This window comes from Anabrus simplex, chromosome 9 (assembly GCF_040414725.1).
Source record: "Anabrus simplex isolate iqAnaSimp1 chromosome 9, ASM4041472v1, whole genome shotgun sequence".
Lineage (NCBI taxonomy): Eukaryota > Metazoa > Arthropoda > Insecta > Orthoptera > Tettigoniidae > Anabrus > Anabrus simplex.
The window spans coordinates 191,855-336,033 of record NC_090273.1 but is presented as its reverse complement, the minus strand read 5'-3'; the positions used below and the strand labels follow the sequence as shown (position 1 = coordinate 336,033).

At 40.8% G+C, this 144,179-nt stretch overlaps 1 long non-coding RNA gene across 1 annotated transcript; it reads left to right on the top strand.

The window, feature by feature from the left end:
• Positions 1-40,638: 40,638 nt before the first annotated feature.
• On the top strand, positions 40,639-82,926 carry LOC137502181 (uncharacterized). The gene is made up of 4 exons (XR_011018701.1): positions 40,639-40,743; positions 54,682-54,930; positions 62,369-62,580; positions 82,814-82,926. It is a non-coding gene; the product is annotated as an uncharacterized lncRNA (long non-coding RNA).
• The last annotated feature ends 61,253 nt before the right edge of the window (positions 82,927-144,179 follow it).

Sequence of the window (144,179 nt, the reverse complement as noted above, 5' to 3'; positions counted from 1 at the left end):
AGGTGGGCGGACTGAAATGTTATTCATATGTTAGAAGCAACAGATATGAAAGTAGGGAGAATGATTGCTGGTACTAATAGGTGGTAACAATGGCTTGAGGGGGCTCAAAACAAGGAGATAAAGGCTGTAAGGAATGAACGTGATGGATGAAGCTATATGCATAAACCGGTTTTGGTGATGAGGTCACGGGAAGCAAATGGAGGAGGATAGATTACCTAGGAGAATAATGAACTCTGTTAGGGAGGGTTAGAGAAGTAGAGGGAGACCAAGACGATGGTTAGACTCGGTTTCTAATGATTTAAAGATAGGAGGTACAGAACTAAATGCGGTCACAGCTGTAGTTGCAAATAGAGGATTGTGGCGACGTTCAGTAAATTCACAGGGGCTTGCAGACTAAATGCTGAAAGGCATAACGGTCTATAATTATGTATGTATGTAGATTGTAGTGGCTCATTCCCTGAAATTACATACCAATTTTCCTCAAATTCTCTTCAGCCATTTTCTCACAATCCGCGTACGGACAGACAGACTTGTTACTGTGGACAGGACCTATACAGAAATACAATTCTTTTTAAATTCTAAGCAATGTACAGACAAAACTCTTATATACAGTACTCTAAAGTTCATAAAATCACAAATAGGAAAAGTCCTCTGTTTTAATTACTGCATTGATGGGGTGAAAGTTCCCTTTGGGGATCATTGTAAGTACCTAGGTCTTAATATAAGGAAAGATCTTCATTGGCGTAATCACATAAATATGATTGTAAATAAAGGGTACAGATCACTGCACATGGTTATGAGGGTATTTAGGGGTTTTAGTAAGGATGTAAAGGAGAGGGCATATAAGTCTCTGGTAAGACCCCAACCAGGGTATGGTTCCAGTGTATGGGACCCTCGCCAGGATTACTTGATTCAAGAACTGTAAAAAATCCAAATAAAAGCAGCTTGATTTGTTCTGGGTGATTTCTGACAAAAGAGTAGTGTTACCAAAATGTTGCAAAGTTTGGGCTGGGAAGACTTCGGAGAAAGGAGACAAGCTGCTCGACTAAGTGGTACGTTACAAACCATTATCATTATTCCGTATTGAAAATGGCTATAACACTAAGTTTACACAAGGAGTAATTTATTATACCACCTATTCAATACAATTTATTCCACTATTATGTGGTCAAATGAACATAGAAATTACTATTTTCTAATACTAATTTCTATGCTCACTTGATTGATATTCTGATTGAACCAGAACACCTTGAAGGACTAGAGATAGGAAGTTCATATTCACAGGACATGTGCATTAGTATGTTCTGAAGAAATGATTAGCATTTGAAGCGTGTTAGCCCTCAGGTTCAAGGACCACATCAATATCTCTGCGCACCACCACCGACTGGTAAAATGTGCCTGTGGCTCTCGTCGCTATAAACCGAAGGTAATGGATGTGACTGAGCAGACGTGCAGGATGCCGTGCAGACGTATGCGAGAACCGTACTGTCAAATGAGTGAGTTTCAATCAATCGGTCACTACTGATCGGCATTTAGGGCAGTTGCCCAGGTGGCAGATTCCCTATCTGTTGTTTTCCTAGCCTTTTCTTAAATGATTTCAAAGAAATTGGAAATTTATTGAACATCTTCCTTGGTAAGTTATTCCAATCCCTAACTCCTCTTCCTATGAATGAATAATTGCCCCAATTTGTCCTCTTGAATTCCAACTTTATCTTCATACTAGCTGATGTGCTCGTGCTTCGCTACGGGATTCTCAGTAAGACTGACTTTTCAGTTAGGAAAACCACAGTCAACATAGGTCATTACAAAAACATCAGGAATGTAGGGATAACAATGCTTTTTATCATATAAAATACTCGATAATATGAAAAACTGCACATTTTCTCACTTTTAACGAAAAGTACTACATTGCCGATCGAATGGTCCAAAGTTCCAGAGCTGGATTGACCAGGCCGCAGACAGCCATGAACACTTGTCATTATTCCGTTAAATATGCACATTTCTCACTCCAATCAGTGCCTCAGAGTAGGGATTGAATAGCTCGAATGCTATTGTGTGTTACGTGTGAATTTCATCCATAAAAATGATGAAAGTATGGGAGATAGTACACTTCCCTTTCGGAGACCAGTTTCAACTTAACCTTTTTGTTTTTCCTATACTTGTCTTCACACCACTAACACAATTTTCGTACATAGCTTTTATCACTTGCACTTCCACTCTGTTGACTTGTTTTTTTCCTCATGTGTCCCATACCAACTGTCTGGGCACACTGTCAAGGAGATTTGGTAATACATTTTTGTAGAAGGAATGGATTAATTGTTGGCAATACGTGAACTTGGTGTTAATTACTAAAATAAGTCATGAAAGAGAGACAAGGATTTGTTTCTCTCTGTTCCAACGAATACCAGTCCAACACGTTTCCACTACGCACAGCTGTCCATTATAATTATAGATATCAGGTCACCACAGACCATGGCCGAGAAACGTGGAACGTGCCTGTCTCTAAAGACAGGTGAAGGGACCCTAAGGGGACTTGCCTTCAAGTGGCCACTAAGTGACATGAAGCAAAATACACTCTCTCAGTGAGAAATATTGAGAAATGAAAACAGCTCTATGTACAGCATCCATTAGATTTATGATGAAGAGCATAAAATGTTTTTCGGCCCACCAAACTGGTATTGATACAGTAGCACACACATCTTGTTCAGAGGGAGAGCACCTCTTTAAGATGATATTTGCAAGGTCGGCTTTGCCCAGGTCATCCCAGGATTTCTGTAGCCCATAGGTCATCTAGGGACATTATGCAACACTCATTCACAGGTTGTTAAGCAACAATAATTCTGTTGGAATTGGAAACACTGCATATTTGTGTACCTACAGTAGGTATTGAGGTATCCTTGTCGACAGAGTTGGAAAAATGAATGGGTAAAACATTACACCTCAATGATAAATTGACCAATAATTTAGTTGAGATTACACTGGTGGTTATAATTATGGCAAGTGTAATGGAGTGTACTAGTAAACCATCGGAGGATTAATATTTAATATCAACAGTTCATGTTACTCAGTGAACATCAGTAAATCAACAACCAGTACCCCTCACAATGTATTCAGATCATTTGAAATTACCAGTTTCTGAATTGTTCTACCTCCAGGACTTCAAATGGTAATTGTTGGAGAAATCTCCTCAGTATTTGCATCCTCCTGGACTACAAGTAAAGAAAAATGAAGCATCACGTACTGGATGTGTATATCTGTGAGAAAGTAAAATATGTTTGGTTACATACGATTATATTCTTAAAGAAGAATCCACTGAAGAACAAATGAAAGGGAATAGTAAGGAAACATCATTTATTAACTTTTTAATAGCAACCGAGGGAGTAATAAATTGCCACAATAACTTGCGTAAATACCAATGTCCAGAATCTCTAGTATATTATTTTCATCAATTACCTACGCTCATTCTGCTGAAAACAATCGGAAAACTAAAGTTACAATACAATCATATTAACATCACTAAGTTCAGTGACTGAATGGGCACACACAACTTTGAGAAGTCTTAGACATTTGTTACGGTACTTTTGAAGTGTTGCCTTTTTTGGTTTGTGCAGTACAAATGCTGGGCTGGCTTCTTTATATATACGTACCTTAAACAGGACCTAAACCTTCTGGAACATTCTTCAGCTACATAAAGCTTTCTGACTTTGAATATTCTAGGTACTTCCTGAAACACTGACATGCCAAAATATTGGTGACCATTTTAGAAATTCTGTACAAATCAGGAATATTCAGGAACATTGTGAAGGAAAAGAGAACCTTCTGGAATGTTCAGAGTTACCATAGAGCAATCTGGCTATTTTAAGCAATTTGGATGATTATGAAGAAATCAGGAATGTTCCAGCATATTCTGCACAACACGTCATTCTATGTCTGCTATGTTACACAGCCAGATTTTCTAGAAACAGCTTTTGGGACAACAAAGCCTATTTACAAACTCTTAGTAAGGGGTCTTTTGGGTTACTGATATTACAAGAAACCAAAAGATAATGTCCCTTAGTGCAGGCCGAGAAAGCGTTGATCTACAGAAATATTAGTATGTAATTATAATTTGTAAATTGTAGAATTTCATGAATCAATAATTCAATTATTCTCAAATGGCAGTATCAGATAATTGAATGTCATGTAGTACACATTAATTAAATTAAGTTATGAAACTGTAACACAGGATTATCTTGTAATGCATTACCAGACCTGTCACTGGTACTCTACACTTGCATTACTTCTTGGTGCAGTCCTGCTTGACATGGCTGACAATGTTGCTCTGAGGATGTCGTCTTTCTAATGAAAGATGTTTTACTCATATCTTGTATATCACACTGCAAGTATACATTCAAGTATTTTTCTCAGAGTAATTAAAGTGCTAATGCTTTGGGTGAAGGACATGTTGTTATATACCCTAACTAACCAATTTTATGTAATTCATCGTCTAGCAGAGTTTCCTGCCACTGGCCAGCACTGTTTGGGATATAATCCTCTCCATCCTATTAACAAAGCCTTGCAAACCCTTGGACTTTTGGTCAAGCAGCAATCAAGTATAAAATCATGCTGATAGCAATAATTCAAGCTCAGTTTCAGATGTGCTGGAGAAGCATCAGTAAAGGAGAAGTTGTGAAGAGTGGCTTCGCTAGGCATCATCTGTTGAAGAGGAAGAAATCATCATGATGGTATAGGTGAGTCTCTCTCAACTATGTCACACTTCCTTCCAAAGGGAGGATTGTAATTTAAAAAAGTTACATAGCACTGTTCATATCTAGACACTGGTGTTTCTTTTAGTTCAGAAAAGTAGCATTGAAAATTGAGAGAAATATTTAAAAGTAGTTGTAGTTTGGTAAACACAGATATTATGAGTTCTGTGAATATCTCTCCTTACAGATTGTCCTGAAGGCAGCATTTATTCCGTGTGGAGCTGTCCTCAGGACCTGTTGAGTTTTTTAATTTTCATCACTGCCTCCCAATGGAGGTCGTTCCAAATGACTTGGAATACCCACAAGACAGTATTAATTGGACTTTGAATTACGTAAGTTTGAATTAAATGAGTTTCTGTGTAAGAGAAAAAAATGAAAATCAACAGCCTGTTTCCAGTCATTTGACCGTGTCAGGAATATATAGGTGTTGTGCGACAGTTCCTTACATTGACAGTATTGTGTATGGAAGTGCAAGTAAATATTTGTCGACAAAAATGTGTGTGTAACCTCAGCGGTCTCTTCATTCAGCAATGTTAAGCTGCAATACACGAGTTAGAGGTAATACATTCATACCCTATTTGTTTACAGATATGTGAAAACTTGAAAATGGCTCATTGCTGTAGTATCGACTATCAGTGGAATTATAACACAGAATCTGAAAATACAGGGGCCATTTATTTACTGACGGATGAAAGCCGCCGTAAGGTATGGCTTTGTCACATGTCGATGGATTTTTCTAAAGTGAAAAAGCCATTACTAACTTAGAGTATGCATAAAACATTTTATGAGTCGTACATAATTAGAGTAGATAGGGGTACGGTTAAGGGACGATTGAAAGAGTTCACTAGAATAATTCTGAAACCTACTGAAAATGCTGTGCCAACTATTTTTTGAATACACCTTCATATTGTTCGAAGTCAACTCGTCTTGCTGATGTAGACGAGGATAATCTTCGAACAGCTATTCAGAATGGTATCGAATCCAATAAAATATACCTTGCAGAGGAATCTGTGAAGTGTGTAAATGACATTGGTTCATTCCTTGGAACCCGACAAGTTTATTTTGGAGTGGACTGTGATGGTTAAGCATGAGAAGAAATTATTTGTTTCCTGGTATTTGAGAGGTGAATTTCTTGTGTTACTTCGTTCATCACTATACTTGAAGATTTGACATTTATTGTAAACATAAAGACCGGTAATAACTTCAGTGTAAATGCACCCTTAAAACACATAAACGGTTTAGAAGGTATTAAGTCACAAGTGGAAAAGGGATAAATAGTGCCTACTATTAGGAATAAGGTTGAGTGCTACCCAAATTTTACAAACTCTTCCCAGTTATAAGAACGAACAATTAATTGTTGTTTATTGTTGAACAACGTAATGTGTCGCAGGCCTCAAGAAATAAGACAATATGGCAACAGAACCATGATCGTAGCATCTTGTTTATATGTTTATTCAGTCCCCACATACACTGCTCTTCGGAAATGCAATCTAATGTTTTTACTGCATCCTTGTACCTTACAGAAACTAATTTGTAATTATTAGCTAGTAAAATCTAAAGCTTTTACAAAAGTTGAAATGTGATTGTGATATACAATATGTAGTGGCTTTACTTAAGTAAAGAAGTTAAAGTGGATTCATCATATGATTTTGTTAAGGAGCTGGATAGGGGTAAATTAACTTTGCCATCTGAGGTACTTGTATTTAGAGTTGGATTGTTGTGTAACAGAGTCTTCTTTACATGTGAAAGATTCCATACAGCATTTTATGTCAAGGGGAAACAGTTCTTTGTTGCCCAAAAGATAAGTATGTCAAAATTAGAGAAATCAGACAAATAATGCTGAACGTGTTAAATGAACTTGAAAGGGTGTGTCTGTGCAAATTAAAGTCTACTAAATAATTTTGAGAAGAAGTCAAATGATAAATCGTGTTGTTCAGAGGACTTCCAGAAAGGTAGAAAAACTTAAGAATTATGTATGATGTTGCCATTAATGCTTTTACGGCCTGTACTTATAGACATGATAGTGTATAGGCTTTTGGGCTTATGCCATGTCAAGAAAATAAGGTAAAATTCTTAACGTTTCGCAGAAAACTGTGCTCTGCGTTCTCAGAAGAAATCTCGACTGTCCACAAGAAAGGCTTGTTTAAGAAGCCTTGACACGGCCTAAGTCCAAAAGCCTATACACTAACATGTCTATTAAGTATGACTAGCTGATGTACCCGTGCTTCACTACGGAATTATACATTGTACACAGAATTCTAGTGTACACATTGTGAGCAAGACTGTATTAAATTGCATAGCTCTTAATGTTACCCTAGAAACGCGACGGGGAAGTCGCCAAACATCTCTTCTCATATGAAGACTGAGTTAGGGAATTTTCACTGTAATGGTAGACCCGCTTGCATACAGTCAGTCACAATCAGGTTGGAGAGTTTTCATTATAATGGTAGACACTCACTCTCCACTTGCCTTTTTACATCCTCAGAAACTGTCTCAGTGGTTTTCCCAACTGAAATGAACATACGTCATTTCAATGATGTCAGTAGGAAAGGCGCGATTAAAAGCAATACTTTTGTATGAAATACTCGATCAAATGAAACGCCACACATTTTCTCACTTTTAACGAACAAGACTAAGCTGCCGATCTAACAGTCCAAAGTTCCAGAGCTGGAATGACCAAACCGCAGATAGCCGTGATTCGTGAACACTCTTTGTCTTTTTTTCGGCGGGGAGAGGGTCGAATAGTGGAGACTCCCAGGGCAAAAACTATGTCCTTTTACTAATCTGTTTCCTAGGAGTAAACAATGAGTCGGATTTTATCAGTTCACTACAGTGACGGTGGAAAAATCTGACTTCGAGGCAAATTTTTTCTCCTAGCCAGAGGAGAAACCCCCTCTTCACTGATAATTTGGAATAAAATGAATGTAGATTTTAATGAAGAAGAAGAAGAAGAAGATCCTTTCAGGGTTAAATTCTAAGTTATTTAGTGAATTGTGGTGCTATAATTTGGAATAGGCCGAAATTGTTATTCTAGACCAGGCCATACTACTACTACTTCGCGATCCTCTGCCTTAAGTATGGATACTGCTCATTCAAAAATAGCGTGTCAGAGTAGGGATCAAATAACTGGAATACTATGAAGAAACTGTGTGTAAGTTGCAAGTTGCTTTACGTCGCACCGACACAGTTAGGTCTTATGGTGACGATGGGACAGGAAAGGGCTAGAAGTGGGAAGGAAGCGGCTGTGGCCTTATTTAGTGTACAGCCCCAGCATTTGCCTGGTGTGAAAATGGTAAACCACGGAAAACCATCTTCAGGGCTGCGGGCAGTAGGGCTCGAACCCACTATCTCCCTAACACTGGATACTGGCCGCACTTAAGCGACTGCAGCTATTGAGCTCAGTCAGAAAATGTATGAAACAGAGGAATGACTTGCTATAGAAGAAAGTTTTCTAACTCCCTCGGTACGCAGCAGTAATCCCATTTATCGGAGTTGAGAGGCAGCATAAGAGACAAAATAACATCGCAACAAACAATGGTCAATGTTATGTGATTTCGATATTGTAGACCTTCACTTTAAGTTTTCTTTCAACTCTGAAATACCACTCTTATAATAGTCGGTATGGTAAAACTGAATAAAACATAAATGATCGGAAATTGTATTCTCCGTAACTTTTGCCATGTACTACTTTTCGATAGGACTAAAAACATAGGTATTTAAAAATTAAATTTTAGGCTCTTTCCCTAAACTACAATTTCATCCAGGGTGAATAAAATTGTTAATAGCTTAGACTGTAGTTTCTTATTCCCCGACTATATATACCGATTTTCATTCAATTCTGTTAACCCATTTTCTCGTGGCTCAGCGTCGATATGGACTTGGCAACAAAAATACAAATTCATAAATATCTTTGTTATCATAGCCAGTATGGTACAAATGTATGATATAAATGGTCACAAATGTAATTCTATATAACTATATGTAACTTTGGTTATGTAGTATTTATTGATACGACCACTAATAATATAAATATTCAAGAATGAAATATTAGGCCTTCCCCTAAACTACCATTTTGTTCAGTGTGAACAAAATAATTTATAGCCTAGATTATAGTGGCTCATACTCTGACTTTGTATACCAGTTTTCAATGAGATAGGACCACTAATAACATAAACATTTAAGAATTAAATTTTTTGCTTTTGCTTTTTTTTTTTTTTTTTACGTCGCACCGGCACAGATAGGTCTTATGGCAACGATGGGACAGGGAAGGGCTAGGAGGGGGAAGGAAGCGGCCGTGGCCTTAATTAAGGTACAGCCCCAGCATTTGCCTGGTGTGAAAATGGGAAACCACAAAAAACCATTTTCAGGGCTGCCGACAGTGGGGTTCGAACCTACTATCTCCCGAATACTGGATACTTGCCGCACTTAAGCGACTGCAGCTATTGAGCTCGGTGGAATGAAATTTTAGGCCTTCCCCTAAGCTACCATTTCACTCAGGGTGAATACAATTATTTGCAGCCTAGATTGTAGCGGCTTATTCACTGACTTTGCATACCGATTTGCAATCAATTCTCTTCAGCCGTTTTCTAGTGAAGCGTGTGCATACATACTTACATACATACATACATACATACATACATACATACCGGGACCTTTCCCACTTGTCCCCATGACTCATGGGACCATGTGACATCAAAACCAACCCTTTCGGGTCACGAACACATGGGACCATGCTCCACGGAATTCGATAGTCAAGGGACCTATTCGGCCTGTGCCGATTTCCCCTCATTGGGATTGTATCATTAATCCACTCACATCAGGAGTTATCGGCCATACAGCACGGCCAGGTCAAAGCCACTCTCCCGTTCCTGAGGTCTGAACACGGACTCCTCAGGGTTGAAGACCGTTCGCGGCATGTAGAGGCTATCATACTTAAACTAACTTAAAGGCCTACAATGAACGGAAGAGGTTTTTGGATGCTTGTTTTTCGGCAAAGAATAAGCACAACTAAGATTTCCAAATTTACTAAGGCGCTCGTTGAAAACTATACACACTATGACATTCTTGGTAAACTAATATAAATTGACAAGTTGAATACAAATACTTATAAACGGTAAAATCCGTGCTACCATCAATCAGCTAAACCTCATCCACATTCCAGAAGAATATTTATGTTGATGACCACAGTTCCTAAGAATATTTCAAATGAAAGAAGACTTCCATCTGAACCAACAATCTGATGGATACCTGATTTGACATACACAGAAAGATATACATCCCCGAGGGATGGCCATTCTCGTAGACATACTACGTTCATACCATCGGTTTTGTCTGTCTATCTTCCGTTGGATATCAAAACTGTTGAGTGTTACACAAAACAAAATAAAACACAGATTACAGTTACAATTACGAACCATTTTCCTCCAAATATCAGTATTCCCTGGGACCGAATCCCATATCATGAAGTTAAAATTTACTTAGGCTACACTAATTCAACTACCCCGGAGTGGTCACTTATCCTACATCTACCGCCACCAAGTATCTATACGTGAATAAAAAGTATACTGGAGAAATAACATATGTTTTATGTAAACCATGGAAAAAGAAATAAGGTTATGCGTTTTCACCAATTGGAAGACAAATGAAATAAAAATCACACGAACACAGGCTCGACAACGAACCCGTCACTTCCACCAACTACCAGTGAAAATTCACGAAGTCTAAATTCGTGCAGAACAGTACATAACACAAAACAAGATCACACTCTGAAAAAGAAACACATATTATACACCAACACAAAGTATAAATGGCTGTATTTCATCTCGCAGCACCCGCTACTTGAGCGAGCTATCGGTCTCTTCTGTGCTCTATTGAGGTTCGAACCTGAGACTCTGGTCGTCTCCATCAAGGGTCCTGTAATCAAGCCCTAATTAGTCTAATCATGTAGAGAACAGTCCTAAATTCCTACATTGCGTATAGATCATGGCTGGTGGGTCGTGCGTGGTAGTTACGTAAATATTCTGTCTTTATTCTCACAGAAGACTGCACCGTCTTAAAAAGAAACACTTCTCGGCCAAGCGACTTCCCTCAGCTGCCTTCTCACAAGGACCTTCCCATTCTGGGGCCATAAATCACTCATTGTGAACGTTCCCTTCGCACAGCGGCGAGAGAGCATTTAACGCACTCAATATCGGCAGTAACCGAGTCAACAAAATCATACAATTGAGCTAATGCAGGGTACACCTGCTCGAACCAGCTCATACTATCATTATGTCCTTGAATCATTTCTCAAATTAAGCCACTATCTTATACCAAAAATCCCGTCAACTCTCCAGGAGTCTGGGGTTCAAACATACATTTCTTCCGTCGTACGTTTTTACCACAGTTACGTCAGCCTTTAACCCAAAGAACAATGTCCCCTAATCTCTCCCCCTTGAGGCGAGATTGTGTACCTGTCATATACTACTCTACTACTCGAGATATATCGGTATATAAAATCACCGATCAAATTACCTTCAGAAAATAATAATAATAATAATAATAATAATAATAATAATAATAATATTCAGACATGATCAAACTCAACTAGAAAATCTCTACTTTATTAGCCTAGGTAATGTGTAAGGGGGGCCAGGTTTGAACCTCCGCACATATCTTCTCGAACATCTTAAGTTACAGCCAAACTTACACTAGCATGCAAAACAAACTACTGCCTCTACTTTTATGAATTTAGTGCTGTCACTATCCCACATTAACTTCTGTATAGGCACATGTTAATGATACTGACACCTACTAATCCCTGCTCGTATTATGCAGCCACGCAGATGAAATCTACGGCATTAACCTGTCCAAATTTCTATTTATTTTCCCCCCTGAAATCTTTCTCAGCACTCATAACAAACAAAAAAAAATATATATATAATATAGCATGCACATGCATCCTCTAAAAGGGGTCCCAAACTCTATACATCCTTCCTGGTTCACTTCCTTCCCATATCTACTTACACAAAAATCAAATTAAACAAGGGTCATCCGACCACTCCAGGTAATTAACCTATCAATTACTCATCATTAACCCTGTCTTTACATTAACTCTATTTACAAAGGGGAAATACTAACATTGGAAGAAAATAGCTCAATACTCAACAGTTTTTGATGTTTTCTGGCCTCCGCCCGAAGTTTCAGGGGTCTGCCATTGGTGCTCACTCCATGTCGCTGGCTCGTGCAGTCCCGGGTTCTTTGCTGGAGTAATCCATCTTCCTGGTCAACAAATCACTGCAATTATATTTACACAATCTTGCACACTTGTTGATCACTCGACACCATACAACTTCCCCTCTATCGTTCTAGACCGATGCAAGTTACGTGATGCTAATTATTATGGATATCTCAGCTAGTCTATTTCGTTTAAATTAGGCGAGTTGAAAATTCATGATCTCTTCCTTCCCAAGTCTATCGCCTCCTACTTCCGTGACTTATCAGCCGTCCTTCTCCTAATTTCTTGTCTAGATCATTCAGATCCTGTACTTATCATTCCCAGTTACTTAGTATGATAGTCTGATCCTGAAATCCTGCTCTTAATGTTACATGGATTTAAACTAATAGTATTTCTTCACACGATCTGATTTTCTTTTGAACAAAGTTTACCAAATCCCAAAGTTAGACTCCTTGAAAGGTGAGCTCCCTTACTGCTACAGACATCAACCTTTTACAGTCACTACATAAGACATAATGACAACTATTCAGAGTTTACTTCGCGATCGGATGTCGCACAAATACCTTTGTCATATAGTTACATTTCCTACTATTACTGCACACTGGAAAACACTTTTAAAACTTCACTCCCGTGTCTTTGTGTCAGTTATTCAGACAAAGAAGAGGTAGACCTTGCTCGCGGACCGCTCGTAGTTTCACCTTCTGAAGCTCGTTCTCGACTACTGACTCCCCCGAGAAACTGCAACAGCTTATAGCAAAGCTGGGAATAGGGGTGGCAAGCGTGCCCTGTCCCCACTCTGATTTTTATCTCTCCTGGATAAACCAGCATGTTGACATCAGCAATACGCTAGATTGTGTGACTATGTTACGCACAAGTGCGCTATGCCATGCGGAGTTGATTATGTTCGGCGGATCTGCCGTAATTAATTTATAACATCGGAGGGGAAGTGGTGAATCCCCAAAGGCATCTGGTTTCAGCCATCGCGTCCGTACGCTAACGCAGTTATGTAAGTTGTTTACCAACGCCTTTCGCTTGGAGAGTATTTTCTATCAGAACTCCTGACTTCATAATTCAAACAAAATTCTGCATACTGCTCTGACGGATGCAGTTTTGTTAATCAAGCCTTATTTACGCCGAAAACCCATTAAATTTGGCCCGATCGCTCTGGCATCGCTGTACGCTGGCATTTGTTTTCAATATGGAGTCGCTAAATAGTGTTCTTCTGCTGCTTCTTCTATGACGTGTGCCTAGTTCGGGGATTCTTTAAGCCACCCAGTGGGCGTGTGAGGTGCCTCTCTGGCGGGCGTCCTATTGCACAACCTGATGCTACTCCCAACATCCACACAAAGAAAGCTTGCTGCCTGCTTCCTTACCAAACATATCACTTGAAATAAATATTACTTCTGCCGATACGGTCACAATACATACAGACAAAAATTACGGAAAAGTAAAAAGTGCATTTCCTTGTTACTGTGGACATGACTGAGCACAGATTGGCAATGCTGATCGTGCAGTGCTCTCTAGCTGAAGCCCAATGGGCCACCTTACCAGAGTCATTCCCTGTCATGCAGCTGTTGAGCTTGCACCGTAAGTGTAGTTAAATATGGATAGTGAATGTGAATTGATTTGGGCTCAAGTCAAGAGAGGAACAAGACATTCTAAATCAAGGATGTAGAAAAACTCGCGTCAGAAGTCATCGATCGTGTGACTGCTGCAGATTGGGAAAAGTTCTTCAATCATGCGGAAAATCTTCAGACGATTCAAGCATCCGCTATCAACGTCGTTCCTTTGTATGGAATCGCCTCCCCATGGGCCACGCATGACAGGAATACATGAAGCAGAAATGGCGGCACTGAAATCGACAGTCTTTTCTGAAGCTTGTATTATAATTTGTTTTGAAACATTGTATGAAGTAACATCAGGAGCTTGAGAAACATCTAACCAACCTAGCAGCCAAATTAGTCACGCATCATCATCATCCACAAGCTTGCTGGTTCCGCATGGGGAGCTTCTGCATCTACTTTGCGTACTTAAGCTATGGCATTGGTGCTTTCCACAGCTGAGTACTGTTCTTCAGTTTGGATCAACAGCTCTCATGCTAAAAAGGTGGACTCGGTCTTGAATGAAACAATGCATGTCATAAGTGGCACAGTAAAATCTACTCCTCTTTTCTGGTTGCCAGTGCTCAGCCACATAGAATCTCCTAGAATTAGAAGATTGAACAATTTGTTGAGAGAATACAACAAGATATTAACCAATCCTGATCTCCCTATCTATAAAGATGTTAACGTCAGATTCAGTCGCCTCAAATCAAGATCTCCTATTCAAACAGCACAGGAACTTGTTAGGAGGGATTTCAGTCCAAAAACTGCCATTGAATTGGAGCAACGCTGTTCCACTCTTGTTGCCAATCAGACACTGTTCAATTATAAGAATCTTCCAGCTGGCTTTGATTTTCCCCGCAAGACATGGGTAGCCCTCAACAGAGTACGTACTAACCACGGGAGATGTGGATCAATGTTGTTTAAATGGGGTATGAGATCATCTCCAGCCTTTGACTGTGGTGCAGTTAAGCAGACCATCAACCATATTGTCACCAAATGCATTAGAAAGGCATTCGCTGGATCCAAGCAGGACTTTTTGATTTGATTTTGAAGCCACCACAATCTCTTTATTTGCAAATGAGGTGTCTACCTCGGTGGCAAATGGTACACTAAAATACATTATTGTCAAGCACTAAATATTAAATTAACAAGACAAGAACATTTTCCTATAATACAGTATTATACAATTTACGCTAACAATGTTTTCTATTAAACACACAGCTCATCCTTAATAAATTGGTATTGTTTACAAAATTCTACTTATAATATCTCCTGTACTACTTACAAATATAGTCAACTGATATACAGCATGTGGAATTACTTCAAATGATACTATACAACTGGTAAAAATTAATATTTACATTCACAATTAAAATATCAAGGAAGGTTCAACCTTTTCAATACAAAACGTGTTGCATTAGATGTTTACAACATAATATTTATTAAATAGTTAGAACCGGTTTCGACACTCATTGCGTCATCATCAGCTACAAAAATCACAAATGGGAAAAGTACATGTCATAAAAATTGCATTAATAACTCTTGCATGGCTGAATACAAATGGTAGACTGCTTTTTCTTAAAAGCTAGAAGAACTTGAGTAAAATATGATGATGATGATGATGCGACACATAAAAGCATAGTGGTTTGATGGGAAAATCGATCTTTCATGCTCTCCACAGTACTCTTTTACGTCCCACACCACTGCCACTCCGCCCTCCTGACCCGCCTTAAACTCCCCTCCCTACCCCTCTCCTCTCCACTCCCCTCCCCCCCTTTCCACCCCTCTCACTCTAACTTCGCTACTCAGTCACACCCATCTCACTTGTCCACAACTCTTCTTACACCACACACTCAGCACGCTAAACAAGGTGAGCCTCATACCCTATCATCCTTGGCCGCGACTCCATTTAGACTTCCATTTCACTAACTTAGTTTTTCTTTACTTTCTTTTAAGAGCTGAGACTAATTCGAAGGTCAACCTTATTCAATCACCCAACATCAGGTGTCCCGGCCTCGACAAGATCTTTTTGTTGGTATTGCTATACAACATCGGACCTGGACTTATGTGCCTGAATTGAACATCAGAAGAGTGGACAGTTTTACTACTTTGTTTTTACCACATCGTTTTATCATCATATTCAGACTTTTATGTTCAAAGCATCAGTTTAATTTTATGCACAATACTTACCCATCAAACCACTAAGCTTTTATGTGTCACATCATCATCATATTTTACTCAAGTTCTTCTAGCTTTTAGGAAAAAGCAGTCTACCATTTGTATTCAGCCATGCAAGAGTTACTAATGCAATTTTTATGACATGTACTTTGCCCATTTGTGATTTTTGTAGCTGATGACGCAGTGAGTGTTGAAACCGGTTCTAACTATTTAATAAATATTATGTTGTAAACATCTTATGCAACACGTTTTGTATTGAAAAGGTTGAACCTTCCTTGATATTTTAATTGTGAATCTCAGTTCAGTACGGGAAAATGAAGTTTTTAACTCATAATAATATTTACATTGTATTTATTTATTTATTTACTTTCTTTTTTAAATACCCGTTCTGGAACCTAAGTAGCATAACGACCTGCTGCGTCTTAACCAGAGCCCCTTTTGCCACCACTTTTCAGAGTTCCTGAAGGGCCTTCACAGCTACCGTAGCGGTCCCAGGGCCCTCGAAGTCCCCACTGTACTTCACCCCTACAGGCAGTCCCCTACTTTGGCTGTCCAAAGTCCTTAGACCAGGGGATGGAATTAATTTATTCACACACATTTTTTTATTTACAATAACCTGCACTGGTCGAATGCCCTCTAACACTTCATTTATTTTCTCTGTTGCTGTTTATTCTTTTCTTGAATATCTGTACAGATTTTGGAAAAAGATCAAACACTACCCCTGGTAAACTGTTCCACTCCTTCACAACCTTCCCAGTGACTGAAAATTTACCCCAATTGCTTCTGCTAAAATTCCTTCTAATTTTATATTTGTGGTCAGTCTTGCCGATATAATTATTTTCCAACTGAAGCCTCTAACAGACATCTTCCCATGCTTCTTCTCTTGTATAGGCTCTATATAAACCTATAAGTCTAGTTTTCTCCCTTCTCTTACTTAAAGTTTCCAACCCAAGTTCCTTTAACATTTCTGATACACTGCTCTTTCTCCTGAAATCCCCTGTTACAAATCTTCCTGCTTTCCTCTGCACACTATCTATTTCTTTTATTAGGTATTCTTGGTGAGGATCCCAAACACTGTTTGCATATTCCAATAATGGACGAACCATACTCAAGTAACTTTTTTCTTTTAATTCTTTGTTGCATCCTTTATGTAGCCTCATTATGACATGTAACGATCTGTATGCTTTCCCAACAATATCATCAACATGACCCTTCCAGTGCAAATTACTTTCAAATCTCACACCTAAGTATTTGCACTTACCATCTTTTGGGATAACTACCTCGTCCAAAGTATATTCAAATTCAGTTTTAAAGCCCCTGTTTGTAAAAGTTGTAACAGTTGATTTGCCTCCATTAACCTTCATATTATTTTCTTCAACCCGTTGTTGGATACTTTCAAGGTCCCTTTGTAATTCTGAACAATTATCAATGTTGTTTATAGGGAAATAAACAATTGTCATCTGCATACAATCTTATTTTTGATGTTATATATTGTTACCTAAATCATTTGCGTATATTAAGAAAAGTAACGGACCGATTATACTACCCTGTGCAATTCCCTTCCAACTTTCTCTTCCTGAGATACATTATTTCCTACTTTGACTTTCTGAACCCTCGAATTTAGAAATGTTTTTATCCAACGTGTAGCCCTTACGTCCAATCCTATTCCCTCCAATTTCTTTAATAATATTCCATGTTCCACTTTATCAAAGGCTTTGGAAAGATCTATGGCTATGCAATCTAACCGACCTCCTGAATCCAATTGATCTGATATGTCCTGCTGAAATCCCACCAGTTGTGCCTGACAGGAACATTTCTTTCTAAATCCATACTGGCTCCTCATGAACCAACTTTTATCATCACATATCCCTCTGATGTACTTTGATATTAAACTCTCCAGTATTTTACAAACTATACTGGTCAGGCTGATTGGTCTGTAGTTCTCTGGTTTCCTTTTATCACCCTTTCCTTTATAAATTGGTATTATTATAGATTCCTTCCATTCCTTTGGTATTATATTACTATTTATAACATAGTCAGAGAAATTTTAAATAAGGCACTATGTACCACCCCATTGTCTTTAATACTTCTCCAGTAATTTAATCACTTCCTGCTGCTTTTCCTTGATGAAGCAGTTGGATTTCTCTGAAAATATCTTCATTTGTGAATGAGAAGCTTCTTGTTTCCCTCTGTGTCTCTTCCTCTCTTATCTTCTGTTTCGGTTTCCAACTCCTGACAATCATCTACTGAATCTCTGAATTCCCTACTAAATAGGTTTGCTTTCTCAGTATGTGTTAAATAGAGTTCACCCTCTTCTCCCACCATTGTAGGAATTTGGATTCCTTTTCCTTTTTGATTCCTGATATATGAATACAGCTTTTTCCATTTCCCTTTGTGGTCATTACCCTCTTGAAGTATGCCATTCATATAATTCTCTTTTGCTTCCTTTCTCACTCTATTCAATTCCCTCATTAGCTGTTTTCTAGTTTCTCTACTCTCCCTACCCTCTTTGATTTTCCTGTTTACTATTCTACATTTTCTTTTTAATTTTCTTATTTCCCTTTTATAATAAACGGGGTCTGAGATCATTTTACCCTTCTTAACAGGTACAAATCTCGTCTCTCCTTCCCAAATGATTCCTTTAAATTTAGCCCAAAGTGTATCCACGTTACTCCCTTCACTTATCCAACAACTGAATTGTGATTTAACCCGCCATCGGTATCGTTGTTAGGTAGCCCCTAACAAAAACATTCCTTATTAAGAAAAGTTTTTTGTTTTGAATCATCGCGTAACGAAGGAAAACATGTAACTCATAAACTCATTTGAGAATACCTGGAGTTTGAAAAGTTTGAGTCTTAAACCAAAAACTTTTCTTAATAAGGAATGTTTTTGTTAGGAGCTACCTAACAACGATACCGATGGCGGGTTAAGGTAAGTCCCAAGCTCATCAACTTTAGTTTTTCTGTACAATTTCTTGTCTTGTGTAACCCTCTTTTTAAGCCTTTTTGGTACGAGTCCTACATCCATTATTACAGCCTTATGGTCTCCTATACCTTCAATTAACTCAGTTTTATCAACAATTTCCCATGGTTCAACCAAGAATACATCTAGCAAGTTATTGAGACGAGTCGGTTCTTGTACTACTTGTGTAAAGCCTCCCTCCCAAATTAACTTATTTGCCAGTTTCTGTTCATGGGCTTCACTTGCAGCTCCATAGGCAAATTTAGATCTCCCCCAATTATTACCATATCATTATTGTTTTTATGAGTATAATCTATTATTTTCTCAAATATTTCCATGTCTCTTTCCTCTCTTCCAGGCCTGTATGTTCCTATAATTCCCACCTCCTTCATATTGTCACAAACTAATTTTATCCCTAATATTTCATCCCTTTCATCAGTAAACCATTCATGTGAACAGTAAGTTACCTTCACCAGAATAAACACCCCCCCCTCCCTTTTTATCTCCTTGGTCTCTGCGATAGACTGTGTACCCTTCTGGAAATACTTCTCTATTACCCACCCCTTCTCTCAACCACGATTCCACTCATATCACCACATCAGTCTCATAAGCTTCCATCAATGTACCGAATTTTAATTGTTTATTTACTACACTTTGGCAGTTTACCAAGAGCAATCTCAGACCCCCTTCCTCCCTAAAATTTGACTGTTGCAATTGGGTAACTTGAAATTTCTTACTATCCTGAGTTGCATTTTCTAGTTGACTGAGCCAGCTTGAAGTACAGCTGGCTCTTTCTACTAGTTTTCCTGGTCAGTATTATAACTCAAGGGAGTTGCCTGTTTTACAGTAGGCTACATATCTTAATCTTAATAAAATCTAGAACAATATTTGCTATCTTTCTACCTGAACTGTTTAGATGGAGGCCATGTTTTGTATAACAGTATCTCTCAAAACTGCTGCATTCAATAACCTGAGTATTTCGAAAATGTTTACAAATTTTAACAATATCTGTATTGACCTTGTCCACTTCAATGTTCACACACGAGTCTCTACGAAATCATGCCTGTGGGGCACGTTCACTACAAAAACGTTAGTGTGGGTCAGCTTCCCTAGTGTATGTTTAAGTTGTGATCTTACATTCTTGGCGTCGTCGCGAGCTACGTCGTTCGTCCCACCGATGATAAGCACTGCATCTCCGCTCCCGAAGTTCCTAGCTGCTGCTTCTACGTTTTCCAAGACACTGCTGATAGAAGCTCCTGGATATATTTCTCCGGTTGCTGCTATATTCTCGTCGTTAATCACTCCCGCAATTCCCCTTCCTTGGCCATCACCAAACACAGCTACCTTTGCTGATTTAGGCCTAACTGGGTCTGGAATCTGAATTCTAGGCCTAAATTTTTAACTCGGCACGGCAACGGCAGCGGATCGCGATGATTTGGTTTCACGCGCGCGATCGTTGTCTTCCAGAATTAAATTATTTAGGACAGAAAACCTATTTCTGATGTTTATTTCCGGAAATTCAGTTGTAGATTTCTTCTTAGCCGGCCATCCACGAACTACTTGACACCACGTGCTCGGTACCGGTATATCACTCGAAGAATGGTCAGTCCCAAATTCTAGCGATCGCAGTCTTTCTTTTAATTCTTGATTTTCAACTTTAAGAGTCTCATTGTCCTTTTGTAGAATGTTTATAATTTCTAACGCACTTTTATATTCCTCATCGATTGTTTTCGGTGCTTCATCGTCAACGCCGTCGCCAACAACATTCCGAACACACTGTTCACAAATCCAGTCAACATTTTCATTAGTTTTTACGTCTCTAGGGCAATTTCCGCACTTATAATGCCACCATCGATCACATGAATCGCACAACATTCCATCGCTAATCTACGACATTTTCCGCACTTTTCGTCACATTTTACGGTTAATTTACTCGGAGGATAAAACACTTCGTCGTCATTACCGGGCGCCATTTTGAAAAAACATACAGTGGCTAGAGAACTTAGATCTAACTCTTTGAAAACAATCGTGCAAGCAGAAGGGTTCAATGTTATGTGTTTATCTTGTAATTATGTATATAATATTTTGAACTGTATATTTAATCTTTGTATTGTTTCGTGTACGTTACCATTCGCTAATAATAATAAAGGAGCTTGAGAGAAAACAACTTGCTTTGCACTCCGAAAGTAGGTATGTGTTCAGTTAGACATTTCTTCGCCTGTTGCTACAAAACCGTGGCAACAGCGTAATTTGTATGACCCGCCTAATTTGGTGGCCGCGACAATAGTGTAGTCCTACTAACAAGCAACAGTTCCTTCTATTTAAAATGTCCCCCTTTTCATATTTGCGATCTCGAACATAAATAAAACACACATACATATATATAAATAAACCTGAGAATGCCGGGTAGGCTTTAGATGTAATATACTCTGGCATATAGTGGGCCATCAAAATTGATGAACAGGCAGCCAGATGGCTTCAAATTAAAATGCCTGCACACGGTAGCTGATGATAATTATAGTAATTAATTATAAAATATTTTTATAACCTTAATTTCTATAGCAACAAAAACAGCTTCGTGGTCACTTATACCACCTCATAGAACTCATCTGTAAAATTATTTTGGAATGCTTTGAGAAAAAATCTACATTTACAATACTGTATTACGAATAACAAGTTAGTTAATAGGACATGTTTGACTCAAGATGTGTCTAAATAGGAGTCCATAGATATGTGGAACAAAGCCAAAATACAAAGGTATACATACATTTTAAAATGGGGTACAAAAACAATATTAAAATGTTCTCTTCATGTCAAAATAATAGATAGGTGTGTTCTAAACATTCAGGAAGAGTGGACCACTCTATTTAGGTATGTAAATTTTAAGACTGTTGGACCCTGGACTTCTTTATTAATACGTAAGTTTCTGTACCGTAAACCCAATTTTTGTAGCTTCCTCTTATTCTTGTCGTATTCTGGACTAAAAAATGTAAGAATGATAATTCCCAATTTCTGCTCTATTCATTTTGAGGATCGGAGGTACCCGGGTTTGAGTCACAAATACAACACTAACTTGCATATTTTCAATATATATTGAACCCTTTGGTCCATACCGAAGGATACCTACCTTTCTTACCTATCATCAAATTTCATGAGATCTGTCTCTTGGGTCGTATCTGGTTCTTCGTCACTTGCCAAGATAAAGGTAGGGTTTAGTAATTCTAATCTATCTACTCAAATGAAAGTTTTGATTTAAAAAAATGTTCCTATTTATTCAAGTGATTCATGAAGCATTTTTGCTTTCTCAACGGTATCATTTAACTCCATCGTGTCCACTGGACACCACAATTATTTTACATAGAGGGTCAGAACACTGGTGTGAGCCTTTGACGTAACTACCTGATGGGCATCCTTACTAGAAACCATTGTCTCAATTATTAATTCAAGAAAGGAAAGTCTGGAAATCCTCCAATTCGGCTTCCATGTGAAACCACATGTACCATCATAGTGATTCTTTATGGTCCAGACCTCATAACACGAACTCTGGACTCGGTATAATTAAGGCAGTCCAATCGGTGTGTGCCACACAGTGGTTATACGGCATGGACCCCTAACTGAATTGATGTGACCTGCGACTATGTCATGGACCGACATCTAAACTTCATACCACGGCTGTGGGCAAACTAGTACTTTTTTGAGCCACTGTATATATATTTTTCTTGTGAACCTCCGTGGCTCAGGTGGCAGCGTGCCGCCTCTCACCTCTGGCTTCCCTGGTTTAAATCCCGGTCACTCCATGTGAGATTGGTGCTAGACAGAGCGGAGGCGGGACAGGTTTGTCTCCGGGTACTCCGGTTTTTCCTGTCATATTTCACTCCAGCAACACTCTCCAATATCACTTCATTTCATTAATCATTCATTAATCATTGCCCCAGGAGTGCGACACACCTCGGCAGCTGGCACAATTCCCATCCTCACCGCTAGAAGGGGGTTTCATTCGTTGCATTCCACGGCCATAAACCACGGCTGACTAGAAACACGCCGTGGCGCGCACGTCACACTTTGAACGTCGCATGACTTTGACGGTTTGCCTAGACCCACAGAATACATCCCAAGGCTGACGTGAGATACTATATTAGGGTGGTAAATAGAATGGGCCGATTGCAGAAACGATGTTTAGACGATGTCTACGGTTAAACAATGCCTAAGTATGGCTGCCGCATTGCAGAGATGTTATTTATCACTTAGACACTGTCTAAAACCGATGTTTAACCGGCCATGTTTAAATACTGCTGAGAGCACTGCTTAACCTCAAATGAGAGGACTGAATCACAATCAGAGGTTATGTATCATGAAACATGTAATTTGTATTATCATGTTGAGACAATTCCAGGAAGAACGGTTAGCCTTACGGCTTCTCTGTGGGTCAGCTGCTGCAAAATCCCAGCAATTCATTTGAAATGTACGAGGAGGTAGAGCTTAAAATAAGATTTCGCTTTTCAAGAAACTTGTTTCTTGTGACTGACAACGGGACAGTCCGGTAACTGTAAATTTGAATACAATTCTTGGCAACCAATACATTGCATTATACATGGCGTAATTTCCATGGAATTATAGGTCACTTCGACTACATACATGTCAGAATTACTTGTCCCGATCGTCAGAGGGCTCTCACATACATCAACCGGGAGGGATTCACTTATATTTACTGCCAAGTAAGCACACATAATAGTGAAAACTAAAAAGTAGGTCTCATGTGTGTATATATATATATAATCGTAGTGCTAATTCGGATAAGTTTTCGGCAACTATGAGATAGGTAAATGCAAGTGGTGGTGATGGTGGTGATTATTGTTGGGGAAGAAGGGGATGGTGAATGGTCTATTTACCATACAATACTATGCTGCTTTTTAACAGGATTGGGGATGGAGAGAATCATTTTGGATTGTACTAACCGTTTTTACACCTGCCAACTTTTAGAAATAAAAAATAGGAAAAATCTTGAATTCTTGGATTTCACCACGTATATTGCACCACGGTCTCGATGAAAAAAGGACAAGATAAAGGGCATACAGATTTACAGTTACAATCCGACTTGACCATTAAATTTAAAATCTTAAACTAAGAAAATAATAGCAGTTTCCTGCTGACTCCACCCGCAATGTACAAAGTATGGTGTTGTTTGTTACTATCCTCACGGATGTATTTGGAAAGTTTAGAGTTAATGAAATAAAGCACGTGATCTGCTGTGGTGATAGAATGTAATATTATGCCAACAAAACACTTGAAAATACATCACACAAAGAAATTGAAAAACGTTCCTTGGAACAACACTACGTGCCGAATTGTTCAAAAGTCCTTCAAAGATCTTAATCATGGAGACAAATGTACTCATAACTTTTATCAGAATCTACCAATTTGAATAGTTAAGAGCTGAAATGAAAGAGCTTGATCCATGAGTGTTCTTAGGCAAAACGAACTCCGTGCCTCAATTAGAACCAATATATGATTGCTTCAAAGAGACGAAAAATTGAAAAAATTTATAGTACCTGATGACAAATCTGTGCATGAATACCTTTCAGTTTTAAAAAATGAAGGAAATCGACCGGATAGAACGGCCGGACTGACTGACTTTAGTTTTCATACAAAAAATTAATATATAGATAAAAATAGTTATAAGAAAATGTACCTAATCATTCTCATTTATGGCACACAATACGGATAACAATCACACCGACATATGGAGTGAAATGCATAATACTTTCTCTTATTAGACTAAAATGAACGGAAATTCAATTTTATAGGTATCTCTGAACATTTGGCGACAACGGTTTTGTTATGTGGCCATAATGTGCAGAGAAAATACCAGATACTGTCACTGACACAACTCCCTGAAATACATTCAAGCCATTAAAATTATGAACTAAGAATGAACATAAATGAAATACGCAAAACTACCACCTACAAAACATATGTCTCCTAGATTATTACGACTTCGACAGGGTGAAAAGCACAGAAGAACAAGGAAAAACACGTGGCCTACAACTCCAATGAATCTATGCACAGATTGATGTTAACAGCGCGCAAACGATACAGTAACACTCATTTTTTCGTCCCGATTACTTAATGGAGTCGGTGGCCTCTCTCGCTTGGAGGACGATTGCCGTCCCGAATTCCCAGGTGTAAGGCAAACACACTGCTATAGTGAGAGAGAAACATTGTACACGAAGGTGACGGTCTATACACTCGCCAAATAAAGCATCAAATAAATACGCTTGAAAATTAGGATACGTAAATTACAAAAGCGCATAAGAATATGACAGTACTGGAGGTTATATTGTTAAGAAATAGGAAGTAGTAAAATTAAATGGGAAAATCAGAAGAAAAGTTAAAAAACGAAAAGTTTACGGGTAAATCGGAAGGGTTGGCAGGTATGCATTTTAGTTGTTTTTCTAAAGATATGATAAGATAGCCAGTTGGGATGTCTAGTAATACTTAAATCTAAATAATTTAGATTTTATTGCGATTCATATTCCAGTGTAAAATTAATATGCGGATCTAGGGTGTTAAAACTGGATAGGGTATAGGCCGCATTTCCAAGGCCTTTATTAAATATAGCCAGAAAATCATCCACATAGCGAGCCCAGTAGCAGATCTTACTGAATACGGGTTGGTTTAAGATCTTTGTGTATTCTAGATTATCAAAAACCGAGCTCGATAGCTGCAGTCGCTTAAGTGCGGCCAGTATCCAGTATTCGGCAGATAGTAGGTTCGAACCCCACTGTCGGCAGCCCTGAAAATGGTTTTCGTGGTTTCCCATTTTCACACCAGGCAAATGCTGGGGCTGTACCTTAATTAAGGCCACGGCCGCTTCCTTCCCACTCCTGGCCCTTTCCTGTCCCATCGTCGCCATAAGACCTATCTGTGTCGGTACGACGTAAAGCACCTAGAAAAAAAAAAAAGATTTCTGCTAATATCCCTGAGGCTGGTGATCCCATGCCCAAACCATTATGTTGGTAAATTACGTTACTAGAACTGAAATAGTAATTATTTAGAACCAATTTCAAAATGGACATTCTTGAATTTGTTGTATGGATAATTTACTATACTTTCTTAGATTTTTGTATATTATATCTGTGGTTTCTTTTATAGGGATACTTGGTTACATGTTTTTAATATTGAAAGAGTGGATTGGATGGTTAGGATGAACTTCAAAATTTTTCAGATTGTCAACTAATTCTAATGGATTTGTTGGCTAGAAACTTGTAATTTTTCTTGAAAAACTGTTGTATGTACTGTGAGGTTTTATTTAAAGGGCTCGGTCTCATGAGGACGTCAGCTTTGTGGATCTTGGGTTGTGCCCTAGCTTTAGGGAGTCCTGGGTTCATATTGATTACTTCAGGGGTTTCTTTGTCATTTAAGAGGAAAGCTAATGGTATTGAATAGCTGGACCCTTCTCTACTCTTTGATAGTGGTCAATTGTGAACAGGGACCATAATGAAATTCATAACTTATGTTAGATAAAGTTTCTCAGGACCTTCTGTCCAGACCACAAATTTATCAACATACCTCCACCAAATCATAGGTTTGATGGGTGCTGAAGCAGTAGCCTCCTCCTCAAAATGCTCCATAAAAAATTAGTTACTACGGGCGAAAGTGGACTTCCGTCTGTTCGTAAAAAAATTCCCACCCTGGTGCGGTAAGGTGAGCCTCATAGAGGGTGGCGACTTCTGTCAGGGCAGGAGCCTTGATATTGTTAAACTACCGTCCCCACATATAATTCAGATTTCTCCTTTTGTATCACAGGAATGTAGGTACATAATTCTTATTTCTGATCTTTCATTTGGAGAAAAAATAAGGGAATATTAGGGGCCGGTGACCTAAATGTTAGGCCCCTTAAACAACAAGCATTAGGGAATATTAGTTCTGTGTGACTTTGGGAGTGGCGACCCCATTGTACTAGAAGCCTATATATGGTTCATTCATTACATCCCTGACCCGGTCAAAGACTGGAAAACAGGTTGTAGGTTTTTTTACCCTTTCAGTTCTGTGTGAATACTGCACATAACATATGCACTGTGAGTTCAACCCCCATCAGCATGGGGGTAAGAGGGGTATTCGATCATTTAGATTTTTATTGCTGACATGGAAGTAATTGTCCAGTCGTCGAGGATGGTGACTGTTATCGCCAAGCAATATATACTAGCTATATTACCCGGCGCTTCCCGGTCACTTACCCTGAAAACTCTGGATTCATCAATAATATACAGTACGTCGTTTTCGATTCGTCCCCTTCGCTAGGGGTGTCGTATCCCACATAATTTTTTTCCACATAGTATAGTAAGCCGTTTACAGCAAGTATAGTTGACAGCTATGCAGGAATATAACACATACATTCATAAACTCGGACATTTTGGACATTCTTTTTCACCCTTTCTCAACCTCCATTCCGGCTGGGGCTGAACTATGACTTAAACGCAGTTATGGCAGTCCTGCCCCCAGATAGTAAGCCGTATGTGTACAATGTTAGTTGAGGGCTATGCTGGAACATGGACACATTCATCTGTAATCTCGGTTATTTTGTATACGTTCTTTTTCACCGTTCTCACGCCATGTCGATGCGGTTGACCTTGGACTTAAACGACACCTGGAGTATCACTATTCATCTCAGCAACCCCAAAAACTATGGATTCTACTTTAATAATGGTAGTTTTCTATTACTTTTATACTTCACACGCAATGTTGGCCATTTTGGACTTTCTTCACCCCTCTCACCCCCATGCTGATGGTGGTTGAACTCGAAGTTGAACGACATGTAGAGTGTCACTGTTCATCTCATTGATCACAGAACCTATGGATTCGACACTATTTTCGATTATTTTTTTATGCCAGTGTCTCTAACTCCACCCAGCTGACGTTGCCATGATTACGGCTGGCAATTTCTTCATCCGATTCCTACTGTGGGGTCGTGTGGTGCCAATATCTCCATAACGGTTGGTTTTAGGCCCTTAAAACATGGTTTTTGGGGCCCATAGGGCCTTACCAAATGTTGTTCTTTGCATTGTGAGGATTAAAATGGGCTTTGTCTCGTCCTTGTGTGATGAATTCTATATTTAGCCTATATTAGCCTATGTTAATGAGCCAAAGGGCCTAAATCTAGGGAATGGAGAGGGATGTTAACATTTCTTGTAGATGGGGTTACCAGGGGTCCTAAAAAATAAGTATACAAAATTTGGTTCAGATTGGTATAACGGTATGGATTTGTATAAGGAACGGACAGACAGATAGTCAATAGGTATATCTGCTTTTCAACAGACAAGGCTGTATCCATTGGGTATTAAAAGGGTTCAACCTCCCCTCCCCCACTCAAATGAAGTTGAAAAATATATACAACATAACTTATACAGGTTTTTAAAAATTCAACCCATTATCTCTTATGAAATCAACAACTTGGAAAATAAAACAATTGAATTTAATGTATAAAACTGTGCGGCCTTTAAATGTTTCTCTATGAACATAGTTAACAAATTTACTCTGAAATAATGGAAAAGTTTGTCAAGATGTGTTCCTCTCATTTTAAAAATAGATTTTACACTCCAGACGAATGGTTTGTTTGGACTTTTCATTAGCATCGTATACATACAGAAAACTGAAAATATAAAGGGTATTGTCTTATGAGTGAAATACGTAGGCCTATATATTTGAATGGTTTCATGTTTATATGAACAAACTGTGGAATGTGACACAAATATGTTATCAAGCCACTATGAGTTTTTCGAAAATGTCACATATAAAAGATATTAACATAACAATTATAGTGAAGGAAAGGTTTCCTCCCTTTTTTAAACAAATTGCAATATGATTTCCCTCGCGCTGCACCCTTGCGTGTGCTGTCTACTACGTCACGGTTATCTCAACCCGTTGATTTTTAGATGGTACTGCTCAAATCTGTTTCATAACTGAAACTAGAGTGTTTTTGTTTGCTGATGGTGATGGTTATAAAAATAAGTTCAACTATAAATCGTCCGCCTTCGTAGCGTACCTGTTCGCTGCCGTCATCGGAGGCCCCGGGTTTGATTCCCGGTACTGCCAGAGATTTATGAATTGCGAGGTTGAAATGGCACAAGCAGCTCCCCTCCATTGGGGGTGTGTGAAAAAGCTGCAGCGCATCGGGGCGAGCACACAGAGTTTTGTCCGGCTCCATGGCTACATGTTTAGCATGCTAGCCTTTGATTGAAGGAGTTTCGGGTTCTATTCCAGGCAGGGTTGGGGATTGGGTTCGGGGGCTGGGTGTTTGTACAGTCTTCAGCATTAAGTAGGGCGCAATCCTCAGATGCGCAGGACTCCTACAGGACGTCATCTCCTGCACTAGGCCTCTCCGAAGGCCACAATCAGCCTCTATTAACACTGATCAGAGTGAATGTAGAAGATCGAAGACATCAACAAAAGAGTCTTACAAACTTTCTAACGTGGGTCAGGGTTCACTACGGGTGGCTGGGTAGGCAAGAGGAAAGTGAGGAGACTGTTAGCTCCTTGAGCTAATGCTGTGGCTATGCTCAGTAGTGATGGGCGAATGATACTCAAGTTCGAGCAGGCTCCAGCCGGGCCAATGCGCTACGTAGGCTCGATACGGTACCGAACCTGTTCGAACTGTCTGGCGACCCCACACACAAACTATGCGGAGCGCTGACGGACCAGTCGTCGTATTACACTACTACACTCGGTGTATTTGTGTGTGTGTGTGTGGGGTGGTGAACACAACGTTCTCTGTGAAAGGAAAGAGCATTTGCTTAATAGTCTGCTTTTACCCATCTGTCGTTCGTACTACCAGACAGTTTTATAGTAAGGTATTTATTTCGTTAACATTTAACTTTGCATTTTACATTTTGTCTTCAGAAATCGTGTTTTGCAGGCTTGATGTTGTGGCATACGAAAATCATGTTAACTATCGGTACTTGAAAGTAATGATTAAAGAGTTATTTTCTCATTAATAATTATTAATAATATATTATAATATACGAACTTGTTATTACTTGAGACAGAGCAGACAATGACCGGTAGAAAAAGGTCATTGGCTTGGACTACTTTGAAGATCTTCCAGACAAACGAGTAAAATGCACACAATGTGATTAAATATTAAAGAACGATAGTAAAAATACATCGACGATGATAAGGCACTTCGTAATGTTCGTTCTTCGTCGAATGAAACCATTCCAAATGAGGGGGATACATCTCCACCTAAGACGACGTCGACATATGCAGGTAAAATATCCTTAGGCCCCTTTTTATTTTTCATGAATAGCACAGTGGACGGCCGCTCGCATGAGAATGGTAAGGGTCTACGAAGTTACTCTATTGTTGAGGCATACAGTTTATACCGATTTTACGTGCATAAGCATTAAGTTATGAAAGCATCAATTTATTCATTGATTTGCAATTAGTCCGCCTCTTGGTGTAGCGGTTAGTGTGATTAGCTGCCACCCCCGGAGGCCCGGGTTCGATTCCTGGCTCTGCCACGAAATTTAAAGAGTGGTACGAGGCAGTAGCGTAGCCAGGATTTAATTTGGGGGGGGGGGGCATTCATCCGGATTTTTTTTGATAGGTGTCCAAACTTTCAGAATTTAGGTGGTGTAGAATACCTAAAAAGGAAATGAGTGTCCTTGGATCCAGTAAGAGTGGAGGATTCGTGCGGATTACGGAAGCTAATTGTAATCTTCTTCTTCTTCTTCTTCTTCTTCTTCCCCGATTTTCCCACACCTGTGTTGTCGTGGGTACGAACTGTGTCGCACATGTGGATTTGGCCCTGTTTTACGGCCGGATGTCCTTCCCGACGCCAACCCTATATGGAGAGATGTAATCACGGTTGTCTTTTTTTGGTGGTTGGTAGAGCAGTATGTTGATTGTCCCAAAACTTTCCACTTCATATTCAAACACCCAGTCCCCGAGCCAGAAGAATTAATCAAACGCGATTAAAATCCCCGACCCGGCCGGGAATCGAACCCGGGACCCTCTGAACCGAAGGCCTCAACACTGATCATTCAGCCAATGAGTTGGACTCCGGAAGCTAATATTAATATACCGGTACATTATATATAAAATGCTTAATAAAAGTACATTCGTTAAAACTCCTGGGGTGTCTGGACTCCTTGGTCGACCCCCCCCCCCCCCCCCAGGGTACCTCTGTTGCACCCATCCAACATAACAGCAGCATTTCATTTATTCCGAGTACGAGTGAAATGAATGCAAGAATAAACAGTTTGAATAAACATGCAATATTCTGGCTTAGAATAAATGCGGTAATGTTATTATAATAATGATCATGTGATAAGCAATAAAGGAGTGACATTTTATACAAATAATACGGCAAAGAAAAAACACATACGCACGCGCGCGTCGAATACAGGTTTCTCGCCCTTCTTGTCCATGGCTAGATGATTAAGCCAAGAGAATGATGGCCCACCATGACTCGTTATTTCAACATTATAAACAAACCCTAGATGACACAGACTTCGAATCTTACCGCATCTTAAAAAATCGCACGAAGCAGTTAATCAGAAATTTTTAAAAAAATGTATATATCTCCGGAATTTAGCTAACAACTTACATTTTAATCGCGCATGGGACCAACTTAGAGCTCTGGGAACAGGAAAACATCAACAGAGACAGACAACTGACATTCCACTTGACGAACTGAACGATTACACTACCTACCCCAATTAACTGCACCGACTCTCCGCCCTCCCCTCCAGCCAATCCACCATTCACATTTCACAGTGTCAGAGAAAATCAGGTTAAAAAGGCTTTGTACTCCATTGAATCAAAGACTACTTTTATACATAACATTATGGGAGCTGTCCTGCCTATACTGACGCACATACTGAACTACTGTTTACTACTGTCTGGAAAACAGCCAATATTATACCGGTACCTAAGAGTTTAGACCCACAATACGAGCAAGTTCTGGAATACCTATATAAAAATGCTCTTTTGGACCCTTTGCAATCTGGATTTAAGAAGGGTCACTGTACCGCGACAGCACTTTTGAAGGTTACTGAAGATTTAGAAACAAAGCAAAGTCCTCTCCGTACAGACCATGAAGACCCTTGGAGGGGTGGAAGGTAAAGGCTTCCACTGTCCGTAACCTCGGCACTTGATGGGGTAGAGTGGTTAGCTCTACGCTCGGCCGCCTTTGCCCCCAGGAATTAACCTGTTACTCATTTTTGGTGTAGGCTGAGTGAACCTCAGGGCCATATGCACCTCCGGAAGTGGAGGTCTCATTTCTTAAATTTTACGACTTCCTGACGGGGATTCGAACCCACGTCCTTCTCGGCCAGGCAGCCCCTAGATATTAGAAACGCTATGTACAACTGCTCACTATACTTATCCTTCTTGACTTCTGTAGCGTCTTTGACACTATAGTTATTTCGACTATGATAAAGAAAATGGAACTGCTAAATTTCGACCTGGCCGCGCTTAAGGTTTTTAGTTCTTATTTGAGTAACCGTCAACAGCGTGTAACAGTAAACGACACAGCCTCTAAATGGAAAATGAAACTTAGGGGCCCTGGAATACTAACCTGTGGGGTAACACTATATATTTTTTTTTTTGTATTTATATCTATGGCACGCCATCTGTGACACGAAATAACACACGACCCCTATGCTGACATCTTCAAATATATCGACACTGCAAGACAAGATATTAGCAATCACCTCCGACGACTCAGTGTATATGCACAACGAAACTCTTTTATACTAAACTGCACAAAATGTCAGGCAATCTTAATAGGATCACGAAAATTACTGTGCTGCTCAAAGAATGTCGCAATCCCGTCTATCCTACTGAATGGTAACATTATTCCCTACAATAAAACGGTTACAAATCTCGGCGTAATGATGAATGGAACAGTTAATTGGTCTGATCACACGAAAGAAATACGTAACAAGATTTTTGGAGTTCTTCACCCTCTTAAACGGCAGAGAGATGTATTTTCATTTGAGCTACAGGCCAAACTAATAGACACTCATTCTCCCTATTCTTGATTATCAGAGAAAGTAACTTCTTTTTAATCACGATTTAAGGTCACCTGCCGAGACTCCCTGCTGAGGACAACTGACTGAATGGTTGAAGTATGAATGTATGCGTGCCTGAGGATTAGTCATTTTAAGAGTTTTTAGTATTAATTAGTTTTAATATTAATTTAGTTGGTGATTTATTAAAATTTACTTTCAATTCTATTAATGTATGTAGTTTTAACTATTTTAAGTATCTCAGTATTTTATTTTTCTGATTAGTATATGGTTAAGTGTACGAGGGGGGGCCTGGAGCCTTAACTTCGCCACTGTACAAAAGGCACTAATAAATAAACAAACAAACAAATAAATAAATACATAAATATAGAATGGAGCGTATGCATATAGATACGTATTTTGTTAGTTGGTAAAGAAAAATACACGTCACAACATATGCTAGGTAGAGTTTACCTTGTCCTCTTAGTTTCCTTTGCGGTTAGGGCCACACAGTTGTGAGCTTGCATCCGGGAGATAGTGAATTCGAACCCCACTGACGGCAGCCCTGAAAATGGTTTCCCGTGGTTTTCCATTTTCACACCAAGCAAATTCTGGGGCTGTATCTTAATTATTAAGGCCACGGCCGCTTCCTTCCCACTCCTAGGCCTTTCCTATCCCACAGTCGCCATAAGACTTATCTGCGTCGGTGCGACGTAAAGCAAAAGCACCGTAGTATAAAGTTACAGTTTTGTGACGCTAATATTCGTATCTATAATTTTTTTGAACGTGTCAGAAACCAACGACATGGAGCTGTTGCAATTTCAGCACCGTTTTAAGGGCCACCGACCCAAGCCGGGATTTGAACCTGCAAACTTGGACTCAGAATGACAGGGACTCAACCAACTGAGCCACATGAAAAGGAAGCGTTTGTGATTATTGTTGTAAATAGATGCAGTTAGTATTTTTACAATGATTTTATGAGGAGCATTTATTAAGGCGTACGTTTTCCAACTGTCCTAAATGCACGAGGCCGGACAGAAGAACTAGCTGGGTGTCGCTTCCTTCTCTGTTCACTTTTCCAAACCAAACTCCATGGTGTAACAGCCCCGAAAGGCCATCGCCTACCAAGCAACCGCTGTTCAGCCTGGAGGCCTGCTGTCGTGTGGTCAGCACGACGAATCCTCTCCACCGTTATTCTAGACTTTCTAGACCGAGGCCGCCATCTCACCATCAGATAGCTCCTCAATTATAAACACGTGGGCTGAGTGTACCTCGAACCAGCCCTCAGATCCAGGTAAAAATCCCTGACCTGGCCGGGAATCGAACCCAGGTCCTAAGAGGCAGGCACGCTTCCCCTACACCGCGGGGCCGGCTGGTTATTTTTAGGTCTTCTTATTTTAGAATTTGACTTAAGGCATCCTGCATTCGATTCCCGGCACTGACGGAGTTAAGAAAGGCATGGGATGGAGAAGATACAGCCTTGTTTTTGGGTGCATTAGAGTTGGCCTTGAGTCTCCCGTAATCGAAATATCTACGACCTGGAAGGTAGTCACCTTCACAGGGCGTAGTACCAAAGTGGCTCCTTTTTTATAAGAAGTCAAATTAAATGAAGATTCTACTTCCTCACAAACGAAGAACGACATTATCAATTTTACGAACAGTTTCAATAATGCAGCCGGTTTATGTTAAGAGTACAGAAGCTGTGATTGTACATGGTTACAATCAAAACCATCAGTAGGCCTATCTACTAATTTCGTGTGGCTATTTCTAGCAGAGTGTAGCCCTTGTAAGGCAGAACCTTCGATGAGGGTGGGCGGCATCTGCCGTGTATAGGTAACTGCGTGTTATCGTGGTGGAGGATAGTGTTATATCAGTATCTACTGAAGATCCGTCACCGCACTCGGTGTCCGGCTCCATGGCTAAATGGTTAGCGTGCTGGCCTTTGGTCACAGGGGTCCTTGGTTCGATTCCCGGCAGGGTCGGGAATTTTAACCACCAGTGGTTAATTTCGCTGACACAGGGGCTGGGTGTGTGTGTGTGTGTGTGTGTGTGTGTTGTGTTCATCATTTCATCCTCATCATGACGCGCAGGTCGCCTACGGGGGTCAAATCAAAAGACCTGCACCCGGTGAGCCGAACATGTTTTCGGACACTCCCGGCACTAAAAACCATATGCCATTTCATTTTTACCGCAATCAGTAGGACAAGCTTTCTTTTCATATCCACCAGGCGAGTTGGCCGTGCGGTTAGGGGTGCACAGCTTGCATCCGGGAGTAGTGGGTTCAAACCCCACTGTCGGCAGCCCTAAAGATGGTTTACCATGATTTCCCATTTTCACACCAGGCGAACGCTGGGGCTGTAAGTTAAGGCCACGGCCGTTTCCTTCCCACTCTTAGCCCTTTCCCTTCCCATCGTCGCCATAAGACCTACGGTGCGACGTAAAGCAAATTCTAAATAAAAATTTAAAAAAATATTTTCACAACCCCTTCCAAGGAAAATATGTATCAACGCTACTGGCCTGGACTTACACCCCGCCAACTGAAATTATGTTGTGGGTACGCCACTGCATCCACTCACCATTTAAGGTGCAAGGTAACCCAGAAGAATGGTTGGATACTCAAGATACACCACAGTAAATGATCGGATTATGGCTCAAAAGTATAAAGAAAGGTATGGGACGGGATCTAGTGTTTTAAGTAGAATCCGTATCAATAGAACGTGACTTCCCTTTTTTAAAACGTGTCATGCATCGACTGCGATTCAAGCCTGGGCCGTCCTGATGAGAAGATAAAACCATTTGAACTTAGTTATCACGCCCGCCAATTACAAAATAGTTACCCGCACTTTTGATAGCGCCATTTGAGGTTCCAATCCCTTCCCTGGCATTTGACAAAATATATAGGCCTGCCTATCGAACTTAAACACGAATCCGCGATTGTCTTGCTACTGTTAGAATTTTTTTAAAAAAAATCGTAACTTACCAAGGATGCGCATAGTTCTGGCTTGTCAGCGACAAAACGGCCCCTCTTCAAAAAATGAGGAACTAAGTGCAGATCACAATCCTTTCAGTCTTCCCAACGCTGCAACTTAAACACAGCACATCTCTCAACCACGGCACAACCCGAGGATCCCTAGGACATTGTTTCCGGGAACCGATGTGCAAAAGCTGACACGATGTTGTAAGCTTGCAGCTGTTTAAGGCCGTGGCCCCCGTTTTCTCGGTGATCACGTTCTGGCTCCCTACTGAGTAATACCTTGCTAATTGCCCCTTTACTCATGTCTTGACATTTGTAAACTCACCGTTACGTTCCCAATACTGAGCCCTCTACAAGGAAATATCCCCGCGCATCACAATCCTAAGTGTTTTCCTTTCATTCAAGCAGTACAAATATTGATAATTATGTACGGCCCCACTGAGCCTTGCTAGTAGTTATTTGTCGCTACGTTAATTTAACATTTCGGCGTAAGTTTTTAAGTTGTTCGTACCGTACGTAAAACAACGGCTGATCCTCGCTCTAGTTTCAGGAAACATTTTTGGGCGGGGCCGGCCCCCCTGGGCCCCCCCTTGGCTACGCCAGTGGTACGAGGGTTGGAACGGGGTCCACTCAGCCTCGGGTGGTCAACTGAGTAGAGGTGGGAATCAGCCATCCTCGAAGTGGTTCTCCTCCAGGCAAATGCCGGGATGGTACCTAACGTGAAGCCACGCCGCTTCCTTCCCTCTTCCTTGTCTATCCCTTCCAATCCCCCCCCCCCCCGCAGGGCTCCTGTTCAGCATAGCAGGTGAGGCTCGCCTGGACGAGGTACTTGTCATCCTCCCCAGTTGTATCCCCCGACCCAAAGTCTCACGCTCCAGTACACTGCCCTTGAGGCGGTAGAGGTGGGACCCCTCGCTGAGACCGAGGGGGAAACCGACCCTGGAGGGTAAACGAACTAAGAACGAAAAGAAATAATAATAAGTGCGGCCAGTATGCAGTATTTGGGAGATAATGGGTTCGAACCCCACTGTCGGAAGCCCTGAAGATGGTTTTCCGTAGTTTCCCATCTTCACATCAGGCAAATGCTGGGGCTGTACCTTAATTGAAGCCACGGCCCCTTCCTTCCCGCGTCATAACCCTCTCCTATCCCAATGTTGCCATAAGACCTATCTGTGTCGGAGCCACGACCCCTTCCTTCCAACGTTATAGCCCTCTCCTATCCCATTGTCGCCATAAGACCTATCTGTGTCGGAGCGAGGTAAAAGCAAATTGTAAATAATTGTCTAGTAAATAATATAATAATAATAATAATAATAATAATAATAATAATAATAATAATAATAATAATATAGATTATTCCCCCCGCCCGCCATCCCTGATGCGCCTCTGACTTCTGGCCAGGAAGCCTTTTTTTTTCCTTTTTTTTTTTCTTTTCTTCGGGGGGGGGGGGGGCGAAGCCCGCTCCCCCCGCGTGACCAACGACTCAATCTACATGGCCTCCGACATGCTATTATTTCTAAGAAGAAGAAAGAGATAGCAGGGAAGAGTGGGAAGTGATACAAGGAGTATCTGCCGGTTTCCGAGTCAGACTCGCTACCACGGCAAAGTTTGTGTTGGTTGGATAGTGTTAAGGTATGGTATTGAAGGGTCAGGGAAAAACCACATAGGCAGAAAGAAGAAAGAGCCTACATGTAAAACCTGACATCTTGTGATAGCACATGCAAGGATGTGGGCTGGAGAAAGACCAGAGGTTGTGTTAGTTAGGAACAGGTAACATGCACAAAACATAAACCAATTCCTCGCCATTCCATCGCCTGGGGATCAGTCCGTCTGGGCACTGCTGGGACTAGCGCGGTCCTTGCCGGCTGCGGAGCCATGCGTCGAGTACCACTAGGGCCCGTCGCACGGCTCCACCTCCTTCGGGTACCTCGTACCCAGTCTCCGATCCCGGAGAATGAGGCCAAGCCCGCCGAGGCGGGGGCCTCCTGGAATGGGGTGGGTCATGGCGCCGGGCCTCCCTCCTCTCTGCCCGCGCCATGGCCCTGTAGACTGGGCAACTGCGGTGGGAGGCCGGGTGGCCCCCCGCGCAATTGGCGCACACCGGCGCCTCCTTAAGTGTTGCGCAGGCCGTGTAGTGGTGATCAAGTGAAGTGCAACCGCTGTAGTGGTGGAGTCCACAGCTAACTTGACGGTGGCCCCACCTCAGACAGCGGAAACACTGCAAGAGCTGCTGAGGGGGACGTTTCACTCTCACCTGACTGCCGCTACCCGCTGAGGTCCTCTCCTGATTGGCTCCTCGGATGACTGCTGTCCTCGGGTGCGGCTTGGCGGTCCTCTCCTGGTGAGCCAGCGTCGCCTTCTGCTTCCTGGTGCGGCGTCGTCTTCTTCTTCTTCCCGGGGGTTGCTTCTCGGCGGGGGAAGAGGCCTCGTCCTGGTGGCCCTCTTCCCGGCCTGGTGACCCCGAGGTAGCTGCCGGCTCCTCTGCGTCGCCATCGTCTTCTTTCTCCTGGCTGGCGGCGGCGGTGGCGTCGGTCGATGCTAACACTCGACTGCGTTCCCTGTCCTGGGGGGCGCACATCGAGGTCTGCAACTCGACAGACGTGCAGGCAGGCTGGACCTGGGCAGCAGTCTCAGTACGCCAGGGGGCGTCCTTCTCCACCGCTGTGCTGCTTTCCACCATCACGGGCGCGTTCCTGGTTTGCGCCCGGGTAACAGGCCCTTCCTGGTAGGCCTGCGTCTGCGACCACTTCGCCCTGGTTGTCGCCTTGTTGGTCTGCGTGTACTTCGAGGAGTACCGCTTTCCAACTGGAGTCGCGCCGTCGCGGCGCTTGGTAGCGCCGCCGTCGTCCTCGGTCGTTGGCTCCGTCTGCGAGGCTGCCTCCTGGTAGCCCGAGACGTCCAGGTGCTCCCTGAGTCCTGGTAGCCGGGTAACCTGGAATTGGTGGGACGCGCGCTCCTCGTAGATCCTGTAGCTGGCTGCGTCGTTAGGGCGAATTATGATCGCCCAGGTAGCAACCATAATGCCGATGATCGGCAGGAGAGGCTCTCCGATGATCTCCGCAGTCGCATTCAGGTGGTCGAAGACGCGCAGCGTCCCCTGGTGGTCGCCTTCCCCCAGCCGGTTGAACACAACCAGTCCTGGGCGTTCGTAGCTGGGGACATCCATCTCGTCGATCGCGTCCAGCAGCTTGTCGACGGCTCCCTCGTAGTCGTAGTCGACCAGCCTCACTGGTAGAGTCGGCTTCTCCATCCTGGTCCTCCTGTAAGAATTCCTGAAACAGAAGAAAGAGCGAGCACTGAAAAGTGCTACAGCTCAGACAATGCTCTTTCGAAGATGTACTAACAAGTACAGCTGCCTGACTAGTACTGGGAAAGTACAGAGCGCCTGGCAAGGAGAGAGAGAGCGAGCGGGAGGAACATGTCCTTCCACTAGGGCTGTCGAACTCGTCCTTGCCAGGAAGCCATAGTGCTGAGGATATTAGTAGCGGCGAAAAGTGGCGGGGGGGGGGGGGGGCAGGACAAGGAATGATAAAAAGCAATGGTATGTAAACCCTGTTGACTGTTACATAATTATTTTTAATTTTTTTAAATAAAAAAATCTTTCTTTCTTGTTCCTTAATCCGTTTAACCTCCAGGGTTATTCCCCTCGGACTCTGCCCTTGAGTTAGGATCCCTCGCTGTGTCCTGGAACGGAGACTTTGGGTTGGGGGTATACAAGTGGGCGGCCTCACCTGCTATGCTGAACAGGGACCTTAATGAGGGAATGAGAAGATTGGAACGGATAGAAGGGGAAGAGGGAAGAAAGCGGCCGTGGCCTTAAATTATCTCCCCGGCATTTGCGTGGGGAAGAAGTAGGAAACCACTTCAGGGATGGCTGAAGTCGGAATCAAACCCAATTTAAAAAATTGGTAGGAATAGGCAGAACCTAGACATCTTCGTATGGTTTCCTTCCTTCTGTCATGATATTTCTTATATAACTTAATTTTCCTACTTGTTCTTTCCTGTTTCTCCTCATGTATTTAAATGTATTTTCCTTTGTTTATGTCGTTTATGTAAATGTGTTATATATATTTACAAAGTACACAAATATACACAATAAAAGCTGTACAATCCTATATATCTTTCATTTTAGATTAATATATATTGTACACAGCTCGGATCTCTGTAATTCGGCGTTATGCTGTTGCTGATCCTGAATAAATACATTAAAATATGCCATTCAACGCAGCTCAGTGCCACAGCAAGTAGTAGAGACCCGCACAGCAGCGTGTAGAAGCGTGATCACTATCTGATGGCACAGAACCTTAGATGCGCACATTTGTAATATTGTTACTTCCGTGAAAGTTTTATTGTATAGAATTAAATCAAAATGTTACAAAACTATTATCACAGTTAAGTTGCTAAACTGTCAGCCTTCACTTCTCTGTCGAAATTCGCTCGGAGAGCACCAAAACATCATTTTGTAGCTACTTTCAAATTTGATGTCTACTCCGCACTATATTCCCCAGACCACCGGTACATTTTTTCTATAACTTTTTTTTTTGGCAGTCGGGGGGGCCCCACTTCTAATTTCCAGTCGCCGCTACTGAGGATAGAAACAAAAGTATGTTACTACAACGGTACAAATTACTCGCCGCAACATTGTAAGAACAACTTGTTGTGACGCGTCGTCTTTGTACTGTACATTGAAATGAAGTTCTGGAGGCAGTCTGTACATTCTGGGGAGGCATTTGCAACTTATTTCCGCAAAATCTGAAATTCGCTGAGAAAAGAAAAAATGCAGACTAATATTATTACGCCAGTGGTGAACACATTTGTTGTAGCACTGTACAGTGCAGTTGTGGCCAGCGAGCTCAAACTTCCCCTTCCGCCATCATGTCGGTTTTCCCCAGCTACCCCTGGCTGGGTCCAAGGCCAACACTTGCAGCAGTCTATGCCACGCTGTTTAACAGTCTGCCACTTCACAGAGGCCAACGGGTACGTGCCACCTTGAACTTCTTTTTTAATTCCACAATGAGCGAGTTTATATACGAAGAATTATTAATAGGTGAATGTGGTAAGTACGATCATTCCTTTATTTTAATATTTTTTTACACACACAAGGCAAATTTTTAATCTCTTCAGAGGAGCGTATAACAAAAATGGGGTATATCAAGTATTGACAGCCCCTTCCTGTTTTGAAGCTAATGCATCTCAATCACATTTTTGAAATTAGTCAGCAAAACTACCTCGAACTGTCTCTGCAATCTTGGGACTTGGGCTGTCAGCTGCTCCTACATCATGCATAGGGCTATTAACTACAGATAAAGTATCTTTAAACTGTAAACCATCCCTCATTTTGATACAGTTGCGCTTTATTACACATGTTTTAATTACCGGTACATCAATTACAAAATGATCTACGTGCAGTTTTCATACAATACTTAAAAAGTTTAACAGGATAGGTCTCACTCTAGTAGATCAATCAGGCTTTGTCTTTTGACATTTCTTGACATTCGCGTTGGACGTTAGTGTTCATATCGAAGGATTTTTAAAACACATTGGAGACAATATAATCCAGTTCTATTGAAAAGAGCGTTTCTGGGTCAGATGATATCTCCTGGAAGGGAGTGTTTAATGAAATAGCTCGTTCAGTCTTATCAAAAATGTAAGTTATAGGTAGTAAGTTTCGAGGTCTGTAACTAAGATGGTCGATAAATCGCAGCCTGCTAATTTGTCACCGATGTATCAGTTACGCTGGCACGGAAGTAGCCTATATGTGACAACATATCGTTTAAGTTGTGTACTTAGATCACGTTCACAGGGCTATGTTATCTGGTGTAGTTCAAGGTCTGTATCCGTTTTTCATTTACCTGTTACCTACGGCGATATTAAAGGTGTCAAATCATGCATTTGATCATAGTGTACTTCTGAGCACAGTAGAGAGAATGCCTATCTAGCAACTCCGTATGTCAACAGCTAATGATTCATACGGAGCGCGAATCGAACAGGGCAGTTCTCAGCTAGCAAATGACGCACGTTTCGAAGTACTTGTCCCATTTTCAAAATAATCACGGTGCTGATTTAGGGCTGTGTGTACAAAATATTGTGTTAGGTACCGTTTAAAAAAGCAAAGTTAGTACCATGATCTCGGAAAATATTAACGCCATGAAACAGTACTGTAAGTCATTATTAGCCCCTTGGTATCATTACTGAAAGTGAAAAAAATTTGCCTACATATTTAACCGTTCACCGGTTATTTGTGGTGCACACCTTGTAATGTAGGTGTATAACTGCGTAACTAATCAATCACTACTAATCTGCATTTAGTGCAGTCGTCCAGGTGGCAGAATCCCTATCTTGTTTTCCAAGCCTTTTCTTAAATAATTGCAAAGAAATTGGAAATTTATTGAACATCTCTTTTGGTAAGTTACTCCAATGCCTAACTCCCTTTCCTTTAAACAAATATTTGCCCTAATTAGTCCTCTTGAATTCCAACTTTATCTTCATATTGTGATCTTTCCTACATTTATGAACGCCATTCAAACTTATTCGTCTACTAATGTCATTCCACGCCATCTCTCCGCTGACAGCTCGGAACATACCACTTAGTCGAACAGCTCTTCTTCTTTCTCTCAATTCTTCCCAACCCAAACTTTGCAACATTTTTGTAACGCTACTCTTTTGTCGGAAATCACCCAGAACAAATCGAGCTGCTTTTCTTTGGATTTTTTCCAGTTCTTGAATCAGGTAATCCTGGTTGGGGTCTCGTACACTGGAACGATACTCTAGTTGGGGTCTTACCAGATACTTACATGCCCTCTCCTTTACATCCTTACAACAACCCCTAAACACCCTCATAACCATGTGCAGAGATCTGTGCCCTTTATTTACAATCATATTTATATGATTACGCCAATGAAGGTCTTTTATTATATTAACACCTAGGTACTTACAATGATCCCCAAAAGGAACTTTCACCCCATCAACGCAGTAATTAAAACCGAGAGGACTTTTCCTATTTGTGAAACTCACAACCTGACTTTTAACCCCGTTTATCAACATACCATTGCCTGCTGTCCATCTCACAACATTTTCGAGGTCACGGTGCAGTTGCTCACAATCTTGTAACTTATCACTCTATAGAGAATAACATCATCCGCAAAAAGCCTTACCTCCGATTCCACTCCCCAAGGTTGTACTTGTATAATATTAGGTAACAGTCATTGTATTTTTAAACCTACATTAAGTACTGTAAATAATTGGTATCCCGAAGACACGACACGTGTAATCATTCAGTTTGTTAATTTATTGCACGTCAGGTAACATTTTCCCTCTGCATTATTAACAATTTAAAGTTATAAAGGTGAATATTATTTTTCCCACTTCTAATGTCCCGAATCTTCCGAAAAATACTACCCGTCATTGTCATGATATCAACTAGGATGATTTAAATACTGGCCGTCCGCGAACAAAGAGTGACGGGTAACTCGTGAATGAGTCGTTCACTCCTATGAAGTGTGAACTAACCACTCAATTTCTATGAACTGGTAGTTCAAACACTTCATATCAATCGTGGTGCCTCTTGATATGATCCCACACATTTGATATGCCACCACCCGTCGCGTAAATGCGGCAGCAAAATTTGCATTTTGCTGATTTTTATCATCAGTAATTTCAAAGAACTGTCATGCATCAGACAGTTTTCGTGACATTTGTGGTACAAATGTCTGTAAACAAATATTCTAAAACATGCCGCTGTGGTGTAGTGGTTAGTGTGATTAGCCCCGGAGGCCCGGGTTCGATTCCACGAAATTTGAAAAAGTGGTACGCGGGCTGGAACGGGGTCCACTCAGCCTCGGGAGGTCATCTGAGTGGAGGTGGGTTCGATTCCCACCTCAGCCATCCTGGAAGTGGATTTCCTTGGTTTCCCACTTCTCCTCCAGGGAAATCCCCCTGCAAGGCTCCTGTTCAACATAGCAGGCGAGGCCGCCTGGGCGAGGTACTGGTAATCCTCCCCAGATGTATCCCCCGACCAGGACACTGCCCTTGAGGCGGTAGAGGTGGGATCCCCCGCTGAGTCCGAGGGGAAAACCGACCATGGGGGGGGGGGGGTAACCAATGAAGAAGAATACCGTATAAAATTGGATTAAAATAGTAAGTTGTATTACTAAGGCGTTCTCGAGAAACCGAGCACGATAGTTGCAGTCGCTTAAGTGCGGCCAGTATTCGGGAGAACCCTACTGTCGGCAGCCATGACGATGGGTTTTTTATTTTCTTCGTGGTTTCCCATTTTCACATTAGGCAAATGCCGGGGCTGCTTCCTTCCCACTCCTAGCCCCTTCCTGTCGCTTCGTCGCCATAAGACCTATCTGTGTTTGTGCGACGTAAAGCAACTAGTAAGAAAAAAACCGTTCTCGCTAAAATCGCAGAGAAGTTTTCGCGTCGAATATGTACCGTTGCGTTGCGATCGTGAGCACGAAACAGCGGTTGTCAAGTGGTTAGCGTTCAAGCTCCGTAGTCGCTGGTTCACTGAATCGAGTCCCGCTTGTTTCGTTTTTGTCTTTTGTTTTCTCTTTCATATATATTACAATTCGACGGTAATATAATGCAAAAAAGGGTGTATTTTCATGAACTTTTATTGGATTTTCAATGTTATTCTGCTCTTTACTAATATTTATCATTACAAAAATTTATCTCACCGGGCGAGTTGGCCGTGAGCGCAGAGGCGTGCGGCTGTGAGCTTGCATCCGGGAGATAGTAGGTTCGAGCCCCACTATCGGCAGCCCTGAAGATGGTTTTCCGTGGTTTCCCATTTTCACACCAGGCAAATGCTGAGGCTGTACCTTAATTAAGGCCACGGCCGCTTCCTTCCAACTCCTAGGCCTTTCCTATCCCATCGTCGCCATAAGACCTATCTGTGTCGGTGCGACGTAAAGCCCCTAGCAAAAAAAAAAAATCTATTATCACGTTCGCGGCCGCTCGGATATGGGCAACCATTACCGAGGTACCGTAATACTTTTTTTGTTTAAAGGATTCATTTCTGTGCCCTTGTGCATTTTAGATTGTTATTTTAATTATTTCAATATTATTTATGTGCATACAAGCCACGCTGCGTCAGCGGCACTACCGATGAGCTTTTCGCCTTCGGTGCCGTTTGACGTTGCATGTGCGTCATGACTAGTAATGAAGTGGAACGAGGAAAATGTTTTGTTCGATTGCAAAGCTTCTTTACAACAAAAAAATAAGTTTTTGAACATTTCACACAAAAATACCATTTCAACCACATGAATTCTCAGTTTTCGATATCCACTTCGTTGTTTTTCTTGTGAAAGGATAGTAGGAAATCATTTTGTCATGGCGATCTGTGCCTAACATGTCTATTATACTCCACTATTGCTTTAGGCTTCAGTTTTTTGGCCCCTCTCTTGTTGCTGACCTCTGCCATGTCGAGCTCATATTCTGTCGAAACGAATCTTACCTCACGCTTATCCCGCCACTTTCCCATGGCTATGCCGTTAGCATAAGAGCAGATAACTTCGCCAACTTTTAGTTTGCTCTCAACTATGCTGAGTGGCGTTTCCTTCCTGCCAACTCTGAGTGCACCAGTCGAATGTGTCCCATTACTGAGAAGAGTAGCGATAAAGAATAGCTATCATAGAAATTGTCCATTTAGAGTGCATGTCCTAAATTTAGCTGGCCTTGCATAAGATGGAGCACTACCTTTGCAGCATGGTCTTTCTTTCCCACCTAAGTCATCTGTTATCCCAGTGTAGACAGTAAAATTTATAACCGTTCCATCAGTCTCCATGAGCATATAGAGCTTGATGCCGTTTTTTTTTTTTATAATGTATTGACGAAACATCAGTCTACCATGCCGTAACATCATGGATTCGTCAATACACAGCTCCCTACCAGGTTCATAAACCTCCTTCATTTTATCATTGAAGTACTCTATCATTGGTCGTATTTTATACAAACGATCTGCTGGTTTTGGATCTCCCTCAGCTGGGTTCCTTGTAAAACGGAGGCACTTAAGTAGAAGTAGAAATCTATTTCTATTCATGTAGTTCCTAAAACATGGAGTGTTGAATAACCTGTGCGTTTTCCAGGAATCCCTAATACGAGACACTTGCACAATACCCATGTGAAACATAAGTCCTAGAAATACACGGAACTCGTCCATGGTGACATCGTACCCTAAGGCTAGACTAGGTCTGAAAATGTCCGTCAGGGCATTGACGAGCATCTCCTGTACTTCCTTTAGGAGTATTGGAAGTATTTCATCTGGCCCTGGAGCCTTTATAGGATGAAACTACTCGATTGCCCATTTTACATGGTTATGTTTTATTATTCTGTTGGCACAGTTCCAGTCTGCTCTTAGAAGAAGCGGTTGGAACAGAGACCGAAGCTCTGTCATCTCCTCAGCCTCAGAAAAGTGACACGCCATTAGTATCTACAGTGTGTCCCTCCCCGCCTGAGTAAATGACCCATCTGGTTTCTTCAGTGCCCCCACTTGATTTATATGGGTTGCTTTCAGAACCTTCTGGAGACTTGCTGTTTCAGTGTGTGATTCCACTTTCTCACAGAACAGTCTCCAAGATTTTCTTTTTTCTTTCTGTATCTCTAGGTTATACTCAGTGAGTTTCCTATGATATATGTCCCACGTACCATTTCTAGATGATATTCTATACAACATCCTAACCTCGTTAGTTGGAATTTTTTGTACAGCCTTCCGTAGAACTTCTCTGTATCTATCGCAGTTAGTTCTTTTTGGGTCTCTGTACGCCTCAATTCCATGTAGTCTCGCATTTATTGCAAAATGGATGTGCTGGTGGTCTGCCAATGATGGTTCCTCCAGCACCTTCCAGTCTTTAATAAAGTTTGCAATATGCGTAGTGCTTAGTGTAATGTCAATTACCTCCCTACGATTTTTATTTATAAATATAGGCTTGTTTCCTAAGTTTAGTATCGTCAACTCATCCAATAATAAACTCTAATAAAGACTCACCTCTTGCATTGCAGTTGGTGCTGCCCCAACCCGTGTGGTGTGAATTTGCATCTGCTCCAAGGACTAGGTGTTCGCCTTTCCTCTTTGCGTTGCAAATTAGGTTCTCAACTTCTTCTGATGGGGGCAGATTAGTCAAGTCATATGGGAGATATGCAGAGCCTATGGTTATTTCTCTGGGTCCCTCCCATTTTCCAAGTTTAATCTTGGCCATGGTTAAGTCCGTAAACAGTGTTCCTGCAACATAAGACATTTTAATTTCCTGTTCATAAGAAGATATGTTCTGGTTTTTTCCGATGTTGTATCGTACATCAGCTTACCTCCAGATTCCACCAGTCATGCTACTCTGCCCTTGACTGCCCATGACTCTTGAATAAGGGCCACGTCAACAGCCTCGGACTTGAACTTCCTGGCGAAATTGGCCACATCTGCTTTTTTATAATGAAGATTGTCCTGAAGGACCTTCAGCTCCATCTTGATCAACATTGGGTTTCGTTTTTCTCCTGATGATTTGAAACTTGATCTGCCCAAGTCCGAGCTTAACCTTAGAGCTTTTTTAGCTCTTCAAAGTCTCTTTCACCAAGGGCTAAAACGACTGTCCTTCCTGTCTTATCGATTGAAGTGGCATTCAGTACTCTCCACTCTTGTGTTAGGAGTTTATTATCGTGCTGATTGATTCTGACTGCAGTCTGCTCTACTGGAGCTTCTGTTGCCATTTCTTGTTTTGAGTTGGTGACAGCCTGTCCAGTTGGGACTTCTGTCTCCATTTTTTAAAATCTTGGGCTTGCTTCCGGATCTGCTCTACTGGAGCTTCCTTGCCTTCCCTTGATGTCGAAATTTTTGAAATTGGTTCTTTTATAGGCATCCATATTTCAGTCAATCGTAGGGTTTTTTCCCCTTTCAGGGTGTTGAGCATTTTCACCATCCATGATGAGGCATGCAGCCAGACATTGTCCTACCGCAACTCAGGCTCTCTGTAGCAGAGCCTGAGTCCATCCAGCGGTCTGCCCCTGGCCCAAACCTAGCCAGGTTTGTTTCCCCTTCAGTAGGCCTACTCATGTGGTCTCCACTTAGCATCATCATGACAGCCATGACTTTCCTCCTAGGTTTGGATCACCCTTTACCCAACCCACGGCTCATCCAGGCTATGTGTTGGTTCCAGCACCCCGTAGTGAGCCTTTACCTCAGTCACCAGCAGCCCCACTTCACCTCGCCCATGTGGAGGAACCATGGATGCCTTTCTAGCATGTGCAGGCAAGGCCTGCACTTCCAAGCCTTGACTTGGGCTGGAAACAAGTACTTTACTTTAATTAGGTGAAGATAATTTTCTGTGTTATTGAACTGAGGAGGTAGCAGGTAGGGACCCTCATCAGAGGCAGCCCTGCCGAGGGAGTGACGCCCCTGCCTATTTGAGTCCCAGAGCACACAGACCTGGTGTGTGTCATCTGGTAACGCTCCCAGCTCGGAGTTACGAACGAAGAACTCAACGGAATCTACAGTGGAGAAGATGGAGTTTGGATTCGTCACACTGACCATGCCCCACCTCGTAATCTGCAGGTCTTCGGACCGAGCAGCGGTCGCTTGGTAGGTCCTTTGGGGCTGTTGTCTGGTTTGGTTCAGGGGTGTTATAAGATTATAAGTATACATAATTTCATTTTTGTGTTGTTTAGCCAAATTGTTGATGGTTCATTCGTTCCCGGATTTTCCATTTCCCCGTGTTGTACGGTTCTTTCCATGGTCCCTCCAAAAACGGAGAATCGAGGTGCTATTGTATCTCATTCTTTTTGTGCTATGTTCCTTTCCTTTTTTGAGGATCGTACTAGTTCATTCCACAAAAATGAGCAGCGCCTTGCCTCTGTTGCCAGCGCGCTACCGCAGTGAGAACAGCTGATGCAATACGACCGTGGTAAACAGCCCTCACAAAATGTAATACCGTACTCAGAATAGCTAATGAGTCTGGATTGAAAACAAATTCACAAAACAACCCTTTCTAGAAACATCCAACAGTAAAAAGAGAATATATTAATGAGAGAGAATGAGGAAATAACACATCACTCACCGCTAATGGCTAGCACAGGAAGGTTAGGGCCTACAAAGGGAACACTCCACTGATCTGAGTCACTTTCTTGCCACTTGTATTTTCCAAATTACACTGAGACATGCTAAATATGCACAAAGTACACTAACCAACACACGGGCATAAATAAAACTACAGCTATATTCTTATACACTGAACTATTAAACCTCTATTGTACTAAATTATGCTATGCTGTACTATACTAGAAAGATAGACTCACATGAAAAACACAAATTACTGAAGAAAAATGCATAAGATCGCAAACTGTACCGAATAACATATATGCTGAGTGAGTTACGTTAACCACGTGGTGAATGTAAATTTAGAATCGGCAGTTAGGCTCCGAGATATGTCGATATGAATGGCAGTTTGGGATTGGCTGGATGTCTGTTTCAGCGCATAACCACCAGGCAGAGCCAGAATCAGTCAAAACACCAATTTAGAAGTAAAGCCATGAAGAGTGTAGGGATCCTAAATTATTTGTGCTGAAGGAGTATGTTTATAATATTGGGTCCATTATTGGTCAGTGGTCTCCACGGTATGCACTAGCCATGCGTCTTCGTAGGTGTGCTTTTCACCAACTCGCAAGCACAAATTAGCACACTGGGGTGAAATGCTGGCAACAGGAATGAGTTCGCCTGAAAATTTATAAAGTCCATTAACGGACCCATTATATTAGTATTATAAATTTACTCATTCGGGACAAATAATTTAGGTTCCCTAAAGGAGTGCAATAATGTTATTTGCTTGACATCCCACTAACTTCATTGTACGGTTTTCGGAGACATCGAGGTGCTGGAATTTTGTCCTGCAGGAGTTCTTTTACATGCCAGTAAATCTACCCACATGAGGCTGACGTATTTGAGCACCTTCAAATACCACCGGACTGAAACTTAATCGTGTACTACCTTGTCAAGAATGCAAGTGGAATGAACAAGTGATGGCAAAGGGGTTGAATTTCCATTGCCTTATTTGAATAAATATGAAAATAATTTTCAAAAAAGAATGTGACTAAATAAACTTTCAAAATCATAGTTCCCAAGCAAAGTTTAGTCTCACTTAGGGATGATGGCCACTTATGGCCTCTTTGATTTAGAAAAAATATGAGTGATCAATGCAGCCCCATGTGAAGAAAAAAGAAAGTCAGTGATTAGCTCTCATTCTGTGAATTAACTGTAATTCTACTGATTGCTTGTTGTTTTATTATTAAATGCATTTACCCTCTTGGATTCAGCGAGGGATCCCACCTGTTACGCCTCTAAGGCAGTGTCCTCGAGCGTCCGGGGTCCAACTGAGAAGTACCTCGCCCAGGCGGCCTCACCTCTGAACATGGACCTTGTGGGGGCTGGGAGGATTGCAAGAGATTGGGCAAGGCAGTGGCCGTGGCCTTACGTTAGGTACCATCCCGGCATTTTCCCGGAGAAAAAGTGGAAAACCCCTTTGTGGATGGCTAAAGTGGGAATCGAACCCCCTCTACTCGTTTGACCTTCCGAGGCTGAGTGGACAGCATTCCAGTCCTCGTACTACTTAAATTTCGTGGCAGGGCGGGAATTGAACCCAGGCCTCTGGGCATGGCAGCTAATCACACTAACCACTACACCGCAGAGGCAGACAATTGATAATTTTCATCATTTTTATTTCCCCTTGTCCAGCTCCTGCCAGGTTGCCTCTCCTCCCACCACTCCTCTTCAGTAATTGTATTCCAGTTCAGTAATCTTTTTGTTATACTGTTCTTGACAGAGTCCATCCATATTGTTCTCCGCCTCCCTCTTGCCCTCTTTCCTTCTATCTTAGCCTCCAACATTTGTTGTGGTACCCTTCCCTCCTCCATCCTCATAACATGTCCAGACCATCTCAATTTAATCTTCTGCATCCTATCACTCAGTTGGTTTTTTTTTTACCCTTATCACTTTTCTGACCTCAACATTTCTTACTCTGTCTTTCCTTGTCTTCCCTACCTTTTTCCTCAGTAACTTCATCTCAGTGGCCTGAATTTTACTCTTGCTGTCAATTCCAAGTCCATACTTTAATATGGGGGTATAGTACATCATCTACATTCTCTGTACATTTTATAGGAACTTCTGTCTCCAACCAGGTTTCATTACATTCTGTTAGAACGTATTTCCCACTTGTACCATTCTGCTGGTCTCCTAGCGTCTTGCATTATTTCACTTTCCAAATATTTGAAGCATTCAACCACCTCAAGGTTTATTCCCCTGATACCAACAATACCTTTTCCTTCTCTTTCTCCTGTCATCAGCACTGTTTTGCTCTTCTCCACGCTCATTTTCATATGACATTTCTCAATATTGTCATTTAAAGCCTCTAGTTAGATTTGCACTGCCCAGATCACTGTAATCTGCAAACAACAATATTTTCATATCCTCTCCATATCTTGTCTTTGTTTCCTTTAGAATTTCATCCATAACCATTATAAACGTAAGTGGAGATAATGCACTTCCCTGTTTTAGTCCAGTTTGGTTTCTAAACCAATCTGTTCTCCCTAAAGGAGTCTGGACAGAACTGAAATATTTGTTATACGTGGCTTTCGCTAGTTTCCTTGATTGCCTTCCAAATCCTTTTCTTTCCAGCATTTCTCACAGCTTTTCTCTATTAACACTATATCTCTAGCCTTCTCTAGACTAAGGAATACGATCACCAGGAATTGTATTTGAGTTACACGAGAAATATTTAACTGTAATTCTGCCCAATTACTTTTATTCTGTACTTTTCCCATCGCTGTATAAAGTTATGAAGATAAGTTCTGCAAATGAAAAAATGTTTCTGAATGCAGCTGTTAATTTGATATTTCAGTTATTGAGGACAGATTTACTAATTAAATATACAGAGTCTAACCTAAGTGGTCAATGCATCCCAAATTTTCACCATGAAATTTTGAATATAAAAAATACTGCGATTATTCTGGTATACATACAGTTTGTGAGGTATGTAAGTTTGTTTTAAGAAGTGAAATTAATCACTGAACAAAATAAAGTACAGCATAGAAAAAAGGTTCTATTGAGCTGTCTTACATTTCAGGATGATCCCCTCTCTGCTCCAGACTATCACGTTGGCCTGCAAGTGTTTGAAGATGGCGTCAAACGTTTACTGCTTTGTTGCAAGCGAATGGTTATTCTGGTGACTCATTGTCTCATGCGCATCGGGTACGTAGGAACTCTTCTAAAATCCATAATTTAGCCTTTCCTGGAAAGTTTCTTCGAATTTTTTGGTACATTAAAAGTACTGAATCTCTTTTAAAGAAATTTTTTTTCTTAACTCCACAGCGTGGAGTGACGTGTAGCACACGTTGTGCAGTAGCTGTCTGCTGCTGTGGAGTGATATCTCTGACACGCATCTGCATTGTCATTCCATCTCATGATTTTCCTCTGAACTATGTCCGAGGTATTTTCACAGCCATCTAGGTAGCTTCATTCTCTTGTTTCATATATCTATCGATTCATTTTAACTATTTTTCACCTTGTTATCGATGTGTAAAATTAGACTGGTTGTTCATGTACTCCTCCCGCAAATGGTGTCGATAATAAAGGATAATTTTTCTAGCGTTGCTGTACTAGGCATATTAAATGAGTGTTTTAGTGTTTGAGAATAGTAGTTTACAATTCTAATGACTGATGTTGATATTACCGGATTGATACAAAACAGAGTGTTGTTTTGTGCTAGATGCGATAATTCTGCAGGAAATTTTTTACTGGGATAACAAGAAATGAGTATTTTTAAAGTAATTATTCTTAAGTTTTCATCCCAAGATTTAGCTCTAGTCCCAAGGAATGTTATTTCCATTCCGATCTAGGGTAAGGAAATTGATTCCATTCAATGAAAATTAGATGTTATCTTAGCCCTCTTCATGTTGATGGGAAAGGTACAGAAACTAAATTTTAGGTTTTATTTCTCGAAAAATTGTACCATTGTCATGCCCGTTATTTGATTCATATCTGTAGACAAATTTGAATCCGTATGCAAATTACCTTGCTACAAGACTAAACACACTATACAGTATATGGTGGACCAAAAAGCTATTTCCAATATAATCAAAATTGTTTTACGATACTATATCTCTGTTAATTTCAAACCAGTTTGGTGCACAGGTATGCTAGCCTTTAAATATACGTCCAGTGAAGGCTGGATTTTGAAATGCTTGCGCTTAGAAGTGTTAAGAAATGACAATTGCTCACATTGATCTCACTTCTGCTAGCACTCACTGAGAGATCATCTTGACTGATGAGTTTTTATATGGGAAATGTATGATAAGAAAGTTGGATAAACATAGAAAAAGGAAAGAGAAAATGATTAAGATGAATACAGGTGGTAAAAGACTACGAACACAGGACAGACAAGAGAGGAAAGGAATCCTGCAGCTCATTATACATAAAGGAAAGGAACAAAACCAGTGCAGGGTAAGTTATACACAGTGAAACCTGATTAGTGCATTCTTCATTAAGACGTTTTCTCACTTAGCGCATTGTAAATTTGAAGTCTCGATTCACGTCGTGTTAAATCTGTATAAAGATTATTGCATCACAAATTTTCGCCCTTACCCTTTAGTACGATCACATTTTTCCTATCTCTGAAAATGTTCTTTGTCATCCCTTGTGAAAGGAACGTGATTTTCAACACAGATAAGAGCCCTTACCTCACGAGGCAGGTCAGGAAAAGTTGTGTGAAAATGAGAAAAGTCCTTGAATTCCTGAACTTTACACGCTAAATTACACCATTGGAAAGCAAGCTATTAGCCTCAGCATGTCCAATTTGGTGCGCTGGTTTTCTGTGAAATTGCTGAATAACTGAGGAAGCCTGTTTGTGCTTTTATTTCGCATCCCATTCAGAAGTTAGAAATTTCTGTGTTGAGTGATATAGTGAAGGGTAGTGAATATTTGTTGCCTACCTACAGATTAGGAAAATTGTGTGAAGTTGACAGGCGGGTTTTTTGGTAGCTCAGTTATGGATACTGATAGTTGTGAAATTGCTTACTAATGAAGACTAACTTACAATCCAGGAAATAGGTGTCCACATCTTTCAGCGGTGGCTTGTATGTTGAAACTCGCACCTTCGAGTTTTGATTTGAGTCGATCAAGGAGTTGTCGCATTCCGGCGGTTTTGATTCAAGATGGTGGTCAGTCATTTTCTTGCAGATGGCAGAGTTTAATCTCCAAATAATTCAGGGTGGAAGAGTGTGACCAGAAAACCATGTTTCATAACCCAGTGAGCTAACATTTGTTTTAGAAAGAGTGTGATCTGCAATAATATATTCATATTTGTTTTGTCCGGCTCCATGATTAAATGGTTAGTGTGCTGGCCTTTGGTCACAGGGGTGCTGGGTTCGATTCCCAGCAAGGTCGGGAAATTTAACCATAATTGGTTAATTTAGCCGACACTGGGGCTGGGTGTACGTGTCGCCTTCATCATCTTTTCATCCTCATCACGTCGCGCAGGTCGCCTACGGCTGTCAAATAAAAAGACCTGCATCTGGCGAGCCGAACTTGTCCTCGGACACCTCCGGCACTAAAAGCCGTACACCATTTCATTAATTTTTTCATTTCTTGTGTTATGCTTTACCCACCTTTGAAGGCACTGTTGTTAGGGAAGTGTTTTCATCTTTGTTCTCTTATCTTTTTCACACCTGTATTCAATAGTACGTTTTCTCGCTTAACATGTTCTCTATTCTTGTATCTTATTAACTGTATTGAAAGAAAAGGGGGTTCTTTAAAGACTGACAGTGTATGAAGATGTGCAGACTGTCCTTTTCCTTTCACATTACCTTCCTATTTCTATCTTGTCTCACTCTAGCCTATCAAAGTGTTTATCCTCTTAAGAGGTCCTGTTCTTGGTTCTATCTTACTATGTATAACTTGATAATATACTCAGTTTTGGTGCAGATCAATTATTTCTTCACTTTAATTTTTACAATACAGATCGTAGCAATGGAAGGTGGCCAAGTGCAAACTCAAGGAACCCTGGTTCAGATGGAAGCTATTGATTGTGAACTATTGCAGACTTGGCAGAACAACATGACCCATGAACAGGTGGAGGAGAAGCAGGGAGCAAGAGGGCACACGGCCAGAGAACGGTGGAGACTAGTGCGACTTGTGTACTGATTTGGTGTGCAGATGAAACAGCGCAGTGTGACTCATGAGTCTTGGCAAGCTGAGGGAGGGCAAGTGGTAAGTAACATACATTGCAGTTTAACTCCTTGAGTGCCACGTGAGACCAACGTTGACTCACAGAACTTAATGCCATTCGGTCCGCGTGAGTCCGCTGTGGACTCGCGCACTCTCAGTCTTGGGCCCCGTGGTGCCATACTGTCATCACATTTGACATGTAAACGTATGTTAAATGAAAGTAGGTGGCCAGTACGTCATGAATCTATTCTTGGCCTGTCCATTTGAGAGTCCGATGTGGCACCACGTAGCCTGTACGTCACTGTAATATATCCCCCACAATAATTTTGACATTATTTATTGTTTTGTGATCGTGTCATGTGTACAAATAACAAAATATTGTACTGTATAGTGTACTCATTGTTCATTGTCTCATATTAGGGTCTAGGCCTATAGACAAATTGAAAACATAGGACAAAAAATTACATGAACTTTCTAGAAAAAATATTTGTAACTTTGTCTCATTCGCAATCACATTACAAAATTGGTACACTTTTTGCATATGAATTTAAAGTATAACAAATGAGACTTTGTGAAGAAATATGAGTCAAACTGTGTTTTACAGTCACAATCACACTACAAATCTGTGCACTTTGAAGAAACAGTCCAAAAAGAAGAAGAAATTTTCACAGGTTGGTCATTTGAACTTAGACTGTAGAGTCTTCCTCATGGCATATGGCCTTCTTGATTCCTGATGGATCTCTTCGTAAGAATTACTGCATCTCTGTCTTCCCTAGCGGCCTACATCCTCCAGTCGGTGGGGTAATACCTGTTTGTTTGGTACTTTTGAGGGAATGTGAAAATTTGATTGGAAATATAGATGGCATTTACTATACTTATGCTGATCAATATCTCTATAGCTATTTTTTGTACCATTTTACTCCGTCTCAGGGAAGTACTATAGCTCTTTATGATCTGATAAATCAATGTACGGTTTGTATTTGTTATACTCTATAACACTCCGTGGTTTTTGCTCTTCACCATCCCTCCTCTGAATAGTGACCATCTCACCAGTGTGTTTAGTTGTCAAAATTAAGACGTTTTTTTTATCGTGCCATTTCTGAACAACCACATCAGTGTTACTTTCCCGGGCTCTTGTCTTTCCTCTTGCTAACTTCCTTTTAGTAACATCGGTTGGATTATACTTCCGATTAGATTTCAGTGTTCCAAAGATAAGAGTTTTATTCTTTAGTAGTTCATGAGCTAATGAGACAGACGTATACCAGTGTGTCAGGAAGGTGAGAACTGTGCTGAGATACGTGGTGACACATTGGTCTCACGCGGCCTATACAGCTGGAAGGTAGTGTCAGTGGCCGTGCGAGACCAATGTGTCACCACAATTTCAACACAATGTTATGACTACAATTTTGGCCCAAGGTGACTAAAAGGTACATTTCTGTAATAAGGAGCACCATTTTATACTCTATAGTAAAAAAAGAAAGTATGGCCTGGATGGAATTTTTTTTTACTGCATACGTGGCACTTAAGGTGTTAAAATAAAGAAATAAATATGCTATCTGGATTAAAACCACTTATATATATTTAACAAAGCTGAGCTTTCCACCAAATTACATTGGTCTTCATCAGGGCATGCCTCCGAGAGTGAGCAAAGAGATTCTTTGAAGGAATGTGGAAGTCACGACCATACTATCGACAATGAGCCACGAAAACCTACGTTCATTAATATATTGCAGTTTGTTTTTTCAGCTGCACAGTATCAATTGCAGAACTTTATGAACGACCCGTATTAAATTTTATCATCTTGACCAGTTTCCAGTATTGACCGGGTGTATTAGAAACATAAGCCTCTCCACCACCTTCTTTTCTGTCTGTCCACATTCAGGGCATAACTACAGAGTTTGTCCCGCAATGTTAGTAACACGAGGCACTACTGTGGTGCATGCAAAGTGACTGGCCTTCGTTCAATACTTAGGTTTCCACTAGTAGCAGTAAAGGAAGAAGAATTTCACTGCTGCCAACTGTTAGTTTTATATGGCTGTCTTTTCATTTTTATTTTTTTCCTTACCGTGCGCACAGTATGTGCCGCGGCGATAGCAAAGAGCCTCTCAAAAGGAATATGACCTGGAAGGGGCCACTGTTCTCATGACAGATTGGCCAGGATGTGCAAAAATACATTACAGCTACTAAATGACCATTTTTTTTTCTTGCTGTAAGCCCCGAGATTATGGGAGGAATTGAGAAAGTGTAAGGTTATTGTCTGATGCCATGACACTTTCAAACTTTGCGGGCCTCTTTATCCTTTTTTCTTCTGCAGTGGTTAGTAACAAAATCTTTATCTCTTCATTGGAGGGAATGATGTCTTAATGTTAGATATCTTGGCCAATGCCCGTGATCCTTGGCAGAAGCAATGGATAGTGGCGCCTGGACTGTTACTTCAGGTTACTTCTAGGGGCAGGCAGGTTGGTCTCTGGCAGGCGTAATGAACACATCATTTATACTAACATATTAAGTTAGAAATACAGTGTGCCCCCCACTGGGATTATACCTCATTCAGTTCTCTTCTAACTTTTTCTGTTGAAGTCTTTAACGCCTTGCAGCCATCTGTCTCTTGACTTTACCTTAGGTCTCCTTCCTTTCATTCTCATATCAAACATCCCCCTCAACCATCTTTCCTCTTTCATTCTCCACTTGTGACCATATCACTAATCTTGATCTTTCTATTCAGCTGTTATGGGTTCCTCGTCAAATCTTGCCATTCCAGTCCTACACCTAAGGTTCTTCATCTTGCAGGCCTGTATCCTACTTTTATTTATTTCCTCCATTATCCAGTCTCTGTTGCATAAGTCAGCATGGAAACGTGTGTGTATCTATGTACGTGTACTCCTTCGTCCTGGGTCCTTATATGGGGTCAGGGATGAGGAGAGATGAAATTACACAAATTATACAGTATGCTTTTACAGTCCTTATCGTTTGTGGGGGCATGGCAGTTCACCAGTGATACGTTAAACCATTTAGAATGTACCCTCCAATAGCATAGTCTTTCATTCACATGTTCAAAGGAGAGTACTGACGATACTAGTGAATTTTGGACACAAAATGCAGTACCAAATTTGTGGGGTCCAGTTTCTTTACCACTCTCATACTTCTGTATGTCCTGTATACCCTTACCTAATAATCTAGTCTCTTGAATTGCAGCAATTCCCACTCTATACTTCTCTAGCTGTTGACTTAGGATTTTGAAGGAGCGAGGTTTATACAGGGTTCTTACATTCCAAGTTCCTATTCATAAAGCCGATTTCCATTGCAGGGTCGTCATATTTTGATATCCATTCTTATTCATGCGAGGCAAATGTGAGATATTCGTAACGACCTTTCTTTTTTTTTTTAATAATAGAGCCGTTAACCCTATGTGCAACCCCCAACCTGTTCTTTCTGTTTTTCTCTGTATAGTTCAACATCTACATTCTTACTAGACTGCAACCACTTATTATGCCATATTGCCACTTCATTAACTGCATCTTGACATGCCTCATGAAACCATTTCTTTTTATTACCAACGCCTTTTGGTATCACTTTCATTGCTACTGTTGTCATGATTTGTTTCGCGTTATTCCACCTCGAACCAGCCCTCAGGTCCAGGTTAAAATCCTTGACCTGGCCGGGAATTGAACCCGTGGCCTCCAGGTAAGAGGCAGGCACGCTACCCTTACACCACGGGGCTGGCTATTAATTATTCGATCTATGAAGAAATTGTTATAGCCGTTAGATTTAGCAATAGCACGGATAGTATTCAATTCATTTTTTAAATCGTTCTTAGACATTGGTATATTAATGGCACGAAAAATTAAGCTATTGTATGATGCATGTTTGTGCTTGTGGGTACGTAGAATCTTGTCGGATAGTTGCTGTTTGTCTTCGCTTTCTAAAGAAAAAAATTTGTATTATAAAGAGGAGGATGTCTGTTGATAGTTAAATCTAAAAAATGTATAGCTTTTGTTAGTTTTGGATTTGAGAGTAAATTTAACGTGAGAGTCAATGTTGTTGAGAAGTAGAGGTGTAGAAGCTGCGGTGTTAATTTCTTCGTTCATAATAACGAGCGTATCAACAACATATTTGGCCCAAAAGAGGATATTGGTAAAATGATCAATTTTTCTGTATTCTAAGAAGTGTAGATAGATCTCTGCCAAGATGCCTGAGGCCAGTGACCCCATTGCTGAGCCATCTTGTTGATGTATAGTGTTGTCAAAGGTGAAAAAATTACTAACAACCAATTTTAAAATAGAAATGAAGTCCTGAACTTCTAGTTTACTTAGGTGACTGTATTTATTTAAGTTATTTTCAATGATGGGGAATAATTTTGAGGTTTGAATGACGATGTTAAAAGTGGAGAGAATGATTTTGTTGGATGTTAAAATTCTATAGTTATTCTATTAAATCTGTCGTGTTTTTGGTGGATTTGTTAAATAAAAATCTATAGTCTTGTGTTAAAATTATTTGGATGAACTTGGATGTATTATACAGATTATGAAAGTGCCAGGGTGTGTAAAATTTGTGTTTGCGTACGGAAGGTAATGAAATAATAATAATAATAATAATAATAATGCTTTGTGAGTGTGCAAGTTAAAGTGAAGGAAATAATAATAATAATAATAATAATAATAATGCTGTGAAAGTTTGCAGGTGAAAGTAATAATCAATGTAGATAACATGTGGCGTAAAAGACTTTAATTCGGGCAGTAAATTTGATTTTTACGTATATTGTTGATTTCATGATTTTGGACTTTATCATAACCATACAAATTCGTTTTGCAGGTATAGGATGGTCACGTTATGTTGAAAGCCCAGAGTGGTTTGAGCCCATTTTTAAGATCGGAAGCTGTGCAGGACGAAAATCCGGAATGAGGTTAGAATTGAGCTGTACTGTTTCTTATGATGAAATAGATAAATCTCGATGCCTAAGATGATGTAAGGTCGATTCCGGTGGTATGATTGGCAGAATCCACGCACTGAGGAGTAATTATTAAATAACATGTTTGAAGAGTTCCAGTGGAATAAAAGGGACTTCAAATGAAAAGGAAGGAATTCAGTTAGCAATCACAGGCATTGGATGTAGTTACCCAGCTGCGATGTGCCATGGGATTTGAGATGTGTCTCGGGAGGACATGGTGTCCCCATAAAATTAATGGCAGTACGGAAAGAAAGGTTGCGGTTTCGAATACCGTGGTGTCCCGATCGATGTAAATTGGATCTTGGTGGTTCATATTGGGACTCAACATACTTCGTATGTGACTAAATTCTAGAAATAATAGTGGAAATAAAAATATAAACTTTCCATTTTAAAAATAATAATAATAATAATAATAATAATCCAAGTGAATCTTGTCTTAAATTAATTGCTTAGTGCCAAAGTAGACCGAAATTGTAAGAGTTCATGCATTAACCATAAATATCGCCAAAAGTCGTGTAACACGTGAAATTAAGTTACAATAATAATAATAATAATAATAATAATAATAATTATAATAATAATAATAATAATAATTTATTATGAAACTGATCATTAATTTGTGCGGATTAATTACGAGGAAAAATGCCCCATTGTTTGAAACGTCGGCAAAGGATAGCATATAATCAAATACAGGATGATAATTGAAATTAATGATAATAATAAAATAATTGATGGTAATCACAGAATATAATGACCGGATAAAGAATGATAATGATAGTTATTTAATAATCATAGGAAGATATGATAGGGACAGTCGTCATGTGTCGAATTGGTCGGAACCAGATGTTCGTTTTCCACGTGGGAGATTGTTGGCGGTAGGTGCGGAATAACCCACGGATGGCACATGTCTTCATTGTATGAGCATAGTAATGAACCTTTCCGTACGTCTTGTCGTATTGAAAAAAGTAAATGTTGATAAGTTTTGAGTTAACAAGCTACACCTGGCATGTTTGTGAATCTGGAAATATAGGCTAGAGTTTGTCCGTAAAATAAATTCCCTTTTTAGATACGATAACATTTCCACGGTGGGGATCCGGCCCACTAGAATGTACATACGGGAAGTGACTCATGTCCAACGGAACGTGGAGATGACAGTAAATAGTTACTCTCATGCCCTCGTCTCCGGAAGATGATCTCCAGCAGGGAAACGTCCATTCATACGGATGTGGATTCGATCCCCAGTAACCCATGGGGCGAATTCACCAAGTATTTCACACTATCAGAGTAGTGACGTGAATTCAAATGTACCTATGTATTCTTTTTCAGGATGGAAATTTCTAAGTGTAATAATTGTAATCACTTGTTTTGTGCGATTTATGTAAATAAATTGCTCCTTATTGCAATTTCAACAGGAAACAAGTTTTCCTATCTTTTTATTGTAGTTAGTCCAGTATGCCCATGGAATTTGTCACTTCCCAGTCCTATTGTGGAGTTGATAATTTGTATCTATGAATGAGCCGCCCCTCTTTACCTTAATTTGCATGCCCTGTTCATCCCTGTGTTCATTTGGTGCGCCTATATATATATATGTTATTGATTAAAATTAACATCTTTTAATAACTGATCACCCCTGAGATTAAGGCTAGCCTGGGACTCAGGAGGTGAGCGGGTGCAGTATGTATGTATTTTGGGTATTCAGCCCAAAGGCTGGTTTGATCCTCCACAGTTCCGTCAACAGCTGTCATAGATAGCCCAGGCGTCACTGAAGAGGCATACTAGAAAAATGAGGAGTGAGGTAGTTCCCCGTTGCTTTCCTCACTTAGTCAGAAGTTGCTATTGCATATCAGTCTGCCAAGCCCACTGAAATGTATGCACCAACCGACCCTATGAGTGATATTTTCACATCATTCATAACAGGGACTGGCTGCATAAGGAACGGTATTATTAGCATCACTCATACCTCGGTCACCTTCATATTTTGCAAGTTCTGAATCTCATTGAAGAGCCGTATTTGAATTCAGAATAAGTTGATACATTAATAAAAACCATCTTTCCAATACATAGTAATCCTTTATATTTAGGATGAAACCATTAACAGATATTAAAATTAGGACATGTACTGACCTACCTTGAATTAGGTTATTTTGGCTGATGGTGCTCACAAAGTATGAGCAAAACATCATGTTGAAGGAACTGCATTGCTTGCCCTGTGAACAAATTATAAATACAATGATAACATAAGGATCATGGTCATAATCTACGAGTTTCATTTCCGTATTGATTGTAGCTACAACATGAAATTGATACTGAAGCCTCCACCTTATCAATACATTTATTTACATACTATCATTCACACTACCGGTTTCGACCCTTCAAGGCTCATCCTCAGCTGACAACTACAAATATAGTTCTTAAAACATCACAATGGGAAATATTGTACAGTCGTGACAATTGTCCAATTCAACAGACCGTCTAAAACAAATGATTAAGAGATAAATGTGTGTTCATTAGTTCTTCTTCTGTATTTTACAGATGGTAGAGTACTTCACTGTCTACACCATTCTGTCAGCGATTTCCATCCTCTTCTCGTTGTCCTAAAATGGCGTAGGACAATACGGTGGGGCAAGAGCAAGACGAATGCTGCATAACAGAATATCCTGAAATGTCCAGTGCGTTTCATCGAATGAACACCGATCGGATGAACCATCAGCTGATTTTCCACAGATATGAGTGTCATTGATAAGGTAAGGATGAGAGCAACATCTTCAAATACTCATGAAAGAAGTTGATCTTTCTTTGCTTTTAACTTCGTCATCTTCTTTTCTTCTGGTGTTGTTTCCTCACAGAATTAAGGGTTATAAATTTCATGTGTTGTTACTCATATGTTTTCCTCACAGAAGTCTGACAACTAACATGGAATAATTTTTCTTATTTTGTTCTTTCCATGTCAGTTGTCGTATAGATGATGTTGAACCACTGCTGCCCAACTTAATCTTCACCCACGTCCGCCTGGCCTTCTATGATCTGTTATCTGTTATATCAGGCCGTACTATTTATTTTTTAATATGTGACCAAAATAGGCTGCTTTTCTGCATTTTGTGAAGGTTAAATCATGTGAAGTTTACTGGCATGATTGTTTACCTTCTTACTGGTTACATTATTATCTACCCATGGGATCTTGAAAATTCTGTGATATATCTGTAACCGTAATCGGGACAATTACGCCTACACATCATCATAATAATAAAAAATATTGACATAAATGAATGAGAATAAAGAAATAGTTGTAATAATAATATAGGCACTTAACAATATGAATAAGGAAATATTAACATGACGCAGTGGCGGTGTATTCATATCAGAACATGGAAACGTGACGAGTATCTTTTGATACGCATTACAAGGGAACCCTTACAGGCCTAAAAATGACAACTAAGACAGGAGAGTGGAAGGTGCAAGGAAGCCCTAAGAGGTCTATGGGAATGTATGACGTTATGGGGGAGAAAAGACTTACAAGAAACACCCTCTAGCTCAGCTATATTAAAAATAACATACGAAACATTACAAAAGTTAAATCACAAAGCAGTTGAAACTTAACGCTTTTGACAAACTGATACAATTACGAATTCAAAAACACAAATGAACAAATTGTTGAATTAAAGAAAAGGGCTAACTCGGACACGTTAAATTTAAAACTAAAAAATGACATTAAGCAAGGAAATACCGAAATACCAAAGTAAAAAATTACATTCAACAAAACCTGATAACATTGAGATTAACATTGAAATGACACTTACCGCGGAAAGGCATGAGTTCCCGAGGGAAGCCCTCACGCTTGCGCTCAATAGGGCGGTCGGACGTAAATGACGCCGAGCACACGCATGCTATTTCCGAAGCCGGCAGAAAGTCCGGAAATGGCCCAATTCACAACCAACCAATGGGAAACAATTTCCACTAGATTCCCTAAATTTTCGCTAATAGGTCATATTAAGATAGCAACTTCTCGAGATTTGCTATTGCGACACCCATGACCGCACATGCAGTATAGGCTGTTTCACAACGAAAACATCGTTACATAAAAAATAATTTTCACCATATTACATCATGATATACAGGTCACTTAATCACTCTTGCAATGTTAACAATCCAATCTTGAGGTTTTCTTAAATACAATTTTACTAGTAACATAATTTTTGAATCAATATACTCCTTGCATCTTGCAATGTTCATTTACAGTTCCATATATCTTCCCTATTGCCTAAAAGAAAAATTATTACACACATACCCAAATTAATATTTCTTGCAGTTAAATAAAATAAATTCCGGTAGAGTCCAGAGTTCCAACCAAAAATGTAATATTTCAGACACTTTAAATAAAAACTTTAAAATTATATTTCCACTATTGCAGTTCTCCCTCTCACCACACACTACAATATCCATATTTGAAAGGTCTCAAGTGGTTCCTTGAAAAAGAATTGCTCACCTAGATTTATCTCGCTGTTGGCCATAAAAATGCGAGGTCTAAGATGTCACACTACAACAAGGCATTTATTGTTTTAAAAGTGCTACATATTAATGTTTTCAAGGGGAAAACTGTTATTACATCAAGAAGCAGATAACGGAGCAAAAACTGACAAATGTCTAAAAATCATAATAGTTACCAATACAATTACATTCATTCCAGGGAGCAGGGTAGGATGTCTAAGAAGGATGTGCCTCCGTTTATTACAGTCATGGTATGCTTCTTTTCTCTCTAGGGCTTCCCATGTTTCTGATCTAACCACCTTTTCTTATGGCTTCAATTGGTCTTCATCCTGGAACAATCTTTTCAGAATACTTCCTTGGAGTTTGAGTCGCCTGCGCCTGCCTAACGTATCCTAGCCACTTCAGCCTTGCTAAACACAGCCTTTCTTCTGTGGTCAGGTTGACCTACAGGTCTCTTCGTATCTGATCATTCCTATTTCTGTCCTTGTTTTCTGTACGGCTGATCTAAGGAACTTCATTTCACAAGCTTGCAGTTGACTTGCTTCTCTTTTAACATTTGTGCCATACCACGTTGCGCACTTGATTGAAGAAGTTTGAAGTCTTAAACAGGGTGCAAAAAGATCATTCTTGACACTACCGTTATTTGATAAAGTACTCCCCAGATATTTAAAGGTATTTATACATTCAATGTTCTCTCCCTCGAGGGTGAGGTTACAAGGTGTATTTATCCTGCTATAGTATTTTTCTACTCTGATGGCGGGCGGCCTACATGCTGTCAGGGGAAGTGGGGTGCGGGCAGTACGTCACTGTCCAATCAGACAAAAGATCGCCTAGCGGTGGCGCTGAGAACTATTCAGTCGGCCGGAGACTTTGCCGCGTTCACTTCGCTCCAAGAACTGCTGTGTTGCCGAGTAGTCTTAGTGTGCATTGGGTATTACAAAGAGCTTGTTTGACGAGTTTGTTTTATGAGTAATTCTTGCCGCGTCCTTTACTGCATTCTTCGATTAACGTTTTCGTGGCAGTGATGCGACGTTCGTTTTTTCTATTGTTTCTATTTGTGTTGCTCTGTGTTGTTTTTTAATATAATAATTGCACTATACGCATATCGTACAATGGCGAAGAGGAAGGAGATAAGGAGCCAGGGTAGAAAACTGATCAGCAATGTTCATGAATATTTTCAAAAGGAAGCAGAAAATAATGGTCCTTTAGTGAGTGTGTATAAAGTGCAGCAGAGTGTGTCGGAAGCTTGTCAAGTTTGTACGCGAACCGTTCAGCGTATAGTAAAGTAAGGTAAAGACAGTACCCAGTCATCTGATTCCATCTCATTTCAATCACCGCACAAACGAATCAAAAGGAACTGTATAACAAAGGCAATCAACGGATTCCATAAAGATGTAATTAGAAGAACTCTCCTCAGTTATTACGTAAAGGGTGAATACCCAACACTGAACAAATTATGTGGTGATTTAGAAAGAGATATAAAATTTAAATGTGGAGTTACTTCATTGTGGAGGATACTGAAGTCTATGGGGTTCAAGTATAAAAAAAGCAACGACGGGAGAAGATTTTTAATGGAGAGAGCTGATATAGTAACAGCCTGAGTAACGTTTTTGAGAAAAATGCATCTCCTGAGGAATAAGGACCCATCGCCCCATATATTTTATTTAGATGAGACTTACATTCATCAGAATTACGCTCCAACGAAAATCTGGCAAGATAAAGAGGGTACAGGAGGTTTAAAAGTTCCTGTAGGGAAAGGTGGACGAATTGTTTGTCACGTAGGTTCCAGTCGCACTTGTTTTCTGCAGGAATGTAAATTGGTTTTCAGGCCAAAGGTGAAATTGACCAGTGATGACTACCACACTGATATGAACGCTATGGTTTTTAAAGAGTGGTTTTTGAAGTTTTTAGACGCTCTTGACGAAAGGAACATCAAAGATGCAGTGATTGTAATGGACAATGCCAGCTACCATTCAGTACAGCTAGAACAAATTCCTACAACGAACACACGAAAAGCTGATATTATATCGTGGTTATCTGCTAGGAATATTCCTCATGACAGCAATCACACCAGACTCGAACTGTTGTCTCTTGTGAAACAATTCAAGCCAAAGGCAAAAATGTATGAAATTGATACACTTCCTGACAGAAAGGGTCATACCGTTGTTCGCCTGCCACCTTATCACTGTCAATATAACCCCATAGAGCTGGTTTGGGGAAACGTTAAAACTGCTGTAGGGAAAAGGAACAAAACGTTCAAACTAACTGACGCCCAATCTTTAATGGAAGAGGAGCTGGATAAAGTAACCGAACAGGAGTGGAAGGCTTGTGTGTGTCATGCTGAAAAATTTCAAGAGGACGATTACAAAAGGGATGTGGTATTGGACACAGTCATGGATGATATCATAAATCTGCGAGACGACAGCCACAGTGAGGAGTCGAGTGACGAGGATATTTCCGGTGACAGCTCTAGTGACGATGGCGAGTGTCGGGGTGCTGTAACACGGATCCTTCAGCTGGAATAAGGTAAGATAAAGTAAGAAAATGTGTTGTGTAACTCTGTACTTTCGAACGAATTGTTTTTCGGTCTGTTGTCAATGCACTTGTTATATACATTACTAACTAACTCGTATCATACTACATCGAAGATATAAGAAAATAATAGAAATAAATACATAAATAAAAATAATAAAACTCATCCACGGGCCATAATCGAACTGTAACATACGAAGCTCTGTATTTCATTGTTATGTGGATTTCGACACAACTTTAACGCGTGCGGGTGCTCCTGGCAACGTTGTAGTAGTGGCCTCTGTCTCTCTCTCTTAGCGGCCTCTCGCGTCGTGCTGGATTGGTCGGCCCCATGCTCCCCGCTTCTCCTGACAGCATGTAGGCCGCCCACCATCAGAGTAGAAAAATACTATAACTTTCATAACCACTGTTTTGCTCTAGCTCACAGTTAACTTACATTCTTTACACTTGGTGTTCCAAAGATCCAGTCACCTCTGAACATCTCTTTCAGCTTTTCCCCAAATGGCGACATCAGCAAAAACAAATGCATTAAGATCTTATCTATTCCTTTGAGTTCCTTTATGATAGTATCCACGATTGAAATGGGGAAAGAGAACTCCCTTCTTCTACACTGAGTTCTTCCATCTCCTACTTGCACAACCATCATACAACATCTGAACTTTTTTAATTAGTTTTTCCGGGATATTATGTTTTTCTAAACATTCCCATATTTTTCCCCTCTCCACTCTGTCATATGCTTTTTCCAAATCCTAAAACACTATTATCAGGACCTTCCCTTTTTCCCAAAAAATTTCCCTTGACTGCCAGAGTGAAAAAATTAGGTCTGTAGTTCCTCTATTTCTTCTAATTCCATGTTTTTCCTTTTTAAATTGATCTTCCATTATTTCTTTCAGCCTCTGTTCTATAATCTTCTCAATTATCTTAAGGTAGTGTCACAAAAGGGTGATGTCCCTAGGATTGGTGCACTTCTTTCTACTTCTTTTTTTAAACAATGGAGCTGCCTTAACCCAGTCCATGATATGTCGAACATGATCTGTATCTACATAGATAAATCTTGTCAGGCGGATCCACGCCATAGGGATGGGCAACAGTACTGTAGTCGAAGCTATGGTAGCGGCAAAATTCTGGTGGGGACCCAGTCCCGTGGGGTATAACATGGGCCCCATGCACAGGGATACATGTGAAGACCTTAACAGGAGTCAAGGCTTAAAATGAAAATTTTCAGTGTGTCTGAACTGGCAGAGGAGGCAACCTGTCCATCTGGGGGTAGTACAGAAGGAAACCACTGCCTTCTGGCAAGACGTGGGATCCTCGAAGGCTAACGGAGTAAACCCTGAAAGAAAATCCTCTGTTGCATTAGGTTTAACAGGTTAGCAGACAGTTTTATTATGAGTTATGTGTGTTGCAATCACATTAAATAAAGAAATTACTAATAAGAACCAACAAATGACCATTGTTCCAAATTCCCAACACTGCAGTGACAACAGTGTGTAATTTCCTTCTAGTAAGTCATACCAATGGTCGTGCGTATCTCATACATGATACATATTTTCAAAGCTGTTTTATAAGAATCATGATAAACCAAACATTACACACAACTTTTGATGAATATGGATTGTATTTATGCTACATAGAAATCTAATGAGAAGTTTGAAAAACTTACTCGAATGGTCGCATCTATCTGCAATATACGGTAGACTTTTTTTTTTTTTTTGCTAGATGCTTTATGTCGCAACAACAGATGTGTAACAGGTTCAGGATTCAAACCCACTATCTCCCGGATGTAAGCTCACAGCCGCGTGCCCCTGACCGCACGGCCAACTCGCCCAGTGGTAGACATTCTAGCTCCAACAATGTGTTCACTATAGACTGAAAGTTTGCAAGTGGTCTCGTCCAGAGGCAAGGAGAGAATAGCAGAGCGTGGAAACTTCCACTGTCTTAGGTTCCTGGGGGGCAGGTTATGAAAAATATTCACTGTATCTGTTGTACACGCGTGTCTTAACGGAAAGTTAATGGCCACTCTGGTTTGTGCTGCTGTCTCTGCTTGTGTCGCAAAAATGGCATCTGTGAAGCATTGATAGAAATTCTAGATACCATTGAGTGATGGTGGTGGTGATTGTTTTAAGAGGAAGTGCAACCATCCTCTACATAACACTAATCAGAGAGAAAAAATGGAAGGGATCTGACACTTCAAACAATGAAGGTATCGGCCAAACAAAGACATGGACCACGAAGGGCGTGAAAATGAAAGAGTCCCTAGGCCTTGAATGATCTAATACTGTCGGGGCAGAGAAGCACAAGAGCTGACCAAGGGAGGTCAGATAGGATAGATGAAATTGAGGAACCTGTAACAAGTAAATGGAAGCAATGCCAAGACTCAGCTAAGGACCCTTTGGTTGCCAACCCACACTCGCAAGTTCAGAAACCCTGGGGCCCCTTTTAGTCACCTTTGACAGGTAGGAATTATTGTGGGTGTTATTCTACCACCGCCATCAACAGGAGGTGGATACCATTGAATTCCAGAAGCCTTCGTCTTCCCGACAATTCATGTTTCATAAGTTTGTCACTTCGTGTCATTGAAGTGAAGCATAATTTGCCTTATGCTCTCTGTTGAGAAAAAATAGAAACTATCGACCCCTAGGCGTCTTGATCTTGACTGCCGTATTTTGTATTTAAACTCTCTTATAGTTCATATAGTTCCAGTTCATAGGCCACATCCTATTTCCTTCCACATTCGTTTCCAATTTCATTCACAAACATTCTTTTCATCCTCATTAGCTCCTCAACTGACATTAGCGGATGTAGTGCTGTTAGTGGCTGTAAAATCTCTCTGTATGTTCAGTCCGTCAGCGATGCCGCTGGTGGGATCCTCAACAGCTCTGCCATCAGCTGTCATAGATGGCCTAGGCATCATTGAAGAGGCATACTAGGGAAGTGAGGAGCGAGGTAGTTTCCCGTTGCTTTCCTCAACGAGCCAGAGTTGCTATTACATATCAGTCGCCCACTGAAATGCATACACCAACCGACCCCATGAGCAACATTTTCACACCATTCATAGCAGCGACTGGCTGCAGAAGGAATGGCATTACTACCATCGCTCATACCTCAGTCACTTTCATATTGTCAAAGCCAAGGATAAGACAGAGACAGATCTATGAAAGTAACAAAATTGCTCTAGCCTATTCCAGAAGACATAGTGCACTGTAAACACTAGGTCCTGCCAGAAAAGGCGGAAAATCTCTCTATATATAAAATAAGATTTTTAGATTTTTGTCTGTACATTGCTCAGAATTTAGAAAAGAATGGTATTTCTGTATCAGTCATGTCCATAGTAGCAAGGAAATGCACTTTTTACTTTTCCATAATTTATGTATGTATGTATGTATGTATGTATGTATGTATACGCATCATGGTTCATGGTGTGGGTTACTGTAGTCACGTTATAGTTCGTGAATCATGGGCAACGGCTGAGTGGCCTATTAAGTGGTCCTGAGTTAGGATACCAGTTGCTATGGAATGGGAGTGGGCATCTCAGACATATTCTGAGTCGTGGCCCTCATTGTGCTCAGGCGGCTAGGACTATACAATTCACCGGTGGTCCATAACCCGTTACAGGAGAGATCCTCACTTGGACTATGTGCAAATAGTGTAGCATCCTGCTTCATGAATTTACTGAGCTCAGAACATTTTAAGCAAGCCTCGGACCTATGGGAGTAAGAGAGTCCCACTCCCATTTGACAGGCAAGGGTCTCCTTGGAAACAACTTGGCGAACGAAATGGAATTTGATGGGGAGCTATCAATATTAATGGGTCTTATGGAAGAAAGAAAGTAGAACTGGCTGAGTCAGCAAAAGGGATGCATGTGGATGTGCTAGGGGAGATATCTCTTCCTTGTTAGGAGATTATAAATTGTCCTTCCCTTTCTAATACCCGTCAAGTACAGAATCTGGGGTAGGGCTCTTTTTCAGGAATACCTTTGCACGCAACATAGTTTGTTAGGCACGTAAATGAGCGAATGATTTCGGTAGATTTGTCAGTTGGAGGTATCAGGACTAGAATTGTCTCCGTGTATTCACCATGTGAGGGTGCAGACGAGGATGAAGTTAACAAGTTTTATGAAGCATTGAGTGATATCGTGGTCAGGGTCAACAGCAAGGATAGAATAGTGCTAATGGGCGATTTCAATGAGAGAGTTGGCACTAGAACTGATGGATACGAAAGGGTGATTGGTAAATGTGGGGAAGATACGGAAGCTAATGGAAATTGGAAGCGTTTGCTGTGCTAGTATGGGTTTAGCAGTTACGAATACATTCTTCAAGCATAAGGCTCTTCACCGCTGCACATGGGAGGCTAGGGGTACCAGATCCATAATAGACTATATCTTAACCGACTTCAAATTCAGGAAATCTGTTAGGAATGTACGAGTTTTCTGGGGATTTTTCGATGATACAGACCACTATCTGATCTGTAGTGATCTAAGTATCTCTAGGCCTAGGGTAGAGAAAGTGAAATCTGTCTGCAAACGAATAAGGCTAGAAAATCTCCAGGACAGGAAATGAGACACAAGTATATGGATGTGATTAGTGAGAAGTTTTTAACAGTAGACAGTAAGCAGGTTCAGGATATAGGAAGTGAATGGGTAGCGTACAGGGATGCTGTAGTAGAAACAGCAAGGGAATGCCTAGGAACAACTGTGTGTAAAGATGGGAAAAGGCGAACATCTTGGTGGAATGATGAAGCGAGAGCAGCTTGTAAACGTAAAAAGAAGGCTTATCGGAAATGGCTCCAAACGTAAATGAAAGAAACATAGCGAATCAAATAGTTGTTAAATCAAAAAAGAAGTCATGGGAAGGTTTTGTTAATAACATGGAAAGGCTAGGTCAAGCAGCAGGGAAACCTTTCTCGACTGTAATAAAGAATCTTAGGAAGGGAGGGAAAAAGGAAATGAACAGTGTTTTGAGTAATTCAGGTGAGCTCATTATAGATCCCAGGGAATCACTGGAGAGGTGGAGGGAATATTTTGAACATCTTCTCAATGTAAAAGGAAATCATCCTGCTGGTGTTGCAAACAGCCAAACTCGTGGGGAGGAGGAAAATGATGTTGGTGAAATTACGCTTGAGGTAGTGGAAAGGATGGTAAATAAACTCCATTGTCATAAAGCAGTAGGAATAGATATAAATTAGACCTGAAATGGTGAAGTATAGTGGGAAGGCAGGGATAAAGTGGCTTCGTAGAGTAGTAAGATTAGCATGGAGTGTTGGTAAGGTACCTTCAGATTGGACAAAAGCAGTAATTGCACCTATCTATAAGCAAGGGAACAGCAAGGATTGCAACAACTATCAAGGTATCTCATTGATTAGTGTACCAGGCAAAGTATTCACTGGCATCTTGGAAGGTAGGGTGCGATCAGTCGTTGAGAGGAAGTTCGATGAAAACCAGTGTGTCTCCAGACCACAGAGAGGCTGTCGGGATCAGATTTTCAGTATGCGGCAGGTAATTGAAAAATGCTACGAGAGGAATAGGCAGTTGTGTTTATGTTTCATAGGTATGGAGAAAGCATATGACAGGGTACCGAGGGAAAAGATGTTCGCTATATTGGGGGACTATTGAATTAAAGGTAGATTATTAAAATCAATCAAAGGCATTTATGTTGACAATTGGGCTTCAGTAAGAATTGATGGTAGAATGAGTTCTTGGTTCAGGGTACTTACAGGGATTAGACAAGGCTCTAATCTATCACCTTTGCTGTGTGTAGTTTACATGGATCATCTGCTGAAAGGCATACCTGCCAACCCTTCCGATTTACCCGGAAACTTTCCGGTTTTTAACTCGTCTTCCGATTTTCCGATTTATTTTTACTTCTTCCTATTTTTGACCAATATAACTTCTAGTACGGCCAATACTCTTCCCCTACTATAAATTCTTATGTGTTTGTGTACTAATTTACGAAACCTCATTTTCAAGAGTATTTATTTGATGCTTTATTTCGTGAGTATTTCGTCCTGTGCCTTCGTGTATCGTGTTTCCCGCTCACCACAGCAGCGTGTCCGCTTTATACAGCTGGGGATTCTGGGCGGCAATTGTCCTGCAAGCAAGACAGGCTGGCGCGCGCTAGCGACTCAGTTAATCGGGATGAAAGAATGAGTTTATTGTTGTTCGCGCGCTGTTAACATCGTTTCTGTGTGTAGTTTCGTCGGAGTTTTAGGCCCCTTTTTTTCTTGCATTTGTATGCTTTCCCCCACTGCCAAAGTCGTATGTTAATAATGTATGGGACATATATAATTGTTTTGTATGTGGTAGTTTCGCGTATTTAAGTGCATCATTTTAATGAGTTGAATGTTTTTAAGTGGGTTGTGTCGGTGACAGTTTCAGGTAGTTTTTTTCGTTAAGGCCAAAAATATAACAAACGTTATCTCCAAGTGTTCAGAGATACCTATAAATTTCCATTCATTTTACCGTCTGATAAAGAAACTACCATATTCTTTCGAGTAATTAACGCCCTTGCATAATTTACGCATCCCAATATTTTTGGGTCCAAAGTGGACAAAACAAATGTTCACGTATATGACGCTCCCACAACTTCGAACATCCATCACGCAGCTCCGGATGTGTTTCGAAATAAAGATGTCAACTACTCAAGTAGCAGGCTTCCTGTTGCGAAAGCGGGCATTCCAGATACAGGGCAACGTGCTGTTATTAGCCGGCACTAGTTTTACGAGTGTTTCGGGTACGGGACATTCTGTGATCTCAAAATTGTCAGTCCACAGTATTCGAGTAATACTGCATCATACTAACTCGCGGTGATCAGTTACACCGAAACATACGGGAAGAGGGCAGCGTGTATTCAATGCCCAAATGAAACGTGCGCTACCGCGGTAACAGAAGTGCACGTCAAGCGGCCAACATGTCTCCAAAGCATTTCGCGGACCAAAAAGCGGCAAGTTTCCGCAAGTAGAGAAGGATCTGCTTAAATATATGATTTTGTGACGCAACGTTGGATAAGCAATTTCTCACGAAATGCAGTATTTTAAAGAATGTGAAATAACCGCTGCACATGGAATCAGTGTCTCGGATTTGAAGGTTAGCCGAGTCTTGATTAATTTTATGAAGAGAAATGGACTTCCTCTTCAGCGAAGAACATCATCATGCCAAAAAATGACGAATGATTTAAACGATTTTCATCGTTTTGTGATTGAGAAGCGTAAAGTGAGGAATATTTAATCTCCCTTATAGAAACCGCAGATCAGACGCCAATCAGTTTCCATATGCCACAAAGTCGAACAATCGATAAGAAAGGATCATACAGTGTTATCGTACGCGCTACCGGAAGCAAAAAACAACGATGTACTGCAATGCTTGCTATAACAGCTGATCTCAAAAAGCTTACACCTTACATTGATCTAAAACGAAAAACAATGCCCAAAGCAAAATTTCCGCGAGTGATCCACGTTCGTATTCAAGAAGAAGGATGGATGGACACGTCACTCGTACAAGATTGGATACAAACGGTTTGGGGCAATGTAGCAGGGTCCCTCCTTCGATGCCCGGCCCTTCTCGTGTTGGACAGTTTTTTTTGCCGGTATGTCATTGTTATGGCATTACATGAATTGTACTTTTATTAGTTCATGTTTTCACTCCAGGTCGTATTGTCAGCTCGTAATGGGAAGAATATTTTCCAGTCGGTACTTCAATCCCACGTGTCTAACTTACCTGATGTACCCTATTTGAATTTTCAGGAAAAATCTCACTCCGGAATTTTACGCCAAATGACGATAACCGCAAACGAGTTGAACCAGTTGTGTTTTTATATTATATTTGATGCATCTTTTAAATGTAAATGAATTGTAAATATCTTAATTCCTTGAATAATTTACGCATCCGAAGTTTTCGCCTGTATTTTTCGTCAAAAAGTGCGTTAATTACGCGAGAAAATACGATATTATGCATTTTGTTGCGTGTGTCGGTGTGACATAAATGTTATTATTCGTTTAAGTGTCATAAATGATAATGATAAGGTACATTTTCTTGTAACCATTTTTATGTTTTGGTAGTTTAAGATTTGAAATTTAACGGTCAATTCGCATTGTAACTGTAGATATGTACGCCTTTTATCTTGACCTTTTTTCACCTAGACCGTGGTGGAATATATGTGATGAAATCCAGGAATAAAAAAATCTTCCTATTTTTGGTTTCTAAAAGTTGGCAGGTATGTGAAAGGTATAAAATGGCAGGGAGGGATTCAGTTATGTGAAAATGTAGTAAGCAGTCTGGCCTATGCTGATGACTTGGTCTTAATGGCAGATTGTGCTGAAAGCCTGCAGTCTAATATCCTGGAACTTAAAAATAAGTGTAATGAGTATGGTATGAAAATTAGAAATTCAACAGAATTGAATGTCAGATTGGTGATACAAAGCTAGAACAGGTTGATAATATCAAGTATTTAGGTTGTGTGTTCTCCCAGGATGGTAAGTGAGATTGAATCAAGGTGTCATAAAGCTAATGCAGTGAGCTCGCAGTTGCGATCAACAGTATTTTGTAAGAAGGAAGTCGGCTCCCAGACGAATTCTCTTTACATCGGTCTGTTTTCAGACCAATTTTGCTTTATGGGAGCGAACGCTGGGTGGACTCATGAATAAGATACCCCTAAGTTAGAAGTAACCGACATGAAAGTACCAAGAATGATTGCTGGTACAAACAGGTGGGAACAATGACAGGAGGGTACTCGGAATGAGGAGATAAAGGCTAATTTAGGAATAAAATCAATGGACGAAGCTGTACGCATAAACCGGCTTTGGTGGTGGGGTCATATGAGGCGAATGGAGGAGGATAGGTTACCTAGGAGAATAATGGACTCTGCTATGGAGGGTAAAAGAAGTAGACGTAGACCAAGACGACGATGGTTAGATTCAGTTTCTAACGGTTTAAAGATAAGAGGTATAGAACCAAATGAGGCCACAACACTGGTTGCAAATCGAGGATTGTGGCGACGTTTAGTAAATTCAGAGGCTTGCAGACTGAACGCTAAAAGGCATAACAGTCTATAATGATGTATGTATGTGTACGCATCACGATAAAACGGCTGAAGAGAGTTTAAAGAAAATCTGTATGTGAAGTCGGGGATGAGCCACTACAATCTAGGCTATAAATCATTTTACTCATGCTGAGTGAAATGGTTGTTTAGGGGAAGGCCTAAAATTGATTTCTCAAATATTCATATTAGAAAATGGGTTAACAGAATTTAATTGAAGTCGGTATATAGAGTCGGGGAATAAGAAACTACAGTCTAAGTCATAAACAATTTTATTCACCCTGGATGATATTGTAGTTTAGGGGGAGGCGCTTAAAATTTACTTTTTAAATACCTATGTTATTGGTCCTATCGAAAAGTACTACATAACAAAAGTTCTAGAGAATACAATTTCTGATCATTCATGTTTTATTCAGTTTTACCGCACCGACTATGATAAGAGTGGTATTTCAGAGTTAGAAGAAAACTAAATGTGAAGGCCTGCTATATTCGAAGCGCATGTCATTGATCAAATATAACATTACCTTGACCATTGTTTGTAGTGATGTTCTTTGTCTCTTATGCTGCCACTCAACTGAGATAGATGTGATTACTGCTGCATACTGAGTATAACAGCCTGACTGAATATTGGCGGGAAATAGCTGGGGAGTTTTCTTTAGCATGCCACTCCTCTGGTTCATACATTTTCTGATACTGCTGGTACGTAACAGACTGGTTCATCAGTCTTCCAGCTATTCGATCCCTACTCTGACACTCTGAAGGAGTAGTGTGCACACTTAAGGCAGAGGCTCATTTAGTAGTAGTAGTAGTAGCAGCAGCAGCATGACCTGGTCTAGAATTACAATTTAGGCATATTCCAAATTCTAGCACCACAATTCACTAAATAACTCAAAATTCAATCCTGAAAAGAGCTGTTTCTTAATAAAAGTGAAGAGGAAGAAGTTTTTCTTAAATTCTACATTCATTTAATTCCAAATTACCAGTGAAGAGGGGTTTCTCCTCTGGATTGGAGGAAACATTTGCCTCCAAGTCGGATGGATTTTTCCGCCACCTATGTAATGAACTGAAATTTTTCTGCTCATCGGGTACTCCTAGGAAACATTAGTAAAAGGGCATAGTTTTTGGCCTGGGAGTCTCCACTATTGAAAACCTCCACCTGGCTGAAATAAGATGAAGTGTGTTCATGGATCACGACTATCTGCGGCTTGGTCATTCCAGATCTGGAACTTTGGACTGTTTTAACAAACAGTACTACGCTGCCGATCAAAGTGAGAAAATACGTGGTTGTTTATTTGATCAAGTATTTTAAATGAAAGCATTGCTTTTAATTGCGCCATTCGTACTGTCGTCATTGTAATGATGTATGTTCATTTCGGTTGGGAAAACTATTAACACAGTCTTTCTGAAGATGTAAAAAGGGCAGGTGGAGAGCGAGTGTCCACCATTATGAAGAAAACTCCCCAACCTGATTGTGACTGATGGTAGGCAAGGGGGGCCTGCCATTACAGTGAAAATTCCCTAACCCAGTCTTCATATGAGAAAGGACGTTTGGTGACTTCCTTGTCGCGTTTCTAGGGTAACGTTAAGAGCTATGCAATTTAATACAATCTTGCTCACAACGTGTGCACAACCTAACCTAGAATTCTGTATACAATGTAGAATTCCATAGCGAAGCACAGGTACATCAGCTAGTATAAATATAAATTTATCTTACCTCATTCCCAACGGCATGCCAAGAAATGGGACTATAGGGTAGTAAAAAAAAAAAAACCCATAGTTGACACAGGAGGTGAATATTGTCAGGTGAAGTACTGATGGGCCTACACCATTAAAAATATCCTGGCTCTCACATGGTCCTTTGGGTTCTGAAGTTTAAAGTGCTGTTAGGAGAGGAAGAAAGTAGTGTAAGCAGTTTTGCTAATGATTCTGATGGTGCGCAAAGTGGCGTAAATTGTGCCCAAAAAGAATATTTGCCCCTTGAAGACATGGAATGTGTAGTTATAATAATATCTCCTGATAGTAACATTCTGAGGGTGTTATGTGATGCGACTTACAAGGTATCAAAATTTTCGGACTGGCCATATGGGCGCAAGTGACACTGAACGTTCTGGACGGCCTGTGGAGGTTATGAATCGAGAAATCATTGATCAAATCCATGATATGGTGATAGATTGCTAGTGCTGTGGGCATCACAACTGAACGGGTACATAATATTTTGCATAAACATTTGGACATGAGAAAGCTATCCGTAAGATTGGTGCCGCGGTAGCTCACACTTGACCAAAAACAGAATCGTGTGAAGTGTTGCAGGGATGGTTTGCAGCTGTTCCAGAAGAATCTGTAGGACTTTAAGTGTTGTTTTTTGTCGCTGTGGATGAAACATGGATACATTACTATACTCCTGAGACCAAACAACAATCTAAAGAATGGGTTACCAAGGGGGAATCTGCACCAAAAATTGCGAAGACCGTTTCTTCGGCCGGAAAGGTTATGGCGACTAACTTTTGGGATTCGCAAGGGATAATCCTCATCGACTATCTGGAAAAGGATAAAACTATTACAGGTGCATATTATTCATCGTTGTTGGACCGTTTGAAAACCGAGCTGCAAGAAAAACGCCTGCGATTGGCTGACAAGAAAGTCCTTTTCCATCACGACAACGCACCAGCACACACCTCAGCAGTTGTGGTCGCAAAATTAATGGAAATAGGGTTCCAACTCGTTTACATCCCCCCTATTCTCCAGACTTGGCTCCCTCGGACTACTATTTGTTCCCCAATTTGAAGAAATGGCTGGCGGGACAAAGATTTTATTCAAACGAGGTGGTGATTGCAAAATATCCATTAGTGTTTGCAGACTTGGACAAATCCTATTATTTGGAAGGGATCAACAAACTAGAACATCATTGGATAAAGTGTATAAGCCTATAAGGAGACTATGTCGAAAAATTTAAAAAAGTTTACCTCAAACACGTAAGTAGTTTATTTTTGCACGGGCGTTTCAAGCGTACTGAGCAATGCTTACAAGTCAGTGTGTAGAAGACAAGGTCGCATGCTAGGAACCGGGAGACTGTGATAGTGAACAACATTCATGCGCTGCTTGATCTTAATATGCTTATGGGTAAAGTGCAGAAGCACACACTAAAATATAATTTTGGTAAGGGTGCATTTCTGGAGTCATCAGTCTTTCTACAAACTACGAACCTTGAAGTCATAATACAATTACTATTTTTGGTTGAGAATAGAACAGCTGACAGTTATACAGGACCTCAAAATTCAAAACATTCTCTTAATCACGAACAAAATTTCATTTTACCTACCTTCCATCACAGACTCAGAAACGTCAGACTCTAACACGTCACACGCTCAGTGACACTCAGGTTGTTCACCTTGGGACACACTCTCCTACTTCCCCTCCACACTCCCCGCTCAGCATAGTAACTACCAGTACTTGTTTTGAAGTAGGTGCATACTTACCTCGGTAGAAGTGAGTCCTTCTCTGCACATCGGGGCCAATAATAATGAGGAGTAAGTAATACGATTTTATTACATTATATTCATTTCATCTTCCATTTCACGTTACTTTGTTGTTGCTGGCTTGTCATGCGTGCAATGTGGCCGGGAACGGTAATTTAAATTGCTTATGGTGGGAGTTACGAACGTACTAAAGAGCGTCATCCTAATTCAATACAATAAATATTCCGTCATTTACTCCGTCTAATGACGGAATATTTATCGTACTAAAGAGTGTCGTAAATGTGCTGTCCAGGTTTCTTTAGCATGTATTTAATAGGATACGTCCTGCGACTTTGTAATAATGGCATAATAACCAAGGAAACACACTTGTGGGAGACGTCTCAACCAGTTTCGACTGTGTATATTTAGCAGTTATTCACAGGCTATAGTCCTTAATTCACTTTTCAAACATTTTTTAATACATACCTATAAAGAACTAAGTTCGTAAGATTATCAAATTGCACAACATTTTAAAAGTCAAAACATGTTTGCACCCTGCACTGTTGGTTTGAAATATGAGAAAACTAGAAATCAATCTAAGAAAATATTTTGAAACGTTTAAGCCCAGATTTCATTAATGTTGCTCAAATGCCTTAAAGTTTAAATTGAGCACCACGAAACGAATTAAGTAGATGTCTTTCAATACCTTATAGAAGGGTAGCTCGGCATATAGTGAAAACTTTCGTACCTTTTCATTCTTCTCTGCGGGTGGAATTGAAGTGTATGACAAGATTCATCTTCACAGCATCAGGCGCGAAAGACCTCCGATTATTGCTTAACACATTCTTCTAAAAAGGAAACCTCCTTTCTACGTCACAAGACATTATAGTTCATATTTAAATAATGTAAAATCACTGCTATCTCCTAAGAACATCATTTATCTTGCACACATTGCGATAAACTAATTTCGATTAAGTACGTTTCGAAGTTTCCGTTTTAAACTGTCGCCAACTATTCCATGTGATTGTTGTACTGAAAGTTCAACACTTCTCACAATTTCTATACCTGCATGAGTTTGTAAGCTAGCAGCTTTTAAACGAGCAATTGCACTCTGTATAATTCCAAAGTTTGACTCCTGCACAATCTTCATAGATGAGACAGAGTAGTCCACTTGTATTAACTGCACGTGATACCGAGAAGCAGTTTTGTGAATACTAGTTCGCATTCGGTAAGTTGAGGATGACTTTGACGACAGCTGCTGCTGTGCAAACTGCCGAAATATGACATTTATGCGAAAATAGCTCAAAATATGACCTTATGACAGAAAAGGCCAAAATGAGCATTTATATGACAAATAAAAATCACTTAATTGTGACGATAATCACCTGATTTGCACCAAAATCCAATCAGGCAAGAAAACGGAGACAAGGAAAACAATATGGCTTTTCCTAAATATCCAAACCCTAGTCATAATATTTTGATCAGGTTCCAAATGGGCTGACATTAAATTTTGTGTGAAATACATAGCGGGTTTTTTTTTTTTTTTTTTTTTGGCAGTGCATAGTAGGACATTTCAGTCATGTGTGTTTTATGTAATCATTTCTACCTGAACGAGGCCAAACTGTTATGAGCCGATAAATTGTTTCATATACACAAGTTCTGAGAAAACTGTTTGGTAACATTCTTTGAATAATGGTAATAATTATATGATTGATTAGATAATTCCAAAGAACTGTTAATTTGATATCCCTTGGAAAGGAGGCCTTGTTGAAGGTTAATGGAACTGTAGGACTGCTAAGTAAATGTGTTCCTGGATTAAGGGGAAGGGGTGAAGTAGGAGGGATTGCATTCTACGAAGTAATATATTCACTGGTAATTAATTCTTGTTTGTAAATATGTTAATTAGTTCATTGAAAAGAATATTGGTGTGTTGAGGAATTATTTTTAAATTACTACTTGGATTATTTCTAATAGAATGTGAATGTTTTCATAAATGTTTATTAAAATATCTGGTATCTTTTTCTAAAATAGTGTCTTCCATGTATTTTCATTAATGTCATTTTGTGGAAACAGCAGAAAATGTATTGCTATTAGAAAAATTTACATACTTTGATCGGACTGAAACAGTCTAAGATAATTTAATGTACAAATACTGTATTTGAGTTGTACTCAGCGAAATATTTATCTTGTTGAAAGACATTTACTTTGAAAACAAATTAAAACGCATTTGAACATGATGCTTTAAAAAGTAAATACTGAACAGAACTCAGACTTCCTGAAATCCGTTGACTGTACGACTCTCCGCTCTCCTTCCTTCATTGGTTGAGCCACACTGAACTGAACTCTAGAGGTTGCTCCTGCCTTACATACACCTGGGGCAATGATCGAGATACGTCTGTCACTTGAACCATACAGAAATCTCCAGATATGGGAAGTTCATAGCCTGTGGCCAAGTCGTTTCTGCACCCCTCGAAGCCTCAGCGATGTAGCGGCACTTTGGAGCTGGGTCTGACCAATGAGCACTGGCCATCTCCCACGAGGCTCCGGCCCGGTGCTGTCGCACGCTGGCCCCACCCTATCAGAGGTTGAAATGATGCATGTAGAGGTCACACGCGCTGCATTATCTATTGGCAAACGAACGTTATTAACGTTTGTAAACAATTCCCTGTCTTTATGCAGTTTTGCAGCTGTGATAATTTCACTGCATTAAAGAAAGTAAACTTGTGTCATTGTCCCAAGGTGGTGCAGCTCTTTTAAAGCACACACCCAATGGAGGTGAGCTGCGTGTACCGTTCTAACCACCAGCCATTCTTAAATCTCTGGAATTGAACCCCGGGCCCCTGAGGACTGCAGCTAATAGTGATAACTGTTACACTATGGAAGCGGACTTTGCGGCATTAATTAGTATTGTATTTATTATTGTATTAGTATTTAATTTTTGTGTTTATATGGAAAAATGCCAAACATGCTCAGAGTTTTTCATTTTGTGTCCATGAACTTAAAATATACATAGGAAGGAAAAAGAATGGAAACTGAAACCAATTTCTAGTATCTGGTGCTACCCTCCAAGCCACGGGCTCTCTTGGCACTGTGTACAACAGATAGTATAAACTAATGATTAACAAACGACAGGACGATTGCTCAGCATGTGTCTTTGTCACCCCCTCAAGTTGCTCCTGAGATTCGGAGACGAGGGTGAACATGCAGATGTTGCAACTTACTTGCTTCCTGGCCCTTCACACTATCATCCTTTTTGCCCTATTGCTGCTCTTATTTAATTTCTTCCTTCTGGTTATCAGGTTAAACTACAGACAGATGTAATTGTAGCCAGGATGGCTTCATTAGGGTTACTTATTTGCACTTCCACTTGACCAGTAAATGATACAGGGCAAAAGTGATATTTTAAATAGATGTTGTCATGAGGAATTTTCCTTTAAAAATAACATTGAAGAGATACATTGTGTTTTATGTTTCAGGCAGCATTCCTACTCTCCCTTCATGAAAATCCACCAATCCATTCTCCTGTGATCCTGCAACATATGTCCTGTTCGGTATGAAAACTTGAAAAAACCAAACCCCTACAGCTCCAAAGGGTCGCCTTACCAAGCGACTGCTGCTCAGCTCTAAGGTCTACAGTACTAGGAGGTGTGATGTGGTCAGCACAACGAATCCTCTCGGCAGTTATTCTTGGCTTTCTAGACTGGGTCAGCATCTCACTGTCAGATAGCTCCTAAATTGTATCACATAGGCTGCGTGGCCCTCGAACCAGCCCTCAGTCCGGGTAAAAATCTCTGACCTGGGACGTATGGGTATGAGGCAGACACAGTTAAAAGAACAGCACAGAGCTGGTAATGTGAAGAATAAGTACCAGTTAATATTAAAAAATTACAGATGGAAGGGACTGCTGGAATCTCTCCAAGCCAATTTTCTCTAGAGTGCCTGATGATCTGGCAGAATGGCCATGGGACATTTATATTCAAGGGGTCACCTTCAAGTGCTTTGCCATATCTACTTAAAGTTTCTCTTGGAAGTAAAATTCTTTGTCCACTCATAATAAAGCATCCAGTAAGACACTATTATTTCATCATGCCTTCTGTGATCGTGACATATATTCCACAAATTAAAACTAAATGGAATGAATTTGGGCACCTGTGTAATGGAAATACTTGTGTAATAATCATATCAAATGCAATAAATAGTACACTTTTGCCTAATGAACTGAAACTTCATCAATTATAATCAACAAATGTATGCATCACAATATGTTCAGAGTTGTTTATCAAGTTATATGTTCTTCAGTCTACATTGGAGTCAAATGTGGCCTTTTGCTTCACCCAACTTGCACACACGAGACATAATTGTCATTATTTTGTAAGTTGTGAAGCCAGAACCTCACATTGTAGATTATTTTATCAGTCTGTGTAGCAAGGATAGAAGAGCGCAGGCTTTCTGAATCCATGTTGGTGGTTTTGTTTCCAGTTGTGTCTGCTGCTATTTGAAAGTGCTCATATCTTTGCGCCGTTAGATTCACCAGCACTTAAAAGAACTCCTGTGGGAAAAAATTGCAGCACCCCCTTGTGGCTGGGGGACACAGACAAAGAATACACCCACGGTATTTCCTGTGTGTTGTAAGAGGTGACTAAAGGGGCAACCAAGAGATAATCGAATTAGAACCATGAAACTGCTTATGATCAGTACCATCACGCGGGGAACACCGTGGGTAGCTTTTACATGCCAGTAGTACCACTATGTTAGGTACACCATAGGTTTGTGATTAGTAGAAGCAGAGAGTGGTTCACTGTGGTTTTGCAATACCTGTGAGAAGTACCACTACATGCGGAATACCACAGGCTTCGGTTGCCTGTGATTAGTACCATTATGTGAGAAACACCACAGGTCTGGTCCTCCTGTGGGTGGGGGTTGTAGAATATCACCCATGCTATCGTAAGAGGCGTAAAGGGGGCCCCAGAGGCTCTGAAGTTTGGGGCGTGGGCTGGTGACCATGGTGCCCTTAGCTGAGTCCTGGCATTGCTTCCACTTACTTGTCCCAGGCTCCTCACTTTCATCTATCCCATCCAACCTCCCTTGGTCAAATCTTATTCCTTTCCGACCAGATGGTTTTAGAGCACTCGAGGCCTAGGGAGTCTTTCATGTTCATGCTCTTAGTGGCCCTTGTCTTCCTTTGTCTGATACCTTCATTTTTCGAAGTTTCAGATCCCTTCCATTTTTTGTAATTATTGTTTTAAGATGTATAGGCAACCATCCTCTATATGACAATAATCATCACAACCACAGGTCTGGGCGTTGCCTGTGATTGGTACCACTATATGAGCGACACCGTGAGTCTGCGTTGCCTGTGATTAGTACCCACTATATGAGGAACACCACAGGAATGCCAGCGCCCGTGTTTAGTGCAGCTTTGTGAGGAGCACCATGAGTTTGCGTTTCCTATGAGTGGTGCCATTATGTGAGAAACACCATAATTCTGAGTTACCTGTGTGATGTACGTTGCTTGTGAGGAGTACCATAATGTGTGGAACACCGTGAGTCTACACTACTTTTGATTAGTACCGCAACGTGTGAAATACCATGGTTCTACTTTACTAGCGATAAGTACCATTATGAGGGGTCATTGTCCTGGATTTTGGACCCCTTTAGACAACAAGCATAATCGATTAAAGTTTGTGCTTTGTAGGCAGTCGCTTGGTCAGTAATACTAGCTTACGGTAGTTACTGGGAAGGTAGGTCGGATCCACTGATTAAGTTCATAATTATTGTTCGTCATCTTCTTGAATACTAGTAAGTGGATCTATTTTGAAATTATTGTTAGGCCTCTTTAAATAACAAGCGAACGAGCATTATCATCATCAGGAAATGAGCCCAGCATCTTCGCATCTCCAAAAACCACAATTGTCTCCTACTGTGTGAAATGGCGAAGATACACCTCGTTACCAAGCTTCGTATAGAGCGCTACTTTCATGGATTGGCTTCTTAAGTGAAGTTCAAGCAATAAATATCATGTACAGGGAGAAGTTAAAGCCTGAACTCTCCGCACAGTATGTGGCCGTAGTCGCAGGCTTTAATTGAAATGGAAGTCGACTGTATAACCTCGGGTTCAACTCTGAAGCTTTGCTTTGCCTCCGTTGCTAGTACCAGAGAAGCACCATAATCACATTATCTGTCTAACCTATATAATTTCAGAATACACTTCTAGTACATCGTCCTGATTGGAGATTTGCTGGAATGTATAGGTTTGTTACACCCTACGGCAGGGTCAGCCAACTGCGAGTACGTGTGATGTCAGGTAACACGTCACACACTCTGCTCGGGCAGCGAAACGAAGTACTTAGTACTGTAACTGAGAAGTGAAGGCTAGAGGGGCGAGGGGAAAGGCAACTTCATTCGTAGAGGGAGGCTCAAGGGCTGCAGGTAGTACAATGCGGTATGTGTAGTACATATTTCTCTCCACATAATTTATTGTAACGTAACTTTGTTATGAATTATTATAAAAGTTATAAAGCAACTTTATTTCTACATATACAAACTAAACTACCTTTTTCCGGTGAATATTCGGAGCTGATATTGAACGCAAAATTGCTGTGTTTTACAATATCACCCACTGTAAAAAATAGTGCTAATAGTAACAAACAGCACAGTTTTACAACAAAAATAGTACAGAGAGTAATCTGTAAACTCGAAACATACGTTTTATCTCATGATATCGATACTCAGTTGCCACTCGTGGGTTTCTTTGATTTTTGTATTCTTGGTTCGTTTATTAGTTTTGCAATATTTGGAGTTAATGTTTGAGGAAACACTAAGTTTAAGAGCACTCTTCAAATCGTGATCTGACAACTGGCTTCAATATTTTGGTTTTGTTGATTTAAAATAGAAAAGATTGGTTCACAGGCATACGTGGAACCTAATATACTCAACATTCCTGCTGCAAACCTATGCAATCGGGGAAACCTTTCTTTTTAATATTATGAGCCCAACTACTCCAGAATTGCGCCCTACCATAGAAGGTGCACCATCTGTTGCTATTGAAACTAGTTTGTTCCATGGCAAAGAAGCATTTTCAACAACACTTACAATGCAGTTGAGAATGTCGATGCCTTTCGTGGTATTCTTCATAGGCACTAAATCCAGTATTTCCTCCCAAATTGTTAAGTTTTTGTCAACCCCTCGTATGAAAACGGCTAGCTGGGCCGTGCCAAAAATATCTGTGCCCTCGTCAATTGCTAAGGAGTATGCCCGGAAGCTTTTTGTCAGTTCTGATAATTGTAGGCGGACATCATCAGATAGGTCTTGAATTTTTGTCGACACTGTGTGCGCGGTTAAGCTGATAGCTTCGAACTCTTGAATGATATTTAAACAAAACTCCTCACCTGCTAGAATTAAACATTCCTTTACGAATTCACCACCACTGAACGGTTTTTAAGTTTCTTTGCAATTAAATGTGAAATTTTATAACTCAGTCGAACTGCTGACTCACTGATCGAATGCTCGACATGGTTATTTATTTTACCTTTTAGTTCTGTAATTACACGTACCCTTTCCTCGCCTTGATACTGATCATAATCTGCAGCGTGATACAACTTTTAACCACACCATTTTCAGTTGTAGATAACGTTTATCTGGACCTACAGTTAGTTATTGGATTTACAGTGTGATAGAGAACTAAGAGATAAATTTTTAAATAAGACGGATTTGTGTGGCTTTTTGTGAAAAGTGTCTATAAAAGCCGTAGCCACCAGCATGTATGGCACTTCACGTGTTTACTACAAAGCGAGGCTGTCTCTTCGTCTCCAGTCTCCGACAGCGGCTCCCCACCTTCTGCGCTCATACGTCACATGGTCTCTCCGACGTCACACGGTCTCTCTTACATCACACGCCAGCCAGTTGGCCGAGCCTGCCCTACGGGGTTAAACTTAATTTTAGTTCGTGTATATTAATTTATTACCATTGGTTTGTTTGTTTAGGTGTAGATTTTGTTCAGGTATCCTTATTGTGCGGCAGTTTGAAATTATATCTGCCATATTTAATAAATGTCGGCTACAGTGGGTGTTAGGAAAACATCAGAAGTCATGTGACATTTTCCACATTTCATGCATACATATGTTGTGCCTTTTAGCATTCAATCTGCACCTGTTATCTTCAGATCATTACAAACTGAGTAACCATCATTGTCCAGGTCTTCCTCTACTTCTCTTAACCTCTATGACAGAGTCCATTATTGTCGTGGATAAACTATCACTCCCCATTCACCTCACATGACCCCATCACAGAAGTCATTTTATGCGCACAGCTTCATCAATAGAGTTCATTCCCAACAGTCTTATCTCCTCATTCAGAGTAGTCCGCTGCCATTTTTCTCTGCAGGTTCATTCCACAATCATTCTTGCTACTTTTTTGCGTCTTACTTCTAACATATGTATAAATATCCTTAATCCACCCAGCTTTCACTCCCATAAATTAAAGCTGGTCTGGAACGATAGTTTTATCCAGGAGCTGACTTGTTTCTTACAGAATACTGTTGATCACAACTGCCAGCTCACTGCTCACAGCACCTTCATTTCATCTCATTTACTATACTACCGTCCTAAACACTTGAAACTGTCTACGAGGATGGTTTGAAAAGTTCTCGGAATCACCACTAGATGTCAGTGCTAGAGCAACGAGGTTCCCGCGCAATAATCGCACATCCTTTGTGAGTGAACAAGCGGTGCGTCAGCGCTCTAGCTGCAGGAGTGTGGTAGTGACGACTGTTGTTGTTCCCGCATAGTCATTTCTGACAATGGAAAAAACTGAGATTCGAGCAGTGATTAAATACTTTGTAAAGAAAGGTATGAAAGTAAAGGAAATTCATGCCGACTTTCAGAACACACAGGGGGACTCTGCTCCGTCATTTTCAACTGTTGCCAAGTGGACCAGCGATAAATTTGGTCGGGAGAGCTTGGATGATGATCCACGTAGTGGACGCCAAAAAGTGTTATGCCCCAGAATTTATCGCAAAAGTGCATAAAATGGTCATGGAGGATCGTCGACTGAAAGTGCAGGAGATTGCTGAAGCTGTAGGGATGTCTTCTGAATGGATATATTATATTTTAACCAAAGAATTGGGTATGAAAAAATTATCCGCAAGATGGATGCCGCGGATCTTGACATTGGACAATAAACGCACCAGATTGGAAATGTCTGAACAAAGTCTGGCCCGTTTTCAGTGCAACCAATAAGATTTTTTGCACTGGTTTGTGACTACAGATGAAACTTGGGTCCACTACTATACCCCAGAGACAAAGCAGTGGAAACATGCTGATTCACCACCAGCAAAGAAAGCAAAGGCAGTGCGTTCGGCCGGAGAGGTCACGGCCTCAGTTTTCTTGGATGCAAAAGGCATTCTGCTGATAATTATCTTCCTACTAGCCAAACAATTATGGGGCAATACTATGCAAACCTCCCAGACAAACTACAGGAAAAGATACGCGAAACAAGGCCTGGTTTGGCAAGGAGAAAGGTCATCTTTCATCAGGACAACGCTCCGTCACACACAAGTGTTATTGCCATGGCAAAACTTTATGAGCTGGAGTACAAATTGTTGCCACATTCCACCTTATTCACCTGATTTGGCACCATCGGACTTTCATCTATTCCCCAAGCTGAAAATTTTCCTCGGTGGATGGAGATTTTCTACAAGGGAAGAGCTGACAGCCGAATTGGAGAAGTATTTTGCAGGCCTGGAGGAATCTCATTTTCGAGATGGGATCAAGGCATTGGAACATTGCTGGACCAAATGCATTAGTCTACAGGGAGACTATGTTGAAAAATAAAAGCAGTTCCACCGAGGTAAGATACTTAATTCTAGTACATTCCGAGAACTTTTCAAACCGCCTACGTACTTGTTCCAGCTTTGTATTCCCAGCCTGACTTTCAATTCTCCTAGGTTTCTTACCTATGGACATCACTTTAGTAACAGGCTAAATTTTATATCATACTCATTATCAAGTTCCAAGATATTAGACAGTAGGCTTCCAACACAATCTGCCATTGAGACAGAGTCGTTGGGGTAGGCTAAACTGCTTGTTACATTTTCACCTAACCGAATCACCCCACCCCCACTGCCACTTTATACCTTTCAGTAGATGATCCAAACTATGAACAACAAAGGTGAAAGATTAGAGCCTTGTCTAATCCCTGTAAGTACCTTGAACCAAAGAACTCATTCTACCATCAATTCTCACTGGGGCCCAAGTGTCAACATAAATTCCTTTGGAGTTCAGAGCAGATTATTAGAAGAAATCATAGTCCCCTTGAATGGCAAACATCTTTTCCCTCAGTACTCTTGTCATGTAACTTCCAGATCTACAGAACATAACTGTCTATTCCTCTCGTTTCATCTTCCAGTTACATGGCACATACTGAAAATCTGATCCTGACAACCCCTTTATGGTCTGAAACCACCCTGGATATCATCCAACTAACTTTCAACCACTGATCGTACCCTCCCTTCCAAAATGCCAGTGAACGTCTTGCCTGGTATACTGATTAACGAAATACCTCGATAGTAGTTGCAATCCTTCCCGGTCCCTTGCTTATGGATAGTGCAGTTACGGCTTTTGTACGATCAGATGGTACGTTATTAACATTCCATGCTAATCTTTTTACTCTTAGAAGCCATTTCATCCCTGCCTTTTGCTGGACTGAGTGCCTCAGACGGTTGAGATGCTGGCCTTCTGACCCGAACTTGGCAGGTTCGATCCTAGCACAGTCTAGTGGTATTTGAAGGTGCTCTAATACATCAGCCTTGTGTCGGTAGATGTACTGGCACAAAAATAACCCCCTGCAGGACACAATTCCACCACCTAAGCAGCTCCAGAAATGCTATGAAGTAGTTATTGAGGGCGTGAAAACATTAACATTATTATTATCCCTATGTTTGCAAATTTTACCATTACGGGTCGAATTCCTGTTGATTTGACAATGGAGTTTACCTTCCTTTCTATTTCCACAAGTGTACTTTCACCAAAATCCTTGCCCTCCTTCCCATGAGCTCTGTTTGCGACGTCACCAGGAGGTTTACCCTTTACATTGAGGAGATACTCAAAATATTCCTTCCATTCCGTGAGATCTGTTATGAGTTCACCTGATTTACCTAAGACACAATTCAATTCATTTTTACCCTCATTTTCTGAGTATCTTTACACTATCCAGAAAGGTTTCCCTGCTGCTTGACATAGCTGTTCCAGGTTATTATCGAAATCTTCCCACGACTTGTTGGATTCAACAGTTATTTGTTTTGCTCAGTTTCTTTCATCTATGTACAGTTCCCTACCTGCTTCAGTCCTCTTTTTTTTTCTTTTTTTACGAGCCATATATGATACACCTCCTTTTTAAGTTTACAAGCTGCTCTCACTTCATCAGTCCACCAAGATATTGGCTTTTTCCTATTTTTTTATGTCGCAGTGACACAGATACGTCTTATGGCGACAGTGGGATAGGAAAGGGCTAGGAGTGGGAAGGAAGCGACCATGGCCTTAATTAAGGTACAACCCTTGCATGTGCCTGGTGTGAAAATGGGAAACCTCGGAAAACAATCTTCAGGGCTGCCGACAGTGGAGTTCGACACACTATCTCCCGGATGAAAGCTCACAGTTGCGCGTCCCTAACTGCACAGCCAACTCATCAGTTTTTTTTTTCCATCTATACACACAGTTGTTCTTAGGCAATCTCTTACTGTTTTTACTACAGCATTCCTATATGCCACCCATTCTCTTTTATATCCTGAAACTGGTTACTGTTTATTGATAAGTTCTGAACAATAATCATATCCATGTACTTCTGTCGACGTTCCTCATCTTGGAGAGATTTTCTCCCCTAATTTGTCTGCAGACAAATTTGACTTTCTCTCTCCTAGGTCTAGGGATATTTAGTTCACTACAAATGCCATAGTGGTCTGTATCATCAAAAGATCCCCTGAATACCTGCACATTCCTAACAGATTTCCTGAATTCAAAGTATGTAATGATACAGTCTATTATGGATGTGGTGCCCCTTCCCATCCCTGTGTAGCAGTGAATAGCCTTAATCCTAAAGTAGCACAGAAGCCCAGCTAACTCTTTCCATTCCTGTTACCTTCCACACATACACCCATCACCTTCTCATATCCTTCAGTTCTATTTCCAACTGCACTGAGCCTTTTCCTATCCTATTGTTGCTATAAGACCTACCTGTATCAGTGCGACGTAAAGTACCTTCTAAAGAATAAAAATACAATATTCCAGATGTCACATTGAAATCACCCATTAACACTGTCCTAAGCTTGCTGTTGATCCTGATTCTGATGTTGCTCAGTGCTTCATAAAGCTAGTCAATTTCCTCCTCATCTGCACACTCGCATGTTGAATACACTGAGACACTTCTCGTCCTAATTCCTCCAATTACCATATCTACCTACATCATTGGCTTATTTACATGCCTAACAGAAATGACATTGTGTTTCTGATTAACAGTCCTACACCACACTGCTCTTTTTTTTAAACATCTGTAAAGAACACTTCATAATCTATCTCTATTCTCCCCTTATCCGAACATCATTATCATCTAACACATCCAGGTGCATCCTCTTTGGTGACTCAGCCAGTTCAACTTTCTTCCCACCATAAGCTCCATTTACATTGATAGCTTCCCATCGAATTCCATTTCGTTAGCAAAGTTGTTTGCAAGGAGTCGGTCACCTGTCAAACGGAAGTGAGACTGCGTTACTCCCATAGGTCCAAGGCATGCTTAAAGTGTATGAGCTCAGTAAATTTGTGAAGCAGGATGCTACCTTACACAAAAGTGAATATATTTCTAGGGGTGGGTTGGTTAGTTCACAACATATATTATGAGGTTGGATTTCTACTATTCACTACTATTCCTGGTTATGTTCCTTACTTTCAGAGAAACAGGCTAGACTTGGGAGTGGTTATGAATGAGAGTATAGGAAGACAAGTCGTTATCGTTAAACTGCAGAAGTTTTGTAAGGAAAGTAATAGTGTTAAGTAATTTAATTGATATATATTTACCAGATATTGTCATAAGAGTTCAATCATGGTAGAGAAGTAATAAGAAGTGAGGCCTACATTAAGCATATCTGCACTGGAATAGCTTATGATTCAGAAGACGAAGATGCCATCACAGTGGGAAGGATGCTTCAAGAAAAACTACACTGAAAATCAGCTTCTGCGTGAGAAACAAGGTACAAGAAATGTTTTATCACAGAACTAACAGGTTGTGTGCAAATGATGTTGTGCAATATGATATAATTTTGAATAGATTGCTAGAGGGAAGAGCAAAAGGGGTGTCATTATCGAGAAGGAACGAGCGTGCTTTGGACTTGACTCTTAAATTTTCTTGGGGGTGGAGGGTGATTACTGATAATCTGTTTCAAAGGTTGTCACCTCTGTGACAGTGTGGCCTGGTATAAAAGTATTCTAATACAGTAGCCAACTTAGAAATTAAGTTCCAACAAAAACACTTGTAAACATTTTACCTTATTGGGCAAACACTGAAAGTGTCGTTCTTTTCTGAAATAAGAGTCAATGGTACTCTGCTTAAGGGCATTTCTGTAACTTGTCGAAATAAGATCTTTTATTGCATCCATTGCATTCACATTTTCTGGGGCATTGCTGGTAGCGATAACACTGTCCAGAATCAATAAGGCTGTCATTGCGTCTTTAACCATTTCCGATGTTTCGTCTGCTTGCGATTCCACTTCCGTTAGTTCACACATGTCGGAGAATGTTTGTTACTGGTACCTGATTCACAAAGTCTTTGGAAGTTTCTTCCAACTCCAAAGGCTGTTGTAAATCAGTCCAGTCCCAGTTATCCGCATCGGCCACGATGGTTTCTTCTGTATCGTTTGCAAAGAACTCGCACTTCTGTAAGCAATTCTTTATAACAAATGGTGTAACAGTGTCCCAAGCCACAGCTATAGTCCATATAGCATCCATGACATTCCACTTCCTGATATCAGAGTAGGGCACATTTCTTGATACTTCTCTCATGAACGAGCCGCTTCCGATATGCACGTTTCACGCAGTAAATAATCCCTTGATCCAGTGGTTGCATTTGGCAGGTAGTGTTTGCCGGCAAGTACAGGAGATCTGGATATTTTGAAGTTGCAGTCCATCATGGTTGTGGGCAGCGCATCAATCCAGAATAAGAAGAATATTGCAATCTTTACATGCCAGCTTTCTTTTTCAAACACAGCAGCCATTCACGGAACAAATTTCCTGTTATCTAAGTATTTTTGGAACATCTATAATCACACGCAAATTTCTTCACACAGCGGGGCTTTGCGAACTTGCTTATAATGAGAGGGCGTAATTTCTCACTGCCATCTGCGTTACACAACAGCATTACTGTCACTCTGTCCTTAAAAGCTTTCCCGTCGTGACAAGCCTGTCCTTTCACAGCAAGAGTTCTCTTTGGTTGGGCTTTAAAAAAGAGAGCTGTCTCATCCATACTGAACATGTCCTTGGGTGCATGTTTTACTAAAATCGATGCCACTCGTTCCTGCCATTCATTCATACTTTCTGTGTCAACACTTCTACTTTTGCGACTCACTGTCTGTCAAGTGATGTTACGCCGTTCTTTGAATCATTGCAGCCAGCCATTCGAACACTGGAAGTCCAGTCCACAGTTCAATGCCAGTTCGTTGGCCTTTTCTTTTATCAGTGGCCCATCCACTGGAATATTATTTAAACGGGCGTTATGAAACCACTCTATTAACTCATCTTCTAATTTCGTGTGCCTTGCTCCTTGAATTTGCCTCCGTTGTTCAGTCTTTTTACCTTCAATCTTGATTATTTCAGAACATTGAAAGTGCTGATAGCGGTATTCCGTATGTTTTAGCTATTTCACTTCAGATTTTTTTTTCTTGTCGACTTCCTAGATGTTCCGCAATTTCTCCGCTATTATCTTTGTTTATAATGGGGAAAAAGAAGACTTATTCTGCAAACTTACGCTCTACGAAACTTGAACAAAAATAACTCTGCGACCGTACCGTACGTGTACCTCACGACAATAATAGAGCTCTTTGATGGTGCGATAAAAAAAGTAACAAAGAAGCAGCTATATACTAAAGTAAGGTCAACGTACTATTCGGGCACTTATGCGACAGGAGATATGTTTTACGCTCATTGTCGTTAATTGTCGTCTACAATGACTTTATTTGTTAACTGCTCTGCAGCAACCAGATTACAATACTGATTTTTAATTACATCGTTTATGAGTCTGAGAAGAACTTCGAATTGCATATTAACCGTATTTTGAATTAACTGATCGAAATAACACATGAAGGCCTATATTTGGATTCGTAGTAAAAAATGAATGTGAAAGAAAGGAAGGTATTAAAATTAGGACTATTAGGCAGTACCATGTCGCTGATAAAACAGGCATGAGGGAGTTTTTAAAAAGTAACTATGATTGTTGGAAAATGGTAAATAAAAATGTAAACAGACTCTGGGATGGGTTCAAAGCAATTGTTGAGGAATGTGAAAATAGGTTTGTTCCCCTAAAGGTGGTAAGCAGTGGTAAGGATCCACTATATTATAACAGAGAAGTAAAGAGACTAAGGAGGAGGTGCAGACTGGAAAGAAATAGTTAGAAATTGTTATGGAAGTAAGGAGAAATTGAAGGAACTTACTAGGAAATTGAATCTAGCAAAGTCAGCTAAGGATAACATGATGGCAAGCATAATTGGTGGTCGTACAAATTTTAGTGAAAAGTGGAAGAGGATGTACAGGTACTTTAAGGCAGAAACAGGTTCCAAGGAGGACATTCCAGGAATCATTAATGAACAAGGGGAGTGTGCATGTGAGGATCTTCAAAAGGCAGAAGTATTCAGTCAGCAGTATGTAAAGATTGTTGGTTACAAGGATAATGTCCAGATAGGGAACGTGAGTAATACTAATGAAGTATTAAAATTTACCTATGATAACAATGACATTTACAATAAGATACAAAAGTTGAAAACTAGAAAAACAGCTGGAATTGATAAGATTTCTGGGGATATACTAAAGGCAATGGGTTGGGATATAGTACCATATCTGAAATACTTATTTGATTATTGTTTGGTTGAAAGAGCTATACCAAATGAATGGAGAGTTGCTATAGTAGCCCCTGTGTATAAAGAAAAGGGTGATTGACATAAAGCTGAAAATTACAGGCCACTCAGTTTGACATGCATTGTATGTAAGAATGCTTTGGGAAAGCATTCTTTCTGATTATATTAGACATATTTGCAAAATTAATAACTGGTTTGACAGAAGGCAGTTTGTGTTTAGGAAAGGTTTTTCGACTGAAGCTCAGCTTGTAGGATTTCAGCAAGATCTAGCAGATATCCTGGATTCAGAAGGCCCAATGGACTGTTGCGATTGACCTGTCTAAGGCATTTGATAGGATAGATCATGGAAGACTACTGGCATAAATGAGTGCAATTGGACTAGAAAAAAGAGTGACTGAATGAATATTTCTAGAAAACAGAACTCAGAGAATTAGAGTAGGCGAAGCTCCTGTAATAATTAAGAGGGGAATGCCTCAAGGCAGTATTATTGGACCTATATGTTTTCTTATATGTGTAAAGAAGTGGAATCAGAGATAAGGCAGATGATGTTATTCTGTACATAGTAATAAATAAGTTACAAGATTGTGAACGGCTGCAGGGTGACCTCGATAGTGTTGTGAGATGGACGGTGGGCAATGGTTAGGGAATTCGATCCCGGCCCTTATTTCTAATCCCGGGATTTCGGGATTACACTTAGTCAATCCCGGGATTATCCAGGGATTGAAAGTTACAAATTAAAGAAAACAAGATATTCTCACAGAAATCAGCTGTTTAATCAGAAAATCAAATTTTAGACAAAATAAACATATTTTACGGTATACACCTAGCTAATCTAATCACTCTTAACTAATCAGACTTAGTCAGAATAACCAGATTTAAAATCACTCAGTCTCAATGTTAAAATTATTCTTTTTCAAGAATCAGTGAGATCTCTTTAAACTTACATAAAGTTAAAAAAAACCTTATGTAACAAAGTATGCAAATAAACTTTAGAAATTAACAACAATCTCTCTGAACATAGACTAAATAGATGACTTTCATGTAACAACATAATAAGTAGGTAGAATATTTCTTAGCAAAAGTATTTAAAAATAACATTTACCAGTCACATTTCTCGTAAATATAAAGAAAACTAATTTAATAGCAACATTCTAGTTTGAATTGCGAAAAGATGATCTGAGAAATAACAATGCGTCCAGTGTCTCATCACCAAACCTGCTTCTCAATTTGTAGCACATATATGCAGCTGCTGAGAAAGCGCGTTCAGGTTCGATGGAAGTTGGAGGAATCGTTAGTAAATACTTATAAGCCTGCTCTAGGTTATAGCTCCGAGTAGAACTTGAAGACTTGTATAGGTTATTTTCTTTCTTAACAATTCTGGAAAATTCATTTTCATTTAATGCTCCAGGAGACATAATTTTCATGCTGTTTTCTATTTCCAGCTGAAGTTTTTCTTTGAGCGTCAAATCCCCCTTTTTTTTCCGTATTTCTAGGCTAGACTTGCATATTTTGATCTTCCTCTTCGTCTTTTTTTACCATTTAATCTCTCAATTAAAGAAACAATGTGTTTTTGCTTGTGATGATGTTTGTTGTTTTAAGGGGCCTAACATCGATGGTCATCGGCCCAAATGTGTTTTTTATCAGGACTTTGCTCAGACTTGAAAATATATACGCTTTATTTCATCATCGAACGCCAACGCCATTGTCACTATGAGGATTTTGCAGGTAGCATAATACGCCACTCAACTCATTTCTTCGGCGATCTTTCATGCGCTTGTGTAAATGTATCTTGAATTTGGAAGCCAACTCGGAGCTATTGTCATTTAACAGCTTAAAAACAAACTTTAGGGCATCACCTGTTGTGCATAAATACGCATCAGTGCGACAGAGTACTTCTACAGTTAATTTGACTGGAGCCAAGACTTTAATGATTTAATCGATGAGCTCGAAATCGGACTCTTCCAACTGCACTGGATTATTCAAAGCTATAAGCGCTTTTTTGACGCTAAATTTCAAGAAGGCACTCACTCATCTCACTCACACGGGAGAGGTAATGTACCAATGCACGCAATTGTGGTCAGACTTTTACGCACATAGGGGATGGACTCATGCGCTAAACAAGAACAGGCATTTACACACCGAAAAGACGCATAAATAACGCACTGAGAGTTTCGCTTCACGCAGTCTCTTTTACAAATTTTAAAAAATGTCAATCCCGAAAATCCCGGGATCCCGAAATGAATTGAATTGAAAAGCGATCGGAATCCCGGTTTTCGGGATCCCGGGATCGAATCCTCTAGCAATTGTATGATGATAAACGGGGTTAAAAGTCGGGTTGTGAGTTTCAGAAATAGGAAAAGTCCTCTCAGTTTTAATTACTGCGTTGATGGGGTGAAAGTTCCTTTTGGGGTTCATTTTAAGTACCTAGGTGTTAATATAAGAAAAAACCTTCATTGGGGTAATCACATACGGTAAATATGATTGTTAATAAAGGGTACAGATCTCTGCACATGGTCATGAGGGTATTTAGGGGTTGTAGTAAGGATGTAAAGGAGAGAGCATATTTGTCTCTGGTGAGACCCCAACTAGAGTATGGTTCCAGTGTATGGGACCCTCACCAGGATTACTTGATTCAGGATATGTAAAAAATCCAAAGATAAGCAGCTCGATTTTTTCTGGGCGATTTCCGACAAAAGAGTAGCGTTTCAAAATGTTGCAAAGTTTGGGTTGGGAAAACTTCGGAGAAAGGAGACGAGCTGCTCGACTAAGTGGTATGTTCTGAGCTGTCAGTGGAGAGATGGCGTGGGAGGATATCAGTAGACGAATAAGTTTGAGTGGTGTCTTTAAAAGTAGGAAAGATCACAATATGAAGATGAAGTTGGAATTCAAGAGGACAAATTGGGGTAAATATTCGTTTATAGGAATAGGAGTTAGGGATTGGAATAACTTACCAAGGGAAATGTTCAATAATTTTCCAATTTCTTTGCGATCATTTAAGAAAAGGCTAGGAAAACAGATAGGGAATCTGCCACCTGGGCGACTGCCCTAAATGCAGATCAGTAGTGATTGATTGAAAGAAATAAGACACTGTGCGACGTAAAGCAAATTCTAAATAAAAATGAAAAAAATCTTTTCACAGCCCCTCCCAATGGGTACGCCACTGCATCCACTCACCATTTAAGGTACAAGGTAAGCCCGGTGAATGGTTGGATACTCAAAATACACCACCGTTTGCGGTTATGACTCAAAAGTATAAAGATAGGTAAGGGACGGGGTCTAGTGTTTTAAGTAGAATCCGTATCAATAGAACGTGACTTCCCATTTTTTAAAAGTTTGATGCATCGCCTGCGATTCAAGCCTGGGCCGTCCTGATGAGAAGATAGAACCATTGGAGCTGAATTATCACCACCGCCAATTACAAAATAGTTTTGATGGTGCCATTTGAGGTTCCAATCAGTTCCCTAACCTACTTATAGGCCTACCTATCGAACTTAGGCACGCATCCGCGATTGTCTTGCTACATTCCGTTCCCCTACTGAGTAATCCCTTACTAATTGCCCCTTTCCTCATGTCGTGACATTTGTCAACACACGGTTGCATTCCCAATACTGAGGCCTCTACAGGGAAATATCCCCGCGCATCACAATCCTAAGTGTTTTCCTTTCATTAAAGCAGTACAAATATAGAGAATTTTGTATGGCCCTATTGAGCCTTGCTAGTAGATTCTTTGTCGCTACGTTAATTTAATATTTCGGCGTAAGTTTTTAAGTTGTTCGTACCGTACGTAAAACAACGGCTGATCCTCGCTCTAGTTTCAGGAAATATTTTGGGGTGGGCCCGGCCCCCCTCCCCCCCCCCCCCCCGGCTACGCCAGTGATCAGCGGATGTTATGATGACACGTTCACCACGAGGTCCAGATCCCAGAACATGCGCAAGATTTTCAATCAGCTTGAGGCAGTGCCTACAAAGGGGATCCTTATGAGATCTTCCTGGTACTGATCTAACTGCTGACATGTTTGCTGTAAACTTCATATGCCACACGCCATTCACTACATGACAAGCCTTGATGGTCTCGAATGAGGAATTGGCAGGAGTATATTCATTGTATAAACATATATACACCTTTTCCTTCCTGCTGCAAGTTACACCACTCAATGATTGCTCCTTATCTGAGTACTCTTCTGACTTTTCTGGCATCAGTTATTTCTAAGTGAAGATGTAGCAAATTGTCAGATGAAAGGACTACATGTGTATTGTGTATTGATTACGAGGATAATTAAACATATTTGACAATTTGTTTAAGATTCTATTTAAGTCGAATGCTTTTGATCGATTGATCAAATCTATCAAAACAAAGGAAACAATTTTGAATTATCCATGAATGCGTGAATATACATGAGAACCGGATGTTCACGAGCTAAGAGCCCACTGCCACTGCTGTTGAAGAAGTTCAAGAAGAGTGTAAACGTTAACTTTTTACACTTCAAAATCCCTTGATTTTTCAAATAAACAGGGGACAATATTATGAAGTGTAGCATAGTAAGATGATGGAAAAGAAATACCGGGAAGTGCCAGTGGAGGTGGATGACAGACGATTGTCGACGAGTGACGGCAATGTTTTGTAGTAGTTAAATCATGACGGCGGTTGTTTAGAATATTTAACCTTCAACTGGTATCATACGTCTGCGAGTCTAGGTTTCTACATCTTTGTACCTGTGTGTACCTTTCAGTTGGATTGTAGGCTCCATACGGTGAAGGTGGCTCTATTTGACCTTTAGTAAAAGCGTGCGCTGTTTCTTAGTCTGTTATACCGAGTTATGTAGCTATAATTTTGAGTCGTGTTAATCAGAGCTACAGAAAGTCCTAAACAACCTTCACAATTGGGCAGTTGATAACGATCTCAACATAAACCAGAGAAAGACAGTGTACATGGCTTTCCGAAAAGGAGGAAAACTAGCAGCGGAAAACAATGACTCTCGGCGAAGAACATCTCACGTCGGTCAGTACCTCGGCGTCACCCTGCAAACAACGTGCCACTCTTTCAGACACCACATAAAGGAACGAGCAACAGCTGCCATCATAGGAATATACGATCTGAAGAACATAACCAAACTCTCACTACGAACAGCAATGCCACTCTTCCACGCCAAAATAACTCCCACTATCTCATACGGCCTAGAGCTACTGTGGGAAAGGCTAACCACAACAGACCTCACCACGATAGAAAAAGTGAAAGCACGATTCCTTAAGAGAGCACTGGGCGTGGCAAGATCGTCACCGTCCAAATTATATATGAATTAGCAAGGGAACTTTTCTATATAGAAGACCTCCGATTCAAACTACACCTGCCATCCACCCTGCAAATGGAGAAGGTACTTGAGCAGAAGCAACAGGACATAGCACTGGATTTTTACGCAACGGAAGCAATGACCGATAGACGATGGACACGGGAAAATCACGAACTAAGAAACGTAATCACTAGACTCGCCGTACATGGCTTCCACCACAAAATTTGCAAAAACATAAAATATCATGAACCGAACAAAGAATGTACATGTTCTCTGTGTGAGAATCCATGCGACAAATACCACATAACACTGTGCTATAGTCAACTATGCTCTTTTTCCTTTTACTACAAAGACTAAACCGCCTTGAGAATCTAATTTCATTTCTTTTTCCGATTGTAGGTTCGTTATAAAAGACTGACATAGCAGAAAAGTAATCATTAGAAGTTGCGTTTATCGATTTTGGAGAAAAATAGGAAGGTCCACTTTTTTAAAAGATTAATTTCGGTGTTTTGGTATTTTCTTCTGAATTTGTAATCTTGTTTCCTAAATTTGCTGTGACATGTGAAAACATGTTTCAACTAATTAAATTCAATAAAAAGCAACAAATTTAATAGTAAATTTCTGGAGTCTGACGTGCACCATTATACCAGTTTGTGCTTTAATTATCTTTAAAACATGGACGTCATTTAAAAAAACTTGTTTGTATGCTTACAAGCAGAGTAAGGTATGAGTCAAATATTTGATCTGAGATTAAGTGGAAAGTTTGTTTGTACGTAACTTAACGGGAAATGACTTAAAAAACTATTAAATCATGCTATTGCTTTTACGCCCCACGAACTATTTTTGACGGTTTTTGGTAGACGCCGAGGTGCCGGAATTATGTAACGCAGAATTCTTTTACGTGCCAGTAAATTACCAACACAAGGCTTCATATACCACCGGACTGAAGCAGGATTGAACCTGGGGTCTGAAGGCCAGCGCCTCTCATTCCTGCTTAACAGAAACTCGGTTTTAGCCCCCTTGTTATTGTTAACCTACCGTCTCCACATATAATTCAAATTTATCTGTTTGTATCACAGCAATAGAGGTACATAAGCCTTATCTCTGATCTTTCATTTGGAGGAAAAATTACTGAATATTAGGGGCCAGTGACCTAAATATTAGGCCCCTTAAACAACAAGCATTAGGGAATATTAATTCTGTGTGAATACTGTACATAACATATGCGCTAGGAGTTCAACCCCCATCAGCATGGGGGTGAGAGGGGTATTCAATAATTTAGATTTTCATTGCTGACATGGAATTAATTGTCCAGTCGTCGAGCATGGTGACTGTTATCGTGAAGCAATATATACTAGATATATAACCCCGCGCTTCTCGGTCACTTACCCTGAAAACTCTGGATTCATCAATAATATACAGTACGTCGTTTTCGATTCGTCCCCTTCGCGAGGGGTGTCGTATCCCACATAATTTTTGTCCACATAGTATAGTAAGCCGTGTTCAACAAGTATAGTTGACAGCTATGCAGGAATATAACACATACATCCATAATCTTGGCCATTTTGGACATTCTTTTTCACCCTTTCTCAACCTCCATTCCGGCTGGGGCTGAACTATGACTTAAACGCAGTTATGGGAGTCCTGCCCCCAGATAGTAAGCCGTATGTGTACAATGTTAGTTGAGGGCTATGCTGGAACATAGACACATTCATCTGTAATCTCGGTTATTGTGTATACGTTCTTTTTCACCATTCTCACTCCGCGTCGATGCGGTTGACCTTGGACTTAAACGACACCTGGAGTATCACTATTCATCTCAGCGACCCCGAAAACTGTGGAATCTATTTTAATAATGGTTGTTTTCTATTACTTTTATACTTCCCCCCCCCCCGCAATCTTGGACGTTTTTGACTTTTTTTACCCCTCACCCTCATGCTGATGGGGTTTGAACTCGGACTTAAACGATATTCAGAGTGCCAATGTTCATCTCATCGATCCCGGAACCTATGGATTCAATACTATTTTCGATTATTTTTTTCTGCCACTCTAACTCCACAGTGTTTTATCCAGTCATATGTGTAGCAGAATCTCTCCTTGGGCTAGCCTACCTTGACGCACATGCCTGCTTCGAACACCATGCCTGTATTCTATTGTAAAATTCTTGAGCTGACGTTGCCATGATTACGGCTGGTGATTCTTCATCCGATTCATAGAGTGGGATAGTGTGATGCCAATATCTCTATAACGGTTGGTTGTAGGCCCTTAACTTGGTAAGGCCCTATGGGCCCCGAAAGCCATGTTTTTTGTTATTTGATCCGTGAGGCTTAAAATGAGCTTTGTCACGTTCTTGGTATGATAAATTCTATATTTAGCCTATATTAGCCTATGCTAATGATCCAAAGGGCCTAAATTTAGGGAATGGAGAGGGATGTTAACATTTCTTGTAGATGGGGTTACCTGGGGTCCTAAAGGGTAAATATACAAAATTTGGTTCAGATTGGTGGAACGGTATGGATTTGCATAAGGAACAGACAGACAGTCAATGGGTATACTGTATCTGCTTTCATGTCAACAGACAAGGCCGTATCCAAGGAGAATCAAAAGGGTTCAGACATCCGGGAGATAGTAGGTTCGAATCCCACTATCGGCAGCCCTGAAAATGGTTTTCCGTGGTTTCCCATTTTCACACCAGGCAAATGCTGGGGCTGTACCTTAATTAAGGTCACGGACGCTTCCTTCCAACTCCTAGGCCTTTCCTATCCCATCGTCGCCATAAGACCTATCTGTGTCGGTGCGACGTAAAGCCCATAGCAAAAAAAAAGGTTCAGCGTCCCCTCCCCCTCTCAAATGAACTTTAAAAATATAAACAACATATTCGGGTTTTTAAACATTCAACGCATTAACTATTATGAAATCAACAACTTGCCAAATAAAACAATTTAATTTAATGTATAAAACTGGTCGGTCTTTAAATGTTTTTCTATGAACATAGTTAACAAATTTACTGGAAAATAATTGAAAATCTTGGTAAGATGTGTCCCTTTCATTTTAAAAATAATTTTTGCACTCCAGACGAATGGTTTGTTTGGACATATTTTCAGTTTTCTGTATGTAAACGATGCTAATAAAAAGGGTATTGTCTTATTATGAGTGTTAAAATACGTAGGCCTATATATTTGAGTGGTTTTATGTTTATATGAACAAACTATTGAATGCACACAAACATATGTTATCAAGCCACTAGGAGTTTTTCGAAAATGTCATATGTTAATATCTTTTATAATAATTATAGTGAAGAAAAGGTTTCCTCCATTTTTAAACAAATTGCAATATGATTTGCCTCGCGCTGCACGCTTGCGTGTGCTGTCTACTATGTCACGGTTATCTCAACCCGTTGATTATTCGGTACTACTCAAATCTGTTTCATAACTGAAACTATGCATCGTCCGCCTTCGTAGCGTACCTGTTAGCTGCCGTCATCAGATGCCCCGGGTTTGATTCCCGGTACTGCCAGAGATTTATGTATGGCGAGGTTAAATTGGCACAAGCAGCTCTCCTCCATTGGGGGTGTGTCTGAAAAAGCTGCACCAGATCGGGACGAGCACACGAGTTTTGTCCGGCTCCATGGCTAAATGTTTAGCATGGTAGCCTTTGATTGAAGGAGTTTCGGGTTCTATTCCCGGCAGGGTTGGGGATTGGGTTCGGGGGCTGGGTGTTTGTACCGTCTTCAGCATTAAGTAGGGCGCAATCCTCAGATGCGCAGGTCTCCTATAGGGTGTCATCCCCTGCACTAGGCCTCTCCGAAGGCCACAATCAGCCTCTATTAACACTAATCAGAGTGAATGTAGAAGAACGAAGACATCAACAAAAGAGTCTTGCAAACTTTCTAACGTGGGTCAGAGTTCACTACGGGTGGCAAGAGGAAAGTGAGGAGACTGGGTACGGTCTTGTTAACAGTAGTATCTTGTTGCCTTCTTGTGCTAACGCTGTGGCTATAACTTGTCTACAGCCAGCAGAAAACAGTGAGTTATTTGTAGAATGAACTTCTTTCCGGAAAATCTATCTGAAATTCGCTGAGAAAAGAATAAAAATGCAGACTAATATTATTACGCCAGCGGAGAACACATTTGTTGTAGCGCTGTACAGTGCAGTTGGCGGTAGAAAGTGGCCAGCGAGTGCAAACTTCCCCTTCCGCCATCATGTCCGCTTTTCCCCACCTACCCCTGGCTGGGTCCAAGGCCAACACTTGCAGCAGTTGCTCGTTAGCCAGCTTGCTGCTAGTGTTATAGGAACTGTCGGAAGGGATAGAAATGGTGTGAATATTGTATTCGGTTATTCTGGCTTGCCCAATAATTCGTACATTGTGCTCGTTCGCACAGTCAATACAAGGTCAGGCCATTGCTTTCCACGAGTTTCTATGCCAGGGTCAGCTCCACGCTGTTTAACAGTCTGCCACTTCACACAGGCAAACGGGTACGTGCCACATTGAACATCTTTTAATTCTACAATGAGCGAGTTTATATACGAAGAATTATTGATAGGTGAAACTGAAAAGCGTCCATGTTAGTGGGACACTTGCATCTCGTATTTTTGTAACAAACTGAAGAAGCCGAATCGGTACATACGTGTTGACAGAAAAATGGAAGAATGTGGTAAGTACGGTCATTCCTTTATTTTAATATTGTTTACACACACTCATCTCTTCAGGGGAGCGTTAAACAAAAATAGGGCATATTCAAAGAAAAGTTTTGAAGTTAATGCATCTCAATTTAATTTTTGAAAGCTGCCGTGGAACAGCTCCTACATTTTCGAATTAGACAGCACAACTACCTCTGTCTCTGCAATCTTAGAACTTTGGCTGTCAACTCCTACGTCATGCTTAGGGCTATTAACTACGGATAAAGTATCTTTAAACTGTAAACCATCCCTCATTTTGATACAGTTTTACAATGTTACACAAGTTTTAATTACCGTTATATCATTCAGGGCCCTGTAGGTCATAGAAATGTGAGTACTACGTATGATGTTCAATAATGGATTTCTAACTATGTCGCTGTTGTAACTTTTTGATAAATACTAATAAATAAAAATATAAAATATATCATAAATAAAAATATTTCTAAAAACTTAATAAAATTAATAAGCATAATTAACCGAAATGTCCGTAGTATGGGCGCCAGAGTTCACCAGAATGGATCCCTCGAATTTAGATAAGAGCATGATAGACTTTATATCCCAGGGCGTGTACATAATGCTGCGAACTGGTACATCTGCTGCAGGCCTTACCTAACCTCCTGAAAACGACTAATTAGGTAGGAACTGCACCTAGGTTCATCAATAACACTGATTCTAAAATAGCTAACTATATTCTGAACAAATTCCGTGCATGAGCACCTCATCAACATACAACATTATACATATAATACACACATAAAATATTGCTGGAAGACTCCATATTTACAACAACAATAATGAACACCGTGGGAAAACGAAAGCGAGAACTACGCTACCATTTGTAGATAGTCCGATGAACAATGTACATGTATGAAGATAAATACCCTTCACTGTCTCTATATCAATTCGACTTACCGATTCTCATAATCGGCAGTTATCACATCACACAGATACTGTACCTTGTACTACTGTGTTCACATATTTTAACACTTGTTGTAACGATATATACACACGTCTGTCGATCCTCAACATATAAATTTATGGAAAGTCTGAGATAGCTTTCACCAACATATAATGCTAGGCCGCCACAAGTGCTACAATACTTAATGCGCAAGCACTCTCCACAATCAGCCACTTTCCACAAACATAACAATACTACGCTCCACGAACGTTTGAAGTCCAGTCCATTGCTGCCGTGTCACTCCAGTACCGTGTATCAGCACCACTTCCTTCCCGTACAGTGCGTCAGTTGTAGTTGTAGTTATCTTGCTTCTTGTTCCTTTACCTTCACCTTTACAATCACCCTTACAATGTCTCTTCCCATGTCTCATACAATCATCCGGTTGCTGCCGTATGACCAACCTTTATAGACATCAACATCCCCCTCCTCTCAGATGAGACGTCTGGATTGGTGCTTGCCAGCCAATCATGAGTGATCTCAAATCACGACCAAGCCCTGAACTACTTCTTCCTCCCAAGACAATAACAAACTCTGAGGAGTTTTCATGAATCACCAAACTTTCCCTGGTACAACAACAAGCTCATCTCATCAGGCTGGGATATATACATGACAAATGGAATTCCCTGACACAAGTACATCACAACACACATTGGGGTAGCCATATGACTCATTCAAATTACCAGAGTTACTAAAGCAATGTTTTCCCACTCGTGCAAAACAAATTACTCATACCTACATATGTGGATATCTTCCAGCTTACCAATATAAATGTCAAAATATACAAATGAAATACTAATAATAATAATAATAATAATAATAATAATAATAATAATAATAATAAATCGAATACTGACAATAATATCCCTAACTTCTACATATAATTCGGGGGTGTGATATATGTACTATCACACTGTCAATGATGACATCGCCCTCTCAAGCCCAATAGGTCAGATGAAGAGTGTTCAAGAGGGCACATTTGTTTAATATAGCAGTTAAAGATCTGATAGTTAAAATTATACACATAGATGAGAAAACAAAATTCTACTTGTATGCCGATGATGTAGTGCTGGAATTAACAAGAATTATCAAGAAACATAACAAAACTACGGATTTCCTTCATCAGGCTAGGGAAATAAGCAGAGGAAAATAAATTTATAATTAAGTAGCAAATGTAGCCGTGCTTCGCTACGGTATTCTACATTGCATACGGATTTCTACGTAAATTACTGTACACGCTGTGAGGGAGACTTTATTAAATTGCACCTCCTAGCGTTATCGAAGAAACTGCATGGGGGAAATCCTCATACGTTCTTTCCCGTGTAACGTGCGAGTTGTGGAGTTGTGATAACGGAAGGCCCACTTGTCTACTGCCATTAAAGATCGAGTTGGAAAGTTTCATTATAATGGCAGGCCCCCTTGCCCATCAGCCACATTCCAGTTGAGTAGTTTCATCATAATGTCAGGCACGTTCCCTACTGCCAGTCAAGATTGAGTTTTGTTGTTATTATTATAGGAAGACCCTTTTCGTAATGCCAGTCAGCTTACTGACAGTCGCATTGTATTGGAATTACGATTATATTAGCAGGCAACTTTGCCTTAAGCCAGTCAGATTTTAGATGGGTAAATTTCGTTATAATGGCGGGCACTCTTGCGTACTAACAGACGCAATTGGGAAGGAGAGTTTTGATCAAAATTGTATGCTCCCTTGCCTTCTGCCAGTCAAATCGAGAAGGCAATTGTTCATTACAACGGTAGGCCCTCCGTACTAATGCCAGTTACAAGAGTTGGAGGTCTCCATTCCCACTGTCAGTCAAAATAGATGTGGGGAGTATTCATAACAATAGCAGATGCCCTCCTGCTGACAGTCGCTATAAATTTGTAAAGTATTAATAATAATGGCAGACAGTCGCTTTCTAGATCGGTACAAATAGACTTCAATGAATATAGATCAATATACGAAAGTATATGCACTTTTACAATATTTCAGACATTCACGTACGGATTAACTGATGCTTAACGGTACTTCATATCAACAGACAGATTGCACTATGACACGCATCTTATAGCGATCTAAATGGTAGATCCTATGAAATGTTCTCCTATATCCTCTATTTATGTGTTAAATTGAGTTAGAAACGTTGAATAGGACGGAACTTGGGTACAGTTTCCACACACTGCATTACTTTCCGGATACACTTGTGACAACTAGAAACATAGAATTTGGTTCACATATGGCGAATATGTTCGTCCCGAATTTGATGATTCTATCCTTACTATAAGTGTGTCGAACTATGAAATATACGTGTAAAAAGCACAAAACGTATGTGCAATTGAGAAATACCGCCAAATCTAACGTAAAAGGGAGAGGTACAACAGTAAGTCATAGGACCAAAGTTGTTGATCACTCCATATTGAACCAAGATTGTGCCATCCGTTTTGTGATAAGACTTTCTGTTTAGCCACCAAATACCTCGAAATGAAGGTCTGCGCCGTCATTAAAATTGCTTCCATATTTCAATATTTCTTGGATGTAAAAAATGGAAAATTGGAATTTTTTCCGTCCGTTACAGGCTAATTCAATAACAAATAACATAAGCAAAATATATTCTTAATCTTATCTTAGAAACTGCCATTACAAACTAGAGTAACATGAGACAGAAGACGTAATATAAGAACACATGTTCTTAATATTAGGAACTACATAAGCACGGTAAACATACATTCACACACACACACACACATTCACACCACAATATTAATTCAATCTGGCGACACACATCAAGGAGATGCTCGCGGCAATGTTATGGGGGAGACAATTCCATATTCTAGCTCCTGCAACAAAGGAAGGGCTATATGCTGCTGACCTGCTGAGAGGGATAGCAAGTGTGCTTCCGGAGCGTGTGTTATGCTGGTGGAAAAGGAAAGGAAGTTCAGTTGTGAAGATAAGTAGTATGGGATATTCTCATGTAATACTCGAAATATTAATACTGCCACGTGGAGGTTTCTGTACTGTTCAAATTTTAGAAGAAAGTTGACGATAATAAGGGGCAACATGAACATCATAGCGTAAGGCAAAAATAAATCGAATACACGAGTTCATAGCACGTTGTAATCGGTTTAGTTGTCTCGTGGCAACAATTAGTACTATGCCAGAGTAGGAAAATATAGGGAGGATAAGAGTATTTATATGCCTAATTCTCTGTTTAGTGGCAGCATATTGATATTTTAGTTGGTGGAGGTAGGCGTACACTTTTCTACAGACATTGGTAATGTTCTCTCCCCAGTTAAGACTCTCATTTATGACACCTAGATTTTTTGCCGATTTTTCGTACGGAATAATTTTATCAGATTAAGTTAGTGGAGGATTTTTCTTTCTTTTTAGCACACTGATTTGTTTCATGTGCCCAACAATAATAGCTTTATTTTAATTAATCCATCAAAATCTATAGTTGTCATGAGCGTATGTACACATATTATTTAAGTCATAATTCATACAAACTATTCCTTGATTTATGTCCGAAAATTAGGAGTAATAATATATTTGTAGATCGTCAGCATACAAGTGGTATTTACAGTGTCTCAGCCGTGTTGATGTATCAGTAATATAGACAACAAAGAGAAGTGGTCCAAGTACTGAATCCTGTGGCATTCCTGAATATTTTGTTACCCATTCAGATGACCTATTCTGAAGAATTACGCATTGTTTTCGTTCGGTAACACATGAGTGAAAGAATTCTACCGCTGTCGGCCCTAGGTGGAGTGATTTCAACTTAGCATCCAGTATTTCTATATTTACTGTGTCAAAGGCACTGCTAAAATCAAGAAGTGCAAGTAACGTTACTTGCCGTTCGTCTATCGCACGTCTCATAACTTTCAGTAGGGCAGTGGCCTTACTGTGTCCCTTTTTGAAACCAGACTAAAGTGTCAAACAATTTGTATTTTAGTCGGTTAATTGCACGTGTGCCATGCGTTCAAGTGCATTAGAGAAAGATGGAAGTATCCCAGAAGGTGGATAATGTCTTATAAGTACAGGTGAGGGAGTTTTTGGAACAGAACATTGTTGGAAAGAGGGCACTTGTGATGCAGGTGTTTGATATGAGTAATGACAGGAAGAATGTCAATGTGTTTTGAGCATGGATATTTCATCAGGTTCTATAGTTGGTGCAGTTCACGTTTCACGTCAATCTCTGACTTCACGAAATTCAAAGAATGGCCTATTTGGTGGTAGTTGGTTCAGAAGAGAATTTGTATTTCTACATACTGTTACAATTTTCGGTTTACTTTTTAATTCAGAGAAATGGTCATCTAATCTTTCCACAGAGATGTGTATATTACATGGCTGGGGCAAAACTTCCCCAATTCAAATGGAACGAAGTTTTTTCCAAGTGTTTGACACATTTACATTTCCAGCCAGGGTTAATAAAAGGAAAATTTCTTATTTCGGGTTATTTTAACTACATTCCGAAGTGTTCGGCACTTTTCAAGCGCACTGGGTGAGTGCGTCTGTAGAGCTGGTGTAACGCGTCGCGGTGAGAAATCATTTGTTCGATATCCTCGGTCAGCTATGTAGAGGGGGGTCGGGAGACTTTGTCCGTGCGCGTAGGTGCATGTTTGTCCAGTATAAGCGAACTAAATTTTCAACTGTCTTATCGATATTGACGTCATCCCATGGAATATTCAAGGCATCAGCTCTTAGATGATCTAAGTTTATATGTTTAATGTTCGTGAATGTGATGTATCTCGTTTAATACTTGCTTACTTTGAGCGAGTAAGACAAATATAGTGTCATTTGTCGATGTGCTGGGAGTAGGGATCTGACCATGCGATACTATTCTCTGTGGATTGTTGGTGATCATTAACTCAATTAGTGTAAGTGAAGATGAGGTATGATTTGTCGGTTTCAGTGGAAGTATCGTCATGTGTGGAAAATAAATACTAGTTTACTGGAAGAGGCTGGAGATACAAAACAACTTAAGTCTCCAAATATCAAAATATGTTTATAAGCAGGTGATAGTCCCTGTAGAATGTCTTCAATGTCTGACAGGAGACCCACCTGTGGTGGCTGATAAACTATTCCTATTAGGACTTTAACTGTTGTCACAGTGATCCCGGCAAAAATGAACTCGGGTCTCGGGTCAGCACAGTGCGCAGATGTGCATATAATTTTTACATTTAATATAATCTCTACAGAACAAGGCTACTCCTCCACCTCTTTTACCTATTCGGTCATGCCTGTAAATATTATTGCCCGTTATGTGAACCATACTACTAGGAATAGTTGCGCGTAACCAGCTCACACTAACACAAGCTACGTGTACATCGCTGTTTTCAAGAATAGCTGTTAGCTCTTCGTGATGGGCAGGTAGCGATTGGGAATTTAAGTGAATACAGTTTAATGCTCGAGAGTTGGTCTGAAATACTTGCACTAATGAGCTCTGGCAGCGGGGTGTCTCCAGTCTCCGATAGGAGTGGTTAGGGGTAGGGGGTCAGTCAGGTCCACAGCTAGCAGTGGCTATAAAGGTACTCATCACACAAAGTAGAATACATGTTTCTTACCTTCGAATCTCCTCCGATGTCGTACCAGCTTTTCATGCACTCACTCACATTCACACTCAAAAATAAAACACGAATTGTCACTGTCCGGTTGCGGAGTATGTCGAGCTCCGCGGGTATGTTTAGTGTTTCTTCCCGTCCTTGTCCATTATCACTATTCGATCATTCTGTGACGAGGCCCGGCTCACGCGCCTTGTTGAGCAGCCCTTTCCGAGTAACATTGAGACACTCCGTGACCAAGGATATCAAATTAAAGTTGAACACCAAGAAAAGAGCAGCGCCGCAGATTTCTGAATTCTCTACTCCATTCAAAGAAGGGGAAACCAAAGCCGCAATAAAAAGTATGAAACTTGGAAAAGCTGCAGGATTTGATGGAATTTATCCTGAATTTTTGGCTCATTGTGGACCAGCCACAATAAAATGGTTAACCAACTTCTTCACTAATATTCTGCAAACTGGAAACATACCACCTCTGATGAAGAAAACAAAGATAATAGCCATACTGGAACCAAATAAAGACCCATCTAAAGTGGAAAGCTACCGTCCAATAGCACTTCTAAGTGTTAGATATAAACTCCTTGAGCGACTGATCTACAATAGAATTTATGAAACAATCAACAGCTACATTACTATAGAGCAAGCAGAATTTAGACCTGGAAGAAGTTGTAATGATCAAGTACTGTCTCTCGCCACGTATATCGAAAATGGATATGAGAGATCCAAAAAGGCAGCCACGCTTACTGATTTCCTATCAGCTGCCTATGATACTGTCTGGCGAGAAGGACTCCTAAAGTTTTTGAGTATGATCCCATGTCGTAAACTTACGGCCTTACTTAGCAATATGCTCAGTAATAGGTACTTCCAGGTCTACGCTGATAATGACAGAAGTAGTGTGTTTAAATTAAACGATGGTTTACCTCAAGGACCAGTCCTTGCCCCCTTCTTTTCAGTCTGTACATATACGACCTCCCAGACACATCATTAAGAAAATTCATTTATGCTGATGACATTTGTTTGGTGACTCAGTGCTCCAACTTTTATGATGCTGAAACTACTTTAGCCACTGATCTGGAAGCCTTGGATGTATACTTCAAGAAATGGTGCCTTCACCTAAATCCTAAAAAAACAGTTATATCGACGTTCCACTTACGCAACAGACAGTCTAATTACAAATCAACAGTCAGATTCGGAGGGAAGTGTTGCCGTTCTGCAGTACACCAAAATACTTGGGAATAACACTTGATAGAACTTTGACTTTCAAGCAACATCTGATGTAGCTGCTAAAGTAAAAACCAGAAATAATATTCTTCAGAAACTTGCTGTTACATCATGGGGAGCCAATACTCATGTTCTAAGATCAACAGCATTAGCCTTATCATATTCTGTTGCTGAATACTGCTGCCCCTCTTGTATCAATAGTGTTCACACAAAGAAGATCGATGTACAACTCAATCAGGCAATGTGCATAATCACGGGTTGCATTTGGAGCACGAACACACTATGGCTTCCTGTTCTCAGCAATATTCCACCTCCAGCCCTAAGACGATCAGAAGCTCTCCTAAAGGTTTGGAAGAACATTCAGCAGAACCCCCAACTACCCATCCATCAAGATATTACGCACACTGAACATCAACGGCTGAAATCAAGGAAACCACCCTGGCGTACAGCAATGGATCTTGAAAGAACCTCTTTTCATGTTAGCAGTTAATGGAACGCCCAGTGCGATCAGTCTTCAGTAGTGAACAAACATCTGGTTGAGAATCCTTCTAAAAGCGTACAAGGATTTGATCTTCCAAGACGACAGTGGAGAATCATCAATCGGATACGAACTGGACAAGGCAGATGTGGTTATCTGTTGTGCAAATGGGGTTGGACTAGCTCTGCAGATTGTGATTGTGGTGTCTCTTCTCAGTCAATCCACCACATTGTTGCTGGCTGCCCAATTCCAGCTTTCAAAGGAACACTAATGGACATTCACCGGACATCGGATGAAGCAGTTGATTGGGTGAAAATGCTAGACCTTGAGTTATAGTATTGTACGGACTTGTGACTGCACATTTACCCTGAACTATATACATGTGTGTACATAGATTCATCATACGATAAATAAATAATTCCGTGACCAGGAGATCCGCCCCTTTGAGGGCACGTTTAGCCCGCCAGACCGCATTACGTTGATGATGGCTAGTGCATTTCACTTATCGGCCTCTTCCCTGTTGTTAGAACATCAGCAGCAGTTGTTCTACGGGTGCTCACCCATGGCAGCAGTCAATGCTCTCGATGTTTAGCTTCTGCTTCACCATATTGAGTACCATAGCCGCTACATCTTCCTCTGGACACTCACTGATCCCATGGATGAAGAGGCAATTTCGCTTTCACTGTTCGCTGCGCTCCTTTATGGAGACCAATTCAGCTCCTACAGTGGGCTGAAAATCAGTGAAGTCCGAGCGGAGATCCTGGAGTATGTTGTGGGAGTTAGTAGCACTGTTGACAGCCACGGTCGCTTGGCCGAGACGAGCTTGAAATTATTTCAGCCGATTTGAAAACAAACCGTATTTTGCACGGCCTTCAGTCATTTTGAATTTCGTAAACTCTTAACGGTAAGTTACAGTAATTAGACTGTTTTGATCATTCCTGGGCCGCCTCTGTGGTGTAGTGGTTAGCGTGATTAGCTGCCACCCGGGTTCGATTCCCGGCTCTGCCACGAAATTTGAAAAGTGGCATGAGGGCTGGAACGGGGTCCACTCAGTCTCGGGAGGTCAACTGAGTAGAGGTGGGTTCGATTCCCACCTCAGCCATCCTCGAAGTGGTTTTCCGTGGTTTCCCACTTCACCTCCAGGCGAATGCCGGGATGGTACCTAACTTAAGGCCACGGCCGCTTCCTTCCCTCATCCTTGCCTATCCCAATCTTCCCACCCCCCTACAAGACCCCTGTTCACCATAACAGGTGAGGCCGCCTGGGCGAGGTACTGGTCATCCTCCCCAGTTGTATCCCCTGACAGAGTCTGAAGCTCCAGGACACTGCCCTTGTGGCGGTAGAAGTGGGATCCCTCGCTGAGTCCGAGGGAAAGGCCGAGCCTGGAGGGTATACAGATGATGATGATGATTATTATTATTCCTAAAAACTAAATGAATCTGTAAATGAAGATTTGGCTAGATTAACACAGAGCGACTTCGCAGACGCCATTTTGGTAATCATGACAAAAACAATCGCCAGTTAACATGATGGAACAATATTTCAATGTCAGCAATGCTCGGCGTTGATACGGACTATACTATTTAAATTAATCTACATTCGTGAACTTTTATGATGGTCGTCCCCCTGTGGGTGGGGACGGTAGAATAACACAAATTGTAACCCTTGCCTGTCGTAAGAGGCGAATAAAAGGGGTCTTACGGGCTCTCAATTTAGGAGCGTCCGTTGGCGACCACGGGGCCCGTAGGCGAGTCGTGTTATTGCTTTCACTTACGTGTGCCAGGCTCCTCACTTTTATGTATACTATCCGACCTCCCGTGGTCTGACCCCGACCGTTTTACGTATGGAGGCCTAGGGAGGCCTAGGGAGGCATTCATTTTCACGCACTTCGTGGTCCTTGTCTTCTTCAGTCGATACCTTCAATTTTCGAAGCGTCGGACCCCTTCCATTTTCTCTCTTATGCATAACACTAATGATCGGAAATTGTATTCTGTATGACTTTTGTTATGTAGTACTTTTCGGTAGGACAAAAAAATTGGTGTTTACAAGTTAAATTTTAGGCGCCTTCCCCTAAACAGCCATTTCATCCAGTTGAATACAATATTATTTATAGCTTAGAGTGTGTTATAGTTCCTTATTCCCCGACTTTACATAGCGATTTTCATTACATTCTGTTAGCCCACTTTCTCGTGGTTCAGCGTTGTTATGGGCTTACCATGAGTATCTCTGTTAACATAGCCAGTACGGTGAAAATGTATGCTGTATTTATCGACATGACTACTAATAACATAAATATTTGTCGGACTCGTTGGCTGAATGGTCAGCGTACTGGCCTTCAGTTCAGAAGGTCCCGGGTTCGATTCCCAGCCGGGTCGGGGATTTTAACCTTGATTGGTTAATTCCAATGGCCCGGGGGCTGGGTTTTTGTGCTGTCCCGAACATCCCTGCAACTCACACTACACAACACTGTCCTCCACCACAATAACACGCAGTTACTTACACATGGCAGATGCGCCCACCGTCATCGGAGGGTCTGCCTTACAAGGGGTGCATTCGGCTAGAAATAGCCACACGAAATTATTATATTAACATAAATATTTGAGAATTAACTTTAGGCGTTCCGCTAAACTGCCATTTCACTCAGTGTGAATAAAATAATTATATGCTAGATTGTAGTGGTTCATTTCCCGACTTTATGTAAATCGGTATGTAAAGTGATCTTCAGCCGTTTTTTCCGTGATGTACGTACACACAATTGTTTTTAAATTCTCAGCAATGTACAGACAACTCTTAGAAGTTACACTTGCTAGGTTTTATATGGAGTTCAGATGTAGTCAAAACAAACTCTATTGAATGCAGTTGTAGCTCGGAGTTGTACTTCAGCGTCTGCTCATGAGAAAGCTGCGTACAACTGTGTCCAAAACGAATCGACAGCTCATATGCGCTCAGAGCACTGCGGAGAATCTTGGAATTAAATCCAGGCTTTTGGCACTTATTCTATGGCACCCCCTACCGGCCAACATTCAACGGACGGTGCTCGAACCGGTTAACCCTGGGCACTGGGTGGGCCGCAGAATGGAAAACAAGATTTATTCGAGAGAGAGCATTTTTCACTGAACAGTTCATATTTGATGGCTTTTATATGTGGAAGGCAACAGAAGCCAGGAGGCACGCCGATAGATTGAGCTGTTTACGTAGGTCGTCATGATGGAACGTACGTTAGGTTTATTGTATTTTACTTGTAAAAAAGACAAACCTTCTCACTACCGCTGTGACATGTCGTAAACAATGAGCGTTCGAGCGTTGGTCTCGCGCCCTTGTCAGCTGCTTCGCGGGCGATGTTTCTAAATGTGCACGAGGTCCAAGCCAGCCGGTGCTTGTTATCAGCAGGGAGGCCCTTCTTCTATTGGTGCTCTCAAGCCGTGCACATTTAGTAAATCCCATCTGAAGTCTCCCTAGAAGCGATCTGATTGGCTAGCTTCAGCAGGTGATAAAACAATAACAACCCTCCATGGCTCGTTCACCCTGTGCTGTCCTGTGCTAAGAGAACTCGTAGTTCCTTTACTACGAGACTTGTTTATGGTGTGGTTCGACTAGTGCGCTGCCTGGCTCGATCGCCCCGACCTATCTTCCATTGAATGTGTTAAAAATAATAATCGTATGGCCTCAGCTACCGTGTCCAGACATTTCAATTTGACGCCATCTGGCTGTCTGCTCGTCAATTTCGACGTTCCGTTTTACTCTAGGCCCACTAGATGGCAGACCGAATTGAATGTGTTGGGATGACATATGATGCAGTATGTACGGCCATGTGAAAACAGCAGGTGAATGGTATTAACCACACTGTTTTGTATTCTCGTATACAGATGATCGTACCTGCGACAAGGTGAGGGTTGTGCACCGAAGTTCCCATTGGACACCCGTATGTTCAAGTACCCTTACAGATGTCACCTGAAGTGAAAATGCCAGACTAGCGGTCACTCACATTATCAGGTCTTTCCTTCTGTGTGAATATCTGTCTGCTCTACAAACTCTCTGTCGTTATACCTAGCACCCTGTGCTAGGAAAGTCCTTTTTTTTGGACCACACACACGCACACAAACAAATAATCTCGGTCATTTTACACTTTGTTTTCCTCACCTTCTCACTGCGCCTTGTCGATTTGGGCGAATTTCGACTTAAAGGGCGTCTCTGCGACCCCGAAAACTGTGAATTCTGTATTTGTCATTTCAGATTTTGTTGTTTTGCCTTGCGACCCCATTGTCTAGGAATGTTAGCTGTGCCTCAACCACGCATTATCTTACATCTGATCGTAAGTCACATAGGCCTATGTACGAGTAGTAGGTTTAGTTGAAATTGCTCGAAGCGTTAGAATTTTCTTGGTACCTATTCAAAACCCGTCGATTTCGGGATTATCAAGTAGCATGTGCATGATTACGGTTTTTTCGCCCCAACTTTAATGCTCATAAGTGCGCAACGCTCTCCCTGTCGGCAGCTTCTGTGCTCACTGTGGCTCTTTGCAATATAATTTTTCTGCATTATATCTGATCTTGATTTGATCTCTTCATACCGGTATGAAATAATGCCAAGCGTTGGGTTAATATACAAATAATACTGACAGGTGTGCAAAGTTGCCGGAACTATTTCCATAGCAACTCTCTTCACGCGCTATAGATAGATACCGGCTATCGGATAACTTTCATAAAACTGCCTCTGATAAACACCGTTCATCACTGTATCGGAGGAAAGGTGTAGAAGAGAAATTGTAAATAAATATTGCTATGACCTATGTTAATGTAAAATCAATCGTAAGAGGTAAATTCAGTTTTATGTTTCCGTCTCTTTCTGAAGCATTTCCGCCTGCTGAAATTTTCGAAAACTCTTACCTAATACTCTACTGAACCTTATTTTAAACTGAAATGCCAAACTTCCCAAAAATCCACCCATCCATTTCTCCGTGATGGTGTAATGAACACAGAACATTGTGTACGGATAATTATAGTATTAATACTGCATTGTCAATACAGACAGCGGTGAACAATGCTCTGCCGTCGAGTGTACACACTCCCCATTCTTATCAGGTATCGAGTAGCTGCAATACTGTGTGTCTCATGTAGCCTACCAGTAGTTATCGGAACATTCACGAAATGGAGGAATTGCATTTTGAAACATAAAATTATTTATCTTTCTTGCAAGATGGGCCAGTATTCACTTGGACTGCTGAAGTCGGTTAGCTCCCTCAGCACCGCAGCAGTATTGCACTCTATCGGAGATGGGTGGAGGCAAAAGAGGCTAAACGCATCAGAACGAACAGTAGTCAACAAAATGTTACTGTTGATCAGATTTATGGGCTTTCGATATTAAAGACCTTCACATTTACTTTTCTTTGTACTCTATGATATAGGGCATCCAATGTCTCCTTCCTTTCACGAGTCCTTCTTGTCAAATTCTTATTGCTACTACACGATTTTTCTAATTTGGATGGTCGTCATCACACTTTTCCTTCTCTTTATGAGCCGTTAACTTACGAGCTTATGACAAAAACACCACTTTCTCCAATTAACGCGACTGATCAACATTTCCATGTTAGCGATGCTCCACGCTGTTATGGACTGTGCAAGAAAAGTCTAAATTCATGAATGTCTGTCTTATCACAGCGCCACGGCAAAACTGTAGATCGGTGTTGTATTTTGTATGTTATTTATCCATAGAACCTCTAATAACGTTAATATTTCAGATTTAAATTTGAGGCGTCCCCTAAACCACAATTTCACACTGAGTGAATGAAATCATTTATGGCCTGGAGTGTAATGCCTTTTCCCCCGACTTATCAGAAAATGAAAATCGCTAAGTAATTTTCTTGTGATGCGTCGACAGGCAAACACAGACAAATAAAAATATCTCTTCCCTGTCACTGTGGGCACAGCCAATACAGAGGTACATATCTAAAAAATATTCCGAGCAGGTTTGACACAACTGCGGTATATGATTCTGGCTGGTGTGTGAACGAATCTGTCTGGACCAACCTTTCTCATTCTGAGGTCTATCATTTTAAGTTTTTTGTTAATTCAGACGAAAATAATTAGGGTGTATGGGTAACATGACTCGGTGTGATGAGTGCGTTCGGTTTCCCTAAGTTCTATTCGAACAATGGAAACACTGACTAGAATCCTACGGCAGGTCTTGATGTCCATTCGCATTAGAAAAACTGGTTTCTTTTGGTGATCAGTACAATCTCACTGAAGTTTTTCATTCAATCGGATGCATCAGAGTTTTGAGACACCCGACTAAAAATAGACAGGACGCTTTAATCTGGTGCTGAAAGGATTTAGATTGGAACATGTGCGTGATGAACTGGGTAGGTTTGCTTATCGACCGGGACACTTAGGAGTGTTGAAGTTTTTCTAGGACATTAATTTCAGGTAGCTCACCTTCACATCAGTACTAGACATTTGCATTTTTATTTCCACTTCAATTTACTGAATAAATTGAGATATTTAATTCCGTGCTAAGTCAGATAAAAGGAAATATTTAATGTTCGTTTCACTTGTTTTACAGTGTTTATTTTCAAACAGGTAAATTATGTAAATGCGGCACACCGTGTCACAGCTAGCATTATTTCAGGAGGAGAAATCGTTCCACACATTGCTGTCTTCATATTCCAAATGATGAAGATAATTTTTAGTAACATGTCAAATGTAAAAATTTAACTAGCTTTTTGTCGTCCTATCGTAGTTTTTGAAACAATGCGCTAAATGCATCAAATTTGCATCTGTCTGGCAACACAAGATGCACCCGGTCTTTTTTTTTTTTTTTGTAAAAATAGTATACTGCGTTATGCGCGTACAATGCTGCCTTACACCACCGAAGTGGAACACTGCACGCTTGACAACTCCGCACGGTTTAGCTGCCGGCCGGCGGAATTATCGTTCTGCCGTGGACAAGAGGCCTAAGCCGTAATTCTTCTACAATACCGCTAAACAGATTTGTACGACTTGCCCCGTCGTCCTGCATTACTAGCATGTGAGGCTGGTGGCCTCATGTCTACATCGCAGGCGCAGTGTGTTTATGCATACCCGCCGTACCTACGCGTACCATTGGTTGCATATAGAAGTGCTTGAGGGGCAAGACAAGTTATGTAGACCCGCACGACATTCTTGCTATGGAAGTTGCCTCTCGAACGATTCCTAAGGGGTTAGTCATATGTGTAGCACGTATGTGCAAAATTCGTTGAGACTTTACCAAGGGCCGCCTTCCAGTACTTCCGAATTCCAGACTTACTGGGTCTATCCTGTTCAACTGCCTGGGACCTCAGTTTGTTGAGATCAATTATTGGTGTGAAAAAGCCTTCGAGGTTTCCGTATGGCTTAACATGACCAGTTGCTTTCACTATCCGTTAGCTCTCCAGTCAGACGTCTTTCATCTATCAGGAATGCGGAGAGTCAGTTTTCACAACCGGAAGGTGATTTTTTCTCTGCATTCGAAAATATGCGAAGATTCAAGTACCGAATTATTGAGCTTTAGGCTCGTGTGAGTTCTTGATGGTGTACTTGTGAGTGTGACAAAAAAATGTACTGATTGGGTTTGATTTTCAATTTTTACTTGCATTTATTTTAAGAAATGGATAATGTCCACAAATGATGCTAACACATGCAGAGCTATTGATTTCTGGATTTGACATTAAAACTCCTACCAGGATATTTCTTTCATATAATTTTAATGTGATTAAAGGTGTTGAGCATGAAGCAATTCATTTACATGTTGGGGATTGTATTCTTTACTTCGGAAATGTTTTGAATTCTCAAATAATATCGGGATCTCGTCAGAGAAAAACGGTCATGAGGGTTAAAAAGATAAATTGGCGGACTTGTTTGCCGCGACAGATCTACTCGTTGTATGGTCCCGTTTATGAGTGAATAAATGTTGTTCGAAATTATTGGTGACTGCATAAAGATCCTGACAAAGTTGTGAGATGATCGTCAGGCAATGGTATGATGTTTATCGGAGTGAAAGGTCAGGTCGTAAGTTTCACGAAGGGGAGAAGTCCTCTCGGTTGTTGTGTTGAGACGACGAAGAAGAGATCGTCATTGTGGTGATCACATAACCGGTATTGTAAATACGTTTTACATTGCTATGGGGTTTATTTTGGGGTTTTAGTAAGGATGTCAAGTAGGCGTGCGACCCCATTTGGAGTATGTTTATATTTGTACGGGACTCTCGCCAAGATTACTTGACACGAGAGCTGGAAAATATCCAAAGGACAGCAGCATGATTTGTTCTGGGTGATTTCCGATGAAACGAAATGGTGTATGGCTTTTAGTGCCGAGAGTGTCGGAGGACATGTTCGGATCGCCAGATGGTCTTTTGATTAGACGCCCGTATGCGACCAGCGCGTCGTGATGAGGATGAAATGATGAAGACGACACGTACACCCAGCCCCCGTGCCAGCGGAATTAACCAATTATGGTTAAAATTCCCGAGTTTGCCGGGAATCGGACCCGGGACCGTGTGAACCGAAGGTCAGTACTCTGACCATTCGGCCAAGTAGTCGGACGTGATTTCCGATAAGAGTAGTGTAAACGAAAATTTTGGAAACATTAGGCTGAGAATACTTACATGTAAGGAGATGAGATGTTTCGAGCTGTCGGTGGAGAGATGGCTGGGAATGATAAAAAAACTGCACTCACGCTTATTCGCTTATTAATAAGAGTATAACAGGTCATAAATCGAAGTTAAAGTTGGAATTCAAGAGCACAAATTGGTGCACATATTGATTTTCTAGGAAGAGGAAGTAGGGATTAAAATAATTTATCAAGGGAGATGTTAAGAACCATTCTAAATGCAGGTCAATGCTGTTTGATTGATCGATCGGTTATTTGGTAAAGATTGGTACAGATTAATGGGCTATTGCCCTACACCTGTTGATAAATGGATGGTAGTATTGTTTTGATTAAATTTTAGGGTGCTCTGAATCAATATTGTGGATTCAGAATCAGTTACTTCTTATAGATCAGAACACTTGTTAGCCTATTACCGCTATCCTAACTCTTCGACAAGAGTATTTAACTCTCATCAGAAGACAGAAAAAATAGATTTAGTGCCTTGTGTTCTCACAACATGGCTGGTACGGCTCGAATGGTCATGTCACATGATTCAAAAGTATTACGAAACTGTCGAGTGGAAGCTGCACTACTCTCCAACAAAAGTCTCCCATTATAATAACGTGGCAGAAGGTTGAAGGGAACTAGTGAAAGCAATGTATAAGAATTGTTCCAGTCGCGTCCAAAATTTGTTTATTATGGTTATGGATGAAATTATGAAGGAAACAAAACAATATTTGGAGGGGATATGAAAATTCAGGCCAGTGAGATGACGTTCCTGAGGAGTGTGGTAGGAAAGACAAGGAGAGACGGTAAGAAATGTTGACGTCAGAAAAGAGATAGAGGTAGAAAAACTGAGTGATAGGATAGAGAAGCGTAAATGGAGATGGTTTGGACATGTTATTGAGGATGTAGGCGAGAAGGATACAAAAAGAAGTGTAGGAGGCTGATAGAAGGAAAGAGGGCAAGAGGGTGGCCTAGAGTAAGAACTGTATGGACTGGAGAGTTATCTCTTTGCTGGTCTTGAGGTCTCTTGGGGTGCCTATTTCTTAATTGTGTTTGGGGTGGTTTGTTTCCGGGATCCTTGTTTCGACTCCGTGTTGGTAGTATTATCTCCTTAACTTGGGCACTTTGATTGTTTACTTTTAGACATTTTATTACCTGTTAATTATGTGAGGTGAATTCTTTTAGATTACTTTAATGTGACGTTGACTGATATTTTAAGAACTATTCTGTAGCTTAAGAGTTGTGTGTTCAATTTCAGGTTTCATTTATGGATTATTTCGTTTCCCTTTATTTAAATTAATCTCGGTCATTTAGAACATCTTCATCGGCAGGTCTCTGCAGCTGAAGTAGTACTTAAATGGCATCCCGAGCATCACAATACATCTCAGCGACCGTGGAAACTATGGATTCGACGCTAACGTTGTTCATTTTTTTATTTTTCTTGTATGTCATTCCCTCTCATAGGAATGCTAGGGGTGTCTTACCCCTCCAGTATCTTTTCGAGATGGTAATTCGTGTTTGTGCGAAGTTTGGTTGGGAGCTGTTCTGGAAGATACTGTACACACTTACATCTACAATCTTCGTCATTTTCTCTTTCACAGGAATTGTATTACCTGTTGAAGTGACTTTTTAAAATGTTTTCTTAATTGTGACATTGACTGCTAGTTTATGAGAAACATTTTGTGTATAATTTTACGTTTTTTGTTTGAGATCTTTTAGTTTCGCATTAAAGTTTTCTTTTCGGCAGCCCAGATTGTCTGGGAAGTAGTTGATCCTTCGAAACAAAATGTATATATGCGTCGCGTTATAGATATGTTCATGACTCCAACTGTCACTGGGACTGCCATCAATCAGCCGAGGTACCCCGAAAACTGTCATCAACACTAATCTCGGTCTATTTGGACATTTTCCTTTTCGCCCCTTCTGAACCACCATGCCGTTGGGTGATGAACTTGGAATAAAACGACGTCCGGAGTGTCGGTACTAATCTAAACCATCCCGAAAACTATGGATTTGACAGTAATATTCGTCGTTTTATACTAATTTTAATATCACCCCCTCCGCTCAAGGTGCCATATTCCATATCATTTCATTTTCAGGTAGTATAGTGAGTCATGTTTTCAGCAAGTTTAGTTGACAGCTATGCTAGAATATAATACATACGTCCATAATCTCGGCCATTTGGGACATAATTTTTCACCCCTTCTCAACCTCGATTCTGACTGGGACTGAACTATGACTTAAACAGCATCCAGAGTGTAACGATGTTATGGGAGTCGTGCCCCCAGAGTTTTTGCAGATAGAGCCATCAGTGTGTGTACCACCAAGGCCTGGGTTCTTCAACTCTGTTAAATTTTACTTAACAAATGTTAACTAACAATTGTTATTAATTTAACACTTCGTTTAAAAGTGCCCTGTTTCACGAACACATTTCCAACATTTCTTAGAAAACAATTGTTGAAGACAAACTAACACATTTCCTTGAGATTTCTGAACGCGTTTGGCAGTGAGCGTCTTTTGTTTGTTTACATAAAGCGCTCTTGGTGGTGTGTTTTTGTGACACACATGGTTGACATTATTATAGTTTATGGTCAGCGGAGACCGATAAGACGTAATCATGAGGCAACAAAAGCATTATTTTGATGAATGCGAGACAAATGTTATAGTTTTAATTTAACATTATGCGAGTGTGCTTAAAAAATGAAAGAACGGGTTGTTACATCACAACATTGGATATAGCCTATTCTTATATTCTTATCACCGGGGAAATGTGATAATTGATATCTTTTGAATAATTTTCGGGCATTTTGTTATTGCGAGGAAAATAATGTAATGCCTTGTTAATGTTGCAGTGGCAGCAGGAATTCTTTGCAGGATTCTACACACTTTTCTTGCACTCATGAACATTGTCTCCTACAATTACATCAGTGTGTCAAGCATAATATCTAACAAGTAGAGGCCAGACCATGCGGTCAACCGATTTCACCTATCTTCAATGTACCTGTGAGGAGACTCAACAGTAACTCGTGTATAAGGGTTTAAGACAATACGCTTTTGTTTTCGAAAAAAAAATGAGGTCAGATGTCATTACACAGAATCCGCTTCGGACAAAGGGGAGGTGATAGAACACTAAAACGCGAACAAATTTTACTTAAACATGTCAAGTCCGAACCTAATAACTTCTGAAAAATTGATGAATCCTTGATTCCAATCCAAGGCATATATGCTTGGGAATTACATCACAGCGAAACGGAGTGGTGGCCTAGTGGTTACCGTACTTATCTGCGAACCTTGAAGACGTGAGTTCGAGTCTCGTCGCAGCTATAATTGTACAAAATAAATTAATATTTGAGGGAACGATAAGATAAAAGTTGGAACCAAAATATTATGCAAATTGCAGTACACTTTATTTTCTACCTGAAATTAATATAGACCTAAACGTTCTCACAGTTACTGCTGGATATACATTAATTTGAGGTAGAAAATGAAGTTCCACTGCAATTTGATTATTAATTTTATTCGAAATTTTACAGTCACATTCCCTGAAATAATAATTTAATTTGTATAAAAAGTATGGCTATGGCAGGACTCGAACTCACGTCGCCGCGTTTCGGAGACAAGTACGATGACCACTCGGCCACTGCTCCATTTGTCTGGGTTGCAACTCTTAAAGTATATAGTGTACGCGTTGCATTAGAATCGGGGGATTCATAAAATTTTCGGAAATTATTAGGGTGCAGACCTGACAAGTTTTAGTAAAACGTGTTCGCATTTTAGTGTTATATCACCTCCATGTGGTCCAAAGCGGATCCTGCCTCATGACATTTGTCCTTATTTTTTTCGAAAACGTAAGCGTATTGCCGCCTCTGTGGTGTAGTGGTTAGTGTGATTAGCTGCCACTCCCGGAGGCCCGGGTTAGATTCGCGGCTCTGCCACGAAATTTGAAAACTGGTACGAGGGCTGGAACAGGGTCCACTCAGCCTCGGGTGGTCAACTGAGTAGAGGGTGGTTCGATTCCCACCGTAGCCATCCTGGAAGTGGTTTTCCGTGGTTTCCCACTTCTCCTCCAGGCAAATGCCGGGATGGTACCTAACTTAAGGCCATGGCCGCTTCTTTCCCCTCTTCCTTGTCTATCCCTTCCAAACTTCCCATCCCCCCACAAGGCCCCTGTTCACCATAGGGCAGGCCGCCTTGGCGAGGTACTAGTCATTCTCCCCATTTGTATCCCCTGACCCAGAGTCCGAAGCTCCAGTACACTGCCCTTGAGGCGGTAGAGGTGGGGTCCCTCGCTGAGTCCGAGGGAAAAACCGACCCTGGAGGGCAAACAGAAGGAGAATGAGAAGACGACTTACTGTTGAGTGTCCCCCAACAGGTACAACTGCTGCACTGGAGTTTAAATCTGTTGGAAATTCTAACCCTGTCTAGTACCTTGTTCATTATGGCTTTGGTAATTAGAAATATTTCTTCAGACAACTCTTACTTCTTAGTATGGGCCGTCCTTTGCCTTCTTCAGTTTATAAAGTCTTCATACAGCAGTAAATCTTCAAACTTACATCTTCTACATGACTCCATTTTGAAATTTTAGCAGCTGTTAAGAGTTTTAACATAGGGCTGCTGCCAGGTTAATTTAACACAAGTATGAACAATTTGTTCGAGTTAACAATTATTGATGAGACGACCGTTTTGTTAAATGTGTTAAGTCTCCTTAACAGGAGAGTTAAGTGTCAACATTCGTTGAAGAAACTGGGCGTAAGGTATTTCACCTACCAAGGGCGGAATATATCTGTGAATTGTGTAGTAGGAAGTGCAATGGTTGTCGTAGTACAGGGTATGTCTGTATATCTTTGTAATTTTATGCACGATGTGCGCATTATAATAATAATAATAATAATAATAATAATAATAATAATAATAATAATAATAATAATAATTAGGAGTATTGGGTTTTTACAAGAAGTACTGTGGACATGAGATTTCTTAGGAATGTGCTCCTGGAGTGTTTGTGTTTATCCGTGTTAAGCATGTAGACTATCAATGCTTAAGCCGTTTTTTATAAGTCTTCTACACTACCGCTAAACAGATTTGTAGGACGGGCCCCTGGGGCGGCGTGCTATAAATTCCTATATTACCAGCATGTCAGACTGGTGGCCTCATGTCTACATTGTAGGCGCTGTGTGTTTATGCATAACCGTAGTACCTACTCGTATGTTTGGTTGCATATCAAAGTGCTTTAGGGGCAAAGAAAGTTATATAGCCCCGCACGACACAGTTGCTAGTGGAGGTTGTCTGTCGAACTGCACGTAAGGGGTTAGTCACACGTGTGGCATTTATGTGCAAAATTCGTTAAGACTTAACTAATAGTCGCCTTCCAGTACTCCCATATTGCAGTCACTGGATCATTCCTGTTAAACTGCCTGGGACGCCTGTTCATTAAGTTCCATTCTTGGTATGAAAAAGGAGTCTTAACTTTCGGTATGGCTAACATATTGACTACCCGTTAGCTCTTGAGTCGGAGGTTCTTATTCTATTGGGGTATGCGGAAGTGTATTTTTTGAAACCGGAAAATGCTTTTTTCTGTGTATTCGAAAATATTGCATTATTGCATTGTTGATCCTTTGGATCGTGTGAGTTCTTGATAGTGTCCTTGCGAGAGGGACAAAACATTGTAGTGATTGGTTCGTTCATTTATATTGAGGACTGTAAATGTGGTAATTAGAACTGTGCCATGTTCGAATAACGTAGTTGGCATTGAATGACGAACGCAGCATTTTATTAATTGGGTCTTGTTTAATCTATTTCGTATGTATAGAATTCAACTAGGATGTATAAGAAGCAAAAGCTCTGAAAAGGAAAGTAACATTACCTCCGATATAAAGAGCAGTTCAGTTGAAATAGAAGGGAATTTCGTTACCTTACCAACCTAACCTGACTTTGTCACGACTTTTGTACGGTGCTTATTGACTCACGGCGTACGAACTATGCTTGTGTACTGTTACTTGTCGGACTGAAGTGAAACCCCGCTGTAATCATACATTTCAAGAAGGGAGCCGAATTACTTGCACATGAACGGTTATAGTAAGGCGTCTATCAAAATAAATGCAGGAATATATAACATTTGAGTGTGAGGGAGAGTGTATTTCCTTAATTCATCTCTGAGCTTATTTATGAATACTTTGATTGATCATTTACTTCCATTACTGATAACGTACTCGTATTGAGGTTAGATTGTTTATGGTTATGTCTCGTGATTTCAGTATGTAACTAGTGAAGTTAGCAGCAATGATGAGCTATGAGGGCGGTGTATTTGCACGTAAAGCATTTGCACTGAACACTAAAAAGCAGAGTACTATACAACCCCGCTTCTCCATTAGAGTGTATGAAAAGCGTAATGTGCGGTCACTTCACACCTTGGGGAAGCAATGAGGTCTGTTACCCTCGGCGAAATACCTGCCACTAAAAGCTGTGGGAATCTCAGTCGGTGGTGCTTCCGTACCCGGCGGACGCACATAGGGATGAGAAAATCATATGAACATGTGCTACAAGAAATCCTTGCTTTTATGTACATTGTCATGTGAAAAAAATAAGGAAATAGGTGGTGATTCCTTACCTGGTTTGGGGCTGTAAATATATGAAAGGTTTTTTTTAGAGCACCTGAAGTGGCAGAGAGGGGTGATCGCTCCTCGATGCCTCTTTTGTGACTGTCTCTCCCGCTCTAAAAAGTACTTTTACTTACATACATGCATACATCATTATAGACCGTTAAGCCTTTCAGCGTTCAGTCTGCAAGCCTCTGTGAATTTACTAAATGTCCCCACAATCCTCTATTTGTGACTAGTGTTATGGCCGCATTTAGTTCCATACCTCTTATCTTCACCTCGTTAGAAACTGAGACTAAACATCCTCGTCTTGGACTTCTACTTCTCTTACCCTCTATAGAGAGTCCATTATTCTCCTTGGTAATCTATCCTCCTCCATTCGTCTCACATGACCCCACCACCGAAGGCGTTTATGCGTACAGTTTCATCCATCGAATTCATTCCTAACTTAGCCTTTATCTCCTCATTCCGAGTAACTGTTTGTACCATCAATCATTCTCGCTACTTTCATGTCTGTTACTTCTAACTTATGAATAAGATATCCTGTGTCCACCCAGCTTTCGCTCCCGTACTGCAAAGTTGGTCTGAAAACAGACCGATGTAAAGATAGTTTCGTCTGGAACCTGACTTCTTACAGAATACTGAACACACGTCCCAAATACTTGAAACCAGCTTTGTATCACCAATCTGACATTCAATTCCGTTGAATTTCTTATCTTACCCACTGACATCAATTTAGTCTTGGAAAGGCTAATTTTCGTACCATACTCATTGCACCTATTTTCAAGTTCCAAGATATTAGACTGCAGGCTTTCGGCGCAATCTGCCATTAAGATCAAGTCGTGAGCATAGGCCAGACTGCTTACTATATTTCCACCTAACTGAATCTCTCCCTGCCACTTTACATGGATCATCTGCTGAAAGGTATAAAGTACGAACACCAAAGGTGAAATATTACAGTCTTGCCTATCCCCTGTAAGTACCCTGAACCAAGAACTCATTTTACCATCAATTCTCACTGCAGCCCAATTGTCAACGTAAATGCCTTTGATTTTAATAATCTACCCTTACACCCATAGTCCCTTAGTATCCTAGCATTTGCTTTCTCTAGATCTGCGAAACATAAACATAAGTGTCTATTCCTCTCGAAGTATTTTTCAGTTTCCTGGCGCATGCTGAAAATCTGATCTTGACAGCCCGTCTGTGGTCTGAAACCACAGTGGTTTTCATTCAACTTCTCTCAACCTCTGAACGCACCCTCCCTTCCATGGTGCCAATGAATAGTTTGCCTGGTACACTAATCAATGAGATACCTCGATAGTTGTTGCAATCCTTCCTGTTCCCTTGCTTATAGTTTGGTGCAATCAATGCTTTTGTCCAATCTGAAGGCACCTTACCAACACTCCATGCTAATTTTATTACTCTATGAAGCCACTTCATCCCTGCCTTCCCACTACACTTCACCATTTCAGGTCTAATTTAATCTGTTCCTGCTGCTTTATGACAATGGAGTTTACTTGCTACCTTTTCCACTTCCTCAAGCGTAATTTCACCATCATTTCCCTCTTCCCCATGTGCTCGGTTGTTTGTGACACCACCCGGAAGATTTCCTTTCACGTTGAGAAGATTTTTCAAAATATTCCATCCACCTATCCAGTGATTCCCTGGGATATATTATGTGTACACCTCAATGGCCCAAAACAGTGTTCATATCCCTTTTCCCTCCCTTCCTAATATTCTTTTTTGCTGTCCAGAAATGTTCCCCTGCGGCTTGACCCAGCCTGTTCAGGTTACTACCAAAATCTCCCCAAGTCTTCTTTTTGGATTCAACGACTGTTTGTTTCGCTCTGTTTCTTTCATCTATACACAAATCCCTGTCTGCCTCGGCCCTTGTTTGGAGCCATTTCTGATAAGCCTTCTTTTTACGTTTACAAGCTGCTCTCACTTCATAATTCCACCAAGATGTTCGTCTTTTCCCATCTTTACACACCGTTGTTCATAGGCATTCCATTGCTGTTTCTACTACAGCATCTCTGTATGCCACCCATTCTCTTTCTATATCCTGAACCTGCTTACTGTCTACTGTTCGGAACTTCTCACTAATCATATCCATGTACTTCTAATTTCCTCGTCCTGGAGATTTTCTACCCTTATTCGTGTGCAGACAGATTTCACTTTTCTATTCTAGGCCATAGAGATACTTAGTTCACTATAGATCATATAGTGGTTTGTATCATCAAAAAATCTCCGGAAAACCCGCACATTCTTAACAGATTTCCTGAATTCGAGATCGGTTAAGATAGTCTATTATGGATCCGGTACCCCTAGCCTCCCATGTGTAGCGGTGAATAGCCTTATGCTTCAAGAATATATTGGTAACTGCTAAACCCATACTAGCACAGAATTCCAGCAAACGCTTCGCATTCCTATTAGCTTCCACATGTTCTCCACATTTGCAAATCACTCGTTTGTATCATTCAGTTCTGTTTCCAACTTCCGCATTGAAACGCCCATTAGCACTATCCTGTCTTTGATGTTGCCCCTGACTACGATGTCACTCTCAATGCTTCATGAAATTTGTCAACTGCACCCTCACATGGTGAATACTCTGAGACAGTTCTCCTCCTAATTCCTCCAACTGCCAAATCTACCCACATCATTCGCTCGTTTACGTGACTAACAGAAACTATGTTGCGTGCAGTGGTATTCCTGATGAACAGCCCTACCCCAGACTGTGTCCATCCCTTTTTAACACCCATCAAGTACACTTTATAATCTCCTATCTCTTCCTCGTTATCTCCCCTTACCCGAATATCACTTAGTCCTAGCACATCCAGATGCATCCTCCTTGCTGACTCAGCCAGTTCTACTTTCTTCCATATGCCCAATTAATATTGATAGCTCCCAATCGAATTCCATTTCGTTCGCTTCCAAAAAGCCAGTCGCCTGTCAAATTGGAGTGGGGCTCCGTTACTCTCATAGGTCCGAGGCCTGGTTAAAATGTTCTGAGCTCGGTCAATTCATGAACCAGGATGCTACACTACTTACACATAGTCCGAGTGAGATCTCTCCTCTAACGGGTTAGGGACCACCGGTGGATTGTAGAGCCCTAGCCGCCTGAGCACAAGGAAGGCCATGGCTCAGAAAATGTCCGAGATGCCCCCTTTCATTCCGTATCAACTGGTATCCCGACTCTCAGGACCAGTCAGCCGTTGCCCATGGTTCACGAACTAGGACGTGACTACAGTAACCCACACCATGAACCACTTTCACTTACATAGTTGAATTAAAACTGAAGATGACCGAGCTCGATAGCTGCAGTCGCTTAAGTGCGGCCAGTATCCAGTATTCGGGAGATAGTAGGTTCGAATCCCACTGTCGGCAGCCCTGAAAATGGTTTTCCGTGGTTTCCCATTTTCACACCAGGCAAATGCTGGGGCTGTACCTTAATTAAGGCCACGGACGCTTCCTTCCCACTCCTAGCCCTTTCCTGTCCCATCGTCGCCATAAGACCTATCTGTGTCGGTGCGACGTAAAGCAACTAGCAAAAAAAAAAAAAAAAAAAAAAAAAAAAAAAAAAAAAAAAAACTGAAGATGGCCATTTTCTTTGTTCCTAATGGCTAGCTGCGATCAGCTGTGATAAGGTTTGATGAAGGCAATTTTCACATGAATAGTAGCCGCAGGGTTACCACATTCGGTGACAGAAGGAAAGAGCGGCATGTGTCTCGCACTGGGTACAGAACATTTACCGCATGCATGATATTGTATAGATGTTGTAAACTTTCAGTGATCCAGTATCTCCATTATTTGAATGTAGTAGCATGAATGTTCGACTGCATACAGCAGGGCCTACCTTTACCCTAGTCATTTGTGTTGCGACCTAATTATTGAGAAGCATCCCCCCATTACCCTACATTGAAGACTGTTGAAAGTGTGGTTGTTTTGTAAAGCGTGTGTATTTAGTTTATTAAGTGTGTATTGCGCTGTGAAGTAGTGTATTATGTATATGCACATGTACGAATGCCCTTTGCCGTGTAACTGTGTGTTCGAACACTAACTAAAATATATTTTCAGTTGACACTCATTCCTAGATATTTCCAGTCTAAAATCACTACAGCCAAAACTACTTAGGACGTTTTTGTGGGGACCAAAACAATTCATAAAGAGGGAACGTGCTAAAGAAAAATGAAAAACAATTTCGCAGTTAAAGTTTAGGTTAAGTTTGAACGTAAAAATAATTATTTTAAAAACAAAGAAATGTGTTTACAGTTATAATTAATGAAATAAAGAAATAATACATTTTAAGAATACCAACATAGTAAAATTTCAAAGAGAAGCGAACTGTACACGTCGCTTAGAATTATGTTTAAAATTGTGACAGGAAAGTCCAACATGTGGTCGAGTTGCACATGTTTCCTGTGTGGTGTAGCATTCCCTTTAACTTTTCATCATCGGTAAACTGTCTAGCAATGTCCTGCAAACCACCATGCGTAGGTACAGTGTACGTTGTTACATACTTCATTTACGAACGTAAAAGTAAGCACCAACATGTTAGCTGTATACTTAAGTACAGTCGGCCTATTTACGTACATAAGTCACTCAGGAGTAAAACGCGTCCGTGTGTATGTACGGATACACCCGCTGACGCTTTCACACATTACGGATCGAGTGGTGAAAAACTCGCCGCGCTTTCCAGCGGTTCATTTTCAACACTATTTTCAGTGTGGGTAATGAATATGGACCATCATAGTCTTCTTTTAGACTTAAGAGTTCACGCATGCTGTGCCCTTCACATTTCGTTAGATAAGAAGACGGGTAAAATTTTGAAGATGCTCTCTAAATCTCGCTTTCCCAAACACGAGACCACTGTTATTTCCGACATTGAAGTCAAGTTCTGAGTGTCTATTTCGGGTTCCATAACCAACCTCTATACATCACACAGAAAAAGAGAAAACCGCACGACTAACTTTTAAATTGAAAATGAGAAATACGATACGTCGAATCGGTGAGAGTGGGCCTACTTTCGTTTATCGTCGAAATCAATTTCTACTTTCCTATAGGTTCTGCACTGATGTCGCGAGCACGGTCGATCCGTTACACCAATGTCCAATAATAAGTAATTGTGGGCGTGGGAGCGCGACTCACCACGGACTGCCCGCTCAAACATTTCTCCCGCGCGGTGTTACTCTCCGCCTCCGCGTCATCTGAAAGATTATATTTGAACAATCAGTTCTTAGTTCAGGCCTAGCCGGTTAAGCGCGGAAGCGGGTCGAACCCGCGCCGTCTGAAAGAGGCTCACGAACGTGAAATTAAGCACCAACACGTCAGACGCCCCTTGCGAACCGCACTCCGCGACCGTGAAATTAAGTTCTCTACCAAATCCTTATTTGGGCCAGTTGTCGCTGGCCTGTCGTGCGCCCAACGTGCCCGGGAACGGTAACTTAAATTTCTTATGGTGGGAGTTACGAACGTACTAAAGAGTGACGTAGGTGTGCTATCCAGGTGTCTTTAGAATGTGTTAAACGGGACACGTCCTGGGACTTCGGAATAACGACGCAATAACGAGGGAAATGCCCTAGGGAGGGACGTCTTAACCAGTTTCGACTACATTTTGTATGCATATTTTTGTTCTCAAGGCATTTACTTAATTTTATTTTTTTTGGAAAGTATTTTATTGCCTGTGTAGTCTAGTGTAGTACCGTCTTCGTTGTTGTAGCGGCGATCGGGGATTTATTATAAAATTATAAAATAAAAAACACTTCGAACATTAAATAACATTTAGAATCGTTAAAACCATATCATAAAATACAAAATAAAACAAGGAAAAATACACGGAATCTCTAACGGCAGGATGGGGACATGGGAGGAATCCTGCTTTGTTGTGGATCGAAGGACTTTTGTGGCCGAAACTTCGACCAAAGAATAATTAAGTTAATACCTACTTATACTAAATACTTATTATAAAACATTAAAGAAAAGGAAATAAGCAACAGTACTAGTAGCATAAACACAAAATAGAAATACAAACCCAGATGAAATGAAGTTGCAGTCTTACAATCTTACCGATGCTAGTCTTAATGGAAAATACTTTTAATTTTTTCGTAAAGGTGGTCGCTTCACATTACAATACAGTTCAAAGGATAATATTTCGAAATGAAGCAGATTTACTGAGGTCAGTCCCAATGAGAAATTTAACTTAAATTACAAACCTGTTAGAAAAAGCTTGCCTCGTGCGAACGTGAAGATGTAAAATATAACAAACTTTTCAGTCTGTCAAACACTCAGGAAAAAAACCGTGAAGATGGATGTAAGACGTCTTTACACCATCGCAAATGACAATTGATTTCTCATGGAAACATCGACGGGTAAACTGCCGTGACAAATTAAAACGTAAAGTGAATTTCCAGATGTAAATTAATATAAAATTAAGATTTACTTACCCCAAGAGAAGGCAATCTCCCATGGAGCACACGTCCGCTCTACATGATGCCGAAGACAGAATTAAGACACCCTTACCGGAAGTAGCCCACGCTGGATGGTGTAACCGGAAATGCGGAGCAAAATTAATGACCAGTGAGAAATGTTTAATTGGACGCTTATTATCTTGTCCTTTGGAAACTTCTCGAAGCTTATATCTTGTGCAAGTACCAGAAAAATCGACAAGTGTGGTACAGGTGTCCCACAGTTTTCGACGATAAAAATTAATACAATTTCAAATGATCCAAAATTTACTTGAAGGAGGCCAAATATGTAAACTCTGGTAGCACACGTCACAGTTCTCAAACATATTTTCTATAAGGGTTCAATCAGGCGTAGAATACATCCAAACAGCCTTTTCAGTAACAAATTGCTAATAATCTTCTGAATATATTTAACCGTAAATCACGTGAAGTTTGCAAGAAGCTTTCCACTTAAATGTTTAAAATTTGTTAGGATACTTATGTCTCGTTGGATGAACAGTTTGTGTAAGCAGATACACTACAGAGAATACGTGCCACTTGGCGAGATACCTCAAGCGCACCTATCGGGGCGTCCTTGAAACTGAGTGTAGTAGTACACTGTATGTTCAGCCTTAAGGCTGGTTGGATCCTCAACAGCTCCGCCATCAGCTGTCATCGATGGCCTAGGCATTACTGAAGAGGCGTTCTAGGGAAATGAGGAGCGATGCGGTTTCCCGTTGCTTTCCTTACTGAGCCAGAAGTTGCTATTACACATCAGTCTGCCAAGCCCACTGAAATGCATGCACCAACCGACCCTATGAGCAACATTTTCACACCATTCATAGCAGGGACTGGCTGCAGAAGGAATGTATCGTTCATACCTCAGTCATTTTCGTATCGTCAAATCCAAGGATGAGACTGAGACAGATCAGTGAAAGTAACAAAATTGCTCTAGCCTATACCAGAATACGTAGTGCACTGTAAACACTAGGTCCTGTCAGCAAAGGCATTAGTACACTGTACACTATGAATTATGTGTCTGGTAGCAAGTCGCCTTTAATTAAAAACTGGTTACATGAGTTTCTCCATTTCACATGAGGTCGTAAAATTATATTCTCTAACGTTTGCAGCAGAGAAGTGATGAAAATTGATTTATGTTTCCCCGCTAACGAGCTATTACCAATTTAGTAAAATAAGTATGGTATTTTAATTGATGCGTATCAAAATACGTAAAATTGAATATAAAAAATATTTTAGAACCTGTTTGAGAGTCTGTTTTAGGCAGCTAAAACAACCTTTAAGAATCTGAGGGTGGTATTCACTATTATACGTTTGTGCTGGTTGGAAGTGTAGTGTGTAGCCTGAGTAAGAAGAGGAAAGTGTTCGAACAATCACAAATACCCAGTCCCCGAGGCTGAAGAATTAGACGCGATTGAAGTCATGGTTCCGGCCGGGAATCGAATCTGCGAACTTCTGAATCAAAGGCCTCACCGTTGACCATTACCCAAGTATTTTGATGAAACGAAATATTTGAGTTTCACTTGTTTCTATCAGTGTTAACATGCAACTTTCGTAGTATAACAGAGGAATTCAGTTTCATTATCAATTAAGCATGCAACTTTTATAGTTTCGATCTGCCGGGCTGAGTGGCTCAGACGGTTAAGGCGTTGGCCTTCTGACCCCAACTTCGCAGGTTCGATCCTGGCTCAGTCCGGTGGTATTTGAAGGTGGTCAAATACGTCAGCCTCGTGTCGGCAGATTTACTGGCACGTAAAATAACTCCTGCGGCACTAAATTCCGGCAGCTCGGCGTCTCCGAAAACCGTAAAATAGTTAGTGGGACGTAAAACAAGTATTATTATTATTATTATTATTATTATTATTATTATTATTATTATTATTATTATTATTATTATTATAGCTTCGATCTTGCTGCCAGGTGCGCCACTGTCAATATGTCTGTTTATTACGGGAGAATACAGAAGTTTCTGCAGTGTATTTGGTGTAAGTCACTCGTGCTTCACTGCCGTACAGCTAGTCGTGCCACTGGTCTGGATTACTCCAACGCTACTTGGAGGGGTGTGTTTTTGTAGCCCTCCTGGTGGTTATAGTTGCTAACGTGGAAAATTATCACTGGCAGCTTAGAAGAAGAGATGGTGTACATTTTCTAGTTGTGTGCCGAAAGCCCGGATTCAATTCTAAGCCTCTCCTTAGAATCCATAAGAAGCAAGGGCATACGTCGCTGTTGGCGATTTGTCCGTCGGATGGTGACGTTACGTTTTGAGCAGTCCCAAAGAGTAGGCTGCGTGCCGACAATGGGTTTCGCCTTCTCCGTACATCATCCCACATCAAGATGTGCTGGTCCACTGGACACTCCTGGCGTACGATACATATAATTAAATAATGCGTGTTTTTGTGATGGTTGGTAGTGATGTGTGGAAAGTGTGTTGTGACAAAATCCAGTCCCCGAGTCAGGGGAATTAGACAGGCCCGGCTGGGAATCGAGCCCAGAACATCATCACGGGAGAGATGCTGTGGCGTCACACGTTGAGGCAGCTTTAATAAGAATCAGTGCACGCAGGTAATCTATGATAGTGGCGTAAAAGAAAGGTTGTGTTTTTTTTATATAATGTAAAAGGCAGAAAGAGTGTACAGTTTTCAGTATGGTTTACTGCGCCATTGCAGCCTGCACAAATCATAGCACACACGCAAAGAATCATTCATTCATTCTCTAAAATAAAAGGCGACGCCCTCCTTGTAAAAGGAGAAATTCGTTTTGAACAATTAATGCAAGGGTTTGTTCCGAACATTTTGGAAATGATAATAAACGAGATTTTAAGTACGAGTTACTTCAGTTAATCCCCAGAGGAAAGCCGATATGACACACTGGTTCACATTTGAAGTTGTCATGGTTCACATAACTGAGGTTGAAAGTGAAGGTTACACAACCCCTGTGGGTGGGGGACGCAGACGAAGAATACACCCACGATATCCCCTGCCCGTCGTAAAAGGTGTCATGTCCAAGGACACGAACCTTCATCAAGTAGCAGTACATAAGTGATACATAGTGATTATTTTTGGTAACTAAATCCATTGGCCGTGCTGTCTGAGCAGCCATGTGTTGGGGGTGATATAGAATGACAGTCAAAAACAGAGTTGTGTGAGGTCAAGAGGTCTCACGAGGAAGTCGATACGGACAAATCTAAATAGTCACGTCCTGTCGTCTGGAGATGGCAAGAAAAGGGGGTAGTTTGAAGGATACCATACTTACAATTAATGGGGGACCAAACTAAGTGAAACGGGACGCAGTCATGTTTATGATAAGTATTGGAAATGGGGGAGTTATTTTATGAGCATAGGTTTAAGGGCGAGAAGTCAAGTTCATGTTAATAAATATTGCCACGTGCATAGTGTGGAATTTTGTGTTACATGAGGGAGGTGGTAGCACCAATGGTAGGCCAGTAAGGCTTTATGTAAGAGGAGGGGAGACCCTCATATCATATTGCTAGTCCCTTTAAATACGTATGTAATTGAGGGAACAAGCGTCTTATTGCATTAGTCTTCGCTTTGGAAGCCTTGCCTTCCGCTCACGTTAGAGAATTGCGATCAATTCTCCAAGCGGTCTCGCTACTTAGAATATTTCTTAGATCGGGTTGAATGGTGGTGCTAACACTTGGTATTCACCGTTCATACTTTGATTCTCGACTTAAGCCCTAGTTCTTCTGGGTTTTATCGTAGTTGGCAACTTAAAGATTAAGGAATCTCTGTGAGACTCCACGATACTCTGTTTTTAACATCGCTTAGCATTTCAGTGGTACTCTGAGTCCACTTGCATTTACTTGGAGTAGCCGTTCTGAGGAAGGCTAGTTCCTGTACGTCACAATACGCGACCGACTTCAATTGTACGTGTATATTCTTTGTACATCATCTGTCAATATACGCACATACACTGACTGACAGAGCAAATGCAACACCAAGAAGGAGTGGTCAGAACTTTATGCCAATTGCAGGGTAGACTGACGTCACTGAGGTATGCTCATGATGTGAAATGCGCCGCTGTGCGGCGCACGTAGCGAACGATAAATGGGACACGGCGTTGGCGAATGGCCCACTTCGTACCGTGATTTCTCAGCCGACAGTCATTGTAGAACGTGTTGTCGTGTGCCACAGGACACGTGTATAGCTAAGAATGCCAGGCCGCCGTCAACGGAGGCATTTCCAGCAGACAGACGACTTTACGAGGGGTATGGTGATCGGGCTGAGAAGGGCAGGTTGGTCGCTTCGTCAAATCGCAGCCGATACCCATAGGGATGTGTCCACGGTGCAGCGCCTGTGGCGAAGATGGTTGGCGCAGGGACATGTGGCACGTGCGAGGGGTCCAGGCGCAGCCCGAGTGACGTCAGCACGCGAGGATCGGCGCATCCGCCGCCAAGCGGTGGCAGCCCCGCACGCCACGTCAACCGCCATTCTTCAGCATGTGCAAGACACCCTGGCTGTTCCAATATCGACCAGAACAATTTCCCGTCGATTGGTTGAAGGAGGCCTGCACTCCCGGCGTCCGCTCAGAAGACTACCATTGACTCCACAGCATAGACGTGCACGCCTGGCATGGTGCCGGGCTAGAGCGACTTGGATGAGGGAATGGCGGAACGTCGTGTTCTCCGATGAGTCACGCTTCTGTTCTGTCAGTGATAGTGACCGCAGACGAGTGTGGCGTCGGCGTGGAGAAAGGTCAAATCCGGCCGTAACTGTGGAGCGCCCTACCGCCAGACAACGCGGCATCATGGTTTGGGGCGCTATTGCGTATGATTCCACGTCACCTCTAGTGCGTATTCAAGGCACGTTAAATGCCCACCGCTACGTGCAGCATGTGCTGCGGCCGGTGGCACTCCCGTACCTTCAGGGGCTGCCCAATGCTCTGTTTCAGCAGGATAATGCCCGCCCACACACTGCTCGCATCTCCCAACAGGCTCTACGAGGTGTACAGATGCTTCCGTGGCCAGCGTACTCTCCGGATCTCTCACCAATCGAACACGTGTGGGATCTCATTGGACGCCGTTTGCAAACTCTGCCCCAGCCTCGTACGGACGACCAACTGTGGCAAATGGTTGACAGAGAATGGAGAACCATCCCTCAAGACACCATCCGCACTCTTATTGACTCTGTACCTCGACGTGTTTCTGCGTGCATCGTCGCTCGCGGTGGTCCTACATCCTACTGAGTCGATGCCGTGCGCATTGTGTAACCCGCATATCGGTTTGAAATAAACATCAATTATTCGTCCGTGCCGTCTCTGTTTTTTCCCCAACTTTTATCCCTTTCGAACCACTCCTTCTTGGTGTTGCATTTGCTCTGTCAGTCAGTGTATATAGGAAATCATATGAGTTTCAACTCTTAACAACCAACTTACCTAACGCCTATAAATTACCATCTTATATCCCTTTCGTTTTTAGTACTGTTGTTAGCCATGAGGTGATTCCACTCACCGCTCGGCGTCTCACCTGTTGGCCGGGATACGACAAAGGCGACTAAAAGGTGTAACCAAGGGATGATTGTATAGAACCACGAAACTCCTTGTAATTAGTACCACCACGCGTTGAACACCATGGGTCGCGTTTACTTGCGCGTAATACCACTATGTACCACATAGGTTTGTGTTGCATCCGGGAGATAGTTGGTTCGAATCCCACTATCGGCAGCCTTGAAGATGGTTTTCCGTGGTTTCCCATTATCACACCAGGCAAATGCTGGGGCTGTACCTTAAGGCCACGGCCACTCCTAGGCCTTTCCTATCCCATTGTCGCCATAAGACCTATTTGTGTCGGTGCGACGTAAAGCCCCTAGCAAAAAAAGAAAGATAAAAAAGGTTTGTGATTAGTAGCAAACGAGAGCGCCACGGTTTTTACAGTACCTGTGATGAGTAGCACTATATGAGCGACACCATGAGATGACGGAACCCATGGTACAAATTAAAATCAAAATCTCTTTATTTGCAAATGAGGTGTCTACCTCATTTGACATTGTCAAGCACTAAATATTAAATTAACAAGAGAAGAAAATTTTCCTATAATACAATATTATACAATTTACGCTAACACCCCCCCCCCCTTTTATCTTACCTATGATTGGTACCCGCTATATGAGGAACACCACGCGATAGTACGAGTCCCTGTGGTTAGTACACTTAGGTGATGAACACCATAGGTTTGCGTTGCAATGTGCGAAACACAGTAGGTCTGTAATACATGTGCGAATTCCTTTACCTGTGAGTAGTACCAAAATGTGTGGAATGCCGCGAGTCTACGCTACTCTTGATTAGTATCGCAACATGACAAATACCATGGTTCTACTTTTCTAGCGATAAGCACCATTATGAGGGGCCGATGGCTTAGATTTTGGACTCCTTTCGACTACAAGCATCATCGGTTCAGTATCGTGCTATAGAAGCAGTCCCTTGGTCAGTAATACTATTGTTTTACGCCAGCTTCTGTGCATGTGAGGCACTGTGGGTCGGTTCCACTGATCGTTTTAAATTCATATCCATCCATCCATTCATTCTTCGTCTTCACGTTTTGAATTATGGTCAGTGGAGGATTTGAGGTTTTTAATATGCCATTTCATTTCGTCTCATTTCGTACCATTAGGGGCCGATGACCTAGATGTTAGGCCCGTTTAAACAAGCATCATCAAAGGTTGCGTATTTCTTCACATGGCTATGAGGGCTGTAGTAAGGATGTAAAGGGGAGGGCATAAGTCACTGGTAAGACCCCATTTAGACTACAACTTGTCTTGGGCTATTTCAGAGTAGTTTTACGAAAATGTTAAGTCTTCGGGCTGGGAAGATTTGGGAGTAAGGAGACAAGCTGCTTGTGTAAGCGGTATGCTCCAGGGTGCGAAAAGACATTAGTAGGGGAATCAGCTTGTGTGGAGGTTTTGAAAGCAGGAAATGTCATAATAGGAAGCTGAAGTTGGAATCGATCCTTCATAGGAAGAGGAATGATTACGAAGGGAGAAGTTCGATAATTTCTGACTTGTTCGATATTATTTACGGTAACACAAGACCCGGTAAACAACTGATAGCTAATGAGCCACCTCGGTACAGTCGTAAATGCACATCAGTGGTAAATGTAAAAGCGTATAATTTTACCTTATCAGGATGAAACCATTATGCCTGTTGTTTCTTTTCTTTTGGTTGTCTTGTGTTTCTTTCTCTGGTTGGGAATTGTATATTGTTCCTGTGATTGTTGTAGATGGTTATGGTGGCGGAATTTACTGTCAATAGATAAATTTTGGTAGGAATTTATTGTTTTAATGACTTTTCTTATTTCAGAAAAGTACATTTTGTTGACTGCAGTACATACAATTGTGTGTGGAGAGAAGAAAGGTAGTTGATCTGAATGACTCGGATTACCATCGCAGTGTACGTACAGAAAGGAGTGATCGTGGTCGTCCTCGTCAGCACACAAAATAAGTGAGTTATTATGCCAGTATTGTTCATTTAGTAATCCAACGTTTTTGTTATAATTTTCTATTTCTCAATATAAATTATGACTATTTGTTGTAACCATAATTTTCTTCGGTCTTCGACCAAGTGGTTTTGCCGTAACATCCAAGTACTTACGATATATTGTGCCATATTTTGTGATGGTTTTCTAATTAGATTGCTCTTCCGATAACGACAAAGTGTCGTGACTTATATTGATTGCAAGGGGCGTGTTGAGGGAAATATATTCAGTCCAGTTGCGTTCAGTGACTGGTGTAGATACCCCACATCAAGGTTGAATTAAGTGGATGAAATCTATCCTTGGGACTTGCACGAAATATAACCAGTTCACGTAAGGAACTCTGTCGTCAGTTCACTTTTAGACACACTTACATGCTTTTTATGTAGATATGTTTATAAGATAGGAGGCTTTCCAGAGCAGGTATTAGGTATACTTACAGTGTGTGTGAGATGTCATGACATTATACCTGGGAAAATAATAACTACTCAGCAACTCTAAAAACAGTCAAAATTTTCACAACTGTGATGTATTTAACTTATCGTGACTTAAGTTACATTAGCGATGGGTTGTTCATGAACAAACTTACTCTTCTGAACTACTCATTCAAAAGAGCTAATTCCAAGCTGGCTCACTGCTTGAGAGCTCGTCGTTCAACTTTGAGTTTTGTTTTTTTATGAGTTAATTGTTTCATGAACTGTGGCTCCAAGAAAAGCTCTAGTTCTCTTTTAGCCAGTACAGTAACTGATGCCTGGCCCCTTCATTTGGTGCAATGCTGTGCCCTTGGTGGACTGAAATGAAGTAGCAGATAACACAACACATTACTTGCCTGTATGCACTTATCCAATAGGTTAAAGGCAAGGAAACACGATCACCATTAGAGATTGACTTTCGAAAACAGTTCTGAAACAACATTAACACTATCAAGAGCACTGAATAAACTGCATTGTAATAATAAGATTGAACTCGGAATAAAGTGTTTTTAAATGCGACTGACAAGAGGCTACAGGAAATCTATTTTAAGTATATGAATTAGTATAATAATGTTGACTTAATGATCTGCGTTAATATCCAGAAATGCTGTCAACACATCTTGCTTTCAGTATCTACATACATTGTCAGTGTTTTCTTAATACATTTCTCAGAATTTAAAAAGGAGTTATATTTCTGTATCAGTCTTGTCCACAGCAAGAAGGAAATGCAATTTTTTATTTTCAGTCATTTCTGCGAGTATGTACATGCATCATGAGGAAATTGTTGAATATAATTTAAAAGATTGGTGTTCAGTCAGAGAAAAAGGCTATAACACAATTAAATTATAATCAACTAGTAATGTAACATTACTTTTCTAATTCTGACTGTATTGAAAAAAATCATAACCTGTGATGTATTGAAAAGGTTGAACCATTATATAAC